Source organism: Ambystoma mexicanum, chromosome 1q, assembly GCF_040938575.1.
Source record: "Ambystoma mexicanum isolate Mex_15411 chromosome 1q, UKY_AmexF1_1, whole genome shotgun sequence".
In the NCBI taxonomy this organism is placed as follows: domain Eukaryota; kingdom Metazoa; phylum Chordata; class Amphibia; order Caudata; family Ambystomatidae; genus Ambystoma; species Ambystoma mexicanum.
The window spans coordinates 223,385,009-223,529,187 of record NC_090922.1 but is presented as its reverse complement, the minus strand read 5'-3'; the positions used below and the strand labels follow the sequence as shown (position 1 = coordinate 223,529,187).

Here is a 144,179-nt window from a genome sequence, read left to right as displayed (position 1 = left end):
CGATAAACGAGTGGATCGAAAGAGGAGAAGGGGAAAGGGGCGTGGCTGCGCACGGAGAACGCCGGCCACGGCAAGTGTAAAAGGGGGAGGAGAACGGGGAAACAGGACGACTGTATAAGATCGTCGTAAGGGGTACGCAGCCGCAGGGGGCTGCGTGCGCTTCGGCCGCAGGGGGCCGTAGGGGAAGGAATATACAATATAACATCATACATATATATATATATATATTTGTTTTTATTATTATTTTTTTTTATTATTATTGCATAATTTGTCAAAGGATTGTCGTAAGTCCCCACACTTACGGGGCCAGGTAAACAATATAAGGTTGTATATTATAAACTGCTAGTGAAGGGAAGGGTAATAAGTGGAGCACCACTATGTCGTACGGGGCAGGGTCGGGAGGGTGGGGGAACACCCTCACTACCCCACTACAACACATATGCACCACACTGCCACCCCATAGGGAGAAATTAATTAAGTATAGCATAGAGTGGACCCAGGGGACGGATAACAAAATGTTGACACCATGGCCGCCTAATGGTAGTTTCGATCCATATGCCCAACATTCACTGCTAAACCATCTGCACAATACATATAAGGGGAAGAAGTTGGCAAGCCATGTGGAGGTGTTTAACTTATGGAGGATGTTCCAGGGGTCCCGACCAGGACCAAATGGAATGTTCACTATGGGGGAAACACCGGAAGAAAAGGAGATTAAGAAAGAAGGAACGGATGGGGAAAAGGGGTGTGAAAGCACAAAGAATACAGGGAACGGAGGACAGGGAGGAGAAAAGATTGATAAATCAGACGACATAAAAAAGGAACCGAGCAATGAGATACCCATAACACCGGGAGTGAAAACAGAGGGAGGAGGGTTGTACCCTTTAAGAGAATTAGGAGAAATAGAAGGACAGTTAAGGGCGGCTGAAGGATACTCGAACCCGGCATACAGCCCTCCACCATATGTGGCTCATAGGAAGATGACAGTGGGGGAGGGGAGGATTGGAGAAGAGCAGACTGTAGAGATAGGAAATGATGAGTGGGTAGCTGCACAGATATTATTAAAATTACGAGGTTCACTAACTGGAGAAGAGAGGGAGGTAGTAAAGAGAACAGACGAGGATAGTACAAGAGAGAGTGAGATGAGGGGGGAGGAGCTATTACGACAAAAGGAAGAGATTTTGGAGGAAAGATTAGCAAAGCTAAGGGATGAGCAGAATGAATTGATCAAACAGCTTGAGAGGGAGGAAAGAGAGAGAGTGAGGAAAAGGAAAGAAGGTAAGGATGAATTGGAAAAATTAAGGGAACGAAATGAGGAGCAAAGGAGAGAAGCTGAAAGGGTAAAAGCAGCAGCAGACAGGGTGTCAAGAGTAGTGCTGAGAGAAAAGAAGAAGGAAGAAGAAGAAAAGGAAAAGGAAATGGCAATATGGAGGAAGGGGGTACTATCAGAGACAGCTAAGAAATATGAAGAGGGGAAAGTAATAGAAAGAGAAAGGGTGAAATGGGAAAGGAAGAAAGAGGATGAAAGAATATTGGAACAGATGAGCAACGAAGTGATGGAGGAATTAAAAAGGAAAAGAGAGGAAAATAGTAGGGAGATGGAGGAGAGGAGTGAAGGGGAAAGAGAAGGGAGGAGTAGGGAGAGTGAAAAATGGGGGGATGTATATAGAAGTAGAGAAATAGCAACAACATCAGCACTAGGGGGAGCAGTTGGTAACAGAGGAAGAGGAGAAATGGACTTAATAGACTTAGAAACAGTAACAGTAAAAGGGAAAAAGGCAGAGTGGGGGATACCATTCATGACTGATTTTTGCAGTGAGGAGGAAGAAGGAGTAGAGAGGGGAGGAAGAAAGAGTGAAAGGGAAAGCTTAGATAAGCTATACTTCACTCGAACAAACATAGACTCGCCATGGATCGGTAGGAGAAGGGAGGAGCTGGAGAGAAGTGAGGAGGGGGTGCAAGAACTAGTGGAAAAACAAACCTATGAAGCCACACCATCCCCATCTCCATCACGCCCTCCCCCATCGCACCCTACATGCTCAACCGCCGCACGCTCGCTGCGCACAATAAAGCTCGCGCCCTTTATGGACGAACTGACTCCCTATGCATGTCGGCTTAGAGACCTCCCTAGTCGCAGGCAAGACAGACAAATAAACATGCCCACATTAAACACAGGAAATGACGAAAAAAGGGGAAAGGACTGAGAAGGAGTTGGGAGCAGGGGTAATAAGGATGAACTTGAAGAGGTAAAGGAAACGGGAGAAGAGGAGGGGTGTGAGGACTCGATATTATGGAACGTAAAGGGGGACACAAGACACAATTTAATGCCACTGTTGGAGAGAGGAGGGGTTAGACCACAGTATGTACCTTGGAAGCATATGGATAAAGAAAATATAAAATGTAGGCTCCCATCACTAAGCGGAGGTGCGGGTAAGTGGATATATGAAATGGAAAAACACACGGCAGGACAGAAACTAGCAGTAGGAGATGTGAAGGGCCTGTTAATATCAATATTAGGGGATAGAGCGGATGACATTTGGAAGAGAGCGGGATTCCATGGGGTAACAATAACGAACACATCGCATGATGGGGCACCATTTGCAAACTGCAGACATGCGCTATGGCAGGCACTGAGAGTGCAGTACCCAGACACATCAGACATAGGAGCAATTACTTCCCGTAAGATGCGTGAGACTGAGGATCCTGTTGATTATATCCAGGATATTCAAGAGAAGTGGCGCATGGAAACTAGAGAACAATGGGACAAAACACCAGCCATATTTTATCATATACTAGTACAAGGGCTCCCAGAAGGAGTTCAGAAACAACTAAAGAAAGTAGTGGGAATGGAAGCAAAACCATGGCCAGAAATACAACTGACTATAGTACATCACTGCAGGACATGGCAAGGAAAAATGAAACAAAAGGAAGAGGACAGGAAAACAGAAGAGGCCAAACTAGTACAGAAAAAAACTTACTAAATACACAATGGAAGGGGCACTAATAACTACGCCCACACCAATGACCCAAAGCCCCACACAAGTAGTGGCTGCACAAGATCCCGCTCAAATAGCATCTCCACAAGGTGTAATACAGCAAGTGCCGCCGATGCAATTACACGCACCAAACATGGGAGGAGGGTACCCAATGCAAGGAGCTGGGTATTATAGTTATAACAGGGGGAGAGGAGGATTTATGAGAGGGAGAGGATACGGATATAATACCCAACAGCAGGCGGGGGGACTTAGAAATTCCTACCCCACAGGGCAACCCGTATATCAGGACAACACAGGGAGCTTCCCATGGCAAAGCAGGGAACCACCCGTGTGTTGGAGTTGCGGACTATTAGGACACATGTCACGTACGTGTAGGGTCAGGCCAGGAACACCAGCATGGAATGAACAAGCACAACCTAGGACCTCACAAGAACAGCAGGGCATACAACAACAGCAGATGTTACAACAAGGAAGTGACCAACAACAACAAATAACACAACAGCAGCCACAAACATATTCACTGCCACAACAACAAATAACACAACAACAGCCACTGCCACAACAACAAGTAGCGCTAATACAACCACCCCAAACTCAACAAACACAATTGGGTAGGGTGACGGTGTTGGGACACAACCCTTACACAGGGAATGGCCAATCATTGTACCCCCAATAGGACAGCCCACAGACGGCCTTGGTGTGTCCCATCCTGTCAGTAACACCTAATAGTGCGGAGGAGACACGCATAGAGGTAACGATAGGTGACAAAAAATTATCATTCCTTGTTGATACTGGGGCAACCCGGTCTTGCATAAGGGAAGGTAAATTTAAGATGTCAGGCGAAGCCATGAACACCCAAGGATTTTCTGGGGCTAAAGGGTTGGTTCCATTTACTGATAACGTTCCCTTATCTATTGGAGATTATGATCTGTCGGTTCCACTTTTGTATTATAGTGCCTCACCAGTAAATATACTGGGACGGGACATAATGAACAGGTTGAATATGACGATCTCCTTTACCGAGGATGGCATAATTTGCTCTACTCCAGGGATTAACATGCTCGCAGCACGACAGATTATGCAAGCATACTGTGGGCAGACAGCGATTAGGGCGGAGCCAGTAGATGGCGAGCTATTCCAGTATGGAACAGACATGGCATTTGCATGGATGCCAGGGATAGAAGGGAAAATATGGAGGAGGCCAGCAGCCTATCTGTTCCGACCAGAAACACCCGTAAATGAACCAGAAGGAAAGGTGTTTGTAATGGACATCGAGAGCATTATTGCAACAGCTGATTATGTTGCTGTGCACGCCCAAGATAAAGAAGGGAGAGCATGGAGGGCAGTGATAGCACTAGCAGAAGGATGTAGGCTGACCCAGGTGTCAGATGAGGAGCTGTTCTCAGAAGAAAAGGAGGAAGGTGAAATGGTGTTCATGATGAGTGTAGAAATATGGCTAAGAGTGGCTCACAAACAAGTAGCACAGAAAATTGCAATGGCACTTGAGGCACCCGCATGCACCCCAGTCCCATTCTTTAAGGAGGATATGTCAAAGGTGCCCAAATCATTATGGACTATTAGCCCTTATGACGTGGGATGCATAAAAAGCATAGGGGGTGTAAGGATAAAATTGAAAAAAGGTGCCATACTACCAAGAGTGAAACAGTACCCATTGTCAAAAGAGGCAGATGAGGGCATATATGAAACCATAACGGCCCTTGTAAACAATGGCATATTGGTCCCCTCAGAATCACCATGTAACACGGCTGTGTACCTGGTGCGCAAGGCTAAAGGGGGGTCTTGGCGCTTCATACAGGACCTCAGGCCCTTGAACAACATAGTAGAAGCAGAGTATCCAGTAACAGCAAACCCGGCCACAATATTGTGTGGCATTCCAGCAGAAGCATCACGATTTACAGTGATTGACCTTAAAAATGCTTTTTTCTCAATACCATTACACCCGGACTCACAAGATTTGACAAGCTTCACTTACCGAAATACAAAGTGGAAACATACCAGATTACCACAGGGATATTGTGAATCACCCTCAATTTTCAATAGAGTAATACAAATGGATTTGGGTAACGTTGAGGTGGAAAGCACAGTGTTACAGTATGTGGATGACATAATAATTTGCAGTACAAACGAAAGTAAATGTAGAGAGGACTCCTTAAAAATGTTGACAATATTGGCTGAAAAGGGGTACAAGGTAGACATGGAAAAGATACAATACTGTCAGGAACAGGTACTTTACATTGGCCAACTGATATCCCAACATGGAAGAAAGATTGCACCACAAAGAGCACAGGCCATTTCAAGTACTCCCGTGCCACAGACTGTGAGAGAACTGCAGCAATTTCTGGGGTTGTGCAACTACTGTAGAGCATGGGTATTTGATTACAGTTCATACATAGGACCCCTGCTTGAGGGTTTGAGGGAAGCCAATAAAGGGGAGAAAAAGTTGGGGTGGACTATGGAAATGAGGGAGGCCTTTGACGAATTGAAAGACGCGATATCAACTGCTCCAGTACTGGCATCCCCAGACTATGAGCGACGCTTTTTTATATTTTCACATTGCGACTCAGCAGTGATGAAAGCAGTATTGGCCCAGAAAACGAGCATGGGCTATAAACCAGTAGCATTTTACAGCGGTCACTTAGACCCTGTGATGTTAGGCCACTTCCCTTGCGAACAAGGTCTCGCTGCAGCTGCTTTTGCAGTGGAAAAAGCATCAGCAATAACCATGGGGTATCCAACTACACTGTTTGTGGAACATGCACTATTTGCAATATTGAATAAACCCAAGTCCACACTAACGACACAGAGGGCATCAGGGTATGAGATCATTTTGTCTAGAGCTGAACTAGCAATTGTTAGATGTAGCACAGTTAACCCTGCAAGGTTCCTAGCAGAAGTAATTGAGGAGGGAGATTACGCCCACGACTGCATCCAAATAACTGAAATGTACTCATGTACTAGAAAAGTTGAAGAAAACGCACTAGAGGGAGGTGAGCTTTTGTTTATTGATGGGTCATCAACTATTGATCAAGGAGATGGGATACGGAGGACTGGGGCAGCAGTAGTAAAAATGATGGAGGCGCCGGTGTGTGTGGCTATGAAGTGTGTACAATTACCACAGCATTACTCTGCTCAAGCCGCGGAACTGGTTGCACTAATATTGGCATTGAAGGAAAGTTTTGACAAACGAGTGACCATATATTCCGACAGTGCATATGTTACATCCACTGTCCACTCAGGGCTATCAAAATGGAGAAGAAGAGGGTTTAGGAGAGCTGATGGCACTCCAGTGCAACATGCCCTCTTGTTGGCTGAACTAATTGAAGTAATAAACGACCCCCAAGAACTAGCCCTAGTCAAATGCACCGCACACACCAATGGTGAAGACCACGTCTCAAAAGGGAATGCAGCAGCAGACGCACATGCGAAATATGCTGCATACTTTGGTGAGATATGGAACCCCACAGACTCACAGAGATGGAGAGGGAGGGGAATGGCTAGGGAGATGTTAATAAGAGAAGGGTACACCCATCTCCCAACCACACAGATTATGGAGCTACAAGCGGCTGCACCAATGGCCGAAAAAGAAATATGGGTAAAAAGAGGATGTACAATGTCACCAACCGACGCACTATGGCGCCAGGGTGGCACTGGGAAAGTTGTAATACCGTTGGCACTTTTAAATACCGCCCTGAGCCAATTACATCACCCAGCCCATACAGGCAAGGAAATAATTGCAGCACGAATTAGAGAAGATTGGTTCTGTCCTGAGTTAAATTCTCATGTGTCAAATTTTATCAGCAATTGTCTCACATGTCAACAGTTTACGGCCGGTCATACCCTAAAAGTGATAAGAGGTACCATACCCCGGCCTGAAGGACCTTTTCGGCACCTTCACATTGACTATGTTGATATGATCAACATATGTCAAGGTAATAGGTATATGATTGTAGTAGTATGCCCATTTTCTAGGTGGATTGAAGCAGGGCCCTGTTCACACCCAGATGCATTTAGAGCAGCCAAATTCATAGTAAGGGAGGTCTTCCCCAGGTGGGGAGTGTGCGAGGTGTTAAGATCAGACAATGGCCCGCATTTCGCAAACGAAATGTTCCAGCATATCACATCCCTGCTGAGCATAAAACACAAATTTGCATGTGCATACCACCCATAGGCTAACGGTGTATGTGAACGCCTGAATGACTTATTGAAGGAAGCAATTGCAAAGATACAACAAACAACAAAGAAAAGTTGGTTGTATTGCCTTCCGTTAGCCCTATTTGAATTAAGGAATAGGCCAGGGTCCGACCACCACCTCACCCCTCACGAGGTGGTTACTGGACGTCAAATGCGCCTTCCCCTAACGCCAACGTCAAGGGCATTCACTGACCACGAAAGTTCAGCGAGTGTGTTAGGTGATGAAATGTATCAATATGTGTCTTCTTTGATTACTAGTGTTGTGTTTGTGTCTCAACAGCTCGAGCGCACACGGGGCGGGTCTACCAGCAATCAAGAAGAAGGCGCAAGTACAGAATTGGAAAAGGAGAACTTGTGCAAACTTGCCAAAGGTGACCACGTGCTACTTCGCAATTTCAATAGAAAATGGAACGATAAGAGGCTCACTGGCCCCCATCTGGTAGAGGACGTATCAACAAGAGCAGTAAAACTAAAGGACAAGCGTGCATGGAACCACCTACATGATGTAAAGATCTACAAACTGCAGACCCGCCCCAGCGCCAACGACAGGTCCATTGGAATAACAGCAACAACATCCCCGACAGCGGAAGGAAGTTCTACCACAGGCAACGACCCAATTGTTCCCTTACCGTGTCACTACCCAGCTACCCCGGAGACAATAACTGACGAAGAAAGGGGTGATCCCCATACTGCCCACCCCATGGTCACACGTTCAAAGAGTAAAAATACTCCCGCCATCTGAGCCCAAACCCCCCGCCCATTGACTCCCAAGTACAAGTTATAACGGAAACTGAAAGACATTGCTAGCACAAATACACATGTAAACACGTGAATGTTCTCTTTTTTCTCTCGCACATACAGGAACTGCGTATTATTGTATTGTTAAGAAAAAAAGCTAACTAACAATTTCACTGTCCAGGCGTAGATGGTACTCCCAGACGATAACTACCCAGAAGAATTGTCACACCAATTTGTATACGAAATAAAAAGGCCAACATACCTAAAAAGGAGAAGGGTACGTGTCTACTACACAGCATTCCTCCTGGCCATAGAATATTCCATGCCCCACCTCCGCCCATACTTGCCGGTCCTAAGAGACCGATCACTTAGAGTAGCGTGGGAGCAGCTCTTCGCCTGGGCACTGAATGACTATTTGATAGGGAGAGCTTAAAGGAAACAAAAAACTAACATTTAATAACAAGCATTTTGAGAATTTTTAGGCGGGCAACTTTAACGTCGCAAGAATACGCTGCCAGGACTGCAGCAAGGTAAGAGCAAAATGCCGGTGAGATTAGCATATGTAATAAAAATAATAGGGATTTTGATGATCACCGGGTTCTTGGCTGCCTCTGTCTGGCAGTACAGCTATGCTATCAATTTTATTGCTGCACCCAAACCTAATATACCCCCGTCCCCTGCTGCAACAGGTGTTACGTCAGGTGGTAATAGTAACATTGCACCCAAGCAAAATAGAGTTAAACGGAGCACATACTCAGACAATAAAGGTATTGATAATTATATACAAGATTCAGCACACGTCACAAACAACATATGGTACCAACACATGACCCGCATTGGTAAGCAGACAACTGAGGATAGCTGCTACGTTTGCTCATTAATACCATACGCCATGAGTGCTTCACGAACATTTGTGGCCACATAAATAGATGAAAAGACAGCACAGTGCATAATATACTTGGCACTGTTCCAAACGAAAGGAAGATTTCAAGGAACAGTAGTGCACATGACATGGAAAACACGAGACTCATACCCATATGAAAACAACTTCCTCAAGACCTATTTGAGTTATCACAAGACCAGTTTACATGCTGAAGCATTCAAATACATAACAAGTGGCCCTGCAAAAGGAGAAACAAAGAAAGTAACACTGCAGTATCTACCATGTGATTGGTACGCCACTGAAGTTCCGGGTAAACAAGGATGCTGGGAGAGGCCGCTGGTGACGATAACAGGAAAGGTGTATCTGGACAACAGCTGGGAGATAGGAGTGATTGGCAGCAACATGGTAACAAAAGAAACTATCTCAACCATCGAGACACACAATCACCGATGTTGGACGACGTATCAAGTATGTACCAATGCTCACGTGGGTAGAAGAAGATGAAGACCCAATAACAATACTACCGTTGACTGCGCCCAAGGTATGCTACCAGCATAAAGGAGAGGTGGACGTAGGATATAACACCAATTGTGCAAGTGTGACGGAGTTACCTGAGGGGGGAGCGGGAACAGCAGTAATAATGGACCATTATTGGGCCTGCGGAGAAAAGGCATACCATACACTGCCTCCCCTGTGGAATGGTGTGTGTACAATGGTACACGTCAATGTACCATCACTAGTGGTACCTAAGAAGCACGTCAATGTGGCGAAATTCCCTAAAATGGATGAAGGGGATAAGAGAAGAAAGAGATCTGCGCCACTTCAGGAGGAGCAAGGGAACAGGACCAACAGCAATGATACTGTCCTAAATAGAAGAAAAAGACAAGGAGAGCCACTGACAGGAAATTACCTGTGGGGAAGGTCGGAAACGGCACTAACATCAATACCGCCAGAACACAGACTATTCAGCAGAGCAGCAATGTTTTTCTCCTCAATAATACACCCGGGACTACAGGCTTACGCAAACGCAAAATGGCTCCAAATAACTAGATGGGAACTAATGATGACCATCAATTCTACAGTAAATGGGTTTAACGCAATAAAAGAGGAGCTACGAGCTGTAAGGATGGTAGCACTCCAGAACAGATATGTATTGGACCTTCTCACAGCAATGGAAGGAGTTTGTGCAAAGATAGGACAATCATGCTGCACGTTCATACCTGCCAACGATGCTGACAATGGTACACTGACAGAAGCAGTTTCACAATTGGCCCAGATGCACTCCAAAATGATGGATGAAAGTAACGGTGTAAACAAGGATAAGAGCTGGTTTTCACTATTATGGTCATGGATGCCATCCTGGCTGTCAGATGGACTGAAAATAATAGTGGGTTGTACTATTTTGGCTGGAGCTACTCTGATCATAATTAGATTTTGGAAGGCCCGGAAGACACGCACTACTGACGAGTTGCTGGAAATGGTGGGAATGCACCCCTTGATGCCAGCAGATGACGGCCAGCGCACAGGTGTGATAATACAGGAAAGGGAGAAGTTGCGCACCCAAATCATCACCAACCATCTAGACCCACCATCAGTGAAGATCGAGAACCCAAGAAACCCCAGGAGCTACATAGGAAGATGGGTATACTGTACTCCTGGAGGAACCTGTGAATATATGTATTGGTCATTTGAAGATCATGTAAACCATTATGGACATCTCGGAGGAATAACTAAGATATGGCGAGTAAGAGGAGATAACGAGAAGGATATGTTTGTGGTCGACAAGTCGACCAGAGGGGGGACTGAAGTGGGAGAATGGAAAACCAGGCTCCCGTCCTTCACCTCTCGCGCTTGGCCTAGAGGGTCACGACCCAGACACCCGCCGCGAGAAGAGTTTGTCCATTTACCAGACGACCAGATACCCTGGTACAGGAACATACGGATGTGTCCATCTGCCTGCCCAGCAGCCCGCACTGGCCATGCCGACACCTGCGGCACGGATCAACTAGATTAAAATCTACATGTCGTTAGAGATGCCATGACGACCTAGACAACGGGAAGCACATCTGTACAAATATACACACTGAACATTCCCACACCAATCTACACGAAGAATATACTCAGTGCTATGACGTAGGCGACAGGCATATTCACGGACGTGCATCTTTATTATTTTTACATAGGCTTTCAGAATGCAGAAACGCAAGACGCGTCATGAACTCATCTATAAAGCTTGCTCACGCTTCTCTTGAAACCCGTTACCACCATGAGAGGTATAATGGAGACACGATACTGATCATGGAACTATATGATACTATAACCTAAAGCACCTATGCACCAAACGAACTACTTATGCACCAGGCCCGAGTAGGCCTCAAACAAGAGCTCCCGTGGACATTAACAAAGCAAGAGTCAGGTTGCTGATCCTGCAGAAAGAGCCCGGTGGAGCAACCAGCCAAGGCCGCAATGTTGCAAACCCACATTCCAAGAACAAATCATCAAAGGCACGATGTTGCAACCTCGTACTCAGCGCACCAACGTTAAAGTCACACCGGCAAATTAAACTAGACGCGCAGTGGAAAAACAATATTAATTGTGCAGAATTCTGCCTCTTTCACGGTCTCTCCCCACGTGACCAAGCCGAACCTGACGAGATGCCAAACACAGGAGAGAAGAGGCGTCTGGATCTCTCGCTACGGGACACAGGCAGATACACATGAAAGGCTCAATGGACATCTGCGACAGTGGGAGCGGTCAGCCTTCCAGCTATGAATAAAACCTCACATTGTCTGCACGTACCCGTAGTGAAACTGTCGTGACTTGCCGCGTAGTGAAGAGTAATGGACCTCTGTCCACAAATCACCCACAGGGATGAGTGAATAAACTCCCTGTGCGAGCTTTGAGGCCACAGGTGGTTTGTTGGTTCGCCGGATCTGATGACGCCCAGGACCCCGGAGGCTGTTAAATGGAAGGTAAGGTTAGCACAGGCAAACACAGTACTGTGATATGAAGAAGTGTGTAAGAATCTCTTACCTAAACCCAACAGGGATGATACTGGGGTGTCGGGGATCTGGTGCGAGGGAGCGCCGTAGATCCGGACAGCCGTGTCAGCCGTGTCCCAGATGGTAGTTGCCGGCTGTACCTGTAGCCTGACGGTAACTTAATGGGCACTTGAGTTAACCACGTAGCGCCAGTGGCCGAAAATCGTAGAGTCAAGAAAGGGCAATCCGAAAACAATCCGTTAATCAAAGCCGAGTGTCCAATGTACCAATATCCGAGCGACAAGATCCGAGGAGTAAGCAAGCCAGTCCGTGATTCATAAGCCAAGGTCCAAATCCGAAGTATCAAGGTAACGTGAATGCTGCAATTGCCGAACAGAGTCGTGAAACAGCTGTGAAGCGGTGAGTAAACTCGAACTTCCCGGTTTTATGTGCGCCGGCTCCCGATCACGTGAGCGGAACTCTGGGCACGTGATCGGGAGAGCACCGCGGAACCAGGAAGTAACCGCAATCGGGTGTTCCAACCCGAACGCAGTCTCCATGGGAGTTGCCAATGGAAACGAGGCAACAAACCGGGTCGGACTTTCCGCACTGCCCGCCCTCGTTGACGATGGCGACTCCCTCGCACCCTAGGTAAGGAGATGTCTCGGGAGGTGGGCTGCAACCCGGGGACAGTAACCGTGTGTGCTGGTGTATCTGAAAAGGTGCATGGTGGCGGGACTGGTTTGTTGTGTATGACAGAGCCCCCCCTCAATGGCCCACGACCACGTGGGTAGGAAGGGTGATCCCGGTGGAAACGTGAAACAAGTCTCGGGGCATGGACGTCCCCAGCAGGAACCCAACAACGCTCCTCGGGGCCAAAACCCACCCAGTCAACAAGATACTGGAGCCCACCTCTGATAAAGCGAGAACCCAAGATAGCAGAAACCTCATATTCCACGGAGTCACCCACCGCCACAGGGCCAGGCGTAGACCGGAGACGAGTAGGGGCCGGACAAGGTTTCAACAAAGAGGTGTGGAAGACGGGGTGTATGCGCCAGGAAGCAGGGACTGAGAGGCGATAGGCTACAGGGTTGATCACAGCAGTAATTCTATACGGGCCCACAAAACGGGGTAAAAGCTTGCGACAACCAGGTAGCCTAAGGTGACGAGAAGAGAGCCAAACCCTGTCCCCCACAACATAGGAAGGTGCCACCGCCCTCCTTCGGTCCGCTGCGGCCTTCATGGATTCCCGGGCCTCCTGAAGATGAGTAAGGGTCCGAGCCTGAACAGCCGTCAAGTCGCGGGCACAGGCGACAGCAGCTGGGTTGTCAGAGGGTGCCAGGTCCGGGATAGGTAAGGTGCGGGGGTGCTGACCATACAAAACATAAAAGGGAGAAGAGCCAGTGGAGGAATGTGTGGAGTTATTGTACGAAAACTCAGCAAGATGCAGCAAGCCCAGCCAGGACTGCTGGTGTTGCAAAATCAAACAACGTAAATATTGTTCCATGGCCTGGTTCACCCTCTCAGTCTGGCCGTCCGTCTCCGGGTGGTAAGCGGAGGAAAAGCGAGAATCTATACCCAGGAGAGCCGTGAGAGCACGCCAGAACCGAGAAGTGAATTGGGGCCCCCTATCCGAAACAATAATCGTGGGCAACCCAAAGAAACAAAAGACCGATTTAAAGAAGAGATCGGCCAAAGCTGGGGCAGAAGGGATGCCAGAACAAGGTATGAAGCGAGCCATTTTGGAAAATGAATCGACACACCACCCATATGGTGTCGAATCCCTTTGTCCGGGGTAGGTCAGTTACAAAATCCATGGAAACCGTGTGCCAGGGTCTGGGGGGTACAGGTAACGGAAGCAGGAGCCCCACCGGACGCCCCCTACGGTGCTTACACTGGGCACATATAGCACAGGTGTTAACATACCCTTCTACGTCGCGTTTCATGGAGGGCCACCAACACCAACGTCTGAGAATGTCCAACGTGCGTTTCTGTCCCGGATGGCCATTGATGGCGCTATCATGGGACCATTCCAGAGCAAGATTGCGAGTGTCGGTCGAAGGTAACCACAACCTGTTTTGGATATAGGGCAACCCTTCATGAAACACCGGATCCCACTCGGTGACCTGATCGGGATGTAGCGAAACCCATGTGCGAATTGAGTCTAACAGAGACAAAGGAGGGGTGCAAAGGCAAATAACATGTTGGTTTAACAGGTTTTCTTGGAACACAGGTAAGGATACCCCACCCGGAGAGCGAGATAATGCGTCCGCCTTCCCGTGGGACAGACCGGAACGATGTTTGATCAGGAAGTCAAAAGCCGCGAAAAATAAATGCCACCGCACCTGCCGACTGTTAACGCATTTGAGCGAGGCCAGATCCTGGAGGTTGCGGTGGTCGGTGAACACCGTGACCGTGTGCCTTGCCCCCAACAGGTGATGCCGCCAGACTAAGAAAGCATCTTTGATGGCGAGCAGTTCTTTCTCCGTGACGGTGTAATGTATTTCTGTAACAGAGAATTTCCGGGAATGGAATGCCACCGGATGCAACTGACCTGAATGAGGGCAACGTTGGGACAAGACCGCCCGAGAGCGAAAGAGGACGCATCGGCCTCCACAATAAATGGGAGTTCTGGGTCGGGATGTTTCAGGACAGGAGCAGTAGTGAATGCAGACTTCAGGGCGTCAAAAGCCGCCTGGTGTTCTTCCAACCAGACAAAAGGCGATTTGGGGCTGGTTAGAGCAGTAAGGGGAGCTACCAGAGATGAGAAGTCCTGGATGAAGCGCCTATAGAAATTCGAGAACCCAAGGAATGATTGCAAGGACTTGAGATTGCTGGGTTTTGGACAGTCCAAAACCGCACGGACCTTGGACTGGTTCATGGCCAAACATCCAGGTGTAATGTGGAATCCCAGGAATTCAACGCTTTCAGTGTGAAACCGGCACTTCTCGGGTTTGGCGTAGAGTGAGTGTTGGCGGAGGCGGGACAGTACTTTGCGGACGTGCACTATATGTTCTTTTATGTCCTGCGAGTATATGAGGATGTCGTCAAGGTATACTGCCACGCATACGTCCAACAAATCATGAAATACTTAGTTCATGAAACGTTGGAAGGTAGCAGGGGCATTACAAAGCCCGAAGGGCATGACCACGTATTCGAATAATCCGTAACGTGTACAGAAAGCCGTCTTCCACTCGTCTCCGGAGCGGATTCTGACCAGGTTATAGGCCCCGCGGAGATCGAGTTTTGTGAAAACGGTAGCATGGCTTAACCTGTCTAGTAAGGGGGTGATCAATGGTATTGGGTATCGATTCTTGATGGTGATGGAATTAAGTCGGCGGTAGTCCACACAAGGACGCAGATCGCCCTCCTTTTTCGGGACAAAGAATATGGGGCTAGCAGCCGGAGAGGTGGAGGGACGTATATGACCGACCTTCAATGCTACCTGGATATAATCCTTTAATGCCTGTTCTTCTGATGGAGATAAGGAGTAGATGCGGCCCGAGGGAATCACGGAATCAGGAATTAGGTCAATGGGGCAGTCATAGGATCGGTGTGGTGGGAGCACCTCCGAGGAACCCTTGTCAAATACCTCATGGAAATCACTGTAATCAGTAGGAAAACCAACGGCAACAGCCCCCACTACATGAGGCTCGAGAGCCATAGGGATATCCTCGTGCAGTGTGAGCTGCGCTATGCCCCCTAGGGCCCGTGGGGGTGATTCCGCGTCGTCAGGTGCGGTGAGACAAAAATTCTGGCACGTCTCAGATTCAAAATGGACCTGCCCTGACTTCCAGTCAATCAAGGGGTTATGTAGATGTAACCAAGGAAGACCCAGGATGATTCCGAACTGTGGCATCGTAATCAGGTCGAATGTGATGATTTCCTGATGCGTGTTTTGTATAGTGAGGGTGATGGGGGCGGTTTGTTGCTTGATAGGGCCTGATATCAGTGCTGTACCATCCACTGCTTGTACTGGCTCAGGATGTTGCTTGGTGATCAGAGGTAGGTTTAAGGATCTGGCCAAAGTTATATCGATATAGTTGCCTGTGGCGCCTGAATCGATGTAAATCGAGACGACATGGGACATGTCGGGTGTAGGGTTAAGTGTGGCCTGTACCAACACTGGCCTGATCCTGCCAAAAGTGGGGTTCCTATCCGGGGAAATGGAAGTATTGCTCGATCCAGTCCCCGGATCTAGGGTCGAGCATTCGGAAAAACCGGATTCTTGAGCTTAGGGCGTCTGGGACATGATTTTACAAAATGACCATTTAGACCACAGTAAAAACAGGCATGGTCGGTTCTTCTGCGTTCCCTTTCTGATTGCGTGATGGGGCTGCGAATGCCACCTATTTGCATGGGTTCGATGCCTGTACCAGAGGAAGAGGAGGATGAAGTGGCAATGGGGATTCCTGTTTCAAACCGACGTTCGGAACGTCTTGCGTCGATTTGTAATGCGAGGTCCACTAACTCAGTGTGGGTCGTGGGCAAAGATGGAACCACAGCCATAGCATCCTTCATGGTGTTATTAAGCCCCCTATAGAAAACGACCGCCCTCTTTGGTTCAGGCCAGGATGTCTCAGCGGCTAGCTGAATAAAACGAGCAATGTATTCAAGGAGAGAACTCTTCCCTTGAGTCAGATCTAACAGCTCGAGGTCCCGAGATTGGGCTTTGTGACGCGTGTCGAACACACGGGACAATTCTGTGACTAGTAGTTCAAAGTCGTACAGGACAGGGTTGTCGTTCTCCAATAAAGGGTTGGCCCATTCTGCCGCGGTGCCGGCCAGGTGGGACAAGGTGAACGCCGCTTTAGTGGTGGCGTCAGGAAAAGCCTGAGGTCTATAGAGGAAATGCAGTTTACACTGGTTTACAAATGTGCGAAACTTTCTAGGGTCACCGTGGAACCTTTCTGGAGCAGCCAAGGGAAAAGGCGTGGACATGAGTATTGGAACCTGAGGTGCTGCAGGGGCAGGAGGAGGCTGGGGTATAATCGGCTGAGCAGTTGGGGGTTGCGCTGCGGCAGCAGCCTCCCCGAACTCAGCATCAGCGGGCAAGGGATGTTGTGTGCTCTGAATCAAGTCTAACCTCTGGTGTATTGTAGCAGTAGCGGCAACCATATCTGCTCTTAGCAATGTGAGTGCCTGTACCAAGGCAGCCACGGGGTCCTCAGGTTCCATACTCTCCACGACGCAACGGCTTCACAGTCTGTCGTGACTTGCCGCGTAGTGAAGAGTAATGGACCTCTGTCCACAAATCACCCACAGGGATGAGTGAATAAACTCCCTGTGCGAGCTTTGAGGCCACAGGTGGTTTGTTGGTTCGCCGGATCTGATGACGCCCAGGACCCCGGAGGCTGTTAAATGGAAGGTAAGGTTAGCACAGGCAAACACAGTACTGTGATATGAAGAAGTGTGTAAGAATCTCTTACCTAAACCCAACAGGGATGATACTGGGGTGTCGGGGATCTGGTGCGAGGGAGCGCCGTAGATCCGGACAGCCGTGTCAGCCGTGTCCCAGATGGTAGTTGCCGGCTGTACCTGTAGCCTGACGGTAACTTAATGGGCCCTTGAGTTAACCACGTAGCGCCAGTGGCCGAAAATCGTAGAGTCAAGAAAGGGCAATCCGAAAACAATCCGTTAATCAAAGCCGAGTGTCCAATGTACCAATATCCGAGCGACAAGATCCGAGGAGTAAGCAAGCCAGTCCGTGATTCATAAGCCAAGGTCCAAATCCGAAGTATCAAGGTAACGTGAATGCTGCAATTGCCGAACAGAGTCGTGAAACAGCTGTGAAGCGGTGAGTAAACTCGAACTTCCCGGTTTTATGTGCGCCGGCTCCCGATCACGTGAGCGGAACTCTGGGCACGTGATCGGGAGAGCACCGCGGAACCAGGAAGTAACCGCAATCGGGTGTTCCAACCCGAACGCAGTCTCCATGGGAGTTGCCAATGGAAACAAGGCAACAAACCGGGTCGGACTTTCCGCACTGCCCGCCCTCGTTGACGATGGCGACTCCCTCGCACCCTAGGTAAGGAAATGTCTCGGGAGGTGGGCTGCAACCCGGGGACAGTAACCGTGTGTGCTGGTGTATCTGAAAAGGTGCATGGTGGCGGGACTGGTTTGTTGTGTATGACAGAAACATTGTTGCAACTTACAGGTACACCGAGAGCTGGGAACAGCGGTGGTCCCAGGCTGGGAAGCTCGCGGGCGCACCAATCAGAACATGGGGCTCCTATCACTGACGCCAGCAATATTAGCCAATCCTCAGGAGTCTTCATGTAACCATTCTCATGTATCTAATTGTAGGGACAACCCAGATATACCACCTGACGGCCCTTTTGTCCACTAACATTGTTCTCTATATGTGTGCTATACTAACCCTACCACTCGAACACCCAATTAAGAGTGGCGATAGGTTTTTTGTTAACTTTCTGAAGTGACGCAAGTAGCGCGTCATAATACAGTAAAAAGGGCCTGCGAGCCCCACGATTGTGTGTGTGTCAGGACGGACGCGTACGCTCCTTGACCCATCCCTGCCGTTTTGTCTAATAAACAGCAGAGTCACCTTGCTCCTTGTGTGCGTCTCATACTCTATCTCATCTGGGATATACACGGGAGGAGTTGGGGCCTCCCTGCCTGGAGGTCTGCGGACGGCCCGGCCGACCCCGGCAGAATTTCCCCCCGACAGTAGGGATTGACATTGTTGGTCCCCTTGATCCTCCAACCTCCTCAGGCAACAGGTTTATACTTGTTGTAGTAGACCATGCTACTAGGTATCCTGAGGCAATTCCTATGAGTACTGTTACAGTTCCGGCTGTGGCTAAGGCCCTCCTTGGTATTTTTACTAGGGTCGGGTTTCCTAAGGAAGTAATCTCTGACAGGGGGTCAAACTTTATGTCCCACTAAATGAAAGCCATGTGAAAAACCTGTGGAGTTACTTACAAGTTCTCAACAGCTTACCACCCACAAACCAATGGATTGGTAGAGCGGTTCAACCGAACCATGAAGAGCATGATAGGTGCTTTAGAAGAACCCCTTAAGTGTAAGTGGGACCTTCTACTGCCATGCCTTCTCTTCGCTTATAGAGAAGTCCATCAGGAGGGAGTAGGTTACTCTCCCTTCGAGCTTCTCTATGGTCATCCCGTCAGAGGTCCATTGGCCCTGATTAAGGAGGGGTTGGAGAGTGCTCCTTCCCCCAAGCCAGTCAGAGTGACTGACTACGTGATAGGTCTCCGGAGGAGAATGTCGCACATGATGACGGAAGCAAGCGATAACTTGAAAGCTGGACAAGCATTGGTCAAGCACTGGCACTATCAAAAGGCTAACATGGTTGAGTTCGCTCAAGACCAGCTCGTTCTCGTTATGATCCCAACAAGGCAGAGGGCCTTGCAAGATAAGTGGATGGGACCCTTCAGAGTTGTGGGTAAACTCGGAGAGGTCAACTATCTGGTGGACTTGGGCAATCCCAAGGAGGCTCCGACAGTCTTTCACACCAACCGACTCAAAGCGTATGTCTCAAGACCCGATGTAGGAGCGTTGCTTCTAGCATCATCCGAGGAAGAAGAAGAGAGTGAAGCTCTTCCGGATCTCCTCAGTGGCTTACCTTTAGATGAAAAAATTGAAGGAGTAAATCTCTCCTCCAATCTGACACCCGAGCAACAAGAAGAGTGCAAATCTGTGTTGAAACAGTTTGCCTCTCTGTTCTCGCTTTCACCAGGCTTGACCCCTTGGGGCCAGCATGACATACTCACTGTTGACTGTCTGCCGGTCAAAGGCAGAGGATACAGAATGTCAGAGAACGTACGAACCCACATCAAAGGTGAGGTGAGCAAGATGCTCGATCTTGGGGTAATAGAGCCCTCTACTAGTCCATGGTCTAGCCCAGTTGTGTTAGTACCAAAGGCCGGATCTAAAGAGCTTAGATTCTGCGTGGATTATAGAGCTCTTAATGCAGTCACCAAGACTGATGCCCACCCTTTGCCAAGAATAGATGAGTTGGTGGATAAACTTGATGCCGCTAAGTTCCTCAGCACATTTGACTTGACGTCAGGCTATTGGCAAATAGCCCTGACAGACCATGCCAAGGAGAAAACTGCCTTTTATACCCCCGTTGGCTTATACCAGTTTAAGGTAATGCCTTTCGGATTGGAGAATGCACCTGCTACGTTTCAACGGATGGTAAACTAGGTTCTGAATGGGATGGAGGACTTCTGCATGGCATACTTGGATGACATCGCAGTGTTCAGCAATTCCTGGGAAGAACATGTAACCCACCTGAGAGATGTTTTGCAGGCTCTTGGACGAGCCAATCTGACTATAAAGGCGAGTAAATGCCAAATTGGACAGAGTAAGGTAGTCTATCTTGGACATGAGGTAGGAGGTGGAGAAATAAGGCCTTTGCTCAGTAAGATTGAAGCTGTGCAAAATTGGACAACACCTACTACTCAAACCCAAGTGAGAGCCTTCTTAGGCCTCACTGGGTATTACAGGAATTTCATAGAGAACTATGGGACCATAGCTTCTCCACTGAATGTCATCTCCTCGCCCAAATTTCCTAAAAAGGTTAGATGGAACGAGGAGTGCAATCAGGCTTTTGAAAACCTGAAAAAGGCTCTTTGCCAAGCCCCAGTACTCAGAGCTCCTGATTACCGCCAACACTTCATTGTGCAGACAGATGCTTCAAATGTAGGAATAGGTGCCGTACTCAGTCAACTGGATAGGAAAAGTAGGGAGCACCCCGTTTGCTTCATCAGCCCCAAGCTGAAGGATCCTGAAACAAGGTGGGCAACAATCGAAAGAGAGTGCTTTGCTATTGTGTGGGCTCTGAAGAAGTTTAGGCCATACTTGTATGGTTCTACTTTTGTCATTCAGACTGACCACCAACCCTTGAGATGGTTAATGCAAATGAAAGGGGAAAACCCAAAACTATTGAGATGGTCGATCTGCCTGCAAGGGTTTGATTTCACCATTGAGCACAGGTCAGGGTGTCACCACCAAAATGCTGATGGTCTCTCTAGGATGTATGTCATCGACTAGAGGTATGAGATTCATCCAGGAGTGGATTAAACCCTCCTGTCCCTTAGTCTGGGGGGGGCGAGTGTTAGGGAGAATTCTCTGTTTAGGCTGAATTTCCTAACCTAGTGAGTCCCCCAGCAGCTTTGCTGGATTTCTGGAGTTTGTTTTTTCCATCCTGCCAAGAGTGAGACTCTTTTTCTCCCACTCTTGGACATGAATGTGTGTAATTCCTGTGAATGTCAATGTGTTCTATGGGCTATGGGGTCTTTTACTCCATAGGGTCTCATATGTTTTTCTATGTGTGTTACCCCGCACCCTACGTGCCGTAACACTGGGGCGTCCTAGCGGACCTCCATCATAGACTCCATACCCGGGGACTGACTACTGTCTCCCCGGGCATGTAAAGTCACCATTGGCTTTTCTAGACCTAAATTTACTAACAGAACTAGTACAAACCATCTTATTGTGGACGTACTAGTAGGGGTAATTCGATTACTCCTGGATCTGTTATTCGAGGGGACACTGTCCCGTCCCCCCTCGTCGAGTTTTGGCTGGTGGCAGTGGAAACTACTTGTTATGTTCGACCCCGAACATAACCCTATGGGATTCGTCCCATTGTTAGAGATTGATACTTTTTCTCGTTAATCTCTAACGTACCACTGGAGTTTATCGGATGGTATTTTCTGCCAGAACTCGGTTTGTAAAATGGCGCCTGTGTTCGTCTCTGTGACTCCTAAACCAAAGGTCGAGCCCTTTGTTCCACTTTTGGCGGGCTCTGTACAGAGACCCTCCAAAGTGGTGCCATTCTGTCTGGGTTACCACAGGGGTGTGGGAGGGGGTTTAGGCACCCTGGACCGAGTTGCCTTGCCAACTCCGGTCGCACTCTGGTGTGATTGGCCCAAGTGGTGAGCCTCCCCGCTCACCACTTAGCATGTGTTGATTGACAGCTAGGCTGAATGAATGGGGGTTTTCTGCATAAAAGCGGGGCTTTTGGGACTGGATCTTCAGAAGTCGCCACAGGACCTAAGAATCCGACGAGGGTAAAGCTGAGCTGACCTGCAACGACGACACCTCCGGTGCAGCCCTGCTGAACCGACTCACCACTTCCCGACGACAGAGGAGAGCTCCCTGCCGGAGAGTCTCTTCCCCTGACTGGTGGGAACAACCAGTCCCCTTTGCTTTTTCTTCGCCTCAGGATGCAGTGGTCGAATTGCCCATGCAGAGCACCTCGGCAAGATAGCCACTACCCCTGTACCGCGACCAAAAGGTGGTGCCTTGTGACGGAGCACTCCAAGGCTGGTCTCTTCCCTGGTGGTGCACCGGACTTCACTTTTCTTCGACGACGAGATCATCTCTACTCTTGGCAAAGACCCGGCGTGCATCCACCACCAGGAACAACTGCCCCCGCCGGAGCGGTCTCTCCACAAACAAGGTACCGTGTCCGCCTGGCTTCCCTTTCGATCGGTTCGAGTGAGGTGTCTTAATCCTCTCCTTTCCGTTGGGTCGCCTCCAAGCTTTCTCACGTATTGTTCTGAACTAGTTCAATCTGCCGATAACAATTTGCTACAAAGACTCGAACGCATTTCCACTAGAGACTTTTTGGGACATATCGCCTTGCCTCTCTCCGAGTGGGCCTGGCCTCTGAACTTTATGATCTATTGTGGTTCTTGCCTTCTCGCCTTGCATTTTTCCCGTGAAGTATTGAACTGTGTTGATTTTGTAACCTGCTTATTTTTTTCTCTCCCGTCCTAACTAATATTAGAGTGCCATCTAGGTTGAGGCATACACCTCTGTCTGCAAATAAGTGATGCTGGTAGAACCTAGACCTGTCGAAATATTGTTAGGGGGATTGATCGTTTCTTCTTCGTAGAGTAATTGTATTTGCCTTGTTTGCCGTGATAGTGCCATAGTGTTTTTGATAGATGTTTCGTTATAAATAAATACCTTAATATCTTTACACTGAGCCTCGTTGCGTGTTTGCTTGTCTTACTGTGAGGAATTGCCCTATATTGTATACTCCACATACTGCTTAACTCTTCTTGAGGGAAGTCTGACTGCTCAGCCACAGCTACCAAGTGAATCTGTGTGGTACAGACTGCTACCAAGTGGGCTTACTGCCAAACACCTGTAGTCCTAAATCTTTTGCAGTGGTCCCAGAGGGAACTGCACAGGTTTCCGCCTAACACTTCACCACCAATGTGGATTCATGGCTCTCTCCCAGTGTCTAAATAGTAGATCTGTCTACATTCAATTGGCAACAGGCATGTCCGGAGCTGTCTGCTGTCCATAAACTGCCGCTCAGGATGTTGGGACACGTAATGGGGCAAGGGATAGAAGGCTCGAGCCTGTCGGATAGCAGAATCAACAGGGTCTTAAAACCTGCTCACTCCTTCTGGAGGGGCCATGGGGCAAAATGAGCCTGATCCCACATACAGGGAGTTGTTACCCCTTTATCTCTCCTGAATGAAAGAATGAGCTCTCTCAAACACAAATTATCACCCCTGCACACTTCAATTCAGAGTGTTCTAACAGAAATATAATTGTCTTCCCAGATGGGAGACTGACTCCATTACTATACATGGGATCACAGAGATGACCAGAGTGAAACTGTACATTCATTTGTGAGATTACCAGCAACGGTTGATACTATGCTCCAAGGAGTGAGGTGCCCACTCAATATATCACATTGTTTATAGGTGTGAGACCCATCCTGAATGCTTGCCCAAAGAGCCTTGGCCAGAGTTTCACACTGAAGAAGTGAGCATGTGATCCGGGGTCTGCAGCCCACACACACACAGGGGATTCCCATGCTCCCACTTGCGAGATTTGCGCCAAATTAGTGAGATTGTGCTCTAAGGGAGGAGGCACGCGCATAGTCTTTGCTCTGACGTTTGACACACTCACAGGATGGGACGGCATTTTGTTCTCCCATCCTAGTTGTGTTGCTCTGCCTTTTGAGGGCTACTACAAGCTGGATGATTATAGAGGGGTGGAGTAGGGGCAGTGATAGCCTACTGGAATGCAACTCGAAGGCTTAAATCTCCTTCTTACTTTAGTATATGCAGTACATGCATGGCTCTCAACTCACACGCTTTTGGCGGGTGTCACCCGCCTTGTAAAAGGCTGACTCACCCGCCAAGCCGCCAGCACTCCCATTCATTTCAATGGGCGTCTCACCCGCCAAAAACAAAATCGGGTGATTTCACCCACCTTTGCAACACAAATGGTTGAGAGCTATGGTACATGCTAGCCAATGTTTCCACTGTTCTGCGCTGCGCGTGCCTCCTACTCCTGCCCCCGCGTGCCGTTGCACCAAGTTGGCGACTACATGCAAATTTGTGGTCCTATAACTGCCAGTGATGTCACTTCCTGTATTTGCCCTCCCCTCCCCCCGGAAATTCATAAGCCGGCTCCCCTGCTCATTGGTCATCTACAGGGCATGACCTGCCCTCCATGTTGTATTGGGGCGTCCCCCTTGCATTGACTTTGAACTGTATTTGGATTTGTTATTCAAACTTTTTTGTTTGTAAAAGTTTTTTCTTTGCTGCTGTGGTTTCAGAAGTAAAGATTGTAATGCATAATACTCTCCTCCTTGTCTTTAATAGAATCTACACCCCCTTCTCACTGTTAGTGAGGGGAGTAGCCATTATGACTTTCTGTAATGTATACATGGAAAATCGGAATTGAGCACCCCATTCAGATATCCCCACTTCATAACCGGACGTCCAGCTTTCTGTATCAATAAACTGTCTGTGACTCTCATACTCTGAGGGAATCCCGTGTGCCCGTTCGTCGAAGCACTCGTAAGCACGAGGCAATGTGAAGCATACATTGAATCGAACGTAACGTGTAACTCACGTGACAAAGACTAATTACTAGGCCCGTTCCTCTAATAGGCAGTAGTAGGTAATTCGGTTTTAGGGATGCGGCTTTGGGGAGGTCTTAGATCCTGGGGTGCTGAGGCGGACATGGTGGTGGGCGTCGTCATGCGGTCCATGTGCTTATGGGGGCGGGGGTCTCGATGGTGTGTATCTCGGTTGGGCAAAGGCACGATCGTGGGGTGATGAGTGTTGGAGTGTCAGGGTGTTAACCAAGGGGTACGCGTGCCCCTCAACCCACCGTAACCGTAAGGGGTTAAAGAAGCTAACTGGCGGAGGAGCGGGGTCTTGTGGGACGGCTTTGTTGTGGCCGCCCCTCCCCCACAGTTAAAGCGGTGCTTTGTGGGAGCTGAGGGGCTACGTGAGGTTCAGCATGTGTATCAGGGCGTGAGGTGAGAGAGCAGGAGATAGTACGGGCAGTGGATGAGGCGCGTGTATCGTGTAGTACAAGGAATTGCAGAGGTGAGTCTGTGTAATAAGGGAGTTTGACTTGAGCAATATCTGAAGGGTGCGTGCGGAAGCGAAGATAACAGCAGGAAAGTGCAAGAAGTGAAAGAGTCCTTTACGCACGGACTGTGTTTAAAGGTGGTGTGCACAAGAGTTCTGTTTATTTTGGTTCGTTGTCTGTGTCTATGCAAAGGCTGTAGATTTGTTAGGGTTCAGGAGTTGTGTGTGGCAGGGCTAATGCTGTCTTTGTGTGTGCAGGTAGGTAAACTTGCGTGCACACTTAAGGGCATTTTTTGTGTGTTCGCCCAGAAACGTACGTGCATTGGTGCTGTGTGGGTTCATTTATAGGTGTGCTCGAGCCGTGCGACTCCGCGGGGTCGTGTACTTGTGTCTGCAGGAACGGTGTAAGGGCAATGGTAAAAGGTCTAGTGTACAGAACGGTGGATGTGTGCACATGAGCTGCATATGCGTGCTCATGAGCAGTGGCCGGTGTGGTTTTCTATAATTTAAATGTATGCATGCGATTCATAAAGTGCATTTCTCGATGGAAAACATCGGTTTGCTGAACATAAGAGATACACCGAGGGAGTTAAAGGTAGTTTGTGGGGATAGCGTAGGTGGGTAAAAGGCGACGGGGTTTGAGCTAAGTGGAACGATGGGTGACCTGTTCTTTTTGAAGTGTAGAATGGAGGAGGCTAGTTGTGGGTGCACTATGATACAGTGTAGCTTACCACATTACACAAGCATAGCACATGCATAAACATATCGCCACACCAGTCTAATCTGCGTAGATAAATTGTGCTCTATACATGGTGTGTTTAGCAGGAAAGTGTGTTCAAGTAAGGATGTTTTTTGTTAAAGTGTAGATGCATGCCTGCAGAGTCAATTGTTGGGTTGGTGCGTTTGTGTATCTGCTGTGTCTGGGTGTCTGATGCAAGGTGGTTGTGTGGAAGGCTCTGCGTGGGGAACGGGGGTATGTTTCCACTCATGCCGTCAACATCTGAAAAGTGCAATCATCTGCACCCACAGCAAAAATAAACTGCTCTTTTGTTCGAGTCGAGTGACAATATTTCCCACTCCACAGCTTCATCTCTGCCAGTGACACACTGCGAGCCTTTCCCGAGTCAGAGATTACTGCAACCCGTCGCAAGTCTTGCAGCCACTTATGTGTCTGTCTCTCATACAGTGCCTGACACTGCTTAGTTTGCCTTGCAACACAAGAATCCCACTGTTGGTACAGTCGTGTACTAACTGTAAGGTACACGTTGTAGTTCTAGCTGCAGAATTGCTGTAGTCCTGCACTCGCCTACTGTGGAGGTGGTGTTCCTCGTGCAGCGGTAGAGGTGCTGCGTATGTAGAGGGGCGAGGTGGGGCGTTGTATGGATGTAAACTAAGCAGTGGTGGAAATGGAAAAATGTGGTGGGGATCCCTCAAGGTCCAGGTGGGGGCGAGGTTTGGGGGGTGGTGCCCGAGGAGGCGGGGTTGGGGCGGAGCTGGCAGTTGACCGCTGATCAAAGGAAATGTCCAAAATAATAGTTTAAAACAGCGCAATTTCTTTATATCAATTCCACTATAAACCACTTCCATGGCACTGGTGATGCATTATTTCACTGTGCGGATAATAGTTTTGACCAGTATTGCTGAGTAAATATTATTTAAAATGCACAATTTGCATCCCATTTTTTTAAATTCCCCATTGGGTACTATTCAAACGGGGTGATTTCTTTTCGCCAGAAGCAACGTTTTATTTTACTTGAACTGCATCCGCACAGCTCCTGCAGCTCCCCTCTGAAAGCAGTTGGGTGGCTGCATGGTGTGTAATTGTTGCCCTGTTAATAGGGCTATTTATGTATTCAATTGCAATGTTTGTGGTTACCTGTATATTTATTTATGCAAGGTTTGTTGGATACAAGTATCGACAAACCTTGCATAAATAAACCGGGTCCTGGCTGAGGACTGTAACTTCCACTGGTGACCCCCTCGCCCTGGGTCATCAGGGGAAGTTAGTTTGCTTGTCCTGCGCTGTGACCTGAATCAAAGTCCTGTAGGAGGTTGAAGCAGCTCATTGCGTGCGTTTTTTTTTTGTTCAAAACATTTTTTCCTTATAACCCAGCACAGAGCATGGGTTTGGGGTTTCTGGTGGCTGACTCTGGCCGGATCCCCAGATCCCACATGAGAGCTGGCCCAATGACCAGCACTGACACTAAACAGGACTCCGTTGGAGAAAGCGAGCATAATATCGCTAGATACATTACTGCCCAAATGGTGGCGGAGCTGTCCAGCAATGCGGGTTCATAAAGGATATTGTACTAACTGGTTTATTGTTTTCAGGTTATGCCTTTGTAACAGCTGTCCAGTCTGGTTGAATCTAATGTTATAGCTCCAAGCTTATGCTTTACTTACCCTCAGTCCTTGCCTTGCTCTCCCGTCCACAGCAGCAGTGCATGGAGTTTCTTTCAATTAATGACAATTTCTAACAAAAGGAAATACTTAATTAGAACTCCAGAGAAATACTGTGGTAATGTTTTAGCTGCAGGGGTGTGGACGTTTTGACAAAACGGTCTGTCCAGGGACAAGATGTTAGCAAAACCTACTTGTCCTGCCATATTTCACATATACATATGGTGCACAGACACATTTTGTAGCAGATGGTTAGGAGTACACAAATAAATTGTAATTTCTATTATTATTTTAATGTATTTTTAGTTCATAGAACTTTTCACATTACTTTATATCAAACTTTTACATACATTTAAATATACATACGTTCAAATAATGAAGCATACAAGAGCATACAAAATCTTAAAAAAATAGTGAATGTGACAATAAGGGGGAGAACAAGCAGCGATAAAACATGAGCGCGATTTAAAATATGAATGAATATCACGATGTGCCAAGAATGAATATCACGATGTGCCAACTAATACCTTCATTTAATAATGATTCCACCTTTAGCCATACACAATGAAGTGCTATGTGCAAAGATGTATTCGAGGTGTTCCGGCAGTAGCCCCAAAATGCGTCATCCTTGATGCTTTCGTAATTACTCACAAAGGAGCCCAGTAAGGTCATATAGAGGGGACCATTTAATCAACTTTCAGTTAAGGTATGGCGTGCAGTCTCCACTTTACCCATAACTTTACAAATACGACGCATACTCTCTCCGTTGCTTGCGTGGAAGATTCCTACATTTGATGGCACACATAATTTGTTCAGCAGTAACTGAAAGATGAATCTGCGCAAAGCAAGCGGCTGAAGAACATAACGTGGCCATGGGGTACTTTTGTAGAGGTGGGTTAGGAATTTGAGTTCTTTATAACTACTCATTTGTTCCATGTGAACATAGTTTTGAACCTGGTCCCACCTCTCCAATTTCAACACATTATTTGTTCCATGTGAACGTAGTTTTGAACCCAGTCCCACCTCTCCAATTTCAACACATTATTTCTGTAAAGTGTAATAATCAGATCCCCGATCAGGTTTTCAAGCTGTGGTCTCGAATATATCAACTGCGCATATTTATCACCCGTCCCTGTATTGATTCCTAGTAATTTCAACAATGGGCAAGTGGGTCCGGACTTGGATTTAATAAAGAGGAGACACCTCCTTTTTAATGCAAAAGTGAGTAAGGAGGTAAGTCCCAACTCATGTCTTATTGCTTCATTTGGGTTGCTTGGGCCCAAGCCTAATGCCTGCTGCCAAAATGTTCCCTCATTTACCGTCCTCCATCTAAAGTCGCACATACTCGAGGCCTCCAGCCTGTGTAGAATAACGGCACAACGCAAATAACTCCTTTTAAGCTATGTCCTGAATGATCTTTACAGTATTTTCCTATCATTATTAATGCTACAGCTTTTCTACGTTCCTCGGTAATAACGGCCATATAGTCGCCTTTTGTGAATAGAATTGGGAATAGTGATTTGCTTATATGCATAGTGCATTATTTAGCTTTATCAAAGTTTATTCATAGGCCATTTATTTTGGCATACATCTGCAATTCTTGCAATGATAATTTAATCCCTGCGAATGTCTGGTTGCACAGAATCTGATCATCCGCATATGTGATACAGGGAGTACTCACAATCTTAGGGGGGCAGTTGTCTATCTTCCCTAATACCGTTGAGAGGTCTGCCATGTAAATGTTAAACAGAAGGGGAGGCACCACGCTGCCTTGCTTAACCTTACTAGATGTTTTGATGGGCTATGTGATGGCTCCCCTGCTTTCGAGCCTAACTTGCACTGAAGTGTTTTTGTAAAAGCCATATACTGCTCTCAAGATAGCATCGGGCAACAATTTCTCGCCATTTTGACCCATAGTTGATCTCTAATAACAGTATCAAACACTGCACTGAAATCAACCATAGCTACATGCAGGTATGTGGAGCCTTTAACTTTAGTGTGCTGAATTAGGTTATCCGTGAGTCTAATACAACGTATTGTACTTGGTCTGAATCCCATTTGAAAATTATCGAGCAAGTTAATGGTAGTCACCCACTTGGTGAGCTCGTCTAATACTAGAGATGCAAAAGTCCTGATGTATCTAACATTGCAAGAAGCCTATAATTTGATGGTTCAGTAAGTTTACAATTTTTTATTGATCGGGACTAACGGTGGCCTACGCCATGATTCCGGGATATATCCACAACTACGCACTTTTGTGAATAATACACAATAATTTTGCACAATCTTCAGGGGACTGTTTAAGTACCACATTGGCAAGCCAGTTGGGTCCTGGTGATCTGGAATTTTGTAATGTGACTTTTTTCTTTTTCGGGGATGTCCTTGAGGTCAAAGCTTCGGTTATCTCTTACAGGATTATCCTTACTAAAAAAAGGTATTCCTAATCTGGTTCCCCATTCATTCTTACCAATGGTGCAGCTCACTAATTTGTCTTTGTTTTTTGCGCTACTTAACAATTTCCAAATTTTTCATGTGTCTTTAATTGTGGATCAGGCTAGTCGTTTTTGCCCCTGACCACTCCTGCCAGAGAGTTTCTGCCACTTCACCCAGCTCCTGTTTCACTTTTATTATCTTAAGATCGTGATGGGGATCTTTTTTATTTTACATACTTCGCATTGCTCTCTTTGCATCCCTAAAGTGTGCATCATACTGGTGATTAGTCTTTTTATCATTAAAAACAAAGGTATTACCGACTGCAATGCCTGCTTTTTTACATTTCTTTTAATCCAGGCTTCAATCTCATCTGGAGCTAGAACTTTTTAAATATCAGTTTTAATTCCGTACTTGTTGTGATGTACCTTCGGGCAGCTTCTATGCTCTTTGATGTCGAAGAAAGCCTACTAACTCCAGAATTTACCATCCTAGCACTGATTCCTTTATGTATGGTGGTTCATTGATGTTAATTATGGTGATACTAGATTTAGTATTAGGAAAGTTGGCTTTTACTGCAAGCACAAATGGGTCCTCCGGGTTAATATCAATCTTTGTTGCAGTAATGTAATTTCTTGCGCCAATAACCAATCCCCGAAGGGCTGCCCCCCTTTCCCTTTTCTTTTTTTAGCCAAAGTTTGAAATTAATTGGTAACCATCCATATTGACTTCAGTCGCGAGCCAAAGTTCCTGCAGTAAAAAAATAAATTTCTTACAACCACGTCAGCCATCCATCGTTGGATAATACATGTGCAAAACCTCTGCTGTTCAAGAGCATAAAGTCCAAGTTCAATTATTTGTGATGCGTTTTAGAAGGTCCGAGTCATACACGTTTTTAAAATAACAAAAAGGTGCTCGTAGTATAGTCGAATCTTCTTCTTTTCTCCCAGATTTATTTCCCATGGATTTTACATAATCCATAGATACCTACATCAGATAGGGATGGTTGTTTAGAATCAAATATAACAGTTGTATCTTTGTATCCTAATTCCAAAAAACCTGTTTCTGTAGGTCCTAATAAAATCCGCTGTTTCGTTTAGACTACAGTGAACTCTACTGAATTGGTGATTGAATACATGGAACCACTAAAATGTACCACGTCCTTGGAGTCTAGTATGCGCAGAGGTAGTATGTCTCCGGATCCCTTAAAAGTCTGATCTATTAACTTGAGTTCTACCTGGTGTACTGTTTTATGCAGTTTTCTTAATAGTAAAGAGAGTACCCACATTTTTGTTTGCAACAGGCTGTTCGGTCGTATTACTGGTATGGGGGGGGGTGCATGTTCTGTTATTGGTGTTGTCTCCGTTAATACATCCCTAGTGTTTTGGATATTATTTTCAGGCGCAGATTGCCAACTAGTCAGAATTCCTTTCGATCAGAGTTTTCTGCTTTTTCAATTTGCCTTATTTTCCCCCATCTTTAGTTGTGCCAATTCCTCGGGTATATCATTTATGTCGTTGGTAATTTCATTTGGACGCTTGCTTGTTTTGGTCTGAATTTTGCCATTTATATTTGTTTTTCTCTGATGTGCTAGCGGGGTAAATGGTCAAATCATCATCTAGCACTATACTTGGGTCTTCCTCTATACAGACCGCATCCGATGGGGCTGTCTCCAGGGTTGTTGTTTTCCACCTAAGCTAATTGTGCTTCGCCACCTCTGCAGTTAACTCATCCAAGTCTTCATCCTCGTTGACGGGTACCTGTGGGCCGCCGTTCAAGTTTGAGTTGTCTCCTCCAAGATTTTCCCACAGAGATCGAATAAAACGTTCATGGCAAATTGTATAGATGCAAGTTACGCTTGTATTTCCATTTGGGTTTCCTGTGTTTCAGCTGTCTCTAGGATCTCATTTGTGCCTCCAGATGTCATGCTTAAGTTGGGAGAGGCCGAAAGACATTGACTGACAGTAGGTATCATATGCACACTTGCATTATCTGTCAAATTACCGGCCTCCTGGTCAAATTACCTAATTTTTCTCTGAGTGGGCGGACCTCTCCTCCTCCCTCTTGGCCACTACCACTCAACTTCTCCTCCTCTGTGACCTCCGTATCCATCTAGACTCTCGTTGTTCCTCCTCTTTACTCTTCCTTTACGTCTGCGACTCCCTCTCCCTGTCCGTCCTCCCCTCTGGCCTGACTCGCTCTGCAGGGCACACACTCTGTCTTGCTCTCATCTGACCGACCCCTCCCCTCCTCTCTTCCGCCCCCCCCGGCCACGCCTACCCCAACATTGCCACCTACCTTCTCCGACATCCAACCCATGTTGTGTCTGTCATTTGAGGCTTTCGCCACCACCTTCTCTTTCCCCCTCCACCTGACACGCATCCTGACACTGCCCTGTCTCTGATCTACTCTTCTATATCTGATACTCTTGATGCTCTTGCACCTGTCACGAAGATCCATTTTAAGTCCAAAGCAAAGTGCACTCTTTCTCATCCTCTTTCTCATCCTTTCTTCTACCCTGATGAGGTCGCTAGGCAAGTCCGATCTATGAAAGCCTCATCTAAACGGGTCCACCCCTGTTTGGCTAAAACCATCAAGGACCATGTTGCTCTGGCCCTTGCCGATTTCTGCAACCATTCCTTTGCCTCAGGATCCTTCCCGCTCCCCTCTGAAGCACTCCCATGTGCATCCTCTTCTCAAGAAACCCACAGCTGATCCTTCTTGTGTGGCTTACTATTGCCCAATTTCCATTACTCCTTTTCTGGGCAAACTCCTGGAAAAGGTTACCATCTCTCAGCTTAACCTTCATTCCAACTCTGTTGGCTGTCTCCATGACCACCAGTCTGGTTTCAGAGCTGCCAGAAGCACGGAAACTTCTCTCCTGAACATACGTGAAGATCTGCTCTCGAGTCTAACATTCCCTCTGTCTTCATCCTACTCAAACTCTCTTCTGCCTTCCACACGGTCGACCATACCATCCTGCTCAACAGTTTCCGTGATAACCTGGGTATCGCTGATCAGGCCCTGGTTGAACTTTTTTTTTTTTGTTTTTCTTTTCTCTCTCTGATCGACCCTCCCAGGTCCAACTTGGGTCCTTTCTATCATCCATCTTCCTCTCTACCTGTGGTGTTCCCCAGAGGTCTAACCTCTCATCCTGGCTTTTTAACCAATACCTGGCAACTCTTACCTACTGCATTGCCATTTTCTGCTCCAATTTCGAGTGCTATGCTGATGACACTCATTTTCAGGCTCCCCTTCGGCCACCTCCTCTCCTCTCATCTCCGATTGCCTAACTGCCATTCAATATTGGTGTACTGCCAACGATCTTTGTCTGAATGTCAGCAGGACTGAGATCCTCCTCATCGGCACACCGTCACCCTCTTTTCCCCTCACTCTCTGGCCGGCCTCCCTTGGCCCCACTCCTGCCCCCACCTGCAAGTCTAAGAACCTCGGATCATATTTGACTCCACACTTTCCTTCTCTGCCCACATCTCTGATGTCTCTAAAAAGTCAAACTTCCTTCTGCACCTCTCCTTCCTACCCCCAGAAGCTCACTCTCAAGCTCTGGTTCTCTCTAGGTTGGACTACTAGAACAGCCTCTTTCTAAATCTACCTGCCTCTACTCTCAGCCCTCTGCAACTAATCCAGAACAGGACTGTGAGACTTGAACTTGGCTTCAAGCCCTGGGATCGTATCTCTCCAACTCTGAAATCTCTCCATTGGCTCCCAGTGGATGCAAGAATGAAATTTTAAAACCCTCTTTATTGCCCGCAAGGCTTTCTGGGGCGTGGGGCCAAAATACTTTCAGCTATCCCTCCGTAAATACCTCCCATCTCGAGCTCTTCGCTTGTCTACCTCCAACTCCCCCAGGGTCAGTCGTTTCTCAAACGGGGCTCAAACAGGGCTGGGGCTAGATCTGTCTTTGGCTGGGGCCTCCCTCTGGAACAGCCTCCCTGCCACTGTGAAACCGGAGGAGAACCAGCTCCGGTTCCGGCAGCACCTCAAGACCTTCCTCTTTGCTTCTGCCTTCGCCCCTGCTGTCCCCTGCTGATGTTCTCTGTAGGCACCAGGCACCTGGCCTACTCTGTTTTCCGGGCCCTGGTACCTGCTCACCCTGCCACTATCCCGCACTGCCTCTGGGCCACCCCTTGCACTGGGGTCTGTATCTGTACCCATACAGTTTCGCGCCCCCCCATTTTTTTTTTTCCTTCCAGCACTTATCAGACCTACCCTGTCTGCTGCTTTATACCCAGCACTTGACACTTGCTGCCTGCATTGCCACTGTCTTTTGTCTTTTATCTGTTTTCTCCTCTGCTCCGTACTTTCCACTTCTCTCCCCTCCCATGCACTTTTGCCCAAACCCCTGCACTTGCATGTTCTCAATGTCACTGGGCCTAGTAAGATCGTTGTTTTTGTTCTCCCTTGTTTCCCCTCCCTTGTCTGGTCGTGCTCTGAAACACATGTGTACGAGCGTGATATAAATAAAATATCAATCAATCACTGTTTGGATGTTTCTCGTTTCCTAACTTTTACTTTAATTTGTAACAAAGCTCCAACAATAATGTGTTGTTATCGAAAGCAATCTAATTTCCGTCTGTTAGTTTACTGCATAGTTATCCCATGAATCCAAGGCAATCTATGCTTTAACTTCCTGGCTGCCGAACTGGTTGTCCTCGGAGTACCCAGTGGCCTAATGAGTCGGGGACATTTCAGACGGAAGTTTAGCAATTTCGATGGGTTTCAATGGGCCTCAACTGCAGAGATCTATCTCAAGCTTGGGGCGAACTGCAGGAACTTCTTTCCTATTTTACTCCTTCCTGAAAAGTCTTAAACACGTAGCTATGGTTTCAAGCTTTTTGTTTTGCAAAAAGTGGATCCTCTGTTGTCTACGCTACTCCTGTATTGCGAACTCTTTCCAGCATCTTATGGAGTTTATTTTTGGCTGAATTTTCTTTGGTTAAACGTTCTTTATCTATATTATTGTTTGTCTCCCGGTAAGTGACACGTCTGACTATCTTTCTCAGGCTAACAGTAACTACAAAGAAAGAGGGGGGGGGATACAAAAGTATGTGCCACCAGCACTGCCCACGTCATAAACTTTATTTTGTTAAGAGCAGTATTATTCCAAAGAAGACTTGAGTACACTTTTTAAAATAAGCAAAGAACATCTTGTACTTGTATGGAACTGAAATAAATAAATGCCAAAGGCATGACCGATAGATATATCCATAAAAGGACCATTGCGCTAGTGGTATGTGATGTTAATTGAATTTTCAGCTATAAAGAGTGTTTTTCAAATTCAACTAATGCCATTCGAGATTGAGAACTCCATAAAAATCCTATACCTCCCCAAGCATTTTCCTGCTTTGGCCTTCCAAAATATGATTCCAATAGACTCCTACAGACCTTTTTTAAAAAAAAAAAAAAAAAAAAATGCCAACAAGAAGCACCTTATTTCATGCTCCGACTACATTAATCCACCAATTACACCCCCACCCTCTGTCAATACAAGTTTTTCCCAGTTCTTAGTATACGCCAGACCTGTTCCCAGATTAGCCTTTAAATGTTCACCCACCAGCTGTTGGTTTCGCTGGTGGGCAATGGGCCCAGATGCTTTCAGTGCCATCCTTTGCTGCAAATATCTTGGATGTTTACACTCCTTGCCCAAAACCCTACTTTTCTGTCCAATCGGTTTATGCTTGTCCCAGGGCTAATATCGCCATCATCTCCTCCATAGATTCTTCTGATTAATTTCATGTTGGATACAGATTCTATGTCCCCTCTGTATGGCATCAAAATGTTGCAAGACCTGTTGGCTCTGCCCTTCTTTCTGTGGCCCACCTCTCGCCATCTCAGGGCCTTCCCGGCAATCTATCATTGCTGTGTGGTTCCTTAAGGTTTTCTTTTCTTGTGCTTTTCCTCACTGGCCCCTGATTTCCATGTCAATTTAGACCTGCTTGCCCATTTAGGCATGCCTAGTCTTCTCCATGATGATGGTTGGGCTTGACACCGTGTGTGAGTAGTGTAGGCTGGGGACCCATGTTGGTGGCAGAAGAGAGAAGGAAAGGAGACTGCTGCTGGGGGTCATTGTGAGATGAAGTGTTGGTAGAAAATGTGGGGTTGAGTGGTGGACCCAGCAGCAGTGGTTGGGCACCTTGTATGTGGGTTGTCATTGTGCATCCCAGGGGAAGGCGGTGGTGCAGTTTATAACATGAGGGTGGAATAAATTTGGTATTTGTAACCCGATCCCTAGAGTTTCACTCCTTCCCTGGCTAGGCCACCAAGTCATACTCTTGCCTACCAGTCAGGGTTGAATCAGAACCCGGGCACCTTAAGAGGTAGCCCACATTGCCCTGCAGTCTGCTAACCCAATGTCAGACCGAAAAAGAAAAAAAAATGGTTGGAGCTCCAGCGCAAAGACCCCAATGATTGGTCTTTATTTCCAGAAAGCCAAGTCACAAGGGCTTCATCCGTAAGTGGCAGGATGGTACGTTTCACAAAAATGTACTGCAAAGACTCTACAGCCTGTTTGATTGCCAGGCATTCCTCCTCAACGGTAGACTCGGCCAACCCATGAGGTAAAGCTTTTTGCAGATTAAAAATAACATGGTTGCGATTCCATGTCACTCTATGACGGAACTACTCCTGAACCAATTTCTGGGGCATTGCTGTGAAAGAAAAAAGTGCTAAAGGGCACACCAGCGTTGACTAGGGATGGGGTCCTAGATAGGGAGGGACAGATGGAACCTTCAATTATCTTGCTGTTGCTCTGTTTCATTACAGGCCCAGGCAATCGGTCCAATCGATGGACATTTTAGGAAGCCAGCATTGCTTTCCATAAGTGGGACAGGAGATAATCAGCGTTTTCCTTTATTTTCTACCTCTTGAGACGTCATAGATCACTCAGAGCATTATATATGCTCGGCTGAACAAATAACTTTTGGGTTTGCCAGAGACCCCTTCACCACATACATTCAAAGTGCCCTGATGAGACCTTTGTTGCCTATCACTTCATCTCTGAATCCTACCTTGTCTTCATCTAATTCCTACTATATGGACTGCTGGATGGCCAGGCCTTCTTGGAAGCTGGCCTCCATGGACTTCTGATCTATTCCTGTGCCACTCCATTCCTTGCAGGCCTTTTCAGGGTACTACGCTGTGAGGACTCCTTTTTAGATTTCAAATGCATTTGGATTCTATGAAGGATTATTTCAAATACCGATTTAGGCAGATGCTACATCAATAAGAAGACAGGCGCAGGGGCCACCAGCAGCTCCTCTGTGAACCTCTTTGAAACTGAAGGAACCCCTTATGGATCCACATCCAGCTTCTGTTGATCCAAAGCCTCAGCTTTTGCATTCAAAAGCAACCCTGTGGACTACCCCACCCCATAGGAAGGAGCCTTCATACAAGAGGAAGGGCATTCTACAACCAATTGATGGAATTCCTTAAAATTCCTCTTTTCAGAAACGCCAGTCTGAAGCAAGTGTTGTAGTGGCCGCCCTATTTATTAAGGTAACCTAATGGACAAGGATAGGCCTGCAAAAAGAGTGGCTGGCTGAGGTGAATAAAACCCCATTCAGTTACACCAGTAAATAGGATAGACATGTGCTATTGCCTCCTTTCACCTGCAATCTCTATTGGCTCTTGTCTGCAACCATCATTGTTGGTGGTTTCAGCTAAATTGTATTCTAGACCATATCCTCTGTCTTCGGCAAGGAAGTTGGTTGCCACTACCTCCATTCACTTCACCCCTTAGGGCAGATTTGTTGCCAGTCCTTACCGGAGGAAATCAAGAACCTGCTCCAAATGAAAGCCAGGCAACTTTAGGGGGCTGTTGGATAAATCGCATGGGACAGAATCGATGCCTTTGCGTTTCTTCCCCTCCTCTTGATCCACTGGGTGGTACTGAAATTCCAGTAGTCATAGTTGCACCCTCGTATTCCTAGCACCATGGTGGATGGCACTATTCTGGTCTTCAGGTCTCTCTAATCTATCAACTTGGGCATTGATCCTCGTACCCATTTACCAGACCTACTGTCGCAGGAGGAGGATCGGGTTCTTCAACCCTTGCCTCGCTTATTGAGTTTAGCTGCTTGGACCTGGAAGGCAGATCGGTCACCTGGGACTCCAAGAGGAAAGTGTCATACAGGCTGCAAAGAAAGCATTGACACCTGCCCAATACAGGAGAAAATGCCTTGTGTTTATTAACCAGAGCTTACAGAATCATAAGAATCCTATGAGCCTTTTTAGACCATGTGCTCGCGTTTTATATCCAGTTTGGCTGTCTCTGGCATCCAGATTGAATCCTGTAGGACACATGTCTCTGCTTTGGGAGCTTACCTGAACTTTGAGCATCAGTCTTTCTCGATCTCCAGCCCCTGGTGAAATATAATTTTAATGGTTTCACATTTTCCCACCTAAAAGACCTGCATGCCTTTTGGGATTTCAATGTAGTCCGTGTGGCCATAGGCCACAAATTCTGTGCCAATGGGAACAACCAATATCGGGATGGTTTTCCTAGAAGGTGTCCTTCTTGGTCGCAATAACCTCAGTAAGATCTATAGGTGAAGATAAGGCCCTACCAGCAGACGTTCCAATGATTTTTTATTTTTTTTTACAGGTACACACACTCTCTCTCCCCCTTTTTTTTTTTTTTTTATTTTTTTTTCCTGATGTTTTATTGATCTTTTATACTAACCCTGTTTTTTTCCCTAACCGGTCTTCAGGGGCAGAAAGAGTCTTCCGCAATCTAGATGTTAGAAGACAAATGAGGTTGTTTGGAAATTGTGAGGTTTTGTTGGAGCCGAAGGGGATGCGACGTTGGAGTAAGAAAGTAAAAAGTTGCTCATAGCAGTGACTACTGTACTCTCCATTCGCCTGCCTATGTTCTCTCTCTAAAAACAGTTTGACCATCAGTCACGCACTGACCCTGGTCCTTCGAAAGGGACAATACTTTTTTGGTGCTTTCAGGAAATGCATCAGGCCTGTCTTGTAAGCCTGAAATGTCCTATAAGAATGGAGAAAAGGGGACTCTGGAGTACGTGTGCGTTTTATTTTTCTCCTGGCTACCCGCATTTACTACAGCATCTAGAGTCCCCTGAGGCCATATTAACTAGCAACACCTGAACAAACTGCCTCCGTGAGTGGAGGAGAAGTTAAACTGGACTGTGGAAGGTACACTTAGCTGGGAAGCAGAGTCCGTCCCTCGCCCCCCCTATTAGTTTGATAATATATGCGTACATGTATATTACAAGGTCTGTGGTAGCAGCCCTGTAGTTGTGGTTAATCAATTCCTAGAAAGATAACTTTTTGGGCGGCTTATTTCTTTGACCCCCCCCCTACTCCCCAAAATGAATCCTCACCAAACTTTTCAAAAAGTATATGGCCCCCTCGAAATGATTCTGCAAGTTTGGTGTGGTTTCGTCTGGTGGGGGGGATAATCTCTAGGGAGGGGGATCCCAAAATGTGTGGAAATCCTCAGACGCAATGTAAAAAAGATTTTGTTTGCACCTACAGCTCAAACGGCTGGACGCATTTACACCAAATTTGCACCAGGAGTGGCAACTTGGTTCCGTAAGCATGCTTTTGTAAATTTGGTGTAAATCCATCCAGTAGGTTTATTTATTTTTAAATTAAAATGATTAAAAAGTCAAAACCCTTTTTTTGATTATCTGAGTCCGGTACGCAGACTTATTTCCTGATTTGGGGTCTGTGGACACCCCTGGGCCAATCGGTGTGCAGCATAATGTTTGCAACATCTAATGCACCTGCTGATTGGATGCTCAAAAACGTGAGGTGCGTTTATATATTTTTTTGAAGCATCGCCATATTGGATCTGCTGACAGCCGCTGGTGTCCACGTATAGCACAGCGAAGAAAGTGTGGAAAACACATTGGGTTATTTTGGGGCCGATTGAGGGTCTGGAAAGGCTGGGGGAGTGGAAAAAAGTTGATGGGGAGCAGTTTTTTATAGGTGACTAAAAGCGTTGCAGGTGCTGCTGAGTCTGCGGACCCACACGTGCCATCCGGGTCTTTTAAGGGGGATTACCAATCGGGTTTGGGGGTGGGGGGTCTGGAGCAGGAAATGAAGTGTGCAGGGTAGGAAGTGTTTTCTATATTGTATGTAGTGAAGATGGTTATGGCTGTGATGAAGAGGAGTGTGTGTGGATAGTGGGAGATTCCTGGATCCAGCATTGAATGTTTATAGTGAATCTCATGGCATCTCTGCTCCTATTGGATTGGATTGGACCTTTAGTGGTATGCAGATTGTGGGTTAAACGTTAAACTGGGTAACCTTATTCCTATTCTGTGAGAAGATGGCTCATTTTAAGCGTCCGGATATTATTGCTGTGCATTGTGGAGGCAACAATCGGACTATGTGACTCTGGGATCTTTGCAGGTTGCCCTGAATGATATGTTGAGAAGCCTAATGGAACTGTTTCCAGCTGCGAAGATGATATTTTTCTGAAATCAATCGAAGACAAATATGGAGACGTCCAAATGTCCTCTGATGGGAGAACATAGATGGCTTGTGAATGTGTGGTTTTGTATTGATGGTTTTAGTTTGTTAGTGGGGTTTTGCTCAGTGAGAGCAGGTAGTGCTTGGGGGTGGCAGCCCCAAGGTCCTGGGGGGCAGACCAGGACAAAAGGTGTTTAGTTTCTCAAGGGTTAATTTGTTGTACACATTGGATAGTTTCCTATTAGGAGGGGGATGGTGTTGTAACCTAGTGCCTCTGTTGGTTTCCATCTGCTATTTGAGCTGTGTGTCTGTGAGTGGAGCTTGGAGTGTTTGTGTGAGGCATGGAATGGGGCGAAGGAGAGGGTTCCAGGGATGACTGTTGGGTACTAGCAGGGAGAGAGCCAAGTGTAGAAGCAGCATATCACTTTATCTCCCGTCTCACCTTTCCTGAAGCTGTAACTAATAAAGAAGACTTACCTTTGATAACCCTGGCTCTGGCGTGGTTCCTGAGTATCCTGCATGTGTATGAACCACCCAAAGTTACTTCACATACAAACGGGGCTAGTAACATCCCTGACAACACCTGGCAATAGTGGTGGATGGGCGGCAGGCATAGATACAGGGCTAGTAACATCACTGACATGTGTCAATTGTTGTAGAGATGCAGTAAACAGTTGAACATGCAGAAAATAGGGGAGATATTTCAGGTGGCACAGGTCTAGTAGCAGGATGGGCAGTGGACTGGTGCTTGTGCAGGCTCATAGTTCTGAGACTAGGTGCAGCGCGGCATGACGAAGAGAGCAGGTGCAAGAGCAGTTTAAGAGGAATAGTCAAGGTCTGTACAGGCAATGCACACGTGTGGATGCAGGTGCCTCCAATTGGCGGTGTTGCAGGACGGAGTGCAGCGGAAGCAGATGGCTGCAACGACTTTCCATGCGTTGCTTGCGGCAGCAGGGGTATCGGGTCAGGCAGCGGCGTGTCAACGGCTGGAGCAATGCCTATCCCAACGGTTAGCAAATCTTTGAAGTTTGAGAGGGTGCAGGTGTGACAAGCTCAAACAAAGGTGCAGTGAGGGAGGTAAGGAGGCAGTGTGTTACTGTCTGGGTACAGATACGTGACTGGAGGGCGTGCTCCTCGCTCCTAGGCGTGCATTTCTCAGGACCAAGTTGGGGGTAACGGTCTGGGCACGGGACAGACGCTCTGAGGAGGCGGGTATCGGCATGACCCTTACCTTGGGCAGAGGGGCGGGTGCCAGCAACCGGCAACTTCGAGCAGTGGAGAGATGCAGAGAGGGGTTCCGGCCTTTTCAGCTGGCCTTCCCTCCACAGCTTCGCCTCCCGGCGCACCTTCCCTCCATTTAAAGCGGGAGGGGAGGGCTTGTCGCACTATTTTCTTTCAACTACTGCTCATTTTGCCATGTCCTCCAGCCAATTGTTATACCGATGCAAGCCGAGTTGTGATGAATTGTGTCGGGTCTCAACAAATGACAAACATTTAGTTGTGAGTTTGCTCTCCTTCCTAACTGAAACTAAACGTAAGATGTGTATTTTAATGGACACTTGTTAGGACGGAAAGTTCTTCAAGGCAACTTAGGTAAGGAGTACCTAGTATTTATTAAGTTAGATTAAACAGGTACACAAGTCGACAGGACAAGTATAGGAGCAGGGAGGAAGCCCACTGGCTCCCACCACCCAGTCTACTTGGTTTCCAACTGCCTAGGGTGAAGCACTCAGACTAGACAACATTCCACTCATCCAACATTCCACACATGACATCACTCAGCCACAGACATCAATCAAGCACTGCAAACACTGTTCCAGTCAGCATACTCTGGATCAGTCATAACACTTCCTCCCCTTCACAACCAAAACACATCAACATAACAAGACTTTCATAGTCCCAATAAGAAGCCTTGTTCCAAAAGAGCACAGACCCCTGAATATTCCCACCATGTGCATGAAAGTAGCTGACGTTGCACAGCACTGTGGTCGTTTTCCACTTCACTCATTAGTCTGATGCTTTGAGGAGCGAGATTTACTTCAAATTCACTCTCAAATTGGTGTTTTTGATACATTTACTTTTTCTGCATTCCCTTCTCCATTGAGAAAATTTAAATTCCTCCACCATAATCTAATCGTCATTTGCCCACCACCTACACAGCTCAAATACGGCTAATTCTTGGAGCTCTGGAACTTCAGTGAAAACTTTAACTTTGTTCTAATGGGATGGGGATAAATTCCTCTAAGCAAAAGGGGTCGTTCCCCTAACAAACTAGGATATTTTTCCTTCTGAGGACAATTTTCAGCAGTGTCGTGATAAAACTAGATATTAGAAGTGGTCCCTCTGTTACTGGTGTCAGGATAGGTCAAAGCAATGTGTCTTCAATGCCTCTGTATGGGAATACTGATCAACACCAGGGTTCCATTTGTATGATTCCTTGATGGCCTCCGGTCCCTTGGAGGTGTTTTCACCCTCCTAGTAAGTTTCCTCGGAATGTTACCCTTAATTGGTCTCTGTTGGTAAGTAGTAGTGTTTCTACTTCAGGGACCAAGATCATAAATGGCCTGTCCACCAATTTGAAGTTATGTGGATGTGGTGTTTCAGCCCCTAAACTCTGCTGCATGGTGTGATGGCTCCCTGGTAACTCAGGGGTACCGTACCTTTTTTCTGCTTTCCAAATACCTGTCTGTGGACTCGTGACATGCAGTAGTCACGAGTGGCAACACTGGCCCTACTTTAAGCTATCCCAACTGCCTTTGCAACTTGATGCCCTCACTCAGTTCAACAGCTAGTTGCCACAGCAATGATTGCAAGCTTTCCAGTAAGCGTTTACCTCCACGTGTCACTCAAATACTTCCTATTCACGTTCAAACCCTTAAGCTTCTAGTTAAGGAACTTGGCTCAAACACAGGAGACCTAGATGCTTGAAGGGCCACCTCCGGTTCCCCTTTTGGGAGCAAGCATGCTGATGGTGCAAACAACCAACGCCTTTGCTACATCAAATCCAACCACTGGCTCCGCTTACACCAAGCAGGCCTTCTTGCAAACTGAGGTTTTTGATCTGTTATACATTCCATATGAGATTAACCGTATTCTCAGACAGAATTACAGTGCGATAGCACGGCTAATGGGCACTATTAAAATACCAGTAACATAAATAATATTTTTAGCCCTAAATAGCACAGTACGAAAAAACTACTTTCCAAATTGACACTGGCTCCCTGTGCTCTCACAGACACATGGAGAACTAAGGCTGCGGCACCCTCCTTGAACTTAGCCATTCCCGACGGCTATACCATGATCAGAAAGGATAGGGCTGAAGCGAGAGGAGGTGGGGTGGCTTTCATACTAAAAGATGTCTTCACAGTCTGGGAAACAACTGGGCTCACCATTGAGGGGGTAGATTTTATTCTCATCAAAATTGGCATGAATGCAGAAGCCACTACCAATTTTATCTATCGTCGCCCTTAATTTTGGGAGATTTTACTCATTGGTTGGGGTCCAGTCTTGACCAGGAGGCCACTGATTTACAACGGTCACATCACAAACTACAGGTAAAAATATCCTACAAAACTAACAATTGCTAACATTGAGCCACTAGTGGGTAATTTACTGGATTCTGCATCAGAAAAAGACCTGACGGTTCAAGAAATAACTATAGCACTAATTAATAATCGGACTCGAATATTTGATAAATTAGCCCCGCTAAAACAGAAAAAGATACGTAAAGACGACAATAACAAAAAAGAGCTGGTTCTCAGAAGAACTGAGAAAACTAAATTCGGCATCAATGAAAGCTTTTTATGTTTGGAAACGTGAGTTTAATCCAGATTCACAAACCATATATAAGGAAGCAGTCATGGTCTATAAAAATGCTATACTTCAGGCGAAGAGACATTTTCATAACTCTCGTATAAGTAATGCTGATTCGGACACTAAAGAATTGTTTACAATTTTAAAGGAACAGGAAACTACGCCTGCCCCTTTGGGCTTGGTGGAAACAAACAACAAGGATTGGTGTCACCTTATTCAAGACGGTTTGCAAAATAAGTTGCACAATATCAGATCAATAATGCTTGAAAAAAAAGAAGCGGAATTCTGCCTCTTTGGAGGCGATCCTTCCCAAGGTCTTTAAAAGGAACCAAGATATTCCTTTTTTTTTAACTTTCACCCAATTAGTGAACCGGAACTAGAAACAATCATAAAACAGATGACCTCTTCACAGTGCAGAGGAGATGCCTGTGCATCATTGATAATTAAAACCTGTGTTACATCCTTAGTTAAAGCAGTTTGCACCTTTGTTAATGCTTCACGTATGGAGGGGAATGTGCCAAAGGAACCAAAACAAACTAAGGTTACGCCAATTCTAAAAAAAAAGTGTTGGCAAGGGACAAACCACTGAATGTTTTTCGCTCTATCAGGAATACACCCTTACTTCAAAAAATCCTTGATGGGGTGGCGTATCGTCAAATCGCTGACCATCTGAATCCATAACCTATCCTGCATTCTCAACAATCGGGTTTAAGGAAACTATTTGGTACTATTGAGACTTCTCTCTTGGAGCTTAAATCCAGGTTAAATCCAGGTTACTAACACGTATGGACAAGAGCGGGCTCTCGCTGGTCATTTCATTGGATCAATCTGCAGCCTTTGATTTAATTGAACACTCCATACTGAACATGAGGCTCAAGGAAGTGGCTAATTTTTCTGATCAGGTCGCTTCCTAGATTACTTCCTTTTTTAGAACACAGACACAGTAGTGTCTGTTCAGATCTAGCAGAAGCAAACTCAATTCCGGTACCCTATAGAGTCCCACAAGGGGCCAGTACCTCACCATTTATCTACAATCTTTTCATGGCTCCTTTCTTCTACATTCTAGAGCAGGAGGGCGTAATTTTCTCAAACTACGCAAATGATACCCAATGTGTGATTCCCTTAACTGGGTCCCATGACCAGGACGAGCTTGAAGTCCATAGTCTTCAGCCTAATTGAAAACTGGATGTTGAATAACTATCTTGCTCCAAATAGAGGTAAGACAGAGCTAATGATTGTCGGGTCCCCACATGCTCTGAAGGCTCTTAATCACTCCTATAGCTCTTTCAAGCTAGGGGACGACATCATAAGCCCTCTTCCAAAAACTAAAATATTGTGAGTTATCCTAGATCAGTCGCTTAATATGAATGCGCACGTGAATTCTGTTGTGTCCTCCTCAGTTTATGTTAAACTACTGTCACATCTGAGGCCACTCATATCACAGCAAAGTGCAGAAACCATTGCGAGAGCGATTATAGGGGCAAACCTGGACTACTGTTGTAGCCTTCTTTTAGGTACCGGCAAGTTGGTCATATAGAAACTACAATTGGTTCAGAACCGGGCAGTGAGAGTTCTAGTGGGGCTTTCAAGGCGCGAACATGTACCGGAAGCCAGGCGAGGACTTCATTGGCTTCCGGTGGAGTCTAGAATTAAGTTTAGAACCCTGGTTATAACCTTTTAGTGTAGGATGCAAACGATGCCGCCGTACCTTCAGTGTTATATTAATGATACAGTAAATATAAGATCGTTAAGATCCTCCGGATCTCATAATCTTCTGGAGCAACTCAGATCAAGAACCTCTAAGGCTGAGAACAGGGCTTTCGCTTTTAAAGCGCCTATTCTGTAGAACCAACTACCAGACTATCTGCGTAAACATAAACTTCTTGCAACATTCAAGACATCAAAACCTTTCTTTTTACACGAGTTCAGCCCAATGTGGGTAGCACTATTGTAAGCATTTTCCGTTCAGTCCTAAGTCGGGCCCTAAAAATGTATGATTTTATAGGTTGCCATTGTTATATGTTTTGTTAATCTGTTAGCGCCTTCATGCCTACGGGCCGATAGCGCGCTATATTAATGTAATTTAATGTAAATGCTCCGACCTACATGTTGAATCTATGGTTGGATAGTTCAACATGTGGGTCATAGCCTTGTTTGACTGTCCACTGGTCAGGCCAATAGATTGCAAAAGATAAGAGTGTGACTCATTGCTGTAAATGGTGTGCTATTAAGAGCCCTAAGCTATTCCACGAGCTAAACATTTAAAATTGGTAACTTGCTTTGTAACTTAAAACTACTACCCTGAATGCCTAGTAGAGCATTGCATAGATTACACAATGATGCATGTAATTCGGTTTGCACTGCGGTTATCTTGTTCTGTTATTGGAAAGATTCAAAGTCTGCTGCCAATGAACTGCTTTAATCTAAATTAGGTTTTAATTTTTTTACTGCCAACCGTTGGTCTCCTGAACAGTTATACAAGCAGTCTTAGACTGACACTTGCTAATTTAAGGGTGTTACTGGTGCATGGTTGTATCGTCTTTTAAAATGCCAGATACCGCACACAAAAGACACCACTTTCCCAAATTGTTACTTAATAGGGAACCTTGTGTACCTGTACTGTTAAAAGTCCATTATTCAGTATTTAAACTGTTGCACAGTTGTATGTTTGTTCGTGGTATTAAATTCTAGGTCCAATTTCTTTTAGTTTTACATTTTTCTTTGAACTTTATCTATAAAATCAATTGCTACTGAATAATAAAAAAAAAAATCGCTTGTAAAATTGCCAGTTTATTCTTGGTATATTTATTTACCTGCTCAGATATGCAAAGTATAAACTAGCCATCTAATTGGGATGGCGTGTGCTTTGCAATTGCTCTATAGGATTTTGCTGGTTTCACCCATGCCCACCGCCCCTTAACCTTCTGCTCTACCTACTTCCTCTCCCTTGACTCCTCCTAACCTTCATTCCCTCTATTTCACTCCTCTCTTCTGCCTCCGTGCTTTGATGTTAATTGCTTTCTTCCTCTTTCTACTCTACCCTGACTACCACTACACTTTCTTCCTCTACGCTTCCTGGTATTCCTCGCCCACCTCTTCAACTCTATTATGCTCTTCCTACTTCTATTACCATTCTTCCTCTCACTATTACAACTACTACTCCTCTTCTCACTAGTACCACAAGTTTCACCGATACTACTCCACTCCTCCCATTAGTCTTACCATGCACCTTCCTCTCTCTACAGCACTACTCTTCCACTCGGTCCCCATGCACTCCTTAAACTAAGTATTCTAAGTCGCTCACCACACAACCATGGTCCCTCACACTGCTGCACCCTTTCGCTATAAACACGAATACGTCACCTTCTCACATTCCAACACGTCTTCCTTCTGTAGTTTTATTTATTACATTTATTACACGCCCAGATCCTAAGGTATCGCTGCAAGGTTATAGACAGCTTGGTGATAATTGGAGCAGGAAAGACATTAAACTACTAAACGTGACCAAATATATACAATTATGTACATCGTGTAAATATTGATAACGAAGGGTTACAATGACCATTTATACAGGAAAAAATACAGCATTATAACAGATTCTGGGAGCGCGGTTTATTTGTCTTGGTTGAATAACCAGGTTTTTTAGAATATATATATATATTTTTTTAAACGAGGATCCATTGGAGGGCAACTCAGAAAAAGGATGAGGGGGAAACGGCCAATAAAGGACACCAAAGAGAATTCAAATAATTCCAATTCCAAAGAGGGCCCCAAACAAAAGGGTAAGCCAGAAGGGAAACCAAATCGGGCTAGTGTACCTTCTGGTCCCAGACCAGAAGGAGGTCCGAGCAAGCCTCCATTCCAGAAATCATTTGGAAAATGCTATGTTTGTGGCTCTACTGACCATGTGAAAGGAGATCCCAGATGTAAGGGTAAACCTTCAGGGGTCCAGCTTGTCTCTCTAGCCTTCGCTCCAGAGGAGGAAGTACCAATGACAAGTGGAAACCTTCTACTACTGGCTGATGATCCCATTGGAGTCTCAGCCAGTGTTTCTTTAGTGTCCCTGGGGTTGTGGGAACAACAGAATTTAGATGTCTATAATTCTATCCCAGATAATACTAAAGAGTATTATAAGGACAGTGTCCAGGTGAATGGTCAGGAGACTCCTGCCATTAGGGACACTGGGGCCAGCATAATTGTGGTGGATGAATCTTTTTTCAAGGCAGAGGAGGTTGCTAGGGCACCTAAATGCCTCGCCAAGTTAGCTGGAGGGCCTGTGCAGATGTGTCCCCAGTTACCAGCTCTCATCCAGTGCAATGATAGGACTGTGAAGATACCTGTCAGTGTACCATGTGAGGTACCAGGAAGAGTTTTGTTGGCAAATGACCTGAAAGCTCTTGGAGTTGTCACGTACCCCCAGACCTCCTAGTAAAAGATTACAGGAACTAACCAGACCTGCAAGGGAGAAAACCTTGAGAGGTTATCCCAAGGAGATGATGGAAAACGAAATCACTCCTACTCCACTGGAGCTACTTACTGCAATCTTTAACCAACCAGAAGCAAAGGGGCAACCTAAGACTTCTAAGAAGAAACCATCACCAAGCACTCTAGTGCTTCCAACAAGGACTTCCCCTAGGTTGTCCAAAGTTACACCTGTAACTCCACCTCCAGCTGAGGCTGAGCGGGAGGTACAACCCTGTGTGGTTGAACTAGACTCTGAAGAAGAGCTAGTAGGAGGCCAAGAACTTATTGGAGATCTGGACCCTGCTGACCATCCTGAGCTGCAGTCTTTACTGGCAGAAGGTGGACCCAGCAGGTCAGTTTTCCGTAAGGCCCAAAGGGAATGTCCAACTCTGGAAGGTCTCCGCCACCAGGCAGCTTCTCAGGCTGATGGGCAAGAACCTGGGAAGTATAGGTTACACTGGGAAGATGGCCTCTTCTACAGTGAACCGACTGAGTCTGCACCTGGAGACTACAAATGACTTGTAGTCCTTCAAGAAAACCGACTTCAGTTCTTGCAGCTAGCCCATGAGATTCCTTTGTCTGGTCACTTGAGTTTCAAGAAGACCAAGGAAAGGCTCTCACTCTACTTTTATTGGCCAAAGATGGGGGCTGAGGTAGATATGTTCTGCAAGAGCTATCACACCTGCCAAACATCTGGCAAGAGTGATTCCAAGAATGTGGCACTGGGAGTCCCATTTGAGAGGGTAGGGATTGACCTTGTTGGTCCCCTTGATCCTCCAACCTCTGCAGGCAACAGGTTTATCCTTGTTGTAGTAGACCATGCTACTAGATACCCTGAGGCAATTCCTATGAGGACTGTTACAGCTCAGGCTGTGGCTAAGGCCCTCCTTGGTATTTTTACCAGGGTTGGGTTTCCTAAGGAGATAATCTATGACAGGGGGTCAAATTTAATGTCCCACTACATGAAAGCCACGTGGAAAAACTGTGGAGTTACCTACAAGTTCTCTACCGCCTACCACCCACAAACCAATGGGTTGGTTGAAAGGTTCAATAGAACAATGAAGAGCATGATAGGTGCTTTAGAAGAACCCCTTAGAAGAAATTGGGACCTTCTACTGCCATGCCTTCTCTTTGCTTAGAGAGAAGTCCCTCAGGAGGGAGTAGGCTATAGTCCCTTTGAACTTCTCTATGGCCATCCAGTCAGAGGTCCATTTGGCCCTGATTAAGGAGGGGTTGGAGAGTGTTCCTTCCCCCAAGCCAGTCAGAGTGACTGACTACGTGATAGGACTCCGGAGGAGAATGTCACAGATGATGGCTCAAGCTAGTGATAACTTGAAGGCTGGTCAAGCTTTGGTCAAACATTGGCATGATCAAAAGGCTAACATGGTTGAGTTCGCTCAAGACCAGCTAGTTCTTGTTAGGATTCCAACAAGACAGAGGGCCTTGCAAGACAAATGGATGGGACCCTTCAAGATTGTGGGAAAACTTGGAGAGGTCAACTATTTGGTGGACTTGGGCAATCCCAAGGAGGCTCCCAGAGTCTTCCACACAAACAGACTAAAGGCTTATGTCTCTAGGCCTGAAGTAGGAGCTTTGCTTCTAGCTTAAGCAGCAGAGGAAGAAGAGAGTGAACCTCTCCCTGATCTCCTCCGAGGCTTACCTTTGGATGAAAAGATTGAAGGAGTTAATCTCTCTTCAAATCTGACACCTGAGCAACAAGAGGAGTGCAAATCTATGTTAAATCAGTTTGCCTCCCTGTTCTCACTTTCACCAGGCTTGACCCCTTGGGGACAGCATGATATACTCACTGGTGACTGTCTGCCAGTAAAAAGCAGAGGATACAGAATGTCAGAGAATGTAAGAACCCACATCAAGGGAGAGGTCAGCAAGATGCTTGACCTCGGGGTAATAGAGCCCTCTACTAGTCCATGGTCTAGCCCAGTTGTATTAGTACCAAAGGCAGGATTCAAAGAACTGAGATTCTGTGTGGACTATAGAGCTCTTAATGCAGTCACCAAGACTGATGCCCATCCTTTGCCAAGGACAGATGAGTTGGTGGATAAACTTGGTGCAGCCAAGTTCCTCAGCACATTTGATCTGACGTCAGGCTATTGGCAAATAGACCTGACGGACCATGCCAAGGAGAAAACTGCATTTTCTATCCCAGTTGGCTTATACCAATTTAAGGATATGCCTTTTGGACTGAAGAATGCATCTGCTACCTTCCAAAGGATGGTAGATCAGGTTCTGACTGGGATGGAGGACTTCTGCATGGCATACTTAGATGACATTGCAGTGTTCAGCCCCTCCTGGGAAGAGCATGTTGACCACTTAGGACAGGTTTTGCAGGCTCTGGAAAAGGCCAATCTGACCATAAAAGCAAGTAAATGCCAGATTGGGCAGAGTAAAGTGGTCTACCTTGGACATGAGGTAGGATGTGGTGAAATAAGGCCTTTGCCCAGTAAGATTGAAGCTGTGCAAAATTGGACACCTACTACTCAGACCCAGGTGAGAGCCTTCCTAGGCCTCACTGGGTACTACAGGAATTTCACAGAGAACTATGGGACCATAGCCTCTCCACTGAATGCGATCTCCTCTCCTAAGTTCCCTAAAAAGGTCAAATGGAATGAGGAGTGCAGTCAGGCCTTTGAAAACATGAAGAAAGCCCTTTGTCAAGCTCCAGTACTCAGAGCTCCTGACTATCGCCAAACTTTCATTGTACAAACTGATGCTTCTAATGCAGGTGTAGGTGCAGTCCTTAGCCAACTGGATGAGAAAGGTAGGAACACCCCATTTGCTTCATCAATAGAAAACGGAAGGATCCTGAAACAAGGTGGGCAACCATTGAAAGAGAGTGTTTTGCTATTGTGTGGGCTCTGAAGAAGTTTAGGCCATACTTGTATGGTTCTACCTTATTATTCAGACTGACCACCAACCCTTGAGATGGTTAATGCAAATGAAAGGGGGAAACCCCAATCTGCCTTCAAGGGTTTGATTTCATTGATTTCACCATTGAGCACAGGTCCGGGTGTCACCATCAAAATGCTGATGGTCTCTCTCTCTAGGATGTTTGTAATCGACTAGAGGTGTGAGATTCATCCAGGAGTGGATTAAATCCTCCTGTCCCTTAGTCTGGGAGGAGGGGGGTGAGTGTTAGGGAGAATTCTTTTATAAGGCTAATTTCCCAAACCTAGTGAGTCCCCCAGCAGCTTTGCTGGATTTTTGGGGTTTTGTTTTTTTCTCCTGCTTAGAGTGAGACTCTTTTACTCCCACTCTTGGACATGATTTGAGGTATGTCTTTGACTTGTTATGTGCTTATGGGCTATGGGGTTTCTTTTTACTCCATAGGGTATCATCTGTTTTTCTGTATGTGTGGTACACAGCACCCTCAGTGCAGTACCACAGGGGTGTCACAGTGACCCCCAAACATAGACTCCATACCCTGGGACTGACTACTGTCTCCCAGGGCATGTGAAGTCACCATTGACTTTACTAGTCCAAAATTGTGAACAGAACCAGTACAAACCATCATATTGTGGAAGTACTGGTAAGGAGTAATTCGATTGCCCCTGTGTCTGTTTTCGAGGGGGCACTGTCCCGTCCCCCGAGTTTCTGGCTGGTGGCAGTGGTTACCACGCGAAATATTCCACCGGAATATTCTCTATGGGATTTTCCCATTGATTTTAAACGCACCACTTTTTGGTGCAATGGTAAAGACACTGGCGGTTTATTTATTTAATATAAAATCACCGGTTGGGGTTTTTTTTTTTTTTTTTGCCAGAACTCGATTCTAAAATGGCGTTTGTGTCCGTCTCTGTAACTCTGACCAAGGTCAAGCCCTTTGTTCCACTATTTTGGCGGGCTTTTCCACAGAAGCCCTCCAAATGGTGCCACTCTGTCTGGGTTCCACAGGAAGGGTGGAGGGGGGAATTGGCACCCTGGACTGCATTGCCTTAGCAAACCAAGTCGCACTCTACGCTGATTGGCCCAGTGGTGAGCCGCCCGGCTCACTACTTAGCATGTGTGATTTACAGCTAGGCTGCTGAATGGGGGTTTTTCTGCATAAAAGCAGGGCCTTTGGGACTGGAACTTCAGAAGTCGCCACAGGACCTAAGAATCTGAAGAGGGAAGAAGCTGAGCCACCTGCAACCGACGACACCACCGGTGAAGCCCTGCTGCAACGAACTCGCCACTTTTCCAACGACAAGAGAAGATCTTCTGCTGGAGAGTCTTCTCCCTTTGAGCTGGTAGGACCAACCAGTTTGCCCTTTTTCGCTTCCAAAGACGTCACTTGGTCGAATCGCCCGTGCTAAGCACCCCGGCGGCCGGATAGCCAAGCTCGCCACTTTTGACCGCAAATAAAAGGACTGCACCTTTTCGGGAACTCTGCGGCTGGTTTCATCCCTGTACAGTGCAACGACTCCCCGTTCCCTCCTCGACGAGATTTTCTCTTCCCCTGGTCGGAACCACGAACTTCAACCACTGCCAGGAACAACTGCCCCCGCTGGAGCTTCCTTTCTCTTTAAGGTACTGTGTCCTGCCTGGCCTCCCTTTCTACAGATTGCTAAAGGTGACCCTTAAATCCTTAAATTCTAAACTGGGTTGGCTCCAGGTCTTCTAACTATATCTTTTGAATCACCCCAACCTCTTTTGAACACTCTGCAAAGACTTTCAGTGCACTTTAAACCGTGTGATCCTGGGCACATTTCGCTTTGCTCCATAAGTGGGCCTAGCCTATGAACTTTGGCTCTACAGTGTAACCTGCCTTTCTCCCCTTGCTCTGAACTCTTAAAAGTGTTGGGAATTGTTTTATTTTATGCTTTGCCTTTTCTCTCCCTTTTTAACCTAAACTATTGGAGTGCCATCTAGGTTAAGCGCTCACTTCTGTCTTAACAAATAGTTGTGCTTTAACCCTGACTTGTCTGATAGTTATCAAGGGAGGTGTGTATACTTACCCGACTGTGTTTTAACTTCCTTTTCATTGAGAGTGCTAGTGTATTGCCTAAAGTGTGTTTTAAATAAATAACTATATACTTTTTATACAAAGCCCTGGTCAGTGTTTGTTTGCTCTACTGTGTTTTGGCCCTATTGTGTATACACTGCATACTGCCCTACTCTTCTTGAGAGAAGTCTGACTGCTCAGCCACAGGTACCAGGTAAATCTGGGTGGTGCAGACTGCTACCAATTGGGTTTACTGCTTACTTCTGTAGTGTTAATCTTTTTGCAGTGTTCCCTAAGGGAACTGCACAGGACTCTGCCTAACTGATGCTTTGAGTTTATTAATCGTGTCAAGCACTAGTTCTTGGGTGACTGGCGAAGTAAAATAATGGGTTGGTGTTCTCGTTGGGTTTCGTGTGGGGGCTGCTGGTGGCAGGTTTATCGGCTAATAGTTTCCTTTTAGATATTATTTTATTTTGCAGAAGAGAAATCTTGGGAGCTGAGACTGGTGCAGGATTTTCCAATTCTCTCAGGATCGAGAAAAGTTCTTTGGAGTCTGACGCAGCATTGCTGATACGAGTATTGTATGCATTGGCTTTATGGGTGGTGATGGCAGTTTTATAGATTTTGTTAGCTGCCTTGAAGGAGAGTTCAGATTCAGTGGTGGGATGTCTTCTGTGGGCGTGTTCGAGTGCCCATTTGGTTCTCCTTAGTGATACTAGATCTTCGTTGAACCAGAAGCAAGTTTGTTTGTCAGTGCGTCACGTTTTGGTGGTTAGCGGTGCTACTGCATTGATGGTAGAGAAGAGACATTCATGGTAGGAATCTGTGAGGGTACAAGGGTTGTCGCTGGAAATCGAGATGGTGTCTAATGATTCACTGAGTATGGGGGCAAAATTATCAGGCGTGAGCTTATGCATGTTTCTGGTTTCGTAAGAGTTTGTTTTGATTGGGATTGGTTCTTCGGACAACAGAGTGAATTTAATATTATAGTGGTCGGTCAAGTCTAGAGGTGGGAGCGAATCAATAGTTATGGCCGTATTGAGAGAGAGAGAGCGGATCCAATCTAATGTTCTCCCTTTAATGTGGGTGGAAGCATTCACCAGCTGTGTAAAATTCATGTCCTTAAGTGAGGAGTGTAGAGCTTCTGCTTTGGGGTAATGGATATCATTAAATCCTAGATTCATGTCTCCAAGGATAATGCATTTGGTTTTAGGCTTGATGAGTGGAGTTAGTAACAAAGGAATGTCTACTTCACGGTGGCTGAGATCAGCACAAGGTTAATCAGTTTCTTCATTGGTAGCAAATTTGACTAGTATTAATTCATATCCTGCAATTGTTTCAATGGGACAGGCTCTTAATTACAGTGTTGTCTTGGCTATGATAGCTACGCCGCCTCCGTGATCGTGGGTTCTATCATTCCTGAGGATAGTGCGTGGGTTCTATCATTCCTGAGGATAGTGTAGTCTGGTGGAATGGTGAGGGACAACAGAGGGCCTGATGCTTGGTGAAGCCAGGATTCAGTGACTACTAGGAGGTCTAGTTTTTGTTCAGAGATGAGATCATGTATTTCAATTTCGTGAGCACCTTAAGATCGAGTGTTGATGAGGGAGCATTGGAAGCTGGGGGGGTTCCTGGATAGGAGTTGCTGCAGCCATGGGGGTTAAGTGCGGAGTGGTGGGTACTTGCTTGATGTCTGTTTTAGGCTTGTAGTAACGTGGGTGGATTTTAGTCGGTGACTGTCTGGGAGTTTTAGTGGCTAGTGTGAGAGCGGTGGATGGTACGTGATCTTAGACGGTGGCGTCTGGTCTTGCCCAAGATGGAATGGGATGTGATGGGAGTGAGGTTCCGCTGAGAGGTCATGGGTCTGTAGGTGCTCAGTTGTATGGGAGGGGGGTGGTCTGTACTATGGGTATTGTTGATGGGACTGTTAGGATAAGACCGTTCCGGGATGGGCGTAAAAGGGCACATGGAAGGCAAGAAGGGGGTGGGGCAGGGGATGGGGTGGTGCTGGGGGCAGGCTTGTTTGGCTAGTCCATTTTTATAGCAGACAAAATTACTTCCTGTGCATGGTATGCAATTCTGACTAATACAGAATGGTAACATGCTGATGATTAACTAGACTAACATGGCTGTATGTGGCTGGTGTTGAGGCAAAGGTGCCTTGCTAAATAGCCAGTCCTTACAGTGCAAAATTGAACTTTGGTATGGGTTGGCTAATCAGGTTGTGGCCAGTGTGTCAAATGCATTTTGCGTTTTGTCAACAGTGAATCTAGATACTATTACCAACAATGGGTATGAATGCAGTCCTCAAGACAAATGCAATTTTCGACAGTGGGGCAAAATTCAATTATCTGCAGTAGGCCAAATACACTTCTAACAATGGGCATAATTGAAATTTTTCAACATTAGGCCTAATTGAGGTTCTAGAGTTAAATTCAATTTTCATCAGTGGACCAGATGAGCATCACCACAGAGGGACTAAAAGCGGTTTGCAGCGTGGGGGAGAAATGCTGTTATCTGCTGAACAGATCTCAACAGTGGGCCATAGGTGGGGGTGACCATTGGGACTCCTCTGGGCATACAAGGATACATGCAATGCAGTCAGAGTACTCTTAGTCAGTGAGAGTTGTGGCCCTCTTGGCCTTAACCGCACAATGCACACTTTGTTTCTCCCTTGGGGATTGTGCCTCTGTCCCTTTTCAACCAGGTGCCCTCGTGATATTATAGACGGCTAAAAGATTATAATTTTCTAGTGCTGCCTGTTGCCATATGACCACATCAAAGCTCTTACTTGCCTTTTGGGTGGTGTCATTGTGGAAATCATGCCACCTGTCGCTGTCATTTCATCTGTAGCCTGAATGAGAAGCTTAATGTTCCCCCGATTGATGTCTAGTCCCTCAACTGATGGTGGGCTGGACCCAGTTCAGCCTCCTGTGGAGTGAATGCTATGCTTAGATTTCCTCTGCCTACAAAAATGTGGAGCTCTTAGAAACACGAACACAGGAAGGAAAGCTATAATTATATTGTATATGAGTGCAGACCTAGCTCCGAGCAGCAACAGAGAGCTTTACAGAGGTATACAGAGGGGGCAGACTGCAGAGGGGCACAGAGCAGGGGTACAGATGTACAAGGTGGCAGGGAGGCGAGGGACTGATGAGGTTGAGTGATGCAGCGGGGACATGATGGCCTAGGTGTTGAGGAGTAGAGACTCCTTGAAGAGGTGGGTCTTGTTCTTTTCTGATTTGTATGAGTGTGGTGGCTAGTCTGATTCATATGGGGAGGAGGTTCCACATTATTGGGGGTGTAGGCAGAGGAGGCTTGTTTCTGGTCCTTTCCTTTTTGCAGCAGTGGATTTCAAGTCTGCACGTGCCCTGGCTTCTGGTGGTGCTCTGTCTGCCGTAGATGCTGAGTTTCCCCACGAGGTAGCTGGGTGACTTGGGGGTGACTGCCTTTATAGAAGATGCAGCAAGACTTGAAGGTGATTCGTGCATGAAGTGGGAGCCAGTGAAGATCGATGAGGGCTTTGGTGAATGTGATCGTATATGCGTAAACCCTTGGTAAAGTGTGTAGGATACTTCTCGGGGGCCCTTCGAGGAGGGCATTGCCCCATCCAGGTCGGATTCGGACCAGTGCTTGAACGGTAGATCTAAAGCTGCTCGGAGGGAGGAAGGGCTTGACTTTCCGCAGGAGGGAGAGCTGATACCAAGCGGTCTGAGTTTTCTTAGCTCTGTGTGTGTCTTGAAGGAGAGTTGTTTGACGATGTGGAACCCAAGGGACTTGGAGCAAGAGGTGAACTCTGGTGTGAAGCCCTCAAGGTTCATGATTGATGTGTGTCTGTGTGTGGTGTTGTAGGTGAGGAATAGGAATTCAGTCTTGGACGGGTTGAGCTTCAAGTATGCACTGGAGATCCAAGACTGTAGCACCAAGAGGCAGGTTTTGTGGATGTCCTTGATGGAGTCGATGTGGATGTTGTGTGGCTAGGAGGGCACCCAGAATAGATTGAAAATCACTTGGGAGAGAGTTGAACCCTGCAAGACTCCACAGGCGACGGGTAGCATTGGTGATCTAAAGGAGTCCAGCGTAACAATCTGCTGGTGGTTGGTGAGGTAGGACAAAGTTGCTGATACCAAAGCGCCATGTAGGGTGTCTGTGAGCGCCTGGTGGTCTACTGTGTCGAAAAGCTGGTAAGAAGTAGAGTAGAACAAGGCGGCAGGGGTGGGTAGCCATCGTCAAGGATGTTGTGTGTCATCGACCACTTGTGTGGTTGCTGTCTCCATGCTGCATCTGGGTCAGGACCTGGATTGTTGAGTTTGTGTTGGTGTCGATGTGTTGCTGCAGTTGCATGGCTACCGCTTTCTCAATGTTCTTACCTAGGAAGTGAAGATGGTTGATGGTGCGCTAGTTACCTAGGGTGTTGGGATCCAGAGTGGGTTTCTTTAGTAGAGGGAGGATTTGTCTTGTCTTTAGGGTTGATGGGAAGTTGCCTCAAGGTAGGGGACTGTTGAGGATCTCCAGGAGGGAAGGAGAGCTTCAGAGGATATTGTCTGTATACAATGTGGCTTTGAGGGCAGCCAGGGTTTCTAACCGGTCCTCTGTAGAGAGGGTCTTGAATGTTGTCCAGTGTGTGGAGACTTTGCGAGGAGGGATGTGAGGTGAGTCGTGAATGTAGAGCTGGTGTCTGTCTTGCTGGTTTTTGTAGATTTTAAGAAGGTGTTGATGGTGGTGAATTTTTCGATTAGTGTGGTAAGGCAGGGTTGTGTAGCGGGTTGTTACAGTGCTTGACCACTTTGAAGAGGGCGCTGCTTTTGTTGTTGGCTTCTGCTATAATGTTCTGATAGTAGGAGGCCTTGGCTGTGTTGATTAGCTGCCAGCGGGTTTCCCGTTCCTTGAGGAGCGCCAGGTTTTTTTTTCTTGTTTCCTGATGCCTCTTTTGTTGAGGTTGTGTTCTTGTGTGTACCAGGTTGCTGATGGTTTCAGTTTGCAGGTGCGTTTTTTCAGAGGCGCGTGGCGCTTGTTGAGAGGGGTGGGGGGCAGAGAGGGTGGGGTTGAGTGCTTCCAGTAGAGGGTTGCAGTTTGGTAGGGGTGTGAGGTGGAGGTTGGCGAGATATTCCGTGAGGGGTTCCATTGTGAATTTCATGAAGGATTTGAAGGTTTGTCTGATGGGCTTCTGCTGAGAGTGCTTGACTAGGGTGGTGTGCAAGATGTTGAAAGGCAATGCCATGCGGTCAGACCAGTTACGTGGGAGAGGAGAGCTGTAGTGGAGGGAAGGCAGTGCGGTGATGAGTCGGTAGAGGATGTTGCCTTTCTCGAGCATTGGGTTTTTCGTGTGTTGTGAGTCTGAGGGTGTCGAAGGCAGCACAGAGCTTCCTTCGTTTTGGTGGCCTTGTTGTACGGGAGTTTGACGTCGCCTAGAAAGATGTTGGCATGCGTGAGGGACATGGTGGTGGCCAGGTCGGTGAAGTCTCTGATGTAGGTGGTGTTGGGTTTGGGTGGTCTAAGAGATGGAAGGTGACTGTCTGGCAGGAAGTGGGTGGAGAGGACTTCGAAGGAGCCAATGTTGTAGACGTCAAGTCTCGTGCAAGGCCACGAGGTCTTGTGGATGACTGAGGCCTCCGCCTGTCTTGTTTAGCTGGTCCCTGTGTTGGATGCTGTAGCCATCGGGGACCAAGTTCCTCACTCACTCCCTTAGATTAGAGAGTTTAGTGAAACCTGGGCCTCTTTCAAATGAGGTTGGGCTTTGATGTGTGGCTCTGCTGAGAGCACCTACTTGGACCAAGCTGCCAGGAAGTTCTGTAAACCTGCTGTGAGCTTCATGGGGTGACGTTTTTGTTACTGCAGGCTGTATCCCCACTTCTGCTGAGCTCTGCTCTTTTTAGGAGTCCTCTGCATAACGCAGCGTTTTCGAAGCTTCACTATCAGCAAAGCCATTTCTGTTGAAAGATGCCAAGTTCATCCCAATGAGCCAGCCTGTCAGTTTGAACATTGCCATAATAATCACCAAATGGCGTACCCAGTTTCACACCTTCCCAAGTTAATTAGAAATGTTCAATACCAGGGCAATTTTCGCTTTGGCATGCTAGTTTTGACCCAGTTAATCATACGATAATGCCGATTTCTACATTTTCCTCCCATGACATTACAGTGCAATAAAGGGGTGTGTTCCTTTCTGTCGGTCTCGCTCCATTCCTCTTCCACTCCCATGTCCTCCCACCCCCCCCAATACCACACTGTTGCCCCTCCCACCTGTCCCACGCTTCTTTACTTTTAGGGTCTCTACCATTACTTAACATGCCATCCAGTCCCTCATCTTCACTTTCTCTGGCTTTCCTGTACTGGCCCTAACTGAAATGTTTGCTTACAAATAAATTAGTTGTACAAATTACAAAGAGGAGCTGCAACCAATGGGTGTGAAATGGAGTCTCGTTGGATATTGCAGCACACACATTCGTCCCTTTTGGGTGGAGACTAGACTCCTATTGTAAAAAAGGGAACTAACCCCTGGAAATGACTTGTCAAAGTTTTTCTGGGTAAATCCGGTCGCATGGATAAAAACCCATGTAGCAGTATATTAACACACATGGTTCAAACAACGGACAACATTGGATTGGCGCTCTACATGAAGTTTCTTCTGGTGAACAGACAAAATCTGTTTATACCTCTACTAAATGGTGTTTAGAAACCCCATAGCGACGGATGTGTTGGCTTTTCATGTACACAATGGATTAGACCTTTTAGCAACCAGGAAACCGCAGTTATCTGCTACTAGCTTCAATTTATGTTGATGACAGACACATTTGTGTCTTTTAGCAAATCTCCCTGCCATAGTCTTTGTAAATGGGCACAATAAATAATATTGCTTAATCAATGAGCATTTGCTTTAGGCACGAGGGACTGAGTTTAAACAGTGTTGCTTTAATCTTGGGGAAAGATGAGGCAATCCCCATATTTTGACAGGACAGGCAACCTCGCTGCCATGGTTCCTTTTTAACCACACAAGAAACGCTTATTTTTTCAGTTCTTTGTCGATAACTCGTAGACGGGACCAATATACGTATCACTGCTCGCATATGCAGTTCTTTTGTTCAATTGATATTAAATGTTAGGAAGCGTTTTGTACTGAAACACCAACACAGTGGTCTCAGAGTGTCAAGACTTGCCTGTGAGCAGGTGTATTGTGCCCACACTAGATTATCCAGATTGACATAGATCCTATATTTTTTTTCATGGTTTACATGGTGCAAGGTGTTGGGACAGTGTTTCTAATGTCCAACTAAGGGCTTCATAAAACCATACATCTGAGGTAGTGCATGCATCCGCTCTTAGTATAAGGCTGCAGCACCTGAGAACATTTGGTAGCATAGCAAGAGCTGCCCGTCTTATTTTAGGAGGGAGAGGGAGCTGTAGCTTGTTAAAAATAAATTGAAGCATACTTATGGTCCAAAGAAACACTATCAATTTTAAAAATAAAGGGTTTATTTAAATATAAGTAGACCAAGATAACTTTTGGGTAAGTACTATAACATATAAACACAATCATAAAAAACAACCCCATACTACCTAATGGGTACGCAAGCCAAGGTATAACCATTATTTAGAGGAGCAAGTCGAGATGAATCAAACCTAAGGTTATACATTTAGGATAGTAAAATACTATTATTGGGGGGAATACGACCAGGTTAGATATACTTTTAGAATACAATCAAAGGGTTCTAAATTGCTAGCAGCTGGGAGCTATTTAGCTCCTGGGTCTATCCAAGGGGATTAGCCAAACAAGGGGAGGGCAAAAAGTTACAAGTTACCAGGGTGATGCCCTTATTTTATACATGTTTTAACACAAAAACCGGGCAAAACACATCTGTGTTACGATTTAGTTACAGCCAGATACTAGATCCAAAACAAAACCTCAGTGGTAAGGACCAAAAGGGAACAAGTCTGTTGACGAAGGACAAAAAGGATAGAGCAAGTTTCTTACTATCCCTACCTAGTCCAAAATCTCAGCTAGGTAGCACTGATGTTCCGCTTATCTAATAGAGACAGTCTCAGAGATAAACTATCAACTTCTATAAGATGTAATACATTCAGCCTTGCTCATCCTTAACCGCACGATTTCATTCTGTGTGTGCATTTGAAAGAGAATCCAAGGGGAGCCTGGTTCGCTTGAAACACACAGATACCCGGAGCTACTTTTGACTCCCCAGGCCAGTGGTATCTTCCAAACATAGCAGTGTGATATTAACTTTGTAGGTTTAGGATTGTGTATAAAACAGAATGACGGACACACATAAGGGACATTTAATGGATATTGGATAATATATAATGGACAAAATGTTAGTTTGCATCTTGCACACAAGTTAGATTTGCTGCACACTATGTACTAGCTCCTGGTTTTTGTAGTTCATGTAAAAACAAGTAGTAGCTCCTGCCTACAGGCGATGCCCAAAACCCAGGAGCTGGTTTTTGCTCCTGGTCAACACATACTAATTTCAAGCCATGCAATCAGTATTTCAAGGGTAGTAGACCCTGTCAGTCATGCAGGGACACTCTGTTACAGAAATCAGATAATAAACCAACCCTGTTGCAAGTATACTCCTTGCAACATTACTTTAAGAATACAGTTCAGAGCTAGTAAAACAACTCGTACTTTCTGGAGGAGCCTCTTTTCTACCCAAGTAGTATGACACTCAATAACTATTTTTGAATGCACCAACCAAAGCAGGGAACGCAAAACTCAATTCAGCTTTAAGAAAGACACCATGTATTTCAAGGTAAATAATTGACCTATTGGTACAGAACTATCGGGTATCTAATAGCTATTTATATCCAGTATACTTTTAAGAAGTGTATAATACAGTTTCTAAGGTAAGTAAGAACCTGTAGAATCGCACCAACTCAATTCAGGGAAGCACAACTCTGGGTTACAAGTTTAACAGTGTGCAGCAGCTATTCGAGGTGAGTAAGGCCTTCATACTTTCAAGTGGAGCTTCCAGCAACTCAAAGACCAGTATTAACTAAAAGACTGTTTTAGATCTGTATAAAGCAGACCAGGGAAAGCAAACACCCAATGTTACACTTTAAGAAAGACACCGTGTATTTCAAAGTAGTTGAGCCCTACTGGTAAGCTTTTACACTCATTAAGGTTAGAATAATCAAATGGTACCAATGCTTGTTACTCTTTAGAAGGGAGGGCACCATTCAAAGCAACTTATAGACTTTTTAGAGGGGCAGAATGCAACTCAAAGGTAAGCATAAACTTAATGGCACTTTGTAACTTCTTTTTTCACAGAGATCTAACAAACTAACGTCTTTAACAAGTAAGTAATTTTACACTGGTTATACTTTCAAGGCAGAATCCTTTTCTTATCCAGTCGTTCCCTACTCTATAGCATCAGTTTTCTTGGGGGTCAGAAAAGGGACCCTGGTCGTCTAGATGCCAGCTGTAGGCAGGATGAGCTAGGGTTCAGTTGCAGGAAAGTCAAAGTTATATAGGTGATCTTCTTAAACAAGTATTCACCTTCAGAGTTAGTGTTCACTGACATCACAGAAGGCTCCCTGTGTGTTCCAGCATTGGGCCCGGGCAGGTGGTATGGGCAAACTCCCCCCAACCACAATAATCACACACTTAGCCTCTGTTTTTTTTAAATGTATTTATTTTCAAGATTTTCAATATACATTACCAAAAGTTCAAACAGAGTATCAAATATAACACTCAGTGTTTCATAGGTACAGAAGCAAAAACAAAGTCCAAATCATGGATAAAAATTGAAACATTTCTGATAATACAAGACACATTCCGTATCAATCGCAATATAAGATACCTAATCCAAAATATTACAATTAATTTAAAAATAAATAAATAAGAATAAATAACACAACATAGAACATTACAAAGACATAAAGACCACACACAGACTACATAAAACAAAAACAAAACAGGGGGAAATCCTCAACTGATACACATAAATAAATCAGATAGTCGGATCGAATAGAAACAACTAATCCTCAGATACACATTCACCATATAGATCTGTAAATGGTTTCCAAAGATCTTGATACTTATTTTCCTTTCCTTGTCTCACAAACATCACCCGCTCAAAGTTTGACAATACCAACAAATCATTAATCCAATTCTCTACTCTGGGCTTCTTTCTCGTCTTCCAAACATTAGTATTTGTTTCACTGCGACCGCAAGTGCCTTGTCAACCAATTGTCCATATTGACGAGCAACCGCACAACGCCTCCTACCCGACAACAGCAACACCTGCATAGGCATCCTGAGAAAACACACGGACAAAATCGCCTCCAGCCTATCTAATATCTCCACCCAAAATTCTAACACCCGAGGACAATACCATAACATATGGATCATCGTTCCCTTCTCCTTCCCACACCCCCAACACAAGTCATCAGCAGTCAATCCCAACGTATACATACGCAATGCAGTCCAATACAGATGCCCTAACACTTTCAAATGAATCGATCTCAACCTAAGATCCAACCTACTCCTATAACCTACATTCCACATAAATTCCCACTCCTTTTCTGTAATATCACATCCCAACTCCTGTTTCCACCTCTCCAATGCTTTCCTATCAGCATCAACATCCTTACAACATATCGGCATCAAGCCGGTATAAGTGCATACCATTCGCGGCGATGACATAAGAATCTGACCACCCACCGATGCCACTTCCAAAGAACCTGACCGCATTGCCAACCTTTCACTCAGAGCTTTCAATTTCACGAATCTATTTCGTTCTCTCCCTGCCAAATGAAACGTCCTCTGCAACTCCTCGAATGACAATATACAGCCATCGCGCACCACATCTCTGATACATAAAATCCCTTTCGAGACCCAACTTCTCCAACAAAAGGATTTATTGGCAAATTGTAAACTCGGGATGGACGCCCGCGACGATACGGCATCCTCAAATGCTAGACGCCCATGACGATACGGGATTTAACCCGGTTAATACATTCTAGAACAAACGGAAGGATATTATCAAGTTGCATCATGTTAACAGCCATGGGTTGAGAAAGGCACTATCCAAATGTTGCCGAAACACGTGTTACCATGAAGGGCACTCGCTAATAAATCGCAACCTTTGGAGATAATATTGAACTAGTGTGGCGCGTTTGTACGAAAGAGTTTTCATTACATGTTTTGACTATGGAGGTTGGAGTGTGAGCCTCTATCTCTCTTATCAAATGCGACGTGTACATAAGACTTGTCAACTGATGTCAAACTAATTCTAGGTCGCAGAGGGTGAAGGTCGGCGCTAATCCACTCCAATATTTGGGTACATTTAGTTATGGATGTCTTTTTACAAAGATACCTGTTTTTCCCCCGCTTCTAAATTTGCTTCAGCATCCTTGGCGCTTTCTGCCATTATTAACTCTTTGGATGATTTGTACCGAAGGGATGGCCTCTGTGGGAATGGCCTGCATTCAAACTGTTTGATTTTTGCATAATTATTGGGGAAAGTATTTCTGTAATATGAAAACCCATAGAATAGCATTGCGTTTTGTATATTGTGAAACCAAAGCAGTGTTTTATTAAGGCAGTAGGTCTTATGTAAACCTGACAAGACAAGGGGGTCCTGTTCAGGTTTTGGGCAGGTGCATCCAGCGCTACGTATTGGCAGTACAAATCACTTTTACTTTCCTAAAAGCGAGCAAATCCTCCCAAAAATAGAACTAATAAAAACTTAGAGTAAAAAACGCTCTAGCAATGTGGCACAAGGGAGCCTGCACACTGATTATCCCCACAGATAGGTTACCTTCAGAGGCCAGCCTAGTGCCAGTGGGAGGAGCTGCATATTGTTAGTCCTTGGTCCGAAAAGGTACTTTAAATGAAAATACACCTTTTTAATTTACATGACCTACAGAAACCTATCATTTTTGCTTAAAAAATGAAATTCCCTTTTTTTTACTCCTTAGAAAAAAAATATACTCCCAACGTAAAAATAGGGTGTGCACTAATCCCACTCTAAAATACCCACCGTAGGCTGGAGCCTTGGGTGCATCTGAAATACTAACAAAATCTCCAATGTAAAAAAAGAAATAAAACTCGGGTCTGCCCAGGGTGCCATTTTGCTTTTCTTCACGTATCTTGTAAAAATGTGTCAGATTAGCTTCTATTCGTTGAAGTAGGCGTTTTTCGTGCTAAAGCACACCCCCACATGAATTGCTGGTTTTTAGATTGTGGTTCACACCCCCTTCCTCGTGGAATCCTACCCATAATTAACTCGTAGCCAGTCTTTTTGCCTGCCAAAAAATATTTGTGGACTCGCCTGGAATAAGATGGCCCCAGTCCCCCTATTCAGCATTCAAGGTGTTGCTCAGTAAACTAGCCCCGGCGACTTGGTCTCATAAAGGGTAGCCACTAGATTTGCTACTGTTAGTGGATGCCTGTTATTGCGTTGTTCTAATGGCGGGCATGCGATAGTCTCCTTCCCTTACCTTGAGAGGCAGGAATGCCTGTCCTTGCCGAAAGGAAGACTTATTCCTCACACATTTTCCAACATGGGGCTTGTTGAAGCCTTAAGACGCCAGACACTTTGGCATTTTGTATATTCAAGGCATGGTGGTTAGAAGTTTTTTTTGGTCCTAGAGCAATGCAGTCTTTTGCTGGTTTGCTTGTGCTCTAGTAGCAGTGTTACATTCGATGCTCGCACTTGTAAGACGTTCTCTTTGATACCCAGCTGAGAAGAAGTTTAGTAACTATTGTTTGATATTTTACTTTTCACTGACTAACGTTAACATTTTTTCTTTTCTCTTTTTTTGCAGTTGGATTCTGACCATCTTCAATCCGTGCCTTTCCTTTGGGATTGCAATTTATTTCGCCCTTTTTCCCCCTCTCCTATCTCGCACTGCAACTTCCTGTCAACTATTGCTGTCCCTGATCTGGTTCCTGGGATGACCATCTTGGTTTCTTTAGTCCTGCTTTCTCTGGACCCCTTTTAAATCTGCTCCTGGGCTTGTGCCTGCCAAAGGGAGCCAGTGTCTAGTATCTCTATAGTGGACCAGCTATGACTAGTCATGCTTTTGGGAGGCAAATTAATATTTGTCTTCCGGGATTCATAGTTCTCTGGAAAACAGTGGTAATTGCGTAGCATTTTTTTTAAACGGTAGTAGTTTTTTTAATAACATATAGACAAAGACATTTTATCCTCCTTTTTTTTGTCCTAGGTGGTCTGTGTGGTTTCTCCAAATATATATTTCTCCTTCCTTGCTTTTGCAATTTTTGTTTTTTTTCTTGTTGCCTTTTTTCTTATCCTCCACCATCTCGCACTGAAACTCTGCCTCAAACCCCTTTCCCCGCATTTTATGGACCCTTCGTACCAGCCAGCCCGCAACATGGACAAGGAGCAGCCACCGGCAGTCTCCTTGCCACTGGACCTCTCCCTCCAAACGGGATCTTTGCCGGGAACTTTGCCGGATGAGCGGGAGCTGCGTGGGAGGGAATTCCCTACATGGGAGTCGTTCTGCACGTTCATTGATGCCTGGTGCGAGCAAAAGAAGATCGTTTTAATCGTTCGGGAATTTGTACCCCTGAGCAAGAGCGATTGGACAGCGGATCTGATGAGCCCAGAGGCTGCTGCAGCACTCAAGTTCAGCTACGCCCGTCTCATCTGCAGAGAGGGGAGACGGTCCACAAAATTGGAGCCAAGGTAAAGTGGTGCAGGCCGTCCCAGAAATGTTTAACTCTGTAGGAGTGGTACTTTGGAGCTAATCTATTCAATGTTGATTTAAAAAAAAAAAAAAGCCACTAACATATGCCATGTAGAATCTATGTGGTGGTGGGTTGCATTTTTCAAATAATCTACAGTGGAAAATGTGTAATTCTCTGGATCATAGTTGAAAATGTAGATGATACTCTGAGAGGCCTGTTTTTGAGCTAGTGTAGAATTGCTCTCAACCTAAACTTGGAATTGTTTAAGCCATCCAAATTGACCAAGACAATAGGTCTGGCTTTGTAAATGTTCCCATAAGACAAACATAAGACAAACATGGCGTCTCCTCTACGTTTGCAAACAAGATCTAATGCCGTTGCTAATGTATTTCTATACAGGAGGAACAATGCTCATTTGATCCCAAAATAACATACAATAGATAAGGTGTCTGATTCCAAACAACATACAAAACAAACTTTAGCGGTACATGTTATACATCACTGAATGTTACATATCTTGTTAAACTGGGACTGCTGCCTATCCTTATACCTCCCCCCCCCTAATCTTAAGCTTATTCCGTTTCGCCTTCCGCTGTTACATCCTCTCTGGATGTCCCTCCTTCCGTACCCTGGGAGGTATCAAGCCCGCTTAGGCATACTTTGGTGGATCCGAATAGCGTGGCCACTAAATGCCTCCAGGCTGTCAATGTATCCGTCTCATCCTAGCCGCACCCTACTGGCTGCTTCCGTCCATACCACTGTTTCGGTTTCAGCCCATTTCTCGAGGTCGTTCCACCACACCTCTACCTTTTGGCCTTTTGCATGCTTTCCAACCCAATGCAATCCTGAGTTTGGCCAATATGTAAGCTAAGCCTTTAAGCTTGCTCACATGTTTTAGCTTGCGTGGTCTGGGGAACCCTCCCAGAGTACATGCCCATACCGACTCCACATCTAGCGTAATACCTTATCTGTCAGGTGGTGGGCCACTTTTTTCCAGAATTTACTAATTTCCGGGCATGCCCAGAAAGTATGGGTCATTTCTGCATTCACTTCTCCACATTTGGGACATGATTGTATGTCTGCGTTTTTAAATCTGGCTATCCTCTGGGGGGGTCATGCATGCTCTGAGTTACATATAGTTGGATTTGTTGCAACCTAGCGTTTCTTGACACCTTCTTATGATACCTTTTGGCTCTCCCACAGCCCATCATTCATACATTCCCCCACTTCCTCTTCCCACTCCAGTCTTAACTGAGTTACCTCTTTTTCAACCCTGCTCATCAATAGTTTGTAAATTCGGGAGACCTTGTGCCCTCCCTCTGTGATGTCATAGATTGTTTCAATGGTTGTATCTGGCTGATCTTCTAGCACTATCCCGGACCATGTTTCTTTGACTCGTCGCACCAATCTAGTATATGTGATATATTGCCCTTGATGCAGGCCTGTTTGCTCTACCATTGCGTCAAGTTCCAATATTTTCCCATCTTGCCATATATCTCCCGTAGTTGCAATGCTCACCGATTCCCAGTGCATGCGTATTGTTTTCCTCGGTTGCACGTCCCCTTTGGTTAGCGTTACTACTGGTATCTGCGGGGAGCACAGGGTCGAGTTCTCCATGGCCTGGCAAGCTTTCTGCCATCCCAGTTCCAATATTCTCGGGCTCTCCTGTATCTCCTTCTTAGGCAGCCATATCCATTCTTTCAAAAAGAATGGGGAACACTCTGACCTCAGCAGTCTGGACTCCGCTGTTGGGTCTTTCTATAGCCATTTGGCCACATATTGCAGCTGACTGGCCAAGTAATAGATTTCAAAGTTGGGAAGTTTTATGCCTCCTTTGTCATATGTGTTTTGTTAGCAGTTTCCACAGGGCTATCCCATTTCTAGTGTTATGCTAGATGAAGCCTCTGCATATGCTCTGGAGTTGAGCAAAAAATCGTTTCGATATCATATATGGTATGTATCCAAAAAAGTGCATCAGCCTTGGTAATACAACCATTTTCAACAGGGCTGCCCTTCCCATCATGGCCAAAGGGAGTTTAGACTAGAATTCCATACTCTTCTCAATGTTTATTATAGCCTTCTCTGTGTTGTGTTCATCCCCCACTGTGTGGTATATATCTATCCCCAGGTATGGAAAGGTTGTGGTCTCCCAGGGTATTTGGAGATTGGGTAATTGCTCTCTTGGGATCCCTTTATATCTTCCTAGGGGGAATATGCATGATTTTTTGGGGTTAACTGCAATACCCGAGAGCGACGCAAATCGCTCCATTACTTCTAGGATATATTGTAAGTGTTCCTCGGGGTATCTTAAATATAACAACATATTATCTGCCTACAGCGATATTAGGTGTGGCCCTCCTTTAGTGTGAATCCCCAACTCTTCATACTGTTGTCTGAGGTATAGTGCTAGTGGCTCTAATGCAAGGATATATAACATCGGGGACCATGGGCACCCTTGTCTGGTACCTCTGCTAAGTTGCCACCTCTCTGAGATAACCGCTCCGGTCTTCACTCTGGCTAGTGGTGAGCTATTGATATTTTATTTGTATCGCGCTCATACACAAGTGTTTCAGAGTGCGACAAGGCAAGGGTAGGGAGACAGGGGAGAACAAAAACAACGATCTTACTAGGCCCAGTGACATTGAGAACGCGCAAGTGCAGGGTAGAGGGGGGGGTGGGGGAGTGCATGGAAGGGGGAAGAGTGCGGAGCGAGGAGGAAAAAAACAAAAATAATAATAATAAATAAAAAGGCAACAACAATGGGAGTGCAGCCAGCAAGTGGAAAGTGCTGGGTTTATGGCAGCGGGCTGGGTAGGTCTGAAAGTGCAGGAAGAAAGGGGGGGGGCTGTATGGGTACAGATGCAGACCCCAGTGCAAGGGGTGGCCCGGAGGCAGTGCGTGAGGGTGGCAAGTTGAGCAGGTACCTGGGCCCGGAGGACAGAGAGTGGCCAGGTGCATGGTGCCGAGGGAGAGTAGAATCAGCAGGGGAGAGGAGGGGAGAAGGCAGAAGCAAAGAGGAAGGTTTTGAGGTGCTTAGTTTAAGAGTGGCAGGGAGGTTGTTCTAGAGGGAGGTCCGAGCAGAAGACAGAAATCTACCCCCAGCTCGTTTCTTTGAGAAACGACTGGCCATGAGGGAGTTGGAGGTAGAGGAGCGGAGTGCTCGAGATGGGAGGGATTTGCAGAGGGATAGCTGAAGGTATGTTGGACCCAGGCCCCAGAAAGCCTTGTGGACAATGCAGAGGGTTTTGAATTTAATCCTTGCATCCACTGGGAGCCAATGGAGAGATTTCAGAGCTGGAGAGATACGATACCAGGGCTTGAGGCCAAGGACAACTCTCGCAGTCCTGTTCTGGATAAGTTGTAAAGGTCGGAGAGTAGAGGCAGGTAGATTAAGAAAGAAGCTGTTGCAATAGTCCAACTTGGAGATCACCAGAGAGTGAGCTTCTGGGGGAATGAGAGGAAAGGAAGAATACCTCTGAAGTGGTGCAGTAGAAAGTTTGACTTTTTTGATACATCAGCGATGTGGGCGGAGAAGGAGTGTGTGGAATCAAAGGTGACACCAAGGTTCTTGGCCTCGCAGGTGGGGATAGGAGGAGGGCCCAGGCAGGCCGGCCAAAGAGTGAGGGGAAAGAAAGGTGATGGTGTGCCAAAGAGGAGGATCTATAATAGTTTGACCCATTTTAGATACTCACGCCCTATACCATATGCCTGTAAGGCTGCCATCAACCATGGCAATTTCACAGAATCTAAGGCCTTCTCCGCGTCCAATGAGACTATTGCAACCTCCTGTGCTTCCCCTTCTGTCTGTTCTATGACCCAGTGAAGCCTTCTAAGGTTGTCCGATATATTCCTATGTGGGACGTATCCGGTTTGATCAGGATGTATAAGCTCGCTTATAACCTGTCTGTCTCCCAGCCAACACAGTGAGTATTTTACTGTCCTGGTTCAGCATGGATAGCGGCCTGTACGATCCGCGCTCCATGCTCGGCTTGTCCGATTTAAGGATCGGAATGATTATCGCCTCCCTTGAGGATTCTGGCAATGTTCCTATTTCGAGAGCCTCATTTAGCATGGGCAGTAGTGGAAGAAACTCTTCTGTCTTCTATGTTTTATAGAACTGGCTAGGAAGTCCATCCAAGCCTGGGGCTTTGCAAGTGGGCAGTTCTTTGATTACTGCTTCTAGTTCCTCTAGTGTGACCGGGGCGTCTAAGTTTTCTCTCTCTTCAGGACTCAATTTTGGTAGCCCGATGTCTTCCAATATTTCCGCTATCCCGCTGTCTTTCTCTTCATCTGTATCTCCATACAATAATCTATAAAACTCAAAGAACCCTTCATTCACTCTCTCCTGGGTGTCAAGAACCTGTCCTCCTTCCCCTTGTATTGCTCTAATCGTCGGTCTCAGTGTTGAAACATTTATACAACCATGCTAGCAGCCTCCCCCGTTTGTCACCTCCGGCGTGCTGCCTCTCTATATATTTCTTATAATTTAGGTTGCATAGCCTCTCCCAGTGTCTCTCGTATGATTGCTGTAAATGATTTATGGTGTCCGCCTTGTCTAAGGAGTCAACTCCGCTGCGCGTAGCTGCCTCAAGTTCCTCCTCTGCCTCTTGCAGTTATTGCAATATTCCCCCCTGCAGTCCTTTAGATTTAGCTATCGCTGCTCCCCTTACCACCACTTTGAATGCCTCCCATAGGGTGCCTACGGATTCTATGCTTCCAGTATTGTTTTCAAAGTATTCAACAATCTCCTTTCTCAGGTCTTCTCTAAACACTGTCTTTTAGTACTTCTGTTTTCAGCCGCCACATAGGGCTTCTGGCTCTGGGGGCTTGATATTACCATGTTAAGACCAGTGGTGAGTGTGTCTGAGACGATTCTCGCTCGGTATTCCGTCTGTACTATCTCTCCTATCATTTCCGGGGAGGCAGACATGTAATCTAACCGTGTATACAAATTATGTGGGGCTGAATAATGCGAGTAATGTCCATCATCTGGATGGTGTACTCTCCATATGTCTTATAGACTAAAGTCTGTCAACATGGTCTGCAAGGTCCTGGCTGCCGGGGTGGGTTTATCCATTTTCTCATCTGACCTGTCTATCTTGGGATTTAGCGTACAGTTAAAATCAACTCCCCATATGACCGCGCCTCCCAAGTATGAGGTTATCCTGTTGTCTAGTGTCTTGAAGTAGGCCACAGTATTTTGGTTCGGGGCGTATGTATTAATAATGCACACCTCTGTTTTCGATTAGTCCTTGTACCGTCACCATCCTCCCATCTGGCTCCACCACATATTGTAGCAGCTGGAAAGGGACATGTGGTGCCACCCAGGTGATTACCCCTCTAGCATATGCCGAGTATGCTACTCCCACTGTGGTCCCTTTCCATTTCTTTCCAATCACCTCTTGATTTTCTTTTTTAAGGTGGGTTTCTTGTTATAAAGCAATATCTATTCTCTGCCTTCTCAGGTACATCATTACTTTGTTCCTTTTGAGATAACTATTTAGTCCCCTGACATTCCAGGTAACTATCTTGAGGTCCCCCATCATTATCCATACCAAGTGCTGCTCTTCTCCCTTTTCCTCCTCCTCTGTATCTTGCGCTTTGGCGCGTGGATGTGAGCTTGTCTTTTAATTAAAACCACAGCACACCCTCCATCTCCCTTCCCACCCTCCACACTACCCGTTGCTGCACACCCTCCAACTCCCTTTGTCCCCAAAAACCTTACACACTCCCCAACTCCCCTCCCGCCTCTCTCCCTTCCCATGCCCAACTGTTGCCCTGCTCCATCCCTGGATCTCAGGCCTTCCCGCATTTAGTCCCTACTCAGCAACGCTGGTGCTAGGGTCACAGCTGGGGGTTGCCACGCTACTGGCAACCCAACTAAACTAACACTAGGGATGCAAGGGTGAATCCTTTGTGCTTCCTGCAGTTGTGCACTATTATGTCATGTTTACACAAATATACATGTTTAACTTGTAGCTATGATTTATGGGCCATTGTTGCCCTGTTTTATAATCAAGTCCCAATGTCATTATTCATACAGCACCTCAGTTTCCAGAGCCGCCGCCTCATTTATCTGTTCCGCCCGCCTTAAGACAGTCTGTTTCCAGTGGGCAGTTCTGGGCATCCAACCATTCCGTCGCATCCTCAGGGGTTTCAAAAAACAAGGCCCTGTTCGTAAGGAACACTTTCAGTTTGTCCGGGGACATTAGCATGTATCTGTAGCTCGCCTCCTGCAGCCTCTTCTTCACCGTCCCATAGTTCAATCGTCGCCTCTGGACCAGCAAGGTATAGTCGGGGTAAGCTGTGATAGAGGCAGAAGCCCTTTGTATTGTGCCCCTTTCCTGAAGTGTTCCAGGATCTTGTCTCTATTGCGGTAATTCAGAATGTTGGCAATTATAAGTCTTAGGGGCGGGGGGCTGGGGGTGGACCCAGGAGGGGGTTTCCTATTCAAGGCCCTATGTGCTCTCTCCACCGCGAACCTCTGGGTAAGCGCTCCTCCTCCTATTTCTTGCAGCAACATGGTCTCGACATAGTCTGTTGGATTGGGTCCTTCTTCCCCTTCTGGAAGCCCCACTATACGTATATTATTTCTCCGGGCGTGCCCTTCAGCTTCTTCTGCTCTGGTCTCCAGGTTGTTAACCTGTTGCTTCAGTATGTGGATTTCCGAGGCGTGCGATGGGCTTGCTGCTGTGTTTGTCGCTGCTTCCTTCTCCAGGTCATCTGCGCAATCTGCTGTTTTCTGTACATCTTGTCGGAGTAGATTACCATCCTCTTGCACCGCACCCACTTTGAGTTCGAGCGTTGTCTTGAGTTCGGCCATGGCTGCCAGCAGTTTGGTTTCCCATGATGCTTTCAGATCAGCAATTGCGTCCAGGATCTGTTGGTCACTGCGTGTTGGGGTTGCATCCGTTTGTGGGTTCCTTTCCCTGTTCCTTGCCCCTTCCGCCTGCTGCACTGTCTTTGTGTATTCCTCCATTGTGGGCTGCTTCCCTTTTCTTTGGTAGCTTGGACGTCCTTTCGGTGTGGCTGAGTGTCTTGGTTTAAGATGACTGAGATTCGGCCTTTGCATACGGTGGGAGGGTGGCGCCCGGGTCTGCTTGTGGGTTCCTAGTATCACTTGCTTTGTGTCTTATCGTTGCTACTTGGTGTCTTTAGCAACGGGTGATGATTTAGCAACGGGTGATGATAATTGCTTAGCCTCTATCTCGCAGCTTGGAGCCCTTATAAGTTCTCGGGGGGGGGGGGGGGGGTGGTGGGGGAGCAGCACCCGTGGTAGCCTCCCTGCAGTTGGTTCAAGTCCGGTGTATATCTTTCTCTTCCACCACATCTGTGGCCCTCTGTCACCGGATTCCCTTTCAGCCCGTATGTTGCTCTGCTTTGGTTTTGTTTGGCAGTAGCTGCACCGTTGTCTTTGGCTGGCTCTAGTTCGTGAATAACAATTGCTGTTTTTCTAGTGGGTCTTTACACAGGGATTTGTTTTGCCTGTGCTTGAGTAGGTAACCCTGCGGGTTGTGTCAATCATTTGTGGTTGGCCTAGTTTTGCTCTTCCATGTACTATCAGTGGCTGGTGTTGCTTACCACTACAGAATGCAGGTCACCAAGGCTTAGCGTGCCTCTCTACCTTTCGCTTTATCGTCTGATGGGGTGCACTGCACTCAGCCAGCAGCACGTCGCTTTCGTAGTCCGTTCTGTTCTTCGTAGCTTCCTGTTGCCCCGTGCCAGCAGAGTTGCCCTATGTTGTTCCCCTGCTCATGGTTTGCAGGGCGCCATGTCCACTATCTACCAATGTATCTCCGCGTGCCCTTGCAGTCAGCAGTTCGATTCTCCGTCTGGTTTCTGGGCACGTCCTTCAGTGTCTTTGCGTGTTGGCCAGGGGCTACCCTCCTGATGACCGGGGAGTCCTGATCTCCGCTTTGGTGTTTGCGGAGTGAGTACACCTTTATCTGGGTCCCCAACTCCACTTTCTATTGTTTTCCTGTCCCCCTCCTCATGCTCTTTTCTGGGCAGATTCCAGAGCCGTCGGGGGGGGGGGGGGGGGGGATGGGGAGTTAGGGGTGGGCTTCAGGAAGGGTTCTGCTGCGCGTGTGCCCAAGGGTGAAGGAGTAGCGCACACCGTAGCCAGGGGAAGCAGGCCCTCACCACCTTAGCGTACCAGAGGGAGTGTTAACCTTATGGATTCCGGTGAAAAATAGGCCCAGGAAGTTAGGCCACAGGCCAGGAGGCGGCAGGTCCTGCCGTGACACCACCGGCGCCACCGCAGCGGCAGCTCCTACTGAACAAGGAGGGACAGCAGGCATCGGTGCGGGCAAGGGGGGCTGGCAGGCCGGTATGTAAAGGATCGTTTTACCCAACCAGGGAAACAATGTATTTTTTTTACTGTGCAGCGTTATTATCCCACATCTCAGCCGCTTGTGTCCCTGCTTGTGCTGACGCTTCCTATCTGCCTCTATCTTTCAGCGTCTGGGTAGCCGGCGCTGCTCCTCTTCACAGCGGGGCCCGCTACTTCACATTATCAATATGCGGCTTTTCTTTGTTTTCACTCAGGACGGGTGCCATTTTGTTGCGCTCGCCTTCATGTCGGACGGGATGAGATCCTTTGATGCTTCCCCCTTGTCCGCTCTCCAGATGTCTCCGTGTCTCGTACTAATCAAGTAAGCTAGTACGCTGCACTGCTGAGTCGCCTCACACGTGGGCCGGTCCGCTCTGTTTCACTGTTCCTCCGTCAGTGATCCATTGACCGGCCCATGATCGCTTAATCGCTAGCGGGCCCCTCTCTCTGTTCATCCATGCTGTGAGTGCCAGTGCCGCACGTCTCTTCTATGGCAGCTCTCTGTTCAATCAGTTGGTGTTCCTGTATACAATGTATCCTCTGCTCACTTTCGTTATAATTACACTCGCCTACTGGCCGCTTATCGCTCAGCTCCAGCTGACTCGCTGCAGCTTCTGCTACCAGGCAGCTTCTTCTCGATAACTCCAGAGCGGCTTCTCTGCAGAACGGGGCTCCGTGTTCGTTCTTGCTTGCAATGCAGCTTCTCCGGCCTTTTGTTCCTGGCCAGGTGCCATTGTTGCGTCTGCTCACCACATTGCCCAACTTTCTTCCTCTCACAGTTCTGTCCCTGCTTTGGCGGTTCTTCAGAGCCCTGTACCCGGACTGTACAGACATCCGCTGCTTCTCTTCCATTGTTCATAGCTTGTCTTTTGTGCCTGCTAGGGCCACAGATCTTTGTCAGATCAGCGGGAACTCCGCGATGCACGTCCTTTACGTGGCCATGTAGCCACACCCCCCAAGCTATCAGATTTGATGGGAAGCAGTGAGCTTCGTACAATGGGGTGAGTTTGAGGGACATTCTGATCAGGTTGTGAGGGGAGTAAATGGACCGGTCACCGGAGACGAAACATAAGTGGACATAGATTAAGGATAACCAACATTGGGCATTTTCTGTTCTTTTACAAATGGAAGCATTTTCAGTAATCCAATAGTTTCCCACAACTCTCCTCCTCAAACCCCCCCACCCCCCACCCTATAACCCACTCTCCACCCGCACCAGCAACTGGTTAACTCCAGAAAAGTCACAGTTTGTGTCCGGGATAAACTTCCTCCTTGCGGAGGAGACTCGAGGGGTTCTGAGCCGCAGATATCCCAGTTCCCCAATGGGCCATTGATATGAAATGGCATTTATAACGTGCCTATACCCAAGTGTTTCACCTCAAATAGTGCCCGGGACCTCCAAACACAACCCAGCGTGCCCGGTCAGGCCTTCCCAGTCCCGCCACACACCTTTTGCCTCCCCTGCTAATCATCGGCTGTACTTCTCGATATTGTACCGGGTCTCATCTAAAAGGTGCTTTATGAACTTCATGTCATAAATAGCCTTATCCTTTGCCACCCACTCCTTCTTTTCCCCGGGGAGGTGCAGGCTTTTCCACCTCTGGGCTAGACAGCCTCTCGCCGACACCAACATAACCTCCTCCACCCCATTCTCCTCCTCTTCCAGCCCTATTCCAGAGAGGAGGAACCACAGTGACCGCTTCCTCACTCTAAAACCTCCATGAGTACATTGGCACAATAGGGCACCCCCACCACATGTGATTGTAGTCCCCCGGAGCCCTATGACATGTCCAACATTGGGGGCATGGGGGATTCACATCCCTTACCCATTTTGGTTGACACAGCGGGTGGGTAATGCCATCTATGTTACCGCTTCAGGGCCTGGCTGCAAGGAGGCCTTTGAACATGCAAATCTCCTACACATCAGCGCCCACAGGGCATCATCGATGTCCTTCTCTGTCCTGCCCCCTCCTAACCCTACTAAAAACATATTCCTAGTCTCCGCCTGCAACATAGCTTTGTATAGCTTAGCAATACCACTCCCCCCCCCCCCCACCCCCGCGTGCCTGTCCATGTGATCAGGATGCTCTCGAAGTCTGTCCCTCCCTCTGCACATTTTGCCCCAATTTAGCAAGACTCCCTTTTATTGTAGATGGCAGAACAGAGCTTTCTGCCCTGCAGGCACTCCTCTAACATCCCAAGTGTCATGAATGCTCCATTCTCCCGCATTTGCCCAGCCCTGCTTAACCCTCCTCATACCACAGTTGGAATGCCAGGGGCTCCTCTACCCCATCCCGTAGGGGCGGGACCAAATGCAGCTTAGAAGGGGGTGTCCACCTGTTATTCCCCACTCCCCCCCCCCCCCCCCCCCTTTCCTCCAGAGGGACAACAGACACTTGCAGGACCGGGTGGCTCAGCACCCTTGGAATAAATACACATCCTGGGCACCAAGCCATTCCCCCAGTGGGCCAGGAATCCAGCACTGCATTGTCCATTGTCACCCACTGCTTATCGGTGAGTGGATCCAGATGATCCACCAAACCCAGAGCTGAGATGCCTTATGGCATGTCCAGAGATCCTGGAGCCATACACCACCGCGCCTCCTTTGGCAGAATCAGGACCCTATGTTTAGCTGTCGCCCAAAGAAACTTCAACAGCGTCGCCTTAATGTCCTCCAAAAATGCCTTCAGGACTACAATTGGGAGCATCTGGAACAAGAATGGGTAGCACCATCATTTTAATACAGTTAAGTCTGGCCATCCACGAGAGCCGCTGTCCTGCCCACCTCTGCCAAGTCTCTCTGCACCCTTCACCACAACGGCAAGTAATTCTTCGCAAAGAGGTCCCCATAGTTTATTCACACCTTTATCCCCAGATAATGCTCCTTCCTAAACGGTAACCCTCTAATATATTCCTTTGCTGCTGCCATCGAAACCCCCTCTCCACCCCCCTCCCCCCAACCACATATATGCTATAGATTTTCAAGGTTGACTTTAAAGCCCGATTTTCCATATTGCTCCAGGTTATCCAACAGGTGTGGCACCGAATTGCAAAGGCCTGGTAATGTACAACCAAAACTGCAATGACGCTAACTTTACACATTGATTTCTCCCTTCCCCCCTCCCCCCGCAAACTCCCCTACCATGACTCCTCTTATTCCCTCATCCTCCCTGACCCCTGCTGCCCAGGGTTCCATAACCAGAGCAAGAGCAACCGGGACAGCGGCACCCCTGCATAGTACCCCTTTTCAGCTCAAAAGCCTGGGACAATTTCCCGTTCACTACAACCCTGGCGGATGGGCTTGAGTATGGGGCCGCAACCCAGCCCCTCCATTTTGGGCCCATCCCTATATTCGAGAGAGCACTCCCCACCCCCTCCTCATGAAGGCCAACTCGTCCGATCAAAGGACTTCTCCACGTCTGAGGCCAATAGGAGGGACATGTCCCTATCCACCCCCGTGAGTTGATAATGTGAAGCGGCTTCCGCATATTGTCAGCCCCCTGTTGGCGCATAATGAAGCCTGTCTGGTCTGCATGGATCACCAGGGGAAGACAGATCTCTAAACTCGACGCAAGCACCCTAGAAACACTTTTGCATTCACATTTTAGTAAGACGGGCCTTTGCGAGGCACGGCTCACCCTGTCTTTTCCTTAGTTACGGATTACCACTATAAAAGCTTGAAGAAACATTGGCGGTGTAGATTGCCCCCCCCACTCCCCTGCCCCCCAGTAGAATTGTACAGTTTGGCGCGGGGCGCCATGAGCAGTTGCGAATACTGCTTATAGAAATCTGTGGTGAACCCGTCGTCCCCTGGGGCCTTTCCTTCCTTCAACTTCTGGATCGCTCCCATCACCACCTCCTTTGTTATTTCTGCCTCTAGCATCTCCCCTCCTCCAGCATCTCTCTGCCCCCCCCTCCAGCATCTCTCTGCTCCCCCACCCCCCTTTCTCTTCCGTAAGTTTAGGGAGCGGCAAACCATCAAGGTAGGCGCACATTTGCTCTGCCGTTGCCTCTAACGGCTTGGCGTAGAGCTGCTGATATTAAGCAGCGAATTGGGCTGGGATGTTGTCTCCCCACGCCCATTGTCAACCCTCCACTCTGCACCCTTTTACCCTGCTCGTCAGAAATGATCCGGTGGCATCGCCCCTGTCATAGTAGTTTTGCTGAGTAAGCCTAATTTTCTTTACCACCTCACCTATAGACACTGAGGAGCTCCTATCTTTTGTCCCTCATCTCCCCCAGAATGCCCTCCCTGTCTGCACCTTCCCCCCCCCCCCCCCCCAGCTGGGTCCGCTGAGCCCTCCACTCCTCGCGCAGCCTGGCCCCAACCAGGCCCCTAGCCCTTTTTCTCTAAGCTCCTTCTGTGATGACCATTCCCCTAAATGTAGCCTTGGCCACGGTGTGGGAAGGGGCTATGCAGATGTCCCCATTGTTGTTGGCCTCGAAATACGCACCTATCTGAGTCCCCAAGAAATCCCGGAATACCCGGTCTCTCGTCTGTGTATCGTTATACCTCCAGCGGTACTGCCGCCGTCCCAATCCTACCAGTCTCCACTCCGCCACCACCAATTCGTGTTCAGTCCAGGTTATCGCCTCCACCTTGATGTTCCTCATCTCTCCCAAGCACTCCTGCGGGACCAGGAGTAGGTCTATTCTAGTGTATGCCCATGTTGGGGAGGGAGGGTGCAGCTTCTTCTCGATAACTCCAGAGCGGCTTCTCTGCAGAACGGGGCTCCGTGTTCGTTCTTGCTTGCAATGCAGCTTCTCCGGCCTTTTGTTCCTGGCCAGGTGCCATTGTTGCGTCCGCTCACCACATTGCCCAACTTTCTTCCTCTCACAGTTCTGTCCCTGCTTTGGCGGTTCTTCAGAGCCCTGTACCCGGACTGTACAGACATCCGCTGCTTCTCTTCCATTGTTCATAGCTTGTCTTTTGTGCCTGCTAGGGCCACAGATCTTTGTCAGATCAGCGGGAGCTCCGAGATGCACGTCCTTTACGTGGCCATGATACCCACCCCAGCCCCAGGAAATGGCTACACTAAAAATGTCCACTCATTCATACTCTTGCAGTCCACATTTTCCCTAGGATTTTCCCTTTTGCTGACCATCAATCTAGCGCTGGGTCGGACATTAGGTTAAAGTCTCCCCGAAGAGTGTGGCCCCCTCCGTCCATGTCTTCCAACATCCCAAATATCTGACGCTGAATTTTCACCTGACCCACGTTGGGCATGTACAGCGTAGCCAGCTTAACACGCTTACCCTCGGGGTACACCTTGATCCGAGAAACTGCCCTCCATAGCCCCTCTTGACCTTGGCCCCTGTCATTGGGAATGCTTTTCCAGCTATAATTCCTACTCCCTCCTTCTTACGGTCCTTATGAGAAGCCCAGTAAGTCTTGCCAATGGCCTTTCCCTTTTATCTTTCTCCTCCCTCCCACTTGGCTACCAATCCACCGGAGCTTGCAGGGCAACTTTCTGCCCCAAGGCACCTTGTCGGTCCCAGTCTCTTCAGTTTATGTCTGCCTTGCAAGGGGCCGTATTGCATTGTCTCCGAAGGGTCCTTAAGCTGGGCCATGCTTCCTCTCCACACCCTCGCCTTGCGCCCCTTCACACTCCCGGGTGCATGCAGGTGCTGTTGCTATATTCTGTAGTGACCTTTGGCCTTCCGCCCCGATCCCCCTGGGCTCCTCACCCAGTCCCCACGTGGGCAAGTGCCCTGTGCACACAGTCCTCACCTGCTTCTTTGTCATAACCACCACAGTCCCGGTGGCACAGCGCAGGCACTGGTCTCTCCAGCCTTCAGGCTCCCAACCGGCACGTTCCTGGCAAGGCTCCACTTCTTTCACCCTCCGCCTCCTTGGACTTGCTCACGTTTGTGCCCACACTCCTCCGTTGGGACCTCCAATGCGGGCTCCATTGCCTCCCACAAGGGCCGGACCCTACTTCCTCGCTCTCTGCCTTTCAGCAATGACGCACTCCCCTGGGGTGTGCCACACCAGCGGTTGATCTGTCGCTGCTTCATTCTCCAGGTTCCTTTCCTACTTACCGGGCAGCAGGACCAGTCTCCTCCAGGCCCTACCTCCTCACCGGCAGCGTGCTCGGCCAGCGGCGGCATTCCCCGCTCTGTCAGGACCTGCACAACGCTCCAGGTCCTTTTGACCTGCCACTGCCTCCAGGCTTAATACTCTTTGTGGCGACTGTCTTCCAGCAGCCATCACAACACCGCTGTGAGCCTTTGCCTCCTCCCACTGCTCGTGAGGCAAACCGGGCAGCTGTTACACCACACCGGTCTGCGCCGACTTCGGGGATATGGGGCCACCTCCCCAACCAGAGTGGTGGCCCTCGGCCCCACCTCAGCAACACACACTGCACAGTCGGGGATATGGCCCACCTGAAATTACCACCCGGGTCCTCTCCCACTCCGCCGCTCTCCATTGCAACGCTGCAGGCCTTCTCTCAGTTGCTTGTTGGGGGGGAGGGGGAGTGGGAGATGCAACACCACTGATATTTATTTCTTTATTTATTTTGGCACCACAGCTGCCTAGGATCTCGAGTCCCTCAACTCCGCCAACCACCATAAAAAGTGAGGGCAGGGGACGAGCTTGACCATCAAGCTGCCATCTTGCCTGCACCAAGAGCCCCTCTCCACCCCCACCGGTGGTCTCCCCAATGTACCAGTGCAGGTAGGCAGTACGGCCAGCTGTGCTCGGGACGGGATCATGATGGGTGAAGTACTAGAATGGAGACAAAGGAAGTGAGAGACGGGCAGATTAGGGGAAAAATGTTAAGTTAGTAAGCTAGGCAGCGGAGAGGTAGGTTAAGAGAGTTACTCTGAGGCAAGCAGGTAGGCTTTTAGTTCGGTTTTGAACAAATCTGTGTGGACTGTTTCACGGATGTTTGGGGGAAGAGAATTCTTTCCTTATTAGCTTTTGGTGCACGGCCAACAGACTGACCGCTTTCGACGAACCACCTCATCGTCCACGTCTGGACTGATCGACCAGACGATGCCTACACAGCCCTCTTCGGGCCTCGGCCCTTACAGTAGGGAGAGAGGGGGGAGGTTCTTCACACTGACCTCTTTAGAGAATGCATATTCTGCCATCCCCTTTCCCTTTTTCTTGCCAATCTGCCCTTGTAATAAATAATGGCCAAAACTCCCTTTACATTTTGTCCTACCTGCCACCGAAAAGTCCCATGGAAGGGCACGCACCAAGTGTGCAATTACTGTCTCCTGAAGGATCACCCTGAAAAGGTTTGCAAATCTTGTATACTTTTTTGACCTGAAACTCTGAAGGATTGACGCACCAAACGCTGGGCCGCTCAAACAATGCAGGCCGAGGCCTCCATCGACGTGACTGAAGACTCCGGCGAGGGCAATATCTGGGTCCTGAGTGATGCGGAAGGTGAGCAGGGTTTGTCTGAACCCCATGTGCCGACTCCAATGAGCAAGCTGGCGGCTCTGTGTTGGAGAAGATGCACAAGCCCAAGAACACTAAACACGTACCCCACAGCCGACTCAACGGTACCGTCGAGGGTTGAAGCTCACGCAGTGTCCATGCGGAAAGCCTCAGGCTTATTCACTGTTCTCTGGGCCATCCTGTACACTTTTGCCCCATGACATGCCTCCGAAACTGTACCCCAAGGTCGCCTGGGACACCGCACACAGAAAGGCCCTCCTTTGGCGCACCGAAAAACAGGCAGCAAAAGGTGTTTCGGGGTCCCCCAAGAAAATGCCAAAAATGCAGGAGATTAAAATATCAGTGCTTCCCCACTTAAGGCGAGGTCCCCGAAAAGGTCGCAATTCAACCACTTTGTCCTCGAAAAGCACACAGACTGTAGATCTCCTCCCATTCCATTCCCCCCCCCCCCTGTAGACTCACTCTCAGGGGCTATGCACCACAAGAACCCGACTCCCTCCCAGGCCATCCCTGTCATGTCAGGCTTCCCACGTTTATGTTATACTCCTAAACAGTTAAGGAGGAAGTTTCGTGGAATTTATGGACAGACGCCCAGATCAACTAACATCCCTTAGAGATGCCTCACATTCGGGGGGGCAGGGGGGGACCCTCAACACACAATCCTCCTAACAAAAAAACCTTGTCTTGAGCCACAGCCTCGCACCTCTGTTCTAGGCACCCCGGTCTCGACCTACTAAGATTCCTCTCAGGACATGTACTATGACGATCCCTTAAGGTCATAAGACCCGGGACCTTTATAGTCCAGGCCAATTCTATGATGACAACATTTACATAATCCAGTCACCAGACCACCAGGACCAGCCAGTAGCAGATTTTCCCATTGATCACTGTAAGGAACTCATAACCGTAAAGACAAGTGATCACAGTTCAAGGGTATTTATTGAACAATGAATGCAGAGTGGGAAAACGCCTAACCTAAACTTAAATCTAAGATGGGAGCAAGCGTTGACCATCAAATGATAAATAAGGCAGTCCTAGTGGCGTGTCAAAGGGCCTATACAAAAAAAAACTTTAAACTATTGCCAAGTAATTACAGAAAGAGTGTGGGATAGGGTTTTCAAAAGAACGAACTGTTCACAAACAATATGTCAGGATGTGATTGCCAGGGGTCTCCCTTCCCCACCTGTCAGAAAAGGGGCAGGGTCAGTGTTTTCGAATGTCCTAAGTGGTAGGATGGGGAAAAGATATTGGAAGAAGGGGATACCGCGTCCCATTCCCCAAGGACCTGCCCCATCCAGGTGATCCTCCTTCACTGGTCCACCCCCAGGAACTGGCTCCAATAGCAATGGGCGTGTCCTGGCCACCTGGATGACAGATCCCCGTGGACTAGCTAGGGAGACAACTTCATGTTTCCCACCTAACCAACTACAATACAATGAACTGCTTCTGCAGTCTGCACAACACTTTAACATCGACACTCAGAAGGCACAGATCGACAGACTTTGTGGCGGACATTCTGGGAGACAAAAGGTCCGCCACCCAGTTTATTCCTCTCCTGCAGCCGGTACAAAGACTCATCCAGTCCTCCCTACTGGCGCCTAGTCTCACGGCAGTTAACCCCAGAATAGATTAACTATTTAGGCCAGCACCCACTGGCCCTCTGTATATTAGGAGTCAGCTTAAACCTGATTAATTAGAGGTTATCACTACCCGAAAAAGGGCAGGCACTCCCCTGGCATCAGCAGAGGCCCCGCCAGACAAGGAAAGCAAGAAAATCTATACTTTCGGGAGAAAGGTTGCTTCCTCAGTGGCATACCAAACCAGAATTACCAACAATACTACGCTTCTAGCTAGTTAGGGCTGCCACAAATGGGATGACCTGGGAGGCTAAGTCGAGGCCATCCCGGAACCTCTAAAGTCTCAATTGTTAAATACGACTAAAGAGGGCAAGTAGATCTCAAACTGCATCCTGAAAAATAATCTTGAAGCTGCAGATCATACAGGACGAATCATAGCAGAGGGCATGCCAATCAAGCGCCACGCCTGGCTCAGACAATCTAGGTTTAAGTTGAAAACTCAGGCAACCTCCCCACCCGTTTAATATGCCGGTGGAGCCTAATGTATTATTTGGGAAGGCCGTCGAAGATGCCCTTAAGAGTGCTAAGGAGGAATATGACTCTGAAGTCCCTTTGCCAGTTAACAAACAAGTTTAACAGGGCTCCTCAAACTGTAGAAGGTTTCGGGGTCAAGATGCTCAACGTTCCTCTGGCTATACTCACGGCAGACGAGGACAAAATTCCTCTTCAAATTTTTAAAGAGGAAATTAAAGGGCATAACGTCACCTGGGAGAGGCTCCACCCCTCTACAATGACTCGCCGCTTCAGGTCCCCTCCCATTCCCTCCATTAGGAGGCCAAATTTCATACTTCACCCTCGCACGGGAGGGGATAACGTCGGACAAGTGGGTGTTGTCCACCGTGGCAGCCGGGTATTGTATTCATCTGTTACAAAAACCACCCTGCCGCCCGCCAAAACAGAGGGAAATGTCAACAGAAGAAAACCACATTGTTGGAAGAAGTAAAGGCACTGCTGGAGAAGGACCCATAGGGATCATCCCAGCAAATCGGGTAAACAAGGGTAAACTTACTTCCTTGTGCCAAAGAAAGACCTTTCCATGCGCCCAGTACTAGATATGCGCTCTCCGAACAAATGTCAAACCCCAAAAGTTTCACCTGACCAAGCTCCAAGAGGTAATCCCACTCCTAAAATGGGGGACAGAGGGGGGGGGGTCTACATGGCAACATTGGATATGAAAGATGCATACTTTTATATTTCAATGTTCCCAGCGCACAGAATAGATGGTGGAAATTCACTACCAGTTCAAGGTACTCCCCAGTACTCCCCTTCGCCATCGTCTCCGCACCAAGAGTATTCACATTAGTGGCAGGACACCTGCGCAGAAAGTCCATCCCAGTATTCCTTTTATCTGGATGACTGGCTTATTACCGGGGAATCGCCAATTTCCAAACCAAATACTCCAAGGACAATAGACCTTCTTTTCAATCTGGGCTTCTCCATCGAAATCTAGCGTAGTCCCCGGCCAAATAAATCAATTTCTAGGGGTTATTCTAAAGACAAAGGAAGATAATAACCTCAAATGAGAGAGTCCAAAATATTATGTTGCAAGCACCTCACTACAAGGTCATTCGCCAGATAACTAAACAAAGCAATGCACTTGCTCGGGATGATTGCCTCATGCATTCACTTGGTTCCACACGTGTGTCTGCACATGCACCCGATGCAGGAATGGTTAGTAAAACAATGGTCTCAGGCAAGCGGTCAGTGGAACAATCTAGTGGTTATTTCGCTAACCCTGGTGCAGGCTCTTCGCTGGTGGCGCAGGGACAACCTGCTAAGAGGGGAAAACCCTTTTGTGTTCCACCAACTCTGGCGATCCTACGTACTACAGGCACCTCACTCGCCGGAGTGGGGCGCGGGGGGGGGGGGTCACTTCCTTCACGACATGGCCAGTGCAGACATGCTACTGCCCAAAGACATATCAACTTCCTAGAACTCTTAGCAGTGATCCAGGCCTTTCAGCAACATCTTACAGGTCAAACAGTGCAAGTCCTCACAGATAGCAATACTGCCTAAACAAGCAAGACTCTCCTCAAAGTCTGTTCAAACTATCTAAAAAAAATATGGAAGTGGGCACTCAAGTGGAACATGTACCTAACATCTCAACATGTTCCAGTGGAACTCAGTTCTCTGGCAGACATTCTAAGCAGATACCCTCTACCAGAAGAACACAAGTGGCAACTCAACAGATATCCTAGACCGAATATTCTCACAATGGGGTCACCCTCCATTAGACTTGTTGACTTGTTTGCCACAAGCCTAAATGCACACTGCCCAGACTTCGCGTCCAGATTTTCCCCGACCAGGATCCAAGGGGAACGCTGTCTGGATGAACTGGTCAGGTAAATTTGCTTATTTCACTCCCGCAATGCCCCCCTCCCTCACCACGGAGCAAAATAGTGCACAAGATTGCACCACGAACAAGTAACTCCTAATCCTGGTTGCTCCTATGTGGGCGAGACCACCTTGGTTTCGACATCTGCTCAAACTGGCGATGTGTGACCCAATCAAGGTGCTCCCTGTTAGGAAAGATTTCTTAATTGTGGGTAATTTTCCTTCCATGTGGCAACCCCTAAACTTTTTGCTGTTGTTTTCACCATGATCTAGACTTTTCCAGAGAAGTGCAGCCTTCTGCCGCACTCCTCTGGGCTTTCGCTCCATTCTTACGGGGAAACTGACATGCCCTTAAGACAGTCAGTACCGGGAAACGCTGTTTTCCGTAGTTTCTTTATCATGTTGCAGCTTTCGTGCAACATGGCACAAGAGGGCACTGTAAGCTAAGTTACTGCTCTCTTGGGTCTCTAGTCTTCTACAGGCCCTAGATACTCTCTTTGGATTGTAAATGAACGGTGCAAGTGAATCACGGACGGGATTGGTGGCAGCGATCGTTTCTTGTGTTTTTGAGCTCCTTTTGGCGTTTTAAGCGCGTTTCTCACGCTTAGCCCAAAATGGTGGCCTGGCTCCCAAAATGGCCAGACCACGAGGCTCTTTGTCCTGTCCGCTGACTGTCTTGCCCCCTTCACCTCCCCCAGGTCGAGCCGACCCGGGGCCTTCCTTATTTGGGCATGTACTTTCCCGCGAAACACAGATGCTTTCGCGGGCTTCTACAGGCCTGTGTGTGACTCCAGGATGGGGGCTGGGATGTCTGGTCCCAATACACATCCTGGGCGCCAGAGAGTCTAGGGCGGTGTGAATGCCTGGGACCCCCGTGGTCCGTGATGAGGTCCACAGATGGTGTGAGTGTCTTATGAGCGGATCTCCCATTGGGTCCCCTCCGTTTTGGCGCGAAGGGAACCGTGGATAAGAGGGGGCTGGAAACGCCACTACCATGTCGATCTCCTGAGTTTTCACGAACAAAGCAATACAGGAGCCAAGTATCCTGCAACCACAAGGCTGAACCGAGGAATCGCTGGTGACCCGCTGAAGGACTGCTCCTCTGCACTGCTGTCGCTTGGTGAAACCCTTTCTACCTCGGATCGAACGAGAAGGCCTGTACTGATACTTCGACCCTTGGAATAGTGGGAACAACTATTCTCGGCATCTTCACCATCTCCTGCACGTAAGCCTTCGAAAGAGTCTCTGGGCCATCCAGCAGACTGACCAGCCTACCCAGGAGTCTTGCTGTGTAACCGCCGTCAGGTTGTGTTGTATTACGAGTCCTTGTCACTCTCTCACGATTCGTACACTTGGCATTCCCAGGTCTGAAGTGAGGAGTGTACATTGGGCTGGAATACACACGGCCGCTCCGTTGCCCTGCTGTGGTAACAAACTGTGCGGGTTCACTGCGTTTGTGACGTCCCCAACTCAACTTCTGCTGCTGCAGAATCTACACAACGACGAGACGTCCCCTGCTCCTATCTGAACCTGCCAGCACTGAAACGGACACGGAGAAGCCTGGGTCTGCTTGCATCGGGGACCGGTGAGTAGCAACGCTAGGAACTGGTCGTCCTCCTGCAGTAGCCTGTAGCTTTCTCCTCGCTGTGTTAAGCAGCACGCCTTGTCCGCACTCGCCCTCTGCTTCTGCCCACAGTGGAGGCTGCGCTTGAGTCGCGGATCTTTGTCCTTCTTCATTTGTTCACCGATCTGAACTGCCTGACGTCCTCGCAGAGACTTCCTTTTGCCCATTGGCACCCGCGTGTGCAGGTATTTTTGAGCACAAGGCTCCACTCTTCTTCCTTCTAGTTAGGTGCCTCTGAAGACGGACTGGGTCTAACTTGTATTCGCACTGCCTGTTTTCCTCCCCATCTAGGTGGTCTGCATATTTCGTGCGTCTCTCTCGTTCGACTCTGTGGTATTGTGTATATATATATATTGTATTGAGTGTGATGTATTGGTTTACTTGAGTTTTATCGTGATTATTCGCTATGGTCAATTTTACAAAGGCCTTGTAATAAATGTGTCTATATTTTTAATATAACACCTGTTTGGAGTAATTTGTAAGTGTCCTTGCTTTGTGTGCTCATTGCGGGCATTCAGTCACCCTCACCCCTCTTGAGACCTAGTCTTGACCGCCACGATCGCTACCTTGATTGGTCTGGCTTGTCCAGAGGTTACCCTGTTCCAAGAAACTAGGCTGGCCTTCTGAACCTCTGCGCCTCCAGGACAGAGTTCAGAAATCCGTTTTAACACTCCCGTGCTCAAACAACTTGGCAGCTTGGCTCCTGAAGTCCTAGAATTTGGCCACCTGAATCTTCCACAGAGGTGTATGGATACCCTAAAAGAGGCACGAAAACCTAACACCAGACACTATGTTTCAATATAGGCACCAATCTTCTGGAAGGCCCTACCGGTACACATTTGCAACACCAAAAACCACCTGAAATTCAGGAAGGCCCTTAAAACCTGGCTTTTCCCAATGCTTGCCTGATCCATGGCACCCAAGACTACACCACTGGAAAACTCCCATGCATCAATCACAACACCGGGGCCGGCAGCTCTCGCAGCGGTTTCACCTGACCCGCCACTACACGCGTAACACTCCCACCCAACAAGTACTCCAGGTAACCCAGCAGCCCTCGCTGAGGCACACCCACAACATTTTCACTGCACCCACCAGAACTGTCCACTAGGCTACGAACAATGGGATTAGTAGCACCGGGTATCCCACACACATCAGTAAGGCACAACGCATCATACTCACCAATGCTGAGGAACATCCTAGGACACCTCTCACTAGAGAGGCCATGAATGACGAGAACCCGCCGTCCACTCGGAATGGAGATCACAATAGCCATACAACTCCGAAGACCATGCTACGTACAACCCCTGGAGACCTCCGGTATGTATACCTACACCACATCTGAGGACACAGGCCGCAGGCACGACCAAGCACCCATGCACCATAGTATGCAGCTATACAGCTATGCTTTCCGGTCTCGCTGCGCACATAACTCTACAGACTGAAACACCAGACGTACCTCAACACCTCTTCCACTAGCATACAGCGACTACCAACGAAAAGAAATTCGGTACAGCTGTCCACACACCGAATCTCTCAACAATAGCTCTCTATCGCAACCTCCAACAGCATCCTCCCATGTGCCTGGACCAGTGGGCCGCCTAGTCTAGCCAGCCATCCAAGCCCTAGATTGGCAAAAATGCACAAACCCATCTGCTAGAACTTTCTCTGACACATTGACTACGGTCACTGTGATGCTGGAAATGCATTGGAGGGACAGGGCCTACATATCCTTGTCCTTTATTGCTTTATCATGTATGTTCTGTCTTGTTTTCCACGCAGGAGTCCATGTGGGATTCGCTTCCTTTTTTTTTTGGTTTGGTGAACAGACCCTTGGGATACCCTTATTGCGCCCATGGGTGGGAGTACGACCCTGTACTCTGTGTGTGTGTGTGTGTGTGTGTGTGTGTCCCCGTCCGTCTCCCCCCCCCCCCCCACAGAGCCAGGGTATGGGCTGGTGATGGCCCAGGCACTGCCATTGGGATCAGTTGATTCCTGATGGGGAAACGAGATGGGCCCCCTGTGGCCTCTTGCTTTCTATCGCCTGTTACCTTATAAGTCCGGGGAAGCCCGGACTCTGTCCCTTCCACCTGACTGGCTGTTGGGTGGAAGTTCCATATATGGTATTGCGGGGAAGTCCAAGCCAGACTGGCTGGAGCCTTCCCAATGACTATGTTGTGGGTACGCCCGTGGGGTGGTACATGGATGAATGGAATGTGTGACGAATACGCATTTCATGTTGTGGGTGTCTAGTATCTGGTGGTTGACACAATGACTGAGGCAGCCCTGCCCGAAACTGGTATGAATGCAGTGTGGAGTGCTGAATGGCAGAGTGCTTGTCCGAATCCACATTCCGTGTTGTGAGTGTCTAGATGGAGAAGAATGGCCTGAATGCACTGTGAGCCTGGTTGGCTGCCTGACTGCCCTTCTGAATGATTGTTTGCCTGAGTGTGACCCAGCAGAGTGAATGGGAGATCAACAGTATATCTGGGGGCCTCACTGATGTAAATCGTTCAGAAGCTGTAGTTGATACTTGATGCTTAACCTTGAAGCCCACTGGAAGAAAAATAATTGCTGCAGCTGTCCTTCGCCAATCTGAAAGCTGCTGTGACTTCAAGACTCTGATCCAAGAGAGGACCTGGCTGGAAGACCTCTTCCCGAGCTACGAGGGACCATCGTGCACCAGCTCATCTTTGCCAAAGCTCCCTGGGCGCCAGTCCCTCAAAAGGCTGCCGACCGGAGATGGGGACCGCCACAGAATCATGAAGAGAAGTGCCCGGACATTGAAGTCCATCACCGTCAACGACTGCCGTCGCCGACCAGAGCCGCAGTGCTCCTTTGCCAGAGAACATTGAAACAAGGACTCCCTTGCTCTCCTGCCGGAGAAAGTTGAGGCTGCTGACGACTTGACGCCCTTGCTGGGCTAATGTTCTTCATTAACTCTTTTGCAGCAACAAACGCTCGTTGTCGAGGTGCACCGTACGCCTCCGCTTGTAGGACATTTTCGACCGATCATCAACGTGCACCACAAGAACTGAAGCTGCTGCCGCCGCCACAACAGTGTTCACCCTTTTCTTCACGGACTCTCGACGACCCGTGGCTCCTGCCTTATAGGGAGTGCACTCAAAAAGGGCCTGTCAACAACTCTCCGAAGAACTCTGCGAAACCAGGTACTTTGGGTTTGTGGAACCTTTTTAGAAGGACTCAAGATTATATTAAGCATAATTGGACTGGGCTTGTCAAATACACTTTATTTACAGGTTGCCCAGGTGGGGGATCCTCGAACAGAACTGTCTCTAGATATCGGGAGTCCGGTTCTGCCATTGCTTGATGGAACTTGCTTTCTTTCTGCGATCTATCGTTGATTGATCTTCTAATCTGATTTGTATGCCATATGACCTGTCAGCAGTTGATGCATTTCAAAGGAATCGATGGTTAAGAATGGTGCCATATAGATCTGTACATATTTGCCATTATAGTATTTCCAGAGTACAAAGTGTGTTATTGTGTACCTAACGTGAACCTTATTTATATGAAGACTGTTTTTTCATTAACATAGTGTGTGGACATTCCTTTGTGGGTGCTTGGGGCCGCTTGGGGCCTACACTGTACTTAAGAACCAGCCCGCATCACCTCCTGAGAGCTTACGCCTTGATTGCTCGACCATAACTACTGCTTAGAGACTCTTGGCTGGGGTGCTCTGTGCCTCTCCTCTGCCATATAGAGAGCAGGAGTACAGATAACCCCCTCAACCCCCTCTGGTGCTTTACAGTCACTGACGTTGTTCCAACCAGAAAAAAAGCACAATGAGGCCATACAAATGGGCAAAGAGCGCTATATAAATAACACCATACAATTCAAAGTGGAAGAGATTTGTGATATGGTGTATGCCACAAACACTAAACCCAACAGAATGTTCCCCAGCTAACATTCTACATTACATGCTTTACTTGCTAGACTCTGGCCTAGTATTAAATTCCATCAAAGTGCATCTGGTGGCCCTGTCGGCTTACACCACTTCACAGAACAAAGCGTCCTGTTGCATAGTTCCTGTCATTAATGCCTTCATGGAAGGGGTAAAGAGACTATACCCTCCCCACCCCACCCCCCCCAAATTTCCAACCCTCCCCGGGTTAATGTTGTGCTCTTCAAGCTGAGGGGGCCAACCTTTGAGCCTATGCACAAGGCCAGCCTAAAGCATCTAACTTGTAAGACTGCAATCCTAGTAGCTATCCCCTCTATAAGACAAGTATGTGAGCTACATGCTTTGTCTGTACAAGACCCTTTCTTCATAATACATAAGGACAAGGTTGTCCTTCGAACGCATCCTAGGTTCTCACATAGGTTCATTTCAGAGTTCCATGTTAATCAATCCATAGAAATTCTTATATTCTTTCAAAATCCCTCTAACTCAGCAGAAAGAAGCCTCCATACACTTGCTATAAGGAGGGCGGTCTTGTACTATGTTGACAAAACTAAACCTCTAAGGAAAACAGACCAACTCTTTTGTTTCCGCACCTGGTAGAGGAGGCGATCACATATACGTAGGGTTAAGAGGTGGGCGGACTACGCAATGTCGAAGTCAGTTTCCTCACCCGCTGCCGCTGTTACTGAAAGTGACGAGGAGTGCGATAACTCGACGTCCGTTACGGAAGTCATGAACCCCCAGAAGGAGCGCTCCCGCTCCTCGTCGTCCGTCCCCGGCCCCGACGGGCTCGGCTCACGCCCTGCTTATGGGGATGAACACCCCGGCGACAAGGACGCACACAAACCCCATAAGGCTAAACACACTACCCACGGCTCTTCTTCGTCGAGAACGAAGGATCCATCAGCGCCGAAGGGGACGCAGGGCACTCCGGCGTCTACCGCAGACCGTAAAGGTCACAAGCCCCACCCGCAAACGCAGCCGCGACCAGCGATTGGGCTTCCATCTAACACGGGCGCTACCCCAAAAACATCCGACGCAACGCTCCATAGAGCGACCGTCGAGGTACAACGCGCAACGCACACAACGTCGACACCAGAGCCCTCGACGGACAAAATCGTGGTCGAGAGCCTAGCGAGAATTGTCGCCGAAGACAAACGTACGCGGACGACGAAACAAACGTCGAATACCGCGTCGAAAAAACATAAAAGTAGCCAGGAACTGCCCCTTTCTCCAAAGGACGCTTCCGAACTACCTGAAGGCTTTTCAGAAGGAGACAGGAACCTCTCGTCGACGTTGTGGGAGCGTTCGAAACGATTCGAAGGCGAAAACACTAATTTCCCCCCTCTAGACTATTCAGGGGTACCCCATGAGACCCTTGAAAGACTCCATTCTTGCATGGAGAAAATGGAAAGGTTTCTAGGAAACCAAGACCCACCCACTCACAAAAGACAAAGAGAATGGCCACAGGATGACCCTAGAGTCAAGATTCCTAGGCTGGTTGACCTCACTGAGGAGGAGCAATACCTCCAAGAAGATGAGGAGTGTTTGGGTGGAGAAGAAGAGGTAGAACTTGAGGAAGAGGGGTTCGAAGAAGATCCTTACACCACTGCTACAGGGTTTGAAGAGGATACAGCTACCTCGCAGCCCTGGCATTCACCGTCAGTGCAGCCTTGGCAATCCCCATCAGTACATTCAGACCCTGATGCCTTTCTCCCTTCTCCTCTCAAGGATTCACATGGGAACTCCTCTCCCATAGATGACCAACCTTCCCTCAATGCACTATTGCGCAAGGCAGCAGCGCATTTTGAGATTGATACAGGGGAAACTCTTCCAGACATTGACTTTGTAGAAAAAGTCATCAAAGAAAAAGCCCCTGTTAGCCAATCTATTCCACTCCTGGCTTCTATTAAAAGAAGAATTTCTCCTTCCCTTACTAACCCAGCTTTAGTAAGAGGGGTCAACCCTAGAATAGAAAAGCTCTTCAGCCCTTCATCCTCTGACCCTTTATACATCAGAGGACACTCTATTCCGGACTCCCTTGTGGTTACCAACACAAGAAAAAGAGCAGGGGTGCCACTATCCACTAGTGAAGCACCTCCAGACAAAGAAGGCAAAAAACTCTACGCACTGGGGAAGAGAATCACGACCTCCGCCGCCTTCTCTACTAGAATTGCTAATAACAACTCTTTTAGCTAGCTACGCAGATGCACAGTGGAACAAGCTGCGCAGCAAAGCAGAGGAAGCACCTGAACCTCTGCGTTCTCGCCTGCTAGCTATAATATCAGAGGGCACACTGGTAAACCAGGGCATCGTTAAGAACTCCCTAGATGCCGCTGAGACGGCTGGCCGCTCCCTAGTGCAGGGAATACTTCTCAAGCGCCACGTTTGGCTACGCAATTCAGGTTTTAAGCCCGAAACCCAAGCCTCCCTCATAAATAAACCCATTGAACAGACGCATCTGTTTGGGAAAGCAGTAGATGAGGCCCTAGAACATGCTAAAAAAGAGTTTGATACCATCAAGACTCTTGATCAAATTTCTAGGCCCCCTAACAGGCGAGGCTATGGTAATAAACGCTCCTTTCGTGGCCAAAGACAGCAGCAGAACCAACAACAACAATATTACTATGGCTCCAACTGGCCCACTAACCAGGGTAACACCCAGTTCAGTCAAAGAGGCCAACGCCGTGGCAAAGGAAGAGGTCGTGGCTCCAGCCCCAGAGGTTCCACGCCCAATACCAGCAAATGACCCGAAAATTCGGGTCCCCTCCCATGCACCACCGGTCGAGGGCCGGCTAACATCGTTCCTTTCAGCATGGGAGGGAATCACGTCGGACCGTTGGGTATTATCCACCATAGCCCACGGATACTGCATCGAGTTCAACGGTTCCCCGAAGTACAGACCCCCACGGAACCGACGCATGACACCGGAACACCTCACCATTCTTCTTCAAGAAGTAGAAGAGCTACTGAAAAAAGAGGCTATAGAGGCTGTCCCCCTATCTCAGGTAACAGAAGGTATTTATTCAGTGTACTTCCTTGTACCCAAAAAGGACTTAACCATGCGCCCTGTATTAGATCTGCGCCCAGCGAACATATTTGTCAAACCCCAAAAGTTTCGTATGGTGACCTTACAGGAGGTAATCCCACTGTTATCACAAGGGGATTACATGACAACACTGGACATGAAAGATGCATACTTTCATATTTTAATGTTGACATCGCACAGAAAATACCTCAGGTTCAAAATAGAGGACAAACACTACCAGTTCAGAGTACTACCCTTCGGGATAGCATCTGCACCAAGGGTATTCACGAAAGTACTGGCAGTGGCAGCGGCCCACCTGCGCAGATTATCCATCCCGGTATACCCTTACCTCGACGACTGGCTCATAACAGGGGATTCTTACGAAACATGCTTCTCCAATACCCAAAAGACCGTAGACCTTTTGTCCCAACTGGGCTTCTCCATCAACGAAAAGAAGTCCAGCTTAGACCCCAGCCAAACCAAACAATTCCTAGGGGCTCTAATTCGAACAAAGGACGGCCTCGTATTCCCCTCCAACGAGAGGGTCCAAAACATGCTGTTTCAAATTCCCCATTATGTAGCAGGCCGAGAGGTGACGGTACGCAAAGCAATGCGCTTGCTAGGGATGATGGCGTCATGTATTTATTTGGTACCTCACGCGCGCCTGCGCATGCGCCCAATGCAAGAGTGGCTCTACAGCCAGTGGTGTCAGGCCAGCGGACAATGGGACGATCTAGTGGTGGTCTCGCAGGCCTTGGTTCTCTCGCTACGGTGGTGGACAAAAGAAAACCTGTTATTAGGGAAAACTTTTGCCACACCCGCAGTGGAAGCCACTCTAACCACAGACTCATCCCTTACAGGATGGGGGGCTCACCTATCCCATCAGACGGCCCACGGAGTTTGGACTCCGAGCTTAGCATCCAAGCATATAAACCTGCTGGAACTACTAGCGGTGTTCAAAGCACTGAAAGCCTTTCAGAAACAGCTACAAGAAAAGACAGTGATGGTCCTCAAAGACAGCACCACAGCCATGTACTACCTCAACAAGCAAGGAGGCACTCACTCTCCAGGACTGTCCAAACTGTCCCAGAATATATGGAAGTGGGCTCTCAGACACAACATGTTCCTACTGTCACAACATGTACCAGGGGAACTCAATCTTCTAGCAGACAAACTCAGCAGAGACTTCCCGCTGCCCGGAGAGTACGAATGGCAATTACACAAAGACATCGTCTTAGACGTCTTCACTCAATGGGGATTCCCGGAAATAGACCTGTTCGCAACTCTGGAAAACTCACAATGCCAAAGTTACGCCTCCAGGTACCCCCAGAACCAGTCCAAGGGGAACGGTCTGTCGATTCTATGGTCAGGGAAATTTGTTTACGCCTTTCCCCCCGACTCCCCTTCTCAACAAAGTGGTGCACAAGATGCATCAGGAGCAGGTTACAATGATACTAGTGGCCCCAATGTGGGCCCGGCAGCCATGGTTCGCTCACTTGATGGAGATGTCCCTATCTCCCCCAGTGAAACTTCCCTGCCTGTACAACATGCTGTCACAAGACAAGGGCAGAACACTGCATCCATGCCCTCAGACCATGAACTTAGCAGCCTGGCTCCTGAGATCATAGAATTTGGACATTTACAACTCCCACAGAGATGTATGGACATCCTCAGGGAAGCCAGAAAACCTAATACTCGACACTGCTATTCTAGCAAATGGAAAAGATTCGTTATCTGGTGTAGAGGTACTAGCATCAACCCAGTTGACTGCTCTCCTACTGACATTATTCTATACTTGACCCATTTACTGGATTCAGGTTTAGTGTTCAATTCCATTAAAGTCCACCTAGCGGCACTTTCTGCATACACCACTTCCCAACTTAAAGTGTCGTGGTGGAAGATACCAGTTATCAAAGCCTTCATGGAGGGGGTAAAGAGGATACACCCTCCGATAGCTAACCCAGCTCCCGGATGGGACTTAAATGTGGTACTTTCCAGACTCATGGGCCCTCCCTTCGAACCCATGCACAAGGCAACTCTTAAAGATATCACCCTTAAGACTGCTTTCCTAATAGCTATCACCTCCATTAGGAGAGTAAGTGAACTACAGGCTCTTTCTGTACTAGACCCCTTCGTAACAGTTCACAAAGATAAGGTGGTTCTACGCACACACCCAAGGTTTGCACCTAAATTCATCTCGAAATTTCATGTAAACCAAACTATAGAACTACCAACGTTCTTTCAAAACCCTTCCAGCTCGGGAGAAAAAAGTCTGCATACACTAGATGTACGCAGAGCTGTCATGTTCTACATGGAAAGAACCAGACCACTGAGAAAGACTAATCAGTTCTTTGTCTCGGTGGCAGCAGGAAGAGAAGGAGATGCGGTCTCAAAATCCACTATATCTAGATGGATTGTTCAATGCATCACTCTCTGTTACACTCTTGCTAAGAGAGAACTACCCTTCAAGCCAAGAGCACATTCCACTCGAGGCACGGGGGCTTCCATAGCATTCATTGCAAATGTTCCCCTTGAGTCCATCTGCAAAGCGGCAACCTGGAGTTCTGTGCACACATTTACAAAACACTACTGTCTAGATGCACACTCTAGATCTGATTCCCAGGTTGGGCAGGCAGTATTAAGACATCTTTTCTCTACTGTTCCTTCTCATAACCCACCGCCAACTCCGGGTACTGCTCGCTAGTCTATGCACAGCATGTGATTCTAAGCAGATTAACAAACATCAGAAGACAATGCATTACTTACCGTAAAAGCATTTCTGATGGTTGTATCTGCTTAGATTCACATGCGCCCACCCTTCCTCCCCGCTCGGATGGAAGGAACATAGACATCCTTTTATATATATATTTCTCTCTTTTCTGTACTCACTCACGGCTAAAAGGCTCCCTCAGGGCAGAAAAATACAAACGGAGGGACCTCGACGCGTGAGGGATTGTGGGTACAACGCACGTCACTATAGGGATAGTGTTACAGACACGCCTTGTCGACGTCCCCTTTTCGACTACGAAAAACAAAATGCAATACTCCGCAGTGACCACTGGATGTCGGACCTATGCACAGCATGTGAATCTAAGCAGATACAACCATCAGAAATGCTTTTACGGTAAGTAATGCATTGTCTTCTGGTGCTTGTATCTGCTTAGATTCACATGCGCCCACCCTTCCTCACTGGGTAGAAGGCACATAGATGTTTTCTGGGTTATCATGGTTTCTGCTTTATCACATCTGTATTCCTTCTACACTTCATGCACCCTCATGTCAGCAGAAACAAACAATCTGAGGCACCTCAATGCGTGAAGGACCATCGATACAGTACAGGTCACACTAACCCACCCTGTCGACGTCCCTTTTCGAGTTTCAAAAAGAATCTTGTAATACTCTGCGACTACACTAGATAACGGACTAAGCAGAGCATGTGAATCTAAGTAGATACAAGCGCCAGTAATACGATTACAGTGAGTAATGTATTATATTTGACTACAAGGACATCCGAGTATACGCCCACTGAGCACGATTGTACAGCCAGCCAGAGAAGGGCAATTCACAACCATAAGTGGGCCAGCACTTCTAAAGCATACGTTTAATGTCTATATCCGTGACCCTCCACCAGTGTAAGCTAAACCATGCTTTTCGGGTGCATCAATAAAAGATTTGAGCTGCAAAAAAAGCAATACTAGTTACATTAACAGTAATTTTGATGCTTGTATCTATTTTCAGCATATATAGCAATCTGGCAAATCAGATGATTAGTGTGCTTAGGTGAAATTTACCCTGGATTAAGGGGAGGGTTGCTCAATGAAGGCAGTGTGTATTGTGTTGATGGACTGCTGCACGTGTGGGTGCATGAGATTAAACGGCAACCTCCATCCATACACGGTTATTTGCTAGATGCACCAATCGCACTGCACATGTCCTTTATAGTCATTCATTATTTATGTTCTATTGCTTATGGAGAGTTTCTATGCTTTTTTTTTAAATATAAAATCTTGCCTTCACAAACAAATTATTGCCCTAGCACAACTATTGCCTTAGTCGTGTGTTTCAACCCTTTTTGGGGTCCTCCTCAAGGCTATACAATGGCAGGCCTGTCAATAATCGTGTAATCTGTTCTCAAATGACCAACAAAAATAAAATATATATATATATATATATATATATATATATATATATATATATATATATATAATTCCGATCGCTTATACTGGTCAATGAGCACCAGTCTAACTGGTTTTATGCACTACTACGTCTATGCCTGGTAAATCCGATATCAATTTGTGTGAGTCACTTGCACTTTCACTCGGAGAAATCTATGGCAAAGAAACGTAATCTATAATGTTGGAAACATCCAGCTGTACCCCAGAAAGGGTTGAAACACACGTTAGATGTTATGTTTTCTAAAAATAAAGCATAGAAGCTGTCCACGAGGAATGGAAAAGAGACACTGAATGACTATATAGGCCATGTGCAGTGTGATGTACATAGCAAATAGCAGTGTATCCATTTTAGACTTGCACGCTCTGCACCCAACCTCACTGGAGGTTAATTTAAAAAAAAAAAAGAGAATATTTTCCAAGGTGTGTGCTTTCAATATGTATATTATTTTATATATAATTAGAAACTTTGTTAGCTTTCAATATGTATATTATTTTATATATAATCAGAAACTTTGTTATTCAGCACTTTAATCGGAAGATTATCAACAGGCAGGTGCCATTGGCGTTAGTAGTACCCTTATGGTTAATAAAATGCCAGATATCTGACATTCCAAATGGTGGTGTGCTGGTAAACAGAAGTCTAGGAAACCTTTAGTCTGCCTTCCCCATTCCATGTAAGGGATTCTGCTACTAGTATAATTTGTTGTAATGCACCATTGATTCCACCCGCACCCCTCCAGCACCCCATTTTGGAGGGTCTTTCCGGGCCAGAGATGGCCATCCACAATGCAATGTGCTCCCAGAATCCCTCTTTGGATCCCAACCCATCAGACTTCCTTTCCCCAAAAGCAAATCATGTCAAAGACCTCTTGCATAGGCCGATGTTCTGGGTGCTATGTCCCTAGCTGCCTGTACAGTCCCCTGCAACAGTAGCCTGTTAATCCCACCATGCATTACATAGAGTTGTTGGAGCTCTTTACCATTCAGGAAGCCCTGTCTCAATGCACCCGCATAGACTACCACTTAAGTAACCTGTTGCATGCAATTCCTTCAATAGAAATAATTATTCGTCTTTTTCCATTTAGGCAGCTGTGATCCAATGTGCCTACACAAGCTTCTATTTCAGTAACCTGCTGTGGTTCCAGTGCCTCTTAGAGAGAGTGGTGTCAGTAATGCTGCTACCACAGCTGGCAATGCTGCCTTTCGCAAGCGGAACTTCTTTTTATGGTAGTTTGCAGTGGAGGAAGGGTCCACTGACAGCTGCCAAAAAGACCATTGGTAACCACCTCCTCTTACAGCTAAGACGCAAGGCTAATATCGCTCGTCTGCCTGACTTAAAAATTGTGGTAGGGCCATTTGTGCCCTCGCCCGCTAATGCACCAAATCCAATTAAGGCTCCTAACCAACAGGCACCTAATAACCAGCGCAGGCTTAGGAGACTTGAGAAAATGCATGGAGATAAATATGCAGGTGCAGGATAACAAACATTGCTCAAATTGGAGGAAGCTGGGAATACCTAGTGAAACCCTTTATGGAATAATTCTATCACTTCAGGCTACTAACCTCTGCGGGAGGTGTGCCATTAATTACCCTAAGCAAGGGGGAAGAAATACTTTTTGGAAGGTATTGAGAACGGCTGTGGATGGATGAAGAGAATATTGATGCCTGATAATTACCCTAAAGCTTGAGGGCAGGCTGGTTGGAGTGTCTACAAGCATGCAGGGCGCTATTATCTGTCAGAACTGATACTGTTCAGGCCTTTTAGCTAGGAAATGCCGGGGAAGATCAGTTTTCCAGTAGGTAGGTCCCAAAAACTGCCATGGTGGCTGGGGTAGATGGATCAGTTATTTAACTGATTTGCTATTGGTCCGCTGACCTTTCCACCACATTTAACACCCTGCAACAACCATGTCTTGATAGTATTCCCTCAATAACTCTTGTGTCTGTCCCTATTGGCACTTATCTGCCTGTTTACACGGGCCTTTTGGGAAGCGCGGCTTCTCTGTGAAAAGAGTTCACCTATATGTTTAATCTGTATACATGCGAAAGACTGCTTGCAATTCAGATGTATACATTGTTCACAACACCTTGATGAATGGCCTCAACTCTGAATCATATTTAAACCTAGATGGACGACAGTGTATCTTGTCTCTGAACATGGCCAGAACAACTTCCTGACTCTTGGATCCCACAAAGCTTTTCTCTGGCTATGGACCGCTAGAGAACATCTGATGATTTGGGAGTAACTGCTACAGCATCTTGATGCTAACAATCTGGGCATGATGCGTAAGGCTAGTCCTTGCCTAATTTCCAAATTGGTGCAGTATTGTGGGGCTTGTTTTTCAAACTCTGCCAACCGATACATCCTCATCCTTTTTATCTATAGACCAGACCCGCATCACGTTGTGGTGGGCTCCTTGTTTATTTCCAGTATTGACACTTATCTCTATATAAACCTCTTCCTGCTGTCCGGTTCAGTCTTGAGCCCGGTCAGAATGCTGAGTTTTCAGCACTTGAACGTGCATCTCCATGCTGCATTGTCAAATAAACTGGCTGCCTATTCATAGAAAAATCATCTTTAAAATCGGTTTAAATGTCTTTTGTTAGGTGTTTCAGGTTCTGTGAAGCCAACCTTGTTACAGCTGCAAGCGCTGAACGGTCTAATCAAACGTTCACTTGGCAACAAAGCTGAACAGTAAGGCTTACACTAATACACCAAGGCAATCGGGAGCTCGGTGTAAAGTACAGTAATCGGAGTGGGGCTTATATGCAGTATACAAAACTAATAACATAGCCAGAGACTGTCAAGCAATCCATTGTTCATACAGGTATTTATTAAAAAGCACAGATGAATTAAGCTGGAATACTTCAAGTAAGTAAAAACCATATACACCCAACATTTACAATCTCAGCTAGGTGTCAAATTGGGACTCCCACCTCACTGTAGAAGGAATACAATACCATATAAATATTGTAAAAATGACCTAAACCTGGGGGAAAAGATGTTAAGATACCACAGGCCTTCTAAAATTATAAGGCAAGGCAACACTAGCACAATATTATGACACTTGACTCAAACCATACCCTAGGAGGAAGTCTTCAAGACAGTTCCAGGAAAGTAACTACGTTTTGAATAATCGGTGAGTTTTACCATGTCAAATTTCTCCCATAGAACATTACTGGACTCAGTTCAGTGGGCAAGTGCGATTTGATAGGGGGTGGGGGGGGACACTTTTTGTAATGCTGTAAAGGTGGGGTTTCCATGCTGGGAGGGAGCAGCTGCCAATCCTGCTCATCTAGGTTGTGGTATCTTAACATCTTTTCCCCCAGCATAACTGCAGGATGGGATTGTAGTCCCAGTAGGAATGAATGGAGGCTAGGTGGACACTGAAACGGGTATGCAAACAAGCCTCTTTAACCCCAATCTGAACGGAAATTACCCAAGCTAAATCTAGGCTGTGGGCAGCTGCTCTCGCTGTTGGCTCCAGCGTTTCGGATCCAGTGACTGCTGGTGCAGAGATGCCTTTCATTGACCACTTTGACCAGGCAGGTTTGTTTGTTTATTTAAATAGCGCACCTAACCCGTAGGTATCTGGGCGCATTTACAGAGGTTACAGGTAAAAAACACAGGACACGGTGTACAGGAAGAGCAAATAAGGCAATTATTTACAGTACAATGTTCCTTTAGGCAGCAGACAATATGTAAAAACATTACATAAGTTATGTACAGTTGAGGAATGAAGCTGCTAAGTTTTTTTTTTTTAAATTTCTTTATTGGTTTTTCAACACATATAACAGTGGTTAGACGATGCAGTATGTGTGGATCAAAAACAACATGTCTTAACGTACCCAACCTTCCCACCCCTCCCCCCTCCCACCGAGACCTCAGTGGAGTCCTCAGATGTCCCTAGGCACGAGCCGGGCCGGGACTGGCAGTGCTAGTAGAGGCGCCGTCTTGCGTCACTGGGTGTAGTAGTGGCACCGTTAGCTCCACCCATCGGAGTAGGTCTGCGCTGGAGTCCAGCCTTTGTGTCTGGATCGCCGTTTCCCAAGCCGCAGTCTCGGCGGCTATCCATCTTTTGAGGTCGTCCCACCAAAGAGCTTCGCTTGGCCCTTTTGCGCTCTTCCAACCCATGGCTATGCGTCTTTTCGCTGTTATGTATATCAAATCAGTGAGTCTGTTTAGGGGCTTATTCTTGCTGTTTCGCTTGTAGCTCCCCAATATGCAGGCTGCTGGCTCATGGATCATCACCCCAATTTCAGCTGTCGCTACTTTTTCTTGCACTCGGGCCCAGAACCTCTGGACTACTGGGCAGCTCCAGAACATGTGGGTCATTCCCGCCCTAGGCTCGTGGCATTTGGGACAAGTCTGAATCGTGGCTCCCTTGAACTTTGATATGGCGTATGGCGTGAGGTAGGCTCTGTTGGTGATGAACAGTTGGATAAGTTGGAGGCGAGCGTTTCTGGAGACTTTTTTATGATAATGGGTTATTTGCTCCCATGCTTTGTCCTCAAATTCGAGGTCCATTTCACTCTCCCATCCACTCTTGCATTTCAGTGTGTCCTTTGTCATGGTCTGCAGTAGGGCTTCATATATCCTGGAGGTTTCATGACCTCCTTCGGCAGTGTCCAGCAATGATTCGATGGCTTCGTTCTGCGTAAGTTGGTTGACAGCCTCTGGCCATCTCTCCTTCAGGGCCTTTATTACTGCCCTGTGGAGCAAGAACTGGCCCGTGGGCAGGCCTGTGGACTCGCAGAGGTCAGTAAACGTCATGAGCTCCTGTTCGTGGATGAGGTCTCCAAGCACCGCCACCCCATAGGGTTCCCACTGTGTGCGCGTGTCTACAAGACCCCATGAAGCTTTCGCCATGACGGCCGCAATGGGGATCTGCGGGGAATATGGGTCTGCCGTCCCCACTGCCTTGCAGGCACGCCTCCAGAGCTGCGTTCCAAGTTTGGTTAAGTAGGGGTGATGTTGTAGAGCCCCTTTCTCGACCCAAAGGAGGTCTCGGAGTAGCAGTCGCGGCAGGGCCGGTTGGAGGAGTCGGGTATCAGTGGTGGCTTCATCCGCCATCCAGTGTGTTACGTGCCTCAGTTGACAAGCCAGATAATACAGTTCGAAGTTGGGGACTTTCAAACCCCCCTTCTCATAGGGTCTTTGGAGAATGTCCAGCGCCACTCTGTGCCTGCCCCCCTGCCACAGGAACCCTCTACAGAGCTTGTTCAGGTCTCTGAAAAAAGCGGTGGGGATGTTGAAGGGGACATTAGTGAAGCAGTGTAGTAGGCGTGGGAGCGCCACCATTTTGAGGAGTCCCGCCCGCCCAGCTACAGAGAGAGGGAGCTTCCCCCAAAACTCCATGGATTTGGCGAGAGCGTCCTTGGCCCTAACCGTGTTAAGAATGTGTTCGGTGCTCGGGTTGCGGTGTATGGTAACACCCAGGTATTTAAAGGACGTTACTTGCCACTGGAGGTCTAGTGGGGGCAGGGATCCGCACTCCCCGCTATGCAGTGCAGCGAGGGGGTAGAGGCAGGACTTGTCCCTATTTATCTGTATGCCTGTGTGTGTGGAAGCACTCCAATGTCTCCAGGATGTAGGGCAGACGGAGCTCGGGATCATGCAGGTAGAGCAGCATGTCGTCTGCATACATGGAGATGAGATGTGACTCCCCGTCTAGCTCAATGCCTCCGTCACCATATTCCTGACGGAGATATGCAGCTACCGGCTCAGCAGCTATAATATAGAGCATGGGGGATAGGGGGCATCCCTGTCGTGTGCCTCTGTGGAGGGGCCATTTGTCCGAATAAGTCTTGTTGGTGCGCACCCTGGCGGTGGGATTGGTGTAGATCAATTGGGTCCATTTAAGGAAGGCGGGTCCGATCCCCATCTTGGTCATAGTGGCATACAACCAATCCCATCTGACCGAATCAAAGGCCTTGGTGGCGTCAAGTGACGCTACGGCGTATTTCTGGGGTTTCCCCTCGGTACTATATATGATGTGGTGTAACCTACGTAGGTTTTCAGTAATAGAACGCCCGGGCACGTAGCCCGTTTGGTCCTGATGGATCAGAAGGGGAATCACTCTGCGTAGTCTATTGGCAAGCAGTGCCGATAGTATTTTGCTGTCTGCATTTAACATAGAGAGAGGTCTATACGATCTGCAATCTGTCCCATCTTTACCAGGCTTTAGTATGGGGATTATTATAGCTTCACTCATGGAGTTCGGGAGAGCGCCTCGCTCGAAGGCCTCGTTATATACTTGTGCAAGCAGGGGGGCGAGGGTCTCCTCATATGTCTTATAGAATTCCCCAGGGAGGCCGTCCATGCCCGGTGCCTTTCCGGAGGGAAGCGATCTAATTATTGCCTTCACATCATCAGGGGTAATCGGTTCGTCTAAGGCTTCAGCCAGTTGTGGGTCTAACCTGGGTAACTTAATGCAATCTAGGGCGTCCTCGATCCCAGTGTCGGATGGGGGAGGGGTCTGGGAATAGAGGTCTTGGTAGAACTCAGAAAAAACCCGGTTGATCTCTGCTTGTGTGTGCGCGGTGGTGCCATCAGGTTTGCGTATGTGGCAAATGGGGGTGCTAGGGGTCTCCCTTTTGTACAGCCAAGCTAAGAGTTTGCCGGGTTTATCTCCCAGAGCGTGTGATCTTTCTATATGTTTGGCGAAATTTAATTTCCCCAGTGTCTCCCAGTAGGATAGACAGGCTTGTCGCAGTTTGATTATTTCCTGTAGACACTCGGGGGTCACGTCTACTCTGTTCTCCAGCTCCCCCAGCTTCTTTTCTGCTTCTACCAGGGAGTTCACAATGGATCTCTGGGCCCCTCCCCCCGATGCTAACATGTCCCCTCTCATGACCACTTTATATGCCTCCCATGCGGTGCCGATCCACTCTACACTGCCTAGATTGTTTTGCCAGTATTCGTCTGTGCTGTCTTGAATGTGATCCCGGAAGGCAGCATCTAGCAGGGCCTCGGCCCGCAGTCTCCACGTGGGGACCGGGGGTCTGGGCGGATATACCTCCCATGTGACTATCAAAGGGGAATGGTCTGACAGTACTCTAGGTAAATACTGTGCATCGCGAAAAGTGGCTTGCTGCTCTTGACTGACCAGCATGTAGTCCAGCCTGGTGTGGACTTTATGCGGTGGGGAGAAGAAGGAGTATTCTCGTCGCTCTGGATCTAGTTCCCTCCACAGATCACAGAGTGATAGTTGGGTCATTAGTTTGGACAATATCTTGGCTGGGGGGGATGGGCGGGAGTGTCTGGCATCAGACCTGTCCTTGAGGGGGTCAAGGGTGCAGTTGTGGTCGCCGCCCCAAATCACAACACCGTTTACATATGGGCCTAGTCTGGGATAAAGGGAGTGGAAAAAGGGGGTGGCATCGTGATTGGGTGCATAAGTGCTAACCAGGCACAGGTCTTTCCCCTCCACCGTACCTTGCACAAGTGCCATCCTGCCCTCATCGTCCGTCTTGGTGCTCGTTATTCTGAAGGGGACAGACGGGTCGATCCAAATCAGGACCCCTCTTGCATATGAGGAATAGGCGGATCCGATCATGGTCCCTCGCCATGTTTTTGCTAGTGCCTTCAGTTTCTCCTCCGTTAGGTGTGTCTCTTGGAGCATAGCGATTCCGACCTTGCAGCGTCGCAGGTATGTGTGGATCCGGCGTTGTTTTACATAACTGTTCATGCCTCTGACGTTCCACGTCATTATTTTTATCGTTTCAGCCATGAGCGTGGTTGTGCCCAAAGTTCCTCCACTGGCTCAATCGGGGTCCTATTAGTGATGCATCTGTAGTGAGGTCATTCTGAGGTCTCGGTATTTCTTGTTCAAAGGTCCCAACGTGGGTATAACTCCCCTGCGTTTCCCTCCCCCCCGATAAACTTCCCCAACATAGAACTGGTCCGACGGGCGGTTCCCCGTCATGACTATCCCGTTTCCGCTCCTTGAGACCAAACATGGTCTTCGGGTGCCCTACGGGCGGGTAATTGTACCCAGAGAAGAGAAAAGAAAACTCCTGGGGGTTGAGGGTGCTGTTGCTTCGGTGTTCCGCGTATTTAAGATCAATTCAGCTGCTCAAAGGGCTCGATTTATGTTGCTGCGCACTTGGTGTGAGAGCCGTTCCTCTGCAGTCTTGGAGGGTGGTTCAACGCGGCTTGCGTCTCTTATCTTCAATGTCCGGTAATTGCTGCTCGTCCATCCAGTCCCGAGCCAGTGCCGGGGTGTCAAACAGGTGGGTTCTATTTTTGTATATCACCTTTAGCCGAGAGGGGTACAGAAGCATGTATTTCACTCCGGCAGCCTTCAATCTAGCCTTGGTGTGTATGAACTGAGCTCTGTCCATCTGTACTTGGAAAGTATAGTCAGGGTAGATCGCTATCTTGGCAGAGTTCCTCAGGATCTGGCCCCCAGAACGCGAAAAAGCTAGTATGATCTCACGGTCCCTGTAGTTTAATACTTTAGCTATCATAGGCCTGGGAGGGCCGCCTGGTGGAGGTTTCTTAGCGAGGGATCTATGTGCCCTTTCGATGGAGAAGCCCTGTGATAGCTTCTCTGCTCCGATCTCCTGTAGCAGGAGGTTCTCTACGTAGTTGGTGGGGTCTGGGCCCTCGATGCCCTCCGGTACGCCAAGCAGTCGGATGTTATTCCGGCGAGCCCTCCCTTCGGCCTCCTCAGCCCTGTCCTCCAGGTTCCTGACCCTCTGCCGCAGGCCATCCACTTCGTGCAGGAGCTGGGTTTTCGCTTCAGTGTTTTCACGTACCTGGGTCTCAAGCGCCTCGGTCCTGCCCGCCAGGGAGCGGACGTCCTGGCGCAGGAGGCCCAGATCTATGGCCACCGCGTCAATTTTGTTCACCATTGTCGCCTGGAATAATGTGATAGCCTCCAGGAGCTGGGTGTTGCTGGGTTCGGTTGGCTCTCCAGTAGGGCCCGTCTCCCCACCAGCCGTCGGCGCGTCCGGGCACCCGGGGCCAGGGGGTTCGTTGGCTGTATAGGCGTCCAGGGTGGTCTGTCGCTGCTTGGACCTAGCTCCCCTTCCCGACATTCCTGCGGTTTCGTGGATCTCAGGCTCGCGACGACACCAGGACGTGGCCCCAGGCGTGGTCCCGGCCCCAGTATGTAAGGGCGGTCGATACGTTCCAGCTCCCGGATGGCGTGCTCCGCGGGGGGACAGCCGCCAGCACCCCCAATCTCCTCGTGTCCCTTTCAGACCGCCTCAATGCGAGCGCCGTCTGCAATATAGGAGTATTGTGCGGGGAGGGGTGCGGTGATTGGCCTGGCGCGGGGCCGCACTCCGCCACATGTGGTGGGAATTTCTTTTCTATTGTCCGGCGGCGGGGAGATGTCCGGTCTGCGGCGCGCGGGGAGAGCCCCTGTTCCGCTCACCTCAGATGGATGGAATTACTGTCCCAGTCGACCTCCTCTCCTTTAGTCAGCAGGCCGCGGTCTCACTCGGGTCCCCAGGCAGATAGGCTCAGCAGGGGGGGGGGGGGGAAGTTCCCTGGTCTCCGGTCGACCCGCTCATCTCCGCTTCCGCCCCCGGGCCACCGGCGCGTCGGGGCAGACGGCCCCAGTAGATCTCCTGGCAGGGCAAGTTCAGGATCAGGGCAGTCGGCGTTCGCTCCGTGCTCCAGTCCAGGCACGGGGCCGCTGGCGTCAGGCCCCCGAGCTCCACTGGTCTCCTCCGCGGGCCGACCCGGCCAACGGTGCGCTTCAGCAGCGCAGGCCGTGTTCCGCTGTGCCCGCTTCCGCGGGGCAGGTCACGAGCCCGGCGGGACTCCCCTCGGTCGCCCCCCGACACACCTCCTCTCCAGGCGCCGCGGAGGTCTGCCGCCTCCGCGGGTCGCCGGGCCAGCGCAGGCCTCTTCGGGTTCGCTCCGGTCGATGGCGCGGGCCCGGCAGGGCAGGCGGCGCCGATGAGCCCCCCGGCGGGGCCAGTCCAGGCACGGGGCCGCTAGCGCCAGCCCCCCGGGCTCCTCTGGTCTCTGCTGCAGGCCACCCCGGCCAACGATGCGCCCCAGCGGCGCAGGCAGTATCCCCGCTGCGCCCGCTTCCCGCGGGGCAGGTCACGAGCCCGGCGAGGCTCCTCTCGGCCGCTCTCCGACACACCTCCTCTCCAGGCGCTTTGCAGATCCGCCGCCTCCGCGGGTCGCCAGGCCAGCGCAGGCCCCTCTGGATTCAGCAAGGGGAGGCCGCCATCTTGGCTTCGTGATACGTGTTACGCGGTTTTTTCCCGCAGCCGCGTTCTGGTCTGTCGGACTGCGACCCTCATGTGTGGGGGGCCCAGGAGCCTCCCCCAGGCTTCAGTGTCTCTCGTGATGCGCCGGCGGGCTCGGATGAAGCTTCGGTGTCCCGTAGGGCAGCTTATCAGTGTTCATCGAGCGGAGCTCACCGGAGATGCGTCCTCTCTACATGGCGGTTAGCCACGCCCCCGAAGCTGCTAAGTTAGACATCAAGAGAGCTAAGCCACATTTATTTTTTTGTCGGTCCGGACAGTAATGGAAGACAATCTGGGTGGACTTGGACTAAAGATGCAGGAGGATCTCTGCTTTCGATCCCATGATGTTGGCAGACCCACACTGTGCCACAGACGAGATTACCATATTCTGCAGGCATGAAGTCTAGGACGGAAGGACTCTGGCTCCAGCAAGGATCCTCTTCTTGGCAGAGTGCAGCAACAGCAGAACTAGGGACAGGGCCAGTGATTAGGGAGCACAGCTCGTTTCACACCAGGCTACATGAGATCCCAGCAACAAGAGGAGTCCCTGTAGAGGATGATGTGCGCCAGCTGCAGGCTCAAAAACCTGAGTGCCAGGAGGACGATTTCTATGATGCAAGCCTCCGAACTGTTTAGGCCCACCGTTTAAAGGGAGGCAGGTAAGTTCGAAGGTATCCCCTGTCAAAGAAGGGACAGAGCTTTGCCTTGTGGTAGGGAGCTTGGGCAATGGTGGTCCCTACAGCAGTTGTCCCCCTGTCTCCTCACGTGTTGGATTTGTGACTCAATCTTCATCGTGTATACACAATCCTGGACACGGGATAATCCAGCCCACCTATCTGGGGACCTGCAACATTCAAACTCTTGAATGGCTGCACAGCCAGCTCGGGTCCCACTATGTCCTCATTCTGGTTTTGAATGTGCATTGGAGTGGTCTGTAGTGCCTTGCCAGTCGAAACCTGTTATACAAGCTATCTCTCTTGCTAAAAGGACAGTGAAACACAAGGCATTAACATTGCCAGTCATTTTAAGCACTGTAGTGATCAAAAGACTGCCATGCACAGCAGTGCACCCAAATAGTGATTAATAAGGTACCACTGCCACCAGCCTGTCTGGGCCCCACTGTGGATACCAGGGGAAAGCACCATAATGTAAAACAAAGGGGAAATAAGATTTCCCTCCATGAGGAAGATGGTGCTACACCATAGACTAACATGGGGGAGGGGGGTCCGGAGGGCAGAGTCTCCCACCACTGGTAAACATAAGAACCCATAAGTGCTCCCAAAACAAAATGAGTTGAAGGCTACACATTTCTCATTCCCCAAAATCAAGTCAGGATCCTGCAGTCAGCTATGATGGGGGCACCAATGAGAGATGGGGGAGGGGGGGTGGATGAGGTTGGGGGGAGCTGCAAAATAAAATCTTTCTCAAGTCTTCATGACATGACCCTGCCTTAACTTGCTGCTAGACTTCGCCGCTATCACCATTTCAAATTCCTGCGCTCTACAGATTTTCAACTCCTTAAGGTCCTTTGCTTTTAATAGAAGATTTGAAGGGATAGAAGTTTGTCTCCGGACCAGAGCATCTGGACAGTTCTGCCTATTGACATTCGCCTTGTCACAAATTTGTATAGCAACAGAGAGATAGTCAACCTGTCCTTCTCCAGAAATTACTATTTGGTTTGTGCTCCGTTGTCAGATTTCCGGCTTTACAAAAACTAATACCAATCAATTTTTTTTTTTTTAAACTTTTATTTTTGACGGCAGAGGTACACAAGGCACACACATAAGGTGACAAATGCATAGCTGTTACATCATAGAGCAGCACACCAAAAAGGATACAGCAATCACAACATTAACAACTGAGCGGTACCTGAGAAGGAGTAAAAAAGGTAGGGCCTCACGCCGTGGGATCAGAGCCCGGCGGGGCAGGGGACAGTCCAGATTCGGGAGTGCCCTCGCTTTGGATGCTAAGGTAAGCGTTGAATTCAGCCCAAATGTTCCTGGGGCGAGATTGGGCAGGGAGCATAGACCGGTATTCTTCCTCGCAATTTCGTGACCAGGTGAGTAAGCGCAACCATTTCTGAAAGACCGGGGGAGAGAGGCTTTTCCAGCTCTGGAGTATACACTTTTTGGCAATCATACAGCTTATATTTAGAAATTTAGCTAGGCGTCTGGTTTCATCGGTTTTCCAGACCCCAAACAGAACCGCCAGGGGGTCAGGGTCAACCACAGTTTCAGTTATGTCGGAGAGTGTTTTCAAGATGCTTTCCCAAAACCCAGATAGCTCCCTACAGGACCAAAACATATGCAGGTGATCAGCTTCCTCAGCTCCACAGCGAGGACACAGGGCCGCTGTGGTTCGGGTGAATGTCGAGGTCCTGTGTAGGGTATAGTAGAGCCTATTGAGGAGTTTGTACTGCATGGCGCGATGACGGAAATTGAGGGAGACTCTTTTTGTGTGTAGGCACATTGCGCTCCAGGCGCCATCAGATAACTTCAGGCCCAATTCATCCGCCCAATCGTCACGCACCCTAAGCACTGGGACTGTGATGGACTCCTGAAGGATCTTATATAGTGAAGAGACGACACCGCGGGCGCCGCCTGAGTTGGCAATGTATGCGATCGCCGGGTTATCCGGGGGCTCATCCGGAAATGAGGGCCATGTAGTACAGAACGCTGCCCGTAGTCTATAGTATTGAAGGGTCTCCAAGGCGGATCTGGTGTGCCCTTGTTTCCATGTTTGGGGGTCAATGAACCTACCTTCTGGGTAGAAGTCGGACAGTGCTTGATAACCCAGAGTTCCCCAGTGTTGGGATAAGGCATTATCATGTGTGGGTTCCAGGCCAGGAAGGCGCCACACCGGGAGCCATTTATAGTAAGGGGGTGGATTCGGCCATTGGATACAGTAAGCGTTTCCAGGCATGAATGGTCGCACCGACGGGGTCAATAGAAGAGTCAGGTGTGTAATGACGATTTAGTATAAGGGACATCATGTTGGTGCCAGCGGCCGCAAGTCGCTCTAACTTGACATGCGGGCGTGTTGGGGAGCCAGGGTACCAGTGAGTGGCATGTTGAGCCTGGGCCGCGGTCCAGTAGAGTAGCATATCCGGAGCAGTGAGCCCCCCTTGTTTATAAGGGAGCGCCATGTCAGTCCACTTCTTACGCACTGCACCGGAGTGCCATAGGAACTGTGCGCATAGTGTATGCAGTTTAGCGAAGTAACCCTTCCCAGGCCATACAGGAACGTTGCCGAAAGTGTAAAGAAGCTTGGGGAGCAGGATCATTTTAATGAGAGAGAGCCGACCAGCCATGGACAATGGGAGAGAGTGCCACCTTGACATCTTGGTCTCAACCGTCGGCGAGCAAAGTGGATTTAGTTAAGGATATCCGCACACCCAGATATCTGACACCGTTCGGGGACCAAAGAAGGGGGTACTCAGTAGTGGGTTGTTGGGTAGATTTGGTAAGCGGGAAGATCTCTGACTTTGAATAATTGATCGTGAAGCCAGAGTAGGTGCCGATGCGGGTGATGTCCCTCAGTATGGGGTCAATGTGGGTCGTGGGCTCTCTAATGTATAATAGCACATCATCCGCATATTAAGATATGATTACGGGGTCATCCTTCAACCGTATTCCCTTGCGGGCATGGCGAGCACAGACATAATCTGCCATTGGCTCAATTGCGAGAGCGAAGAGGATCGGGGAGAAGGGGCAGCCCTGCCGGGTACCCCTGAAGAGTGTGAAAGGGTCAGATGTCAATGAATTAACCCTAACTCACGCCACAGGGGAGGTGTATAGTAGTTTAATGAACCCGATCATGTTTGGGCCAACGCCCATTGTCTCCAGCACCAGCCACATGTAGTTCCAAGAGACCATGTCAAAGGCCTTCTGAGCGTCCAAAGTGACCGCCACAGCCTGGGTGTCTTGGATCTATACGGGACATAACATTGAACAATCTCCTTATATTATGGGAGGTGGACCTGCCGGGGACGAATCCTGCTTGATCCTCATGGACCAGATATGGCATAATGGGGAGAAAGCGGTTCGCTATGATCTTGGCAATAATTTTCGTGTCTAGGTTCATGAGGTAGAGAGGCCTATAGGACCCACACTCGTCGTCCGGCTTGCCAGGTTTGAGCAGTACCGTGATGACAGCTTCGCGCATGGACGGGCGGAGGATGGAGAAGTGGAGTGCTTCATCCCAGACCTCGAGTAATTTGGGAGCCAGTATGGCCACGTGCTCTTGATAAAACTCAGCCGTAAGGCCATCGGGCCCCAGCGCCTTGCCTTTGGGCAGGTTCGAGATGGCCGTCACTATCTCATCCAGTGTTACCGGGGAGTCCAGCTGGTCGCGGGCAGCAGGGGATATTTCAGTTGTAGGGATCTGAGCAAGCAACTCGCGCATGTGTTGTTCGGCAGGTTGGGAGTAGAGGGACCTGTAGAACCCAGTAAATACCTCCAAGATCTGTTGGTCAGCCCATTGTACGTTGCCAGATACATCTTTGATGGAGGTGATCTGAGCTCGGCCAAATTCCCCTCTCACCACATTTGCCAGTGTCTTCCCCGGTCTGTCACCCTCGCCATATTTCCTGGCGGCCTGTGGGCCGCTGAAGTACTGGACTTCGTTGGTAGCGAGCGCATTGTATGCCTGCAGTTCCTCGCTAATTTGGACAAGTATGGCGGGATCGGCGCCTGTGGAGCATTGCAGCTCCAACTGCTTCAATTTGGCTTCAGAGCGACCGATGCCAGCTCGGATTGCTTTTAGTACCCCAGCCTCTCGTGAGATGGACATCCCCCTGATATACACTTTAAAGGCCTCCCCTCTGACCGCAGCTGATGTGTCTTGAGGAGAGTTGTGGTCAAAGAAGGATACAATGTCTGCAAGGATGTCGGCCCTGAACACAATATCCCTGAGGGCCTCAGATTTGAATCGCCAGGTGCTGAGTGTCGGGATGGGTATACCCAGCTTCACAGATAGTGTAATTGGAGCGTGGTCGGACAGTGTGCGAGGGAGGATCCAGGACCACTCTACCCCGCCCATGGTTTCATTTGACACGAAGAACAGGTCTATTCGAGACGAGCTGTCGTGCACGGACGAGTAATAAGTGTACTCCCGGCACAGGGGGTGCAGCGTCCTCCAGACGTCGCAAACATTGAGCGTCTGCATATGGCCACGTAGCCTGTGTGCGGCGCTGGTTAGGGCTCGAGAGGACGTGCCAGTCCTGTCCAGGACAGTGTCAAGAATGAGGTTCAGGTCCCCCCCCCATATAATCTGGATTCCTACATATCCCAACAGTATGGCAATTGCCGCATCGAAGAACTCAGGAGAGTCGATGTTGGGGCAGTACGTCCTCGCATCCGATTGGCCATTGAGCCACCTTAAGCAGCCTATCGCCAGCCGGTAGGCGAAGCCGGCCCACTCCCAGCAAGGCCCAGGATAATAAGGCCAATACCTGTCTTCACCTGTCCCAGCCTTCCTCGCCGTTCGCCCGGACCCCCTGCCGGATTCCAGACCAACCTCAACGGTAAACGCCACTTCGCTTTTAAATTGAACTGCCTAGACTCTGGAAAAAGCTTTGTTACCACAAGCTACTTATTGCCACTCTCGTGCACTCAGGCCTTATTGCATGCTGTATCTGTGCCCAAAGTTGCTGCCATTTCCAGTACATAGGTGCTCAGTCGTATTTAGACTATTGTGTCGCTAGTCATCCCTGTAACATATAACTGCACTGTGCCTCACTGCTGCTCGGCTACCCTATGCAATTCTAGTTGCCATTTCTAACCGCATTGTGACCATCTGCTCTGTTCTGCTGATCTGCTCACCAATTGCCTCTAGATCTGTTGACCTGCAGCCCAATGTGTCCCCGCTCAACATACTTTTATAGCCACTAAACTCAATGTTGTGCTTAATCTGCTCTAAGTGCTATTCTGAAGTTAGGGGTTATTCTGATTCTAGGTGTTATCTTGAACTAAGTGTTACTCTGAACCTAGGTGCTATTCCCAATCCAGGCGCTATTCTGAATACATGCTACTCTGATCCAAGATGTTAATTGGTACACTGGCGCAATTCTAAACCTAATGCTGTGCTAATTGACAAACGCTTACTATGACCACTTTGCTTACCTGTACCTGAGTCAGATGCCAATCTGCAACCTTGCACTACATGGATTAGGTAGTATTCGGCTACTCCAAGCAGACCGCACTGTCCACTGCTAGATTTCGACCCTAGACAGGACACACACTGCACCTTACCCCCCTCACACAATGTTCCTCCCGGGCCTTTACTCTATACTACTCAGAACCATTCTCCACATCACCAATTCCGCATGCCTGCCCAGCTCACCCCTAAACTTGACCAGCTTAGGCACCGCATCACCCACCCTCACAGAGCCCAGCACCACAATCATGCTTACCCTACTCGCTCCCCCATGCCTTTCGGACAGGCTGACCAGATTACGATCCAGACTTCCCAAAATACACGAGCCTAGAGCCAGGGACTCCACACAATCCAGACTCACACACCGAACATCCATTAGCTCCTGCGCTAACCTTACGCTAAAAAAACCCGAACCTAAACCCGTCAACTCCACTATAACCAACAATAGAGCGCTCAGCACAGCTACCACCCCCACCCCTGCCAAAGCCAAAACCCTACCTATAAAAGGTGCCCTCATCAACGCACGCTCCATGATTGCCCATGCCACGGACATCGCTGATCTCATTTTAGCTGACGATCTAGACTTCCTAGCCATAACAGAGTCCTGGCTCCATGCAGCCGCTGGCCCAGCCCTTTCGCTAGCCATCCCCACTGACTACACCATCATCCGAGCGGACAGAACTGAAGCTAAAGGCGGTGGTTTGGCCATCATTGCCAAGACCCACCTTAACATCAGACCCAACTCCGCCACACACCTCCCATCATGTGAATCACTTACAGCCAAACTACCCATCGCTAACTCCCAAACAATATCCATTCACTTACTATACAGACCGCCCGGACCCCCGGGATGTTTCGAGGAAGACCTCAATGCCATCCTTACCGACAACCTAAAAAACTCCTCACAATGCCTTCTCTTAGGAGACTTCAATTTAGGATACAAAGACCCCAAAGACAATCAAGCCACTCTCATCAGTAACACCCTGTCTGAACTAGGCTTCACACAAAAAGTAACCAGCCCCACCCATAACAAAGGGAGAACCCTTGATTGGATAGCAGACTATAACTGTGCCGTATCGATCACTAACAACACTCCCCAATCCTGGACCGACCACCACCTCCTCTCCTTCTCACTTGAGGCCTCAAGCCCTACAACCAACATGGCACTAGCCCCAGCCATCCACACGAGAAGCAAAAAAAATATTACAGTAGAAAAACTGATCCCACTCATTCTTCCTACACTAAGCCAACTCCAAGACTCTAATCCTTATGACCTCGTAGAAGGCTATAACAACACCATGCGCATAGCCTTAGACGCCATTGCACCATTGAAACTCAGAAAATCCAAACCAAAAAAGCACCTCAACCAATGGTTCTCCAGCCATCTTAAAACCCTTAGATTGGAAAAGAGTAAACTGGAACAAGTCTGGAGACAATCTCCGACTGACCACAACAAACTATTGCTTAACAAAATAACGGCCAACTATAAAAAAGAAATCATAGCGGCCAAACAAGAATCCTATAACCAGAGAATCTCCCAATCCAACTCCAGCTCCAGAGAATTATTTACTATCCTGAAAGAATTGGAAACCCCGGTAACAATCCCAGATACTTGCGTTAAAAACAAACAATGGTGCACCAGTGTCCAAAATGCACTAAACAACAAAGTCACTGGCCTTCAAACAAAAATTAAAAATAAGAAAGACTCCCTCACCAATCTTACCAACCCCATCAACGCCCACTCGAGCCCTCCACCCTCACACCACACACCTAACACTGCTCGCTTCAGCTTTTCCAAAGTCTCTTCCCTCGAAGTAGAAAAAATAATTCTTGGCCTTAAACCCTCCAACTGCAAAGGTGACCTCTGCCCCCCACAAATCATTAAAGACGCGGCACGAGACCTCTCGCCATTCATCACCAGACTCATCAATGCCTCTTTTTCCTCAGGAACAGTCCCCAGTAACCTTAAAGAGTCCTGGGTCCTCCCTCTCCTCAAAAAACCCTCCCTTGACCCGTCCATCCCAACCAACTACAGACCGATTACCACCGTCCCATTCCTGCTCAAGATACTAGACAAGACAGCATACCAACAAATTCAAAAGTATCTTGAAACAAACCACCTTCTAGGAATAAGACAATCCGGCTTCAGACCCCAACATGGAACTGAAACAGCCCTGATAGATCTGAAAGCCCAAATAGACGTCCTTAGAGATAACGGGAAAACTGCATTACTACTCCTGCTAGACGTCTCTGCAGCGTTTGACCTAGTTGACCATAAAATCCTATGTAATCATTTAGACTCAGCTGCCCACTTTTCACAAGAAGCCATCAGTTGGATTGAGTCATTCCTCAACAACAGATCCATGCGAGTCTTCTCCTCCTCTGCCGCCGCCGAACCCATCCCCATTACATGTGGAGTCCCACAGGGCTCGTGCGTCTCCCCCACTCTGTACAACGTGTTCACAAAGCCCCTGTTTGATTATCTAGATGGCCTGGGTATCACCTACACTAACTACGCCGATGATACACAGATCCTCATCCCGTTGACGGGAGATTACAACCAGGATTTGGCCTTGGTGAACAGGGTGTATCTCATCATCCAGGCATGGATGGCTTCGCACAGTCTATGCCTGAATGATGACAAAACTGAACTCATCCTTGGTTCCACGTCCAACCTAACCAAACTCGACCACAATTATGCCAACTTCATCATAGATGGGAACCTAATCAAGGTTTCAAAAGAAGTAAAAACCCTAGGAATATACCTCGACTCCTCCCTAACCTTCCACAAACAGGTTAGCTCGATGGCATCCTCTACGGCCTACACATGTAAGCTCATAAGAGCAGCCAAACCCTTCCTCTCCACCCACAGCTGCACTACACTAGCCAGAGCATTGGTACTATCCAAACTGGACTATTGTAACGCCCTCTACATAGGAGCCACCAAACAAATCACCAACAAAATTCAGACGCTACAAAACAACGCCCTTAGGGCAGCACTCAATATTCCCAGGAGGGAACACATTTCCAATATCAGGAAATCCCATAACTGGCTCAGCACAACAGACAAAATCCTGCTTAAAGTAGCATCGCTCACCCACAAATGCCTGAATAATGCTGCCCCACGCTATCTGGCAGACAGAATATGCAAACACACCCCCCATCAGACCCACCAGAACCTCCAATGCTAATCTGCTCACCGTCCCCAGGTTTAAACGCACTAAAATGGGTGGCAACAGCTTCCAGGTGAAAGCACCTCAACACTGGAACTCCCTACCACCATCGCTCAGAACTCCCCAACCTTACTCACTTTTAAGACGCAACTACATCCATTGGTTAAAGAACACGAACCACTAACACCTCTAACACCACACGGCTGCTCTCCCTTGCATGCTTTAAGAGAATCTGTAAATTTGTAATACTAAACTTGTATATATTTGTAATTCTTTAAATACATCTACTGCATTCTCTCCTGCCAAACTGTACACATGTTCCTTCATCGTCACACTGTAATTATGTAATGTAAAGTATAATTATGTAATGTAAAGTATAAGCATCCTGTAACCAAGCTTTGAATCACCTTGCTGCTCATGCGCCCTCATACCCTCGGGTCTGGTGCGCAATACAAATGAATAAACAAACAAACGTGTTAACAAGTAGGTATTCTTTATTCACCAGCGTGCAGTGCAATATAACATAACGACCCTCAGGACATATATAGCTTTTGTGCAGAATAAATTTAATCGATTTATGGATCATTGTGAGGACACCCCTGGATTGGGAGGAGTAGGAAGTAAAGAATCTAGCGGGACCCCACGACGGGGCCATGGTGCCCGGAATGTGGGCATTGGAATGTGTCTCCTGTAGGAGCAGTAACTTGCAGCCATGCCTATTAGCAAAGGCCATGATCTTACGGGCCTTAGTGTGATTGCTAAATCCGCGGATGTTCCAGGACATTATTACGGTAGACATATCAGTGGCAAATATCTAATCTCGATATACTCGCATCAATGAACATCCCAGATCCAGCAGTAATGCGCGTTCCCGGGGTTAAAGTCGGGAGTGCGCTCATGGTTTGCCAATGTGCGCGCTGTGAGACCTTGCATGCCCTTTTTTTCAAACACCCCATTCCCACCCGCCACCCTCACCACTAACCCAAAATCAGCAGTGTGAACATCACCCACCCTCAAATGTACAGAGCTGGGCCGGCCCCAACGTGGCCCAGACTGTCCAAAAGCCCAACAGGGGCTGACCCGCAACAAGGGCATATCCAAGAACAGTGCAATCGCAGTGGGGTGCGCTGTTGCCGTGCAGAGGCACGCTTGGAACCAGCTGGTTCCGTTACAAAACAAACAATGTTAGCGGTCATATCGTGAATACCCCAGTCCTACACAATGGGGCACAGGGAACAACACACGTACCACAGGGATCCAGCAACCCAATCCAGGCGAAACAGTGAGGCAAAACATGTCCCCGTGTTCGTGAATAGGGGGCAAGGGTTACAGCCAGAACAAGGGAGCCCTGCATGTCGGAGAACAACGGAAGTAAGTGTGGGAGAATAAACTGGACGGGATGGCAGTTGCTCCACGGCGAGCGGGTGTACAGAGCGGAAATTAAACCTGCGTAGGAGAGCATTGTATCAAGGTGAATGCAGAGGTGTGGTCGCCCATGGATGCAAACAGAGTGGTAGGACTCGATCTACATATAGGCATAGTATCTAGGCAGCACAGAGCAAGCATAGGATTCACTCATTATTCATAGAGTCATCAGCAGGAGGATGGAGAGGAACATGTGCCTCTATGAATTTAACCGCCTCAGATGACACCGTGAAGAAGTATAGTTTGTTGTTGAACGTGAACTTCAAGCGTGCAGGGAAGAGTATGGCGTAGGGGATGTTCCTCTCCTTAAGGAGTTTCTTCACTCCAAGGAACTGGCGGCGCTCCTGCTGAACTCTGGTGGAAAAGTCAGGGAAAATTCTGATCACCTGCGAGTCCATTCGTAATTCGCCCCTTTCCCGTGCGAGGCGGAGAATTTGGTTGCGATCTTTGAAGCTCAAAACCTTAGCAATGATGGGCCTCGGAAAGTCACCAGGTTTAGGCCGCGGTGACAGTGCCCCATGGGCCCTCTCAATGGTGAAGAAGGGAGACCTGTCTGGATTGCCCAATAGGTCCTTCAAGAGATCCTCGACCGCCGATTCCAGTCGACCCTTCAGCGCATTTTCAGGGACAGCAACGATGCGTATGTTGTTTCTACGCAATCTAGATTCGAGGTCATCGCATTTGGCCTTGACCGCCTTCATGTCTGAGACCAGAGTGGACACAGTGCCCTGGAGTGTAGATATATTATCTTCGTTGGTTCCAATCCTGTTTTCAGCCTGCGTGATTCTACTCCCCTGCTGATCCTGTTTGGCTCTGAGCGATGCTACATTGGCATTAATGTCATTGAGCTTTTCGTGGAAGGCTGCAAAGTTTCTAGCCATCGATTCCATTATCGCTGTGAGGTCAGTGGCAGGTGCCTCGGCGCAAGGCGGGTCGTCAGCTGGATCGCTTGATGTGTGGGCCGAGTCGGACCTCGGGGTGGCTTTAGCGAATTTGTCCATGGCCCCAGTTTTATTGGTATTCCTAGATCTGTTGGACATCGTAGATAATGTAGTAGGGGCACTGAGGGGCCAGAGTGGAGACCTGAGTAAGAGCGTTGAGACAGGAGGCCACACGGTGTGGAGGTGCAGGAGAGGCCCCACCACAAGTCCCGCAGTCAAAGAATCACAGGTCGGTGGACCAGCCCGCCAATCCGAATCGCCCAAACAAGTCTTGGCAGAGGCGGCAGGAACAACAGCGTCAGGGAAATATAAAGTAGCTGCAGGGATAGTGAGACCCCGCCACCCTAGTGGATGAGGACAGTATCCGGAACAGACCCCGAGCAAGCACCACAGGAAGAACAGACAGCAGGAGCGTGGGCGCTAGTGCACAGGCGGATATTGCATGGGGCAGTGAAGGCAATGTCCAGTAAAGACACAAAGCTGTGCCATAGTAGTAGTGCTGAGCTGGCAGGCGGTGTAGTGACAGGTAGAGAGCGTCGCAGCAGGGCCCCCCCCTCCCCCCTCCCCCCTGCTCAAGGCGGGCACACTGGAGGTTGTGCAGGTGTGGGCCACGGCTCTGACAAGCTAGGGTTCATTAAGCCTGGAGCAAGGTGGCAGCGGGGCAATCAGGGGGCCGCCAGGGTGTGGAGCAGCAGCAGCGCCGCACGGTATGGGCCCAGAGCAGGAGACCAGTCAGTGCGGCACGGGGGCCAGCCGGGGCTGCACGGCGCGGGGAGAGGCACAGGCCTGCAGTTGTTGGGAAACGGGGTCAATGCAGCTCCGGCGCGCAGCAGCCCCAGCAGCCCCTCACCTGAGTCACAGCCTGCGAGGATCCAGTCAGGCACCACCAGACGCAGAGCGGTGCGGATGCGGAGCGGACAAGGGCTCCACAGTTCAAGCACTCCCAGAAGCAGGTCCGGTCTCGGCAGCAGTGCGGGGGGACGAGTCGGAGCGGGAAGATGCAGGACGCAGCCCAGGCCACAGATGCCAGGCCAGCGGGAGCGCAGCCCAGCCCACGGCGCCTCCAAAGCGAGTCCCAGGCCAACGGCCGGCGAGCGCGGCAGCCAAGAGAAAGGTGTAGCTCCTCCAGGAGGGACGCACCGCCCGGGTGCCGAGCGGCGCGGGCGAGGAGCGGACCAGTGCCCCCCCCCCCGCTATCAGGCTCCCCGGCCGGCAAGTCCGGTCGCAACAAGGCCAGATGATCCCGGCAGCAGCGCGGGGGGACAGTCCGGATCGGGCCAGTGCCGGGCGCGGCCCAAGCTGCGGATGCCGTGTCAGCGAGGGTGCAGCCCAGCCAACGGCGCCTCCAGCGCGGGTCACAGACCTCCCGCGATACGCGCCACAGTCAGGCAGCCCAGTGGAGAGGTGCGGCAGGGAAGGCAGCAGTGGGGCGGCGCGAGCCGAGGACAATGTCACGTTGGGCCACCGAGCGCCACAGCAGCCTCGAGGATATTGCTCACGGAGATCTCCGGCTCCCGGGGTCCGATCCGTGCCAGGACCACGGCGCCACGTAGCCCCAGTTATGGGGAGGACAGAGGGTCGACCAGATAGGCGCAGAGACACTTCAGACCACAGATGTCCTCAGATGAAAAGCGGCTGTGCACGGAGCTAAATAGCTAGGCAGCCATCTTGACGGCTGCTCAACAGCGCCCCCGATACCAATCAAATTTAAAAGCTTCACTTTCTGGGTTTTGTGGCTCGCATCAAATCCTCTTTTTTTTTTTTTTTTTTTTTAACTAACCACCTCATGTTGAAACAGTACGAAATATTAAAACTTTCTTCTCCATTTTAAATCCTTGAACAAGAACCCAGCCTTTCCTCCACCCCCAGTAGTACTGTAAAAGCCTTATTGGAAATGTCAATTTAACAAGCTTCCAAAACTCCAGAAGCCTGCTGCTGGATTAAATGTGAATTGGCCAGAATACGTTCACTCAACACCGGCTACCTTTCAGAGAAGGATATGAATTGAAGATTCTGGTGCCAGTCCACAGCCCTTTAACTCGCTGGATTACATGTCTAACTTGATCCCTCCCAAATCTCCAAGTAAATTTGATTCCCTCCTTCCAAGTCCATCTTCGCTGCCTGAGGTGCTTCCCACTGGAACTCTCTTCCCCAAAGTCTGTTTAGAGACTACTCTTCTGCTTCACTAAAGTTGCATCTTTTCATATAATCTAGCCTGGTGCTTTGAGGCTTCCTCGCAAGAAGTGTGCCTTGTAAAAGCTCAATGCAAACAACCTGCAATCTAGTAGTTTGTCATAGAAGCAAGCCCAAAGGCTACCCTGATCTGTGCTTTGTTTCTCTGGGATGCAGGGAATGGGAAAGCTTTTACTTGGATTGCATGCCATTGCTGAAAATAAGCGTGCATTGGCAGCAATATTAGGCCTATTGTTTTTCAGTGCAGACCTTTCAAAAACTGATGGCTGTTGGCCACATTTGGTGGATAAGGGGGGGTTCTCGGAGTGTCTCTCTACCGGCCTATATCCCGGGATTGAGTCTCAACCAGAGTCTTTAACTCACCATTCTTTCACAGAAGAGAAATGTCCACTACATATCAGTCGTTGTCCTGCCCAAGGACAGTGCAGCACCAAAATGCCAGGCAATGTTCTTCTGAACAAGAGTAGCAACAGCAACCCCAGACACGTTTTACGGCCTGGTGGGACCGCACTCTTGAGTAGCCAAGAGAAGCCTCCTATAGATGCCTGGTCTCTACTTAACAAAAAGTGGTCACTGTGGACACTGGTGCCATTGCTTTCCAAAAGTGTAAAGATATCTGCATGTTAAGGACTCCATGGATTCAATGTTGCTAAGAAAGTATCCAAGTACTTACAAGGCATCGGGGTGGATGAGTTTTCCCTGTGATGTTGCGATGGATGCCTCGTGTCCGCTCAGGATAAGAGCAAAGGGCTGTTCAGACTGGCCCTGCATGGGAAAGACTACTAGTCTGCCATAGAGGAATCCAGGGCATGGACTACACTTTGAGAATCGGGCTATTTTTTGGTAGACTGGAAAGCGGCAGAGAGAAACGTAACCACTATGGACCGAGTAACCGGAACGAAAGAGGAGATGGCCATATGCACACACGAGGAAGTGACACAGGGTGAAAGTCAGTCAAGGAGCACAAGATGGGGAGAGGAAGTACCGTAAAGACATTGAGGTGTGTTCAGCTGCTGAAATGGATTGCATATTCTGTAGAGCTGCTTTTCATCACCTGTTCAGGAATTGACTGCTCAGTGGGAAGGCCCAGAAAGTATTTCTAAAAATATAGCTGTCACAAGCTTTAGAATGGTGTGCCATGCGCTGTTCCTCCAAGCACCAGCCCACCCTTATATATGGAGGATAACCAACCACCACCGCTTCTGGGAATTTGTTTCCCCTCTTCTATGGCAGTAAGAATGGCACATGCCCTCTGAAAGTGCCAAGGAGAGAATACTTTGACTAAGGCAACTGGAATAAACCTGCATGATGCTGCCCCGGAGTTGGTGTTAAGTGATTCCCCAGGGCCTCCACCCCAGCCTTGTCTGTTAAGTGTTTAAAAAAAAAAAGCCCCACAATCCCTACTATTGTTTAAGAGTTGGTGTTTAACCCCCCCCCCCCCCCCACCTACCCCCATGAACCCCATCCATTGGCCGATCCCTCCAACGGCTCCTAGGGACTTGGGTTAAGAATGAATACATTCAAGGATGTCAACGGTTGCTGCTTGTGGGCCATGATTGCAGGGCATCACGAGCCACATATCTTCAGTCGGGGTCAGCAGGAAGCAAGAAATTGGGATGCATGCACAGCTTGGGAGCTGTAGTGGCGAAATACCAAAATGCGGTAGCTTGTGGTTACCCCAAAGCAGGCACAAAATCTTCATGCAAAATGGAGTTGAGTTATGGCAGACCCCAGTGGGACCGGCAGGGAATTGGTAGGTCGAGAAAGCATAGTCTGATTCCAAAATGGCAGGAAGGATCCAACCAATCCCATGTCCCGCTTCTAACCCCCACACTGCTGTAATGCATCAATCTGAACACATTTTTGTTCATCTGATTCGTAGAATGAAAAAAAGATTTTTAAAAATGCATTTTAAAAAAAGAGGCCTCAATATTTAGCACACGATTTTATAACAAAAAAAAAAATAATAAAAAAGGTACAGGCGGCAACATATCTATTTGAGGTATAGGCAAGTTTAACAAACGAATCCCTATCTCTATAAAGCAGAACATTGGTTAGATAGTTCCTTATACAATTCCACACCGTTCAACCAATGGGCACCAAATTATGCATTGTTACCCACTAGGACCCTCCGGACATTACTGGCTCCATGACATTAATGACCCCACCCCTTTCCCTGGATTTCAGCCCCTTCACACGAGACGGAGATGGTTGCCTCAAATCGGCAAAGCAACACTGTTTTGCAAAAGGATCTGATTATTAGTTTGGGCTTTTAGGTGGCAGAGCCGCATATAAGGTGATATGATTGCATTAGATTACAGAAATGGCATATAAGGAGGGACACAAAACTTGAAATTGGTTATTTGCTCACCCATTGACTGCCCATGGACATATCTATGGCCATTGCCAGACAATCCCTGCCCTGCTCTGCCCGAAACACCTCTTGGGAACTCTTTCAGCTCACTTTAATCAAGCCTTACCATCAAACGTTGCACTCGAAGTACCTACCAGTGTTTTTTTTAAAGCAGTCTTCTGAGCTTTACTGACTTAATTGGGGCTCTAAATGTGCTACTGGTGTAATAAAAAAATCCCTTAACCAGGTCTGGCTTCAGTCACTCCATTTATAAGCACTCTGTGTGTTCTTCACTGAAGCCCTGTTATACACAAGCTAACACTTTTGGATTTGCCAAGGCTTGTTTTTAAGTGTTACACATTTGCCAGGCACTGCTGTTGGATGCCCAAGGTACTCGCACCATTTTTCACCTGCTACCATTGATTGCTAGTTAATACCCCTACGGCAGTGCCTACAAGTGCCCTCCCCATGCTACACAAAATCCCAACTGTTGTCATTGCCAATGCTTATTTTTAAATAGATCCACGTTCCGGTCATACCACCATTCGGATTGTATGTTCGTTGGTTGTATGAGGAGTAATCGACCTGCATTTCGAAGAGCAGTTTGGCAACTCCACGTGTCAAAGCTTAAATTCGTAAAAGGTTAATTGCCCTCCAGCAGACCAGTTTAAAAAAGGTACTTGCATTTCGAGCAAGGGCTTTTAGTAAGGGCTGATTGTGCTGAGGAACCTCTGCTTACTCGTGCAACATATCGTGACTCCGCGATTTGAAAACAGCATTTTTCTCCTGCTACGGTGATCATGGTACTAGTCCAAGCGTGGGAGCACATTTGCTATCAACAAACAAAGACTTAGCGCTTTAGCGCTATTGCCTGAATATTGTTTATTTTGTCTCTCTAGTGTTTGTGTGAGCTCTGCCTCCGCATCCCAGCAATCCCTACATCCTCCCAGCAGACGCACATTTCGAGCAAGGGCTTTTCGTAAGGGTTGATTGTGCTGAGAGTTGCGAGGGTAAGCCTCACTACTGAAATTACATAGTTGATACTATTGTTATTTTGCTCTTTAACAAGTAAAATACACTGTGACCTTCATACTAGAAAAACAACTTTAATGGTTCAATTATACACCTTACGCACTAACATTCCCCCGGTGGAACCGCTAACTGACCGCCCGTATGACTTTTACACAACACCAAAATGGGCCGTACAAGGTGCTCCCTCACGTGTCTCCACTCGCGGCAAATCATTGTCGCACACTAGCGATATTCGGAAGTTTTACTCCGATGGTCTGCCTACGATGGATCGAGAATTCACGAGGGTGACTGAGAAAACTTTGAGACCATTGTCTGATGTGCAAGCGATTACAGGAGTCCCAGAAAAAATTACACCGGGATCTACTGCAGTTGATCTATGCACGCCTTCAGATTCATTATTAGCTGCTTTTACCGAACCTAGTTTGCTAGGTGGCTATGCATTGCCTGCAAAATCCAAAACTACAACTGACGTCTCAATACACACAGAACCCACACAAATACAAGCAACTAATGTTCCTGATGACACGTGTCCCCTACCAGGTGACGACTTAGAAATGAAAGGTGCTGCCACGCATGTAGGAAATGACACTCCACCACCGGCAGATAGAAAAAACGGAAGATCATTTGAATGAACCAGTGGACACTGAACATTTATCGCAATCGCTCTTAATGTTCCCATAGTCTTCACTGGAATCATCAGTTTTGTCCATATCTTTCACACAACCCTCCCCAAAGCAACAAAAGCATGGCAATTTTGCCCCATTAAGTTCACAAAATGCACACATGATGATGCCTACAGAGATAACGCTACAAGCTATGAACACAGCATTGTTTTCATTAGCTAAATTATATGAAACTTTGGATGCATGAATAACTGACCAGAATTTTCTATTAAGAGAGCTATTGGAAAACAAAACTGTGGTAGCATCCAAAAATGGAAATGTGGCTACTAGTAGTACATGTGCGCCTGAAGAGAAATCAGTTAAGGTAATAGATATTAGAAATACTGCCATCGACAAAGTGGATGAGAAGAACGTGCAACAGGGGGAAGAGACAAACAAGTTGTGTGTGAATGAAAGGAAGGTGGGTTCAGGATGTGTGATGCAAGATGATGGTGTAATTGAAATAATTGAACAAGAGGAGAAGGGGAAAGCAGTAAAAGAAATGGCTCAAGGGCAAGTCAATTCACCCCCCTCCATCTAACAATGCGACGTATAACATCTTCAACGCTACTAGTAAAGATAAAAAACCTGCTGCTGAGCACCTACTGACAAAAAAAACTAGAAATCAGAAAATAACGAAAATGCAAAAGAACATAAATTCTAGACAATTCGTTAAACTGTTATCCTTACCTGACAAAAGAAGCCAAGAGAAGAGTGCAGCCATTGTGCCTAAATATACTGCTAGATCTAGAAACAAGACTGCCACACCAATGGAAAAATTGGCTGTAGAGGAAAACAGAACTCTGGTGGAAATGGATCTCGGGTATGATCCATTAGACAACCTGGTTGATGAAGTAGCAAAAACTGAACAAGTTGGTGCCACGTTAAGAACATACCCACCCTCACAGGTAGGCCAGTTGAAAGAATCAGGGGGTGATATAGTGAATGAGTCTCAAGCTCACTCATTCATGACCTTGGAAAGTAGGCGTGAAGAAATTCTAAAATCAATGGGCATCTTTATGTCCCGACATCAACCCAGTTTTAAATCAAATGTCACCGGAGTGAGTGATCTCAAGAGTAATGCAATAGGGTCAAATAACCCCAACGCAAATGAGCTGACAAAACATCAGAATAACACTTTCTATGGTGCAGGGCCATCTTTTGCTGGTGCCAATCTCGCTGCCCAAAATAAGAAAAATGAAATGAAAGTCAGCATGAAGAATCGACATAATAAATGTAGTGATTCAACTCATGTGAGCCTAATTCTACAATGCCGGGGTGGGGAGTTTGGCTTGTATGATCTGAATCGATCTTCAGTACTGAATATACTACACAATATTTCAAACTTACAGGGCACGAAATCTGATGACATATCCCAAATTGAGTTCATTCATGACCACGATAGATCAGTAGTAAAAATTTGGATGTCGTCAGCCTTAGTTAAATACACAATTTGGCAAGCAAAGAATGAAATATACCAGCTAGGGTTTCTTCTAAATCCGGGACTAATACCAAATGTAGCTAATATCTATCCAAACATCAATCAAAGAAAGGTACAGTTTGCTACTGAAACAAACAGTCCCCTAACTGTAAAATGCTTTACAGGCAAGAACAATCAAATAAGAGCGGTATCATGCTCCACGGTTGGAAATGGGACAAATGGATGTTAGCTCACTAACAAGGGAAAGTAACCAGAATATGCACTTAGCTTCTTGGAACTCTCGAGGCCATGCTCACTTAACCACCTCTATGCCTATCCTGGTCCAGTATGACATTATTATGTTGTAAGAAGTGTGGCTCAAGTCACCTCCTGTTTGGGAAAATTATCAAGTTATACTGATACCGGCAGTCAATCAAGCCAGGGGTCGTCCAAAGGCCGGTCTTATAACCGCTGTTAAACTTTCAAGTGGTCTAAAAGTCGAAGCAAGGTCATCGCCAAATAGCTTTATGCAGCTGGTGCGGGTTGTATCAGAAAGCAGAACAATTGTATGTCTGAATTTGTATTGGAGCCATCTGAGTATTTCATACAGCCGATTCTTTAGAGACTTGACGCTTTGTCTAAACATGATTGACAAAGATCCTAATATAAAACACACTGTCATAGCCGGTGAATTGAATATGAATTCTGTGGATGAAAAAATTGGAAAGTTGAAGGAGACTGTGAAGAAATGAAAGAGACTAATGAATGAGAGGTGATTTAATTTGATCAATGGTGCGGTGCCTGGTGATATTCCACCACAGATAACTTGGCGTCAAGGCAATCTGACTTCCACAATTGACTACATATACACCGACACCGGGTTATTTTGTAATTTCACCACCTTTAAAGTGTTAGATCAGTCAAAGAGTGATCATAATATTCTTGATCTAGCATGGGTATGGCCAAAGAGGGTTGTAGAAAATAACCAGCAAAGGTACACGAAGGGCCTGGCACTCTCAGTGAAGGGTAACCGGTTTAGATGGACTTCCCCACCCTAAATGATTTTCTTGCAGCTGTATTGTATCCAAAAGACATCTTAGACCCCAATATTCACATCTGGATGGGGAGTATGTTGCCATCTTGCAGCTATTTAAAGGACAATCAAAGTTGGGGGGGAAAGAAGCCGCACAAGCATGTGTATGATGAAGAGATTAGAACTAGAAAAGCCAAACTCAGGAAGGATTTGTGGTCCATATAGTCTTTTTATGACTTGTACTAATGTATTGAAAAGTTGATTTATCAACTGTATCAATAAAATAAAATAAAGGTACTATTGATCTGGCCTGCTTTTGAAAAATCTTGTTCTGTTAATGTTAGTTTTTCATGTCAAGGTGTTTATTTTATTGCTTCAATGTATTCTGTGTTTTATGGTATTTTGCTGGATGATGATGCTTCGTCTACACTTTGGCGTTAAATGTGCACTGTATAACTAAAGAAATATTTACTCATGCTCTAAAAGAGCTGGCGAGCAATTTTCGTTGAAAAAAGTCTGCCTAACATTTCTAAAGCAACAAGAAAGAAGGCGCAGAACCTACCCCCCCCTCCCCTCCACCTCCCTCTCAAATCTGTTTGAATTCCATAAAATGGGGTTATGTATTACAATTTTAGATAGAACATTAAAAGTCAATTCCAACAATCTGGTTAAGACAGCCTATGGTGTCTATCATGCAAGGTAATCCACATATCCAATGAGTGCTCAACGTTATCCATTCAGACATTACGACTCCCATTGGGTGTACTTAAAATTTGTATACATTGTTGAAGCACTTAGTTCTTCAACAGTGATTGTCTAATAGCGCCTTGTGGGTAGCTGTTGAAATAATCGATTAAGGGCAACCGGATCTGCAACTATTGTGTAAACCGATTGAGGAGAGCAGTAAACTTCATCTGAAAGATTTTCTATATTTTGAACTACTGTAGAGCAGTGGCCGAAGTACACAAAAAGAAGTAGTGGAACTATGTTCCCTGCTGGCCTGTCCATGATCCCCACAAACCCCATTGCCACGCCCCCTCCCATGCACAAAACAAGCCCCCAAACGCATGCGCCTGCTGTTGGGGAACGTTCAGTGTAGTGCACTGAAAGTGCAAGTTAAAACTTCTTCCTACACTTTTATTTTAAAATATTGCGGTGTTTCTTTTTCAAATAAAAGTATAGAAACAGTAAAACTTAATTAAAAAAAGTAGAGGAGCACAACTCTCGCCCACTTCGAACAGTGCTATAGAGAGACCCCTCCATGCTACACCAGAAAAAAAAAATACAACTCGGCACACCTCTTGCAAGGAAAGCTGTTTTATTTCCACAAAAATAGAAGTGCACCAGCTAAGAACTCTGCTGCCACGGAATGTTCTTCCAAGTCAGCACAAACACTTTATGAAGGCAGACAGCGTCATCAGTGACATAACTTACATAAAGTGCAAACTCACGCGGCTGGTTGGTGGAGATCCTATGCATAGGTTACCTGCTCCATAAGGGATGCAAGGCCATTGGACCCAGCCCCTTCTGTCCATCTTCTTCCATTTGGGTTCTTCGTTTCGCGTCATTGGGCATAAAGCTACCACTGATTGGCAATAATGAGAAGAAAAATAAATACGCGCTCTAACCTGATGTGCACTTGGTACTGCAGACATGGGCTAAGAGGATACTTGGAGGCCATCGCTTCTAACAAACTGCAGCTAGATTCCAGACACGTTGGTCCGACCAAAGTTCCCCACCCTCGTTATGTTTTATCCCTCCCAGCACATATCACGTGACCTATGGTGAAGGCAGCTGATCCTTAGTTTCAGATCTTTTCTGATCGATTGGATGCCTGTCAGGTATACGGTTGGTGGTATTGGGCTGACTGGTACCTTGGAATAGCGGAGATCTTGGGGCTGAGACTTTCTGCGCTATTACTTGGAGCTGAGGCTGGAAGGGTTGGAGGCTTGTGTCCTCCTTCTCGTGCAATCGCTTTTCACTGTAAGATCTCAACTCCCTCATGGCTTTGTAGGGCGCATTCCTTCTGCGATACGAAATATTGGCAACATGTGGCTAGGAAGGGTTTATGAATCTCTGCAACTCTGGCCTTCCTCAGCGGTACCCAGCTACAATCTATTAACGCCTGCCTGCATACACTTTATTTCTATATGTGTGACTTGGACCTGCAGCATTGGCTTCAGCGCAAAACTAAGCATTGATTCCAGTATGGTTGCTATTTTCTAAGATGGCGTTTTGATTCCCCATTTATTACTAGAGCAAGACGCGCACCCCCCTCCTCCCTGTAACCTCCCTTAGCCCCTAATGCACCTCAGTTTCATATCACTGGGGGGGGGGGTCTGGGCTGGGCTGGGCTGGGAGTTTGGGACGACCGTGCTTCCTTCCTAACACCAACATAAACCTACTGAGGGCCTTCTTGATTTCTTCAGCAGCAAACGCATGTTAATGTGGCAGTCGTGAATGGTTGAGTGAGTAGAGCAGCTGAAGCCCCCCTCTGTTGAATAAGGTCCCTCTTGAGTACCCTAGAATGACCCCTATCTAAGTTGGAGGTAGTGATATTCTGGCTACAGCTTGTATGTATGCTAAGACTTCTCTCTCCAGAATAATTGTGCTTCACTTGTTGGCCAAATCCCCCCTTTGCCTAGGTTTCCTCCCAAAATCCATGGGAGCGAGAGGTCCATGCTGTGTAAGCATGTCTAGCACATATACCCTCTGAGTGTTTGGTGTGCATTCTCTTTTGGAAATGCAACTTGAGAATGCTTTGAGTCACTCAACTCCTACTTCGAGTTGTTGTCTGTGGCCAGAACCTCCCCACGCCCTTTCCAATAAACAATACAAGCAAGTTTTTCTGTCGCTTTGTGACTATAACCTTTTGGTACCATTCCTCACGTGAGTTGCAAGATCGTGGGGGTCGGCAGGCCAGCTAATCCAACTTCTCGATTAGAAATCCAGTGCCTTATTTGTGCTTCATGAAAGAGCTCTTTCTGCCTTAGAGGAAAATGGTCTTTACAGTTTACCAAGGTTAATGGATCACTGATGAAATAACTGAGATAGACCACCCCTCTCCCATGATCCAAAGGTGCCATTTATCCAGTCTGGAGAAAAAGACCCGCTTTCTTTAGTGTTCTCAGCCCCATGTTCTACATCCTTAAAGCGCTATCCCAATACAATACAAATGTGGAGGTAGTGAGCAGAGTGCCTGAATTATTCTACCCTAAATGGGGCATGGGGGAGAGACTATGTAGATGGGTTTGAGTAACCACCTGTTGAGGACTTATCCAGTGAATAGAACAGGCATTTCCCCTCCAGTCCAAAATTAGATCGGAGCCATTATACAGAGGTAAACCATTTTCATTTGCAAGCTACTAATGATACATTAAAAGTCACTTGTCACCTCAGGCCTCCAGATATGTACAGCACACCATTTCTTTCTCGCCAAAAGTCCATTATCACTAGTCTGTGGCAAGTGCTTGTTGTGAGGCATGCATTATGTGCTTGCATATATTAGAAGGTACCACACAACAAATCCTAGTATTAATTAGTAATCTGTCCTTGCAGACCATTAGTTTTTGACCAGCCCAAATAAATTACGAATTTTCAATCTGAGCTTATTTATAGCTGTTGGGGGAACTTACTGTTCGAGCAATACTAAGGCATAAAAACCTGGAAATCTCTAATTGTTGCTATTCTTATCCCAAAATACTTCTCCCATCTCTCCATATCCTCTTAAATATTTTAAAGCAAGAAATTGGAATGATACAAATCTTCAAATGATGGAGTCCACTTATTCCTTAAATAGCCAATGGAAACACTGAAATGGATATGCTTCTATTAAAGGTTTCTGAAATAAATCCACCCCATGGATTTATGAAACTCTTTCCTTAATCGAGAAACATTCTTAACTGTCTTCAACTCTTCCATCGATGTTGGACATGGAAACCAAAATATAATCCACTTATAATTAAGCCCTTTAAATTGTTATCCATTTTTCCATCAGTCATGTGGATTATTCGAGACAATGGTTCCATAGTCACAACAAAGATTAAAGGGGAAAGAGGACATTCTTTTCGGGTTCCCATGAGTGTTTTGTCTGTTTTGATAGGTAGAAGGCCTCCAAGATTTACCCTGACCATTTAAATCTCTATAACCCCTTTGAAAGTACCCTGAGATATACTACAGTTCTTTCTCCCAAACTAATGCTTCAAGACTTTTTCCATTTTTACTAGTTTTGGTGTGAGCTGCAGCACCGCTAAATCAAATTCTGCCCCACACCCATCCAAACAACAAAATCTCAAATGATGTTAATTATCATATCCGCTATCATATTTTCTGTAAAGTAGCTATCCATAGACTGATCAATTTCTGTGCCGGGGCCAGGTATAGTTTCATCTACCTTCCATTCCTGTCTGTAGTCGCCACTAGGGTATGAGGACCATTGGGCTATTTTCCACACCAGAAGTACATCCGTGAGTGGAAAGCCTTTATGAACGTGCAATGTCTTTCAGTGTTGTGAAAAGATTGCCATGCCTCAATATGACCCAGCTCTCTCAGTACTCTGGAAAGTGCATTGGTTTTTTAAAAATCATTTGGGGATGAAGGAAGTGATTTGTCAGGAGTTGGGATTTGGGTTTAAGGCTCCTCTTGTCGTTTACCACCAACCCCTTCAATGAAGACTGCCATTGTTGGCAGGAGGCCAAGAAAGACTTCATATTGATTTTATTGTGGGGATTGGGGTGACCAAAGAGATGCCCTTTCACAAGTTATTAGTGGCCATAGGGGTCTCGGTAAAGCTTTAGAGCAGATTTCCTTCAGACTGGAGAATTCAGTTGTTCAGAACATTAAGGTTACTACTTGAAAAATGTAAATTTATTTCTCAGAAGTGCGTTCCCATGACCCAACGTCTCATACCCTTCATTAGAATAAAATTAACAGTAATGCAGTCTATTCATTTCTGCCCTTTTGTGTAAGACGTCCCCATCCTGAATGAACCTGTTCCAATCCCAATCTCTTAAAAACATTACGTGACAATAAACAAGGAATAGGTGTTTCAAGCCAAGCACCTTACTTGGCTTGATGTGGTTAGTTTGGTCAGGTCAGTGCTCAAATTGAAACTGTAGTTGAGATGCCAATGCCTAGGCCACTGATGTCCCCCTTTATTACCTGTAACAATATCAGATATGTTTGTTATTTAATATCTGTACTTTGCCCATTACCACTGTGGTGACCTGACGGCACCTGACCTTGACTGAGAGGTGCCGTATTGTGACCCTGCCAGGGTGTCGCCAGACATTGGTCTTTGAATCTGAAAGAAAAGGGTTGGGGGTGGGGGGGTTTGGCAATAGATGTCAATTTTTGCGGGGGAGAAGCACAGGTAATGAGGGTGTAGGAATTCTGGTTGTGATAGCTCGGATGCGTGTTTAACTGGGATTATTTAGTGGAATGTGAGAGAATATTTCAGGAATATACAGTTTGGCTTAACTGTGATGGCAGTATCTAGACTGGACAATGCATGGTGCTAGCTGTGATTGCCGGATGTACTTGGGTGCTCAAGCATGCCCTAGTAGTGTAGAGGCTTTTCATCAGCTCTATTGCACTCTGTATAACATGGAAGAGAACTGGGTTTGCCATGCCAGATGTCTGTATCAATACTTGCATGTGTATAGATGAATGTGGGGAAAACCTGAGGAAAATTGTATGGGCGGGGAAGAGCAATCGTTATCCAAAATTATGTTTCTTAAACTGGGAGCTAGGTTTACTCCCCATACATTTTTAAGGTGGGTGAGAAGGATTCTAATGCCATAATAAGGTGGGGATTGGTCTCAGTTTGTTTGGCTCCTGAGTGGTAGGAGAGATTATCTGTAGAAAAGTAATCGTAGAGCCCAGACTTCGAGTGAAGGTATAGTATAATTGGTGCTTTCAAAGGGTAACACTAAACCCCTTTTGTTTGCAATTCATGGTGTCTAGTCCAGCAGCAACCCACTTTCGAAATGTGAGATTCTTAAAAGAGCAGTTGTTGGTCGGACAGGGTAGAAATGAAACCATTTTATGTTTACATTCATGAAGGGCATGTAAAAGCTAGGTGCTGTCACATGTTCGGATCATGACCGGATCCATGTTCTTAAAGATTGTTTGCTTGTCTCTGTGGGCTTCAGAATTAGAACCGCTTTCAATAAGCCACTTGTGTCCAGCCCAAGTCTGAATTCTTCTTCTGCTGAACCCGCTGTAGAAGAGCACTTCTCAGGGTCGTTTTTAGAACCATGATCTCTTCACAACAAACACATTTATTGTACTTATTTGCAAGACTAAGTTGCTTCTCGGATACAGAACAGAGCCAATAATAATGCTCTGCTAATAGTTTTAATGTTGGTGTAGACTGTAGATGGTCGAAGCACCCCATGAACTAACACGCAAGAAAATATTCCAAAAGCAAAATGGAAGAAACACTGATTCTAGGCAGAATGTTATCCTGAAGGATCGTAAAGTCATTTAACCAGTTGGACAGATTTATCCATTAAATCAAAGCTAGATTGTATTAAATTGTTTCCGAAACCTTTGACCGCTATGAGATTAATTTGCAACAATAAAGATTACTTGAGGGGAAAGCTAAATAAAGACCAATGTCACATGGTCACCATCACCCTATGGCCTGCAATGTAGTGGGAGTCTAGCAAAGAAGCCGAGTACAGTAAATGGACCTTAAGCGGTTCTGTGCAAATATATAATGGCTATTTGTCCAAGCCTTCGTCAGGAGACACTTTTTAGCATTTCAGTATAGATCAAAACTAATGTACAACAATGGCAAAGCTGCATATTGTTTCAGTTTCACTATATAAAGTGCAGGGGACTCCAAGTCAACCTTGTCCCAACTACACACTACTGGGTCTTCGTGACTACAAATGCATTCTGGAGTGTTTAGTCTTTGATCGATTGGAATGAAGCAATTGGGCCAAAGATACCCAATTAAGGTGCATTGAAAATAAATCTCTGCTAGCAATTGTACATAAGGCAATTGCTGTCAAGGTTAATGAGGCATACTTATCAGTTTTGAGAAGAGCATCCAGCCGACCTACCCCAACCCTCCCTATAGTCCAGTGAAAGTTGTAGTATAAGACAAAACAACACATTTGATTACACTTAAATATTGCATCTGTATTCGTTGCCCATCGCAACCCACTGTGCAAACTGCTAGAAACAGAGGGCTGTTCAAAGGCAGCAAAGGGAAATGAGGAGTGCGGAATTTCACTGAGATAAGGCGCTGAACCCAGGCAAATATGTAAAGGGGGGTGGGGGTGAGAGAAAAAAACTCTCTTTCTCTCTCTTTTGTCAACACCAGGAATCTATTCAAGAAAGCATTTGACATGCAACCAAGTACAGATTTTTCTTCATTCAAGAAGCCACCATGCTATGGGAAGATTGGGCTCCCATTCCACTCATTTTCCTCGCAGCGACCTCTGACCCTAGACCACATTCTTGAGGGGAGACATTCTAGTGTTCTGTGAAGTTAGATGAGCGTGCCAAGGCATTAGGAGTCATCAGTGCGGCAGCTTCTTCCATTGAGGTGATTGACCGACTGGTTGTGCCCTTCATAGGTGAAGTGCACTGCACATGAAATCGCCATCCTATATTTATCTTCATCTTGGATGGGGAGGTCGTGAAATCCTGTAAAGATTTCTTCTTAAGTAAAATAGCTGAAGCTAAATCTTTGAAGAGCTTGTGTGCAAAATAGGTCATGCAGTGCACGATATTGGTTGACGGAAGAGGAATTGAAGTGAATGGCACTAAGGTGTTTTGCTACACCCACAAACACAGCTCTGGAAATCGAGGAATAGTTTCTGCAAAAAACACTTGGACATGTGCAGCTTTATTGAATAAGGTTGGATAATTGTGCAAAAAAATCCTAAAATTGCAAAAATGTTTTTCGCGTTTGTGCTTACAACTTAATTATCACATTAGATAATGAAGTGATTTGATTTTAAAACTTTTTCCTTTTGTTTTCACAGGAAGGGGAAGAAGAGGTGTTCAAGCTCCATTGCTGTCCGACTCAATCAGAGAAATGACGGCCTGGTTATTGCAGAGTGCAAGTTTGTGCACAACCATCTACTGTGTCCTATTGAGTTCAAGCATCACTTCAGAAAGGGACATATTCTTGAACAGACTGTGCGTAAGCCTGCCAAACGTGGGCGCAAGCCCTCTAAAGGCATCAGCCAACCTGCCCCAATGATGCACAACTCTGCCCAGTCCATGCATAATCCGCAACAGTCAATGCCTTACCCCTCCCAACCAGCACAGCCCACTTCCCAGGCAGTCCACTCCCCTTCCAAGGCCACCCATCAGCCCGCTCCTGTGATCCAGCATACATCTCAGGCTGTCCAGCACCCTCCTGAGACCATACAGACTACTCCCGAAGCTGTCCACCACTCCCGGGTAATGCGCCGTACCACCCAAGCTGTACGCCTCTCCTCTCAGGGTATGCACCAGGCCTCGCAGGCCATGCGCCAGGCTGCCCAAGCAATGCGCCAGGCCTCGCTGGCCAATCGACAGACCTCTCTGGCAGCACGCAGCCCTTCCCTTGCTGTACGCAGCCCCTCCCTTGCTGTACGCAGCCCTTCCATTGCTGTACGGAACCCTTCCATTGCTGTACGGAACCCCTCCCTTGCTGTACGCCATGCCTCCCAGGCTGTGCGCCGCAATGCTCGTGCTGTCCGCCGCAATGCTAGACCTGTGCGCTCTAGTAAAAAGGCGGCCAAGCAGTTTCTCGGGGACCACGACATCCGACGCCTGCTTGCGTCCTGCAAAGGCCGAGACCTTGACCTCAAGGATACCTTCCAGGCACTGAATGGGCTTTTCGCTGGTGATCCCACATCTAAAGTGAAGGTGGTCTTCGTAAAGAACAATGCCATAATCCAAACTGTGTTCTTCCAAACTTCGCTGATGAGGTCCCTCTGCCAGCGGTTTCCAGAGACACTTATATTTGACCGAATGATGGGCTTCAATGAGGAATTTGCTCTCTTCACACTCCTTTGTGTGGATGCCAATGGCAGGGGCAGGGAATGCGCCTTCTGTTTGGCCCGCAAAGGGACACCTGACCTGCTCCGTTTCACTCTTTTGTCACTAACCCAGAGCATACCAGAGGTTACGTCCAAGGTGGGGAGTGTGACTGTTGGTGTGAGGGTCCCAGAGCCTGGGGTGGTGCAGGAGTTTCTGCCAAGCGCCCGTGTTCAGATCTGTCGCCTGGAGGTTCTTGGGGCCTTGTTGAATAAGATCCAGGAGATCGGCTCAGCACAAGATGAGAAGTCCTGGCCCCTCCTCTGTGACTTGGCTTCTTCAAGTTCTCCTGAAGCATATACCCAAACAATGGAGCGGATGGAGGTGTCCTTCTCCTGTGACTTTATGAGGTACTTCCATGAACATTGGCACCCATGTCGTAAGATGTGGGTGGCATGCTGGGGGCTTGAGACTCAGCAGGGCACTAACACGCTAATCAGACAACACCAACAGAAGCTGGTCTCTGGCCTCAGCCCATCACCCACACTAGGCCAGTGTATCCTAGACTTAGTGGCTATGCAGACGCCAAAGGTGGACTTGGAATGTCTAAATGGAGAGGAGGTTGCAGCATGCTACCGCTCGGTCTGTAATCCTGAACCAGCTAGACTGATCGAGAGAGAGCTTGGCATTGCTGGCAACGGCTCCTACAGCATCCAAGGAACAGATGATGGCTACACTCTAGGAGATGGGACATCCAAATTCCTTCTTGACCAGAAGTTAACCACCTGCAGCTGCCTTTTCCACACTTCGAGTCAACTTCCGTGCCGTCACCTCTTTGTAATTCGCTTCCGGACAGGTGACACGCTGTTCGATGTGAACCTTCTGCAAAAGAACAAGTCGTCCCTTATCAAAACCCTTCAACAATGACCAGTGTTTGTTTTTATAAGAAGTTGATAATCCGCCCTTCATTTTGGGAGGAGGAGATGCAGGAACTAGACAATGTATCGTGTGGTGTCCACACATGTTAACGCTGTCCCTGGCCTGCATCCAGCCAGACGAGCAAAAAGGACAATGTTGAAGACGTTTTTAATATTAATTCTATTTGTAGTTCACATTTTTTCTAGTCTTTGTTCTTTCGCATTTTAGAGCAGCAGATTAAGCGATGCTCTACGGGGTAACCAATTGATTTAGATAAAAAAAATAAAAAACTTGAGATAGTAACTTTGTATCCTGTTCATGTTTTTTCTAATCGGGCAATGAGTGTGTGGAGTTTGAAAATGGGACATTCATGATCAAAATATGAGGTAGGTCTTATTGGATCAACATCACTCTGTGAAGATAACTGGAATGCATGTACATTTCTGGGATGGGTTCTGAATTTGTATCTATTGTGTAAAGCGAATTGCTGTAGAACAAAGTTCTGGGAAAGAATGGTTTGTAATCTGTACAGGGCAATATCTTGTTCGTAGCCTTCAAAATCAAGAATTTTATTTGACCACCTGAGCATTCCAGTAAATTGGTTTCAAAGCTACTGATCCTAGGTCTTGTCCTTTTCGGAAAAAAATACTGTTGAAAATAAGAAGCCTGAACCAACTACAATAGATGGCACACACTGTACATTGGAAGGGTGTAAAAGTCCACACTAATGTCCAACAGTTTCACCTGTTTTGGGAACTAAAACCCGGGTCGGGGGAGCCCAGGAGACTGAAAGCTGGAGCCACAGCAAACATAAATACAACGTTGTTGTATTTAAATATGCTGCAGTTTTCTTTCTACGTTTCCCAGAGCCCGAGAAACTTAGAAAGAAGACCGCAGCATTTGGAATTCTGACTGCGGCGGCTTCAGCTTTTGAGTCTCCTGGGCTCCCCCCGCATTCAGAAATAGAATACTGTTTTATTTCTGACTTCAGTGGCTTTCACTTTGAGTCTACTGGGCTACCCTGGGTCAGGAGAGTCCAGGAGACTCCAAGCGAAAGCCGCAGCATTTAGAAGTACACCAGCGTTGTAGTTCTGAATGCGGCGTCTTTCGCTTTGAGGGTCGGGGGAGCCCACGACACTCGAGTGAAAGCTGCCGGACTCACAAATACAACAAGGTTGTATTTATAATTGCTGCGCCTTTGCTTTTTTGCCTTTCATTTTATGTTTTCTGTGCTTCCCTGGGCTTGTGGAACACCGAAAATGTAAAATGAAAGTGAAGGTATCCTCCCAAATTCATGTACAGCTCTGCTCTGGCTGCATTAAGCAAAAGCTCCCAGTAGGGGGCTTTTGCAGCTTGTTTAGTGTCGCCAGGGCAGAGCTTAACATGAGCTGAGGAGGCTGTCTGAAAAGGCAAAATGGATGCTCCCGTGTAAACGCTTTGAGCCTCGTTTGCTCAAAAGTTTACATAGGAACTTTAATTTAAATTATATTTAATGCATGTTTTTCATTATTGCCCATCTGTTGGGACAAAAATATTTTTCAGCGCACTATTCCTTTAGGTATTCAACAAAGTGGTGTGCGGACTGCCGAGTGAGGTTGTTGCCGAGCGGTCCTGTGTATTCTGTTGCAGTGGGGACCTGTTAACTGCAACACAATGAGTTGTGTTAAATTGCCTGCATAGACGAGGAGCGCTGACAAAGCGGAGTGTGGACTGTTGAGTGCAGTTGGGTGGAGGGGCAGAGCAGCCTTATGATCCTAGCCTAGAAGATCAGAAGGCTGGCCATTTGAACCGGTGCAAGGTAAGAATCTGTATCTGCGCCTGGCTTTGTGACGTTTATGGTGGACTCAGTCTTGCCCAACCCCTGCAACCATCCACCCACCCCCCGTTGCTTGATATATTCTGCATAGCACTCCTGAGAAATGCCCTAAAATGTTGTACGCTATCTCAGATGAAACTTTGGGAACATCTCCCGCACGAGTACCTCTACTTCAGCCCCCTCAGACAAGTAGGCTGTGAGCCCTTTAAAGGGTTTTTATTGGCGCAGAGGCGGTGGGGGGGGGGGGGGAGGACTCAGCTATAGCAATTGATGCACAAAACATCTGGCTCCTCCTATTGCTTGCATGTGTACTTGGAAGAGTGAGGGTGGTAATGTGCCACGGAACGGTTGTCCTCTTGAAGGGGAGAATTTACTTTCTTTTTTTTTTTTTAATTGCTCTGCCCTAGTTTTGAGAAAGAAGATCACGCATCGAACAGTCTGGATTAAGAGATCTGAAAATGGGAGGAATGGGATTCTGCCCCATGCCTCGACCCTAGACGGCCGTAACATGATGCTTAAAAGTTCATTAAATATTGGGCTCCTATGGTCGGCACTTTGTTTTGCCCATATATATACCATTGAAAACACTTTGCCCATATATATACCATTGAAAACACTGGTAGTCTGTATGATGCATTACATGGTGAGATAAAGACAATGGCCTACTGTCTGTATTTGGGAATATGTTGGAAAAATCAAAGCAATTTATATCAACAGAGGGAGGGGGGGGGGCACTTGTCACCATTGTAAATACCAGTGGGGAAGCAAGACCTCAAGGAGGAGAACACTAGGTGCCCCAGCTGCCCACGATTGACACTCGCCCAGACCTCTCATCCTGTTCTCTTCAAGAAAATTGGTTTGACCCTTCCCTGCTCGATGTGCTTGAAGTAAACTACAAGGCTGACACCCAGTTAAGAGGGAGGGCTGCTGGGTTTCTCGCCCAAGAAGAAACCCCAAAAAGTGCAAGCGGAAGAAGAAAAAGGTGGGTTGAAGAGCAAAAAAGTGCCATTCTAGGAACTTTAAAAAAAAGTTGAATCCTGAGGACACCAACAAAATGGTCTTTCCAGGGGAGGAAAGGCCATCAGAGACAGTAGTGCACTGACTTGTAAACCAGGAGATGAATCTGATTTAACATGTCTAAGGGAAAAAAGAAGATGCCATTGGGGCGCGGTGCCCCATTAGAGTTGGTAGCAGACATGCCTACACTCTGAAGAGGAATTCCACTGCTCACCTAAGGCAAATAATGGGAAGGGGCTAAGGGGAGATAAAGGGAGCCAAATGTGAGTGTAAAAACGTCAAGTATTGTACCCTTTCTAACACGCCAACCTATAGCAAGTTCAAGAGGGTCAATTGACAGTGTAGTGAAGGTGAGAAAATATTTGTCACAATGGGTGGGTCCCCCTCCAACTAATCTCCCCGCCCCCCAAACACCACGAGCGAGTACGGGGGTTTAAGCGATCTCTTTGGAAAGAAATGGAGTGCAAGTGGGTATGAAATGGCACTGCGATGTGTTCAAGGGAACCGAACAACCCAATCGTGCTCTGAGGTGTTGAGATCATCAGTCCCCAATGGTTTCCACTTATTTGGTGAAACGATGGGGAAGATAGAGCAGGCTGTGTGAGAGCAATTATATGGCAACTAACATGTCAGAACAAAATATTCAAGGATGTGTGAAGGCCAAAGAGGCCAGATTTACAGCTAATGACCATTTATATTTTGATTCTGTGTGCCTTATTTAAACCCAAAAAATAATTGATACTGAATAGTTAATTGGGATTGGAGTTGTTTATGGACATCCTTCTGCGTTTGATACAGTTGATTCAAGTGTAATTTATCCACGAAGAGCGGACGGATGTAGTGTTACTCCATTTACAATGCAAAGTCATATATGATTGGATATTAAACGAAGAAAGCTCCTCTTTGGGGATGGGATACGGCATCTTGCCCTTCAATCGTTCATTAAGGCAAGTCCTTGGCCTGCCAGATAAGCCTCCTTAATTCAGGGGCTGCGGGGTGGGGGGGGCACTGTACAAACTGACTCCTCAATCAAATG

The 144,179-nt window shown here is 47.6% G+C and overlaps 1 protein-coding gene across 3 annotated transcripts; it reads left to right on the top strand.

Annotated features, from left to right (window-relative positions):
• The first annotated feature begins 24,771 nt into the window (after positions 1 to 24,771).
• LOC138526856 (uncharacterized protein ZSWIM9-like) lies at positions 24,772 to 140,613 on the top strand. Of its 3 annotated transcripts, none has more exons than XM_069637616.1 (3): positions 24,772 to 24,849; positions 66,447 to 67,330; positions 138,408 to 140,613. In XM_069637616.1, exons 2-3 carry the CDS (start codon positions 66,987 to 66,989, stop codon positions 140,317 to 140,319), a joined length of 2,256 nt encoding a protein of 751 aa, XP_069493717.1. In that variant the 5' UTR covers positions 24,772 to 24,849; positions 66,447 to 66,986; the 3' UTR covers positions 140,320 to 140,613. The 3 variants fall into 3 exon arrangements, with proteins under 3 accessions (XP_069493717.1, XP_069493728.1, XP_069493710.1); XM_069637627.1 differs by lacking the exon at positions 24,772 to 24,849 and adding an exon at positions 24,994 to 25,165; XM_069637609.1 differs by lacking the exon at positions 24,772 to 24,849 and adding an exon at positions 25,009 to 25,095.
• Positions 140,614 to 144,179: the final 3,566 nt, after the last annotated feature.

Bases quoted from the DNA above. Each gene is read 5' to 3' on its own strand.
- LOC138526856 (XM_069637616.1), top strand. From the start codon at position 66,987: ATGGACCCTTCGTACCAGCCAGCCCGCAACATGGACAAGGAGCAGCCA. The intron at 67,331-138,407 runs GTAAAGTGGTGC...TTGTTTTCACAG, and splicing joins TCCACAAAATTGGAGCCAAG to GAAGGGGAAGAAGAGGTGTT.